Here is a 121,896-nt window from a genome sequence, read left to right on the forward strand (position 1 = left end):
AGTGAAGTGCAATAAAACAAGATATGCCTATACACATGTACCTACAATGCAGGTTTTTTCTGTTTGTTTTGTTTTTCTTAAGGTTCTTCTTCTTTTTTTTAATTAATGTATAATGTATTATTTGTTTCAGGGGTACAAGTCTGTGATTCATCAGTCTTACACAGTTCACAGCACTCACCATAGCACATACCCTCCCCAATGTCCATCACTCCAGCATCCCATCCTTCCCACTGCCCTCCAGCAGCCTTCAGTTTGTTTGCTGAGACCAAGAGTCTCTTGAGGTTTGTCTCCTTCTCTGGCTTTATCTTGTTTCATTTTTCTCTCCCTTCCCCTATGATCCTCTGTGTTTCTCAAATTCCTCTAATCAATGAGGTCATATGATATTTGCCTTTCTCTGACTGACTTATTTCACTTAGTATAATAGCCTCTAGTTCCATCCATGTCATTTCAAATGGCAAGATTTTGGGGGGTTTTGATGGCTGCATAATATTCCATTGTAGATATATAAAACATCTTCTTTATCCATTCATCTGTTGATGGACATCTAGGCTCTTCCCATAGTTTGGCTATTGTGGACATTGCTACTATAAACATTGGGGAACATGTGCCCTCCAGATCACTACATTTGTGTCTTTGGGGTAAGTACCCAGTAGTGCAATTGCTGGGTTGTAGGGGAGCTCTATTTTCAACTTTTTGAGGAAACTCCATGCTGTTTTCCAGACTAGTTGTACCAGCTTGCATTCCCACCAACAGTGTAGGAGGGTTCCCCTTTCTCTGCATCCTTGCCAACACTTGTTGTTTCCTGACTTGTTCATTTTAGCCATTCTGACTGGTGTGTGGTGGTATCTCACTGTAGTTTTGATTTGTATTTCCCTGATGCTGAGTGATATTGAGCACTTTTTCATGTGTCTGTTGGCCATTTGGATGTCTTCTTTGCAGAAATGTCTGTTCATATCCTCTGCCCATTTCTTGATTGGATTATTTGTTCTTTGGGTGTTGAGTTTGATAAGTTCCCCATAGATGGTGGATACTAGCCCTTTATCTGATATGTCATTTGCAAATATCTTCTCCCACTCTGTCGGTTGTCTTTTGGTTTTGCTGACTATTTCTCTTGCTGTGCAAAAGGTTTTTATCTTGATGAAGTCCCAATAGTTCATTTTTGTCCTTGCTTCCCTTGCCTGTGGCAATGTTTCTAGGAGGAAGTTGCTGCAGCTGAGGTTGAAGAGGTTCCTGCCTGTGTTCTCCTCAAGGATTTTGGTGGATTCCTGTTTCACATTGAGGCCTTTCATCTATTTTGAGTCTATATTTGTGTATGGTGTAAGGAAGTGGTCCAGTTTCATTCTTCTGCATGTGGCTGTCCATTTTCCCAACACCATTTATTGAAGAGACTGTCTTTTTTCCACTGGACAATTTTTCCTGCATTTTTGAAGATTAGTTGACCATAGAGTTGAGGGTCCATTTCTGGGCTCTCTATTCTGTTCCATTGATCTATATGTCTGTTTTTGTGCCAGTATCGTACTGTTTTGAAGATTACACTTTGTAATAGAGCTTGAAGTCCGGAATTGCGATGCCAATGGCTTTGTTTTTCTTTTTCGACATTCCTCTGGCTATTCGGGGTCTTTTCTGGCTCCATACAAATTTTAGGATTATTTGTTCCAGTTATGTGAAAAAAGTTGATGGTATTTTGATAGGGATTGTGTTAAATGTGTAGATTTCTCTAGGTAGTATAGACATTTTCACAATATTTGTTCTTCCAACCCATGAGCACGGAATGTTTTTCCATTTCTTTGTGTCTTCCTCAATTTCTTTCATGAGTATAATTTTCTGAGTACAGATTCTTTGCCTCTTTGGTTAGGTTTATTCCTAGTTATCTTATGGTTTTAGGTGCAATTATAAATGGGATCAGCTCCTTAATTTCTCTTTCTTCTGTCTTGTTGGTGTATAGAAATGCAACTGATTTCTGTGCACTGATTTTTTATCCTGACACTTCACTGAATTCCTGTATGAGTTCTAGTGGCTTTGGGGTTGAGTCTTTTGTGTTTTCTACATAAAGTATCATATCATCCTCAAAGAGTGAGAGTTTGACTTCTTTGCCGATTACGATGCCTTTTGTTTCTTTTTGTTGTCTAAGAGCTGAGGCTAGGGTTTCTAGTACTATGTTGAATAGCAGTGGTGAGAGTGGACAGCACTGCTGTGTTCCTGACCTTAGGGAAAACGTTCTCAATTTTTCCCCATTGAGAATGATATTCTTTGTGGGTTTCTCATGGATGGCTTTTATGATATTGAGATATGTACCCTCTGTCCCTACACTGTGAAGAGTTTTGATCAAGAAAGGATGCTGTACTTTGTCAAGTGCTTTTTCTGCATCTACTGAGAGACTTATAAGTTTTACTACTAGGTGATGGGGTGTTGAACTATTTTTATTGATTTTGATGGGGGTTCTTTGTGCATCCTGGATTTTGATGATTATTTCCTTCCCCAAATAATTGTTTCCTTCCCCAAATTAGGGAAGTTCTCTGCAATAATTTGTGCCAATATACCTTCTGCCCTCCCTCTTTCTTCTTCTTTTTCCAGGATCCCAATTATTCTAATATTGTTTCATCTTATGGTATCATTTATATCTTGAATTCTCCCCTCATGATCCAGTAGTTGTTTATCTCTCTTTTTCTCAGCTTCTTTATTCTCCATGAGTTGGTCTTCTATATCACTATTTCTCTCTTCTGGTTCATTTATCCTAGCAGTAAGAGGCTCCATTTTTTTTTATTGCACCTCATTAATAGTCTTTTTGATTCCAACTTGGTTAGATTTTAGTTCTTTTATTTCTTCAGAAAGGGATTCTCTAGTATTTTCTATGCTTTATTCAAGCCCAGCTAATATCTTTATATATATTATATATATATTCTATAAACTAACCTATAGTTATATATAACTATAGATATATAGTTTATGTATCTATAAACTATAGTTATAGTTTATATATAAACTATAGTTATAGTTTATATATAAACTATAGTTATAGTTTATATATAAACTATAGTTATAGTTTATATATAAACTATAGTTATAGTTTATATATAAACTATAAACTCTAGTTTCAACCTCTTACTAATGTCTGTATTGATTAGGTCCCTGGCAGTTGGTACTGCCTCTTGTTCTTTTTTTTGAGGTGAGTTTTTCTGCTTTGTCATTTTGTCCAGAGAAGAATAGATGAATGAGAGAACAAAATGCTAAAAGGGTAATAATGACCCCCAGAAAAATATACACTAAACAAATCAGAAGAGACCCACAACTGGGGCAGGGGGGAAGAAAGGAAAAAAAAAATATGATCAGACTGGTGAAAAGAACAGACCCACACACTGGATTTTGGGTATATTTGGGTCTGTTAGAAGAAACTGCCTCCCAAAATTTTAAAGAAAGATAAACTTATATATATATGTACACAAAAATAAAGGTAAATACAATGAAGGGATGCAATATGACTGTAAAGATGAAAATTAAAAAAAGGAATCAATAAGATAAGAAGTTGGTTGAAGGGGCACCTGGGTGGCTCAGTGGGTTAAAGCCTCTGCCTTCGGCTCAGGTCATGATCTCAGGGTCCTGGGATTGAGCCCCGCATCAGGCTCTCTGCTCAGCAGGAAGCCTACTTCTCCCTCTCTCTCTGCCTGCCTCTCTGCCTGCTTGTGATCTCTCTCTCCATCAAATAAATAAATAAAATCTTAAAAAAAAAAAAAAAGAAGTTGGTTGAAAAAGAGAAAAAAATTTAAAGAAAAAGATGGAGGGCAGATAATGTGATCAGGCAGGAGACTAGAACAAAGCCCTACACTAGATTGAGGGTCTATTTTGGTCTGTTAGAAGAAACTGTATCCCAAAATTTGAAATAAAGAAAAACTTACACGTATATTAAAAAATAAATTTAAATACAATGGAGGGATAAAATGACTGTAAATATGAAAATTTAAAAAGATTTTTTAAAAAGGTATTGGTAGGGCGCCTGGGTGGCTCAGTGGGTTAAGCCGCTGCCTTCGTCTCAGGTCATGATCCCAGGTCCTGTGTTCAAGCCCCGCATCGGGCTTTCTGCTCAGCAGGGAGCCTGCTTCCTCCTCTCTCTCTGCCTGCCTCTCTGCCTACTTGTGATTTCTCTCTGACAAATAAATAAATAAAATCTTTAAAAAAAAAAAAAAAGGTATTGGTAAGATGTTGGTTAAAATAGGAAAAAAAGTTTAAAAAAAGAAAAAAGAAAGAAAACTTTAAAAATTTAACTTTGAAAGACTAAAGAATCATGGAAGGGGGAAGCCATGAATTCTTTTTGCTGTATTTCCCTAGGTCTGGAGTTCGGCAGTTCTCATTGATTGGTGAACTTGGTCTTGGCTGGATGTGATCTTCGGGGGCAGGGGCCTGTTGCAGTGATCCTCAAATGTCTTTGACCTAGGCAGAACTGCACTGCCCTTGTCAGGGGCTGGGCTATGTAATCTGCTGGGGTTCGCTCTCAGAGCTTTTGTTCCCTAAACGCTTTCTGTACCGCTTCGGAGGAGGAGAATGAAAATGGCAGCCTCCTAATCTCTGACCTGGAAGAGCTGAGAGTTCAGGGCCCCCTTGCTCAGTGAGCCCTCAGAGAAAAGCAGTCAATCCATCCTGTCTTCCTCGTCAAAGGCTGCACTCTGTGCTCACCCAGCCTATGACTGAGCATTTCTATCTCTGGTGCATGGCCCCGTTTGGAGTGTCCAAACCCATCAGGTTCCTGCCATGCACTCCCATGCCGCTCCCCCGGAGGAAGCAAGGGAGGTGAGTCTCCCCGGATCTGCCACTTGTGGGGTCCCTGTTCAAAGAGCAGTGGTCCGACTGTGCCAGGGATCATGGTTTATGGCAACCCCAAGCTGATAGCCCCCTCCTCAGCTCCGTCTTTGCAGCTGGTTTCCCCGCTCTGATACCTGGGAGCTCTGATGCACTTAGGCACCGCAGTCCTTCTGTGACCCTGAGGGTCTTGAGACCACACTGTCCCAGGGAGGGTTTCTCCCCATCCTCCCTACCCCCCACCCCTACTTAGCCACTTTAGTGACATTCCTCTGCAGAGCAGACTTCTAAAAGTTCCGATTTTTTTTTTTTAAAGATTTTATTTACTTATTTGTCAGAGAGAGAGAGAGAGCGCGAGAGTGAGCACAAGCAGATAGAGTGGCAGGCAGAGGCAGAGGGAGAAGCAGGCTCCCTGCTGAGAACTCTAGTTTCAACCTCTTACTAATGTCTGTATTGATTAGGTCCCTGGCAGTTGGTACTGCCTCTTGTTCTTTTTTTTGAGGTGAGTTTTTCTGCTTTGTCATTTTGTCCAGAGAAGAATAGATGAATGAGAGAACAAAATGCTAAAAGGGTAATAATGACCCCCAGAAAAATATACACTAAACAAATCAGAAGAGACCCACAACTGGGGCAGGGGGGAAGAAAGGAAAAAAAAAATATGATCAGACTGGTGAAAAGAACAGACCCACACACTGGATTTTGGGTATATTTGGGTCTGTTAGAAGAAACTGCCTCCCAAAATTTTAAAGAAAGATAAACTTATATATATATGTACACAAAAATAAAGGTAAATACAATGAAGGGATGCAATATGACTGTAAAGATGAAAATTAAAAAAAGGAATCAATAAGATAAGAAGTTGGTTGAAGGGGCACCTGGGTGGCTCAGTGGGTTAAAGCCTCTGCCTTCGGCTCAGGTCATGATCTCAGGGTCCTGGGATTGAGCCCCGCATCAGGCTCTCTGCTCAGCAGGAAGCCTACTTCTCCCTCTCTCTCTGCCTGCCTCTCTGCCTGCTTGTGATCTCTCTCTCCATCAAATAAATAAATAAAATCTTAAAAAAAAAAAAAAAAGAAGTTGGTTGAAAAAGAGAAAAAAATTTAAAGAAAAAGATGGAGGGCAGATAATGTGATCAGGCAGGAGACTAGAACAAAGCCCTACACTAGATTGAGGGTCTATTTTGGTCTGTTAGAAGAAACTGTATCCCAAAATTTGAAATAAAGAAAAACTTACACGTATATTAAAAAATAAATTTAAATACAATGGAGGGATAAAATGACTGTAAATATGAAAATTTAAAAAGATTTTTTAAAAAGGTATTGGTAGGGCGCCTGGGTGGCTCAGTGGGTTAAGCCGCTGCCTTCGTCTCAGGTCATGATCCCAGGTCCTGTGTTCAAGCCCCGCATCGGGCTTTCTGCTCAGCAGGGAGCCTGCTTCCTCCTCTCTCTCTGCCTGCCTCTCTGCCTACTTGTGATTTCTCTCTGACAAATAAATAAATAAAATCTTTAAAAAAAAAAAAAAAGGTATTGGTAAGATGTTGGTTAAAATAGGAAAAAAAGTTTAAAAAAAGAAAAAAGAAAGAAAACTTTAAAAATTTAACTTTGAAAGACTAAAGAATCATGGAAGGGGGAAGCCATGAATTCTTTTTGCTGTATTTCCCTAGGTCTGGAGTTCGGCAGTTCTCATTGATTGGTGAACTTGGTCTTGGCTGGATGTGATCTTCGGGGGCAGGGGCCTGTTGCAGTGATCCTCAAATGTCTTTGACCTAGGCAGAACTGCACTGCCCTTGTCAGGGGCTGGGCTATGTAATCTGCTGGGGTTCGCTCTCAGAGCTTTTGTTCCCTAAACGCTTTCTGTACCGCTTCGGAGGAGGAGAATGAAAATGGCAGCCTCCTAATCTCTGACCTGGAAGAGCTGAGAGTTCAGGGCCCCCTTGCTCAGTGAGCCCTCAGAGAAAAGCAGTCAATCCATCCTGTCTTCCTCGTCAAAGGCTGCACTCTGTGCTCACCCAGCCTATGACTGAGCATTTCTATCTCTGGTGCATGGCCCCGTTTGGAGTGTCCAAACCCATCAGGTTCCTGCCATGCACTCCCATGCCGCTCCCCCGGAGGAAGCAAGGGAGGTGAGTCTCCCCGGATCTGCCACTTGTGGGGTCCCTGTTCAAAGAGCAGTGGTCCGACTGTGCCAGGGATCATGGTTTATGGCAACCCCAAGCTGATAGCCCCCTCCTCAGCTCCGTCTTTGCAGCTGGTTTCCCCGCTCTGATACCTGGGAGCTCTGATGCACTTAGGCACCGCAGTCCTTCTGTGACCCTGAGGGTCTTGAGACCACACTGTCCCAGGGAGGGTTTCTCCCCATCCTCCCTACCCCCCACCCCTACTTAGCCACTTTAGTGACATTCCTCTGCAGAGCAGACTTCTAAAAGTTCCGATTTTTTTTTTTTAAAGATTTTATTTACTTATTTGTCAGAGAGAGAGAGAGAGCGCGAGAGTGAGCACAAGCAGATAGAGTGGCAGGCAGAGGCAGAGGGAGAAGCAGGCTCCCTGCTGAGCAAGGAGCCCGATGTGGGACTCGATCCCAGGACGCTGGGATCATGACCTGAGCCGAAGGCAGCGGCTCAACCCACTGAGCCACCCAGGCGTCCCTAAAAGTTCCGATTTTGTGCTCTGCTGTTCTATTACTTGCCGTGATAACGGAGGCTCCCTCCCTTTCCCCCATGGTCTAGCTTCCCGTATATCACATCGGATTCGCTTCTGCACAAGTCCTACCTTCTGGTCCCACCACCAGAAAAGTGGTGGCTTTTCTGTTCATTGAATTGCTGCTCTTCTTTTCTTTGATCTCCTGTTGAGTTTGTAGGTGCTCAGAATGGTTCGATAACTGTCTAGCTGAATTCCTGGGCCGAGATAAAATTCAGTTCTCCTACTCCTCCACCATCTTGCCTTTTCTTCAATACAGTTTAATATGCAAGTGAGGCACGTAACAGCAGACTAATTATGAAATAGAATAATTATAACACTATGCTATAATAAAAGTTAATGTGAATGTGGTTTCTCTCTCTCAAAATATTGTCTTACATGATGTAGAAAAGACGTTAGGATTTGAAGCCAATTGCCAAGAATTCTTGAGACGTCTTTGGTGCAAAAAGGTGATTTTATTAAAGCATGGGGACAGGACCCCATGGGCAGAAAGAGGTGCACTGGGGTCAGGAAGAGTGTCCCATTATATACTTTCAAGTTGGAAGGGGTTTAGAGATAGCGTAAGTCTCTAAGGAATTTTGGAAGAAAGGTTTCCAGGACCTTGAGAGGGCTAGGTATTGTTGGGAAGGGTCATTTATTGCCATCTCATAAAACCTTAATCATGAGACCCTTCAGATGTATATCGGTGGGCCATCTGCTTGGGGGATGATTGTCAACATCTATCTTGGGAGGTAGAGATAAAGAAAGTTTCCAAAGGAATTTTTGTATGTTAAAATACGCTTACAGGATGGGTGTGGACGGGTGTCACGCTAGGATTGCCTTTTGCCCTTAGCAAAGTGTCAACCTCGAGTCAGTTGAGTCCCTAGAGGAATGTCACACTGCCCATTTCAAGGACTTGTCAGTGGGCTGTGAGTAGTAAGGAAATTTAATAATTTTTCTTCTGTCTTTGTTTCCCACATCACTATATTTACCTTTCTTCTCCTGATGATGTGAAATTAGGATGCCTATGTGAGGAGACAAAGTGAGGTGAATGATGTAGGTGTTGTGACATAGTGTTAGACTGCTATGGACGTTCTGAGAATCCATCAGAAAGATCATTTGCTTCCAGATGATAGCTGACTGCAGGAAACTGAAATGGCAGAAAGCAAGACTGCAGATAAAGGGGGACTACTGAACAGTTTCAGTAAAACTTAGCCTTCATAATTAAAGGGTAAAGCTTCATATTCTCTGTCCTAAAAATGAAATAGTTGTTTGCTACTCTGGTGGTGTTGGGACCTTAGGAAACAATTATTAAACATAATTTACTCTCAAATATGTACTATTATTAATTAAGGTGAATGTTTCATGCTATTGTCAAATTTCAGTAATTTTGTTTTGGGTGCAATAAACTGACCAAAGAACATGTATTTTGGAGCTAATGCTATTTTTCTAAGAAAGAACATTCTATAAAAGCTAATTCAGCATAAACTTACTCTAGTCATAAATCCATAGACTCAAAATGTGATTTAGCTCCCAGATTTGCCCTGGTAAAATAAGCCAGGTTTCAATTAAAAGTCACTCAGTTATGCCTAAACATCAATTAATTTTTGCTCCAGGGCACTCACCATTTCTGTATTAAGTAGCCTAATAGAAAATACTTTACTTTCAGGGTTTTATTTCTTCACTAACACACATGTGTGAAAAATACATTCTTGGCACAACATGTTATACCACGGTGTTTGATTACTTACGTATGTTTCTGACATTTACAATACCTGCATTGTCCTCAGAAGGTAATGCAGGATATATGAGGCTATAGACTGCAAACAATAGAAAAACAAGTTGGCCCACAATTTGAATAGATTGGAATGTGTAAGCGAAGAACAATGGAGACACTCCTTGTGTGTGGCTTTTTTAGAATGTAGTAAACAACTGTCTCTCAAGGACGGGTCACTAACCAAAAATTGTAACAAAACAAACTCTTCAGGAAGCTTTGCACAAGAAAAACTAGTACAAGGGATGGGTAATCCAAAGAGAAAAATAAAGGTGACAATGAAATCCACAAGACGATTTGGCCACAGAATCCTGGACTTATATATATTTATATAATCCTAAGGGCTTTGATTCTGCTACAATGCTGTGATGCCACCCAAGCATCAGTGGAATTAGAAACGAAAAACTGCAACAATTAGTACAATCCTCCCTCTGTTTTCCTTCTTCTCTCTTCTAACCTCTAACTAACCCGTTACAGAGCTTCCACTTCATCTTTCTTTGCTCACCGAGGACCTTTGATTCACTTTTACTCTTTACAAAAATTTAATTGACAATGATGCTGTTATAAATATGAAATTAGTCTTCATGAAATTATCTCCTTTATAATGACTAAATGTCACCATTATATTCTAAATCCACTTGCCTTATAAAAATGCCTTTATGGAATGAGTCATTTTTCTTTCAAGACTTCTCAGAGCTGAGACTGTCTTACCAGTCATAATTTTTAAAAATAGTACCAGGGCACACATCTTCTAGTTCTCAAATCATTTTATCGGGCAGTTAAGGCTAATACATTTGTGACTCTGTTGCATTTGTGTCAGGGCTGATGTTTGCATTGGACCTGAGGCATTACAAAGTAGTCAGTGAGGGATTAAATTTAATGTAGGTCAAGCTTTTAGACACTGGTGATCATAATGTTACATTTTCTATGATTTGCATGTTTCTATGTATTTCTAGAACACGATGGTTTTGTCATTTACTTTGCAGAATTTGCAACTCCTTCCATTACCTCAGAGAAGTGTTTTTTGAATCCTTAAAACAAGATTAAATTACTTACCTTTAAAAAATGGAATATACATATATTTAAAAATAAATATATACATTATGCCACCTTTGAAAAAAGAAGGAACAACTCCACACTAAACACAGAAGATATGGAAATTTCTTTGCCCTGGATTAATTGACTGAGAACAGAGGACTCTTTGTCCATGTCTGGTGCAAAAGAGAAGTTCTAAGGATCAATATTCCACAGGATTCTATCCGACAAGGCTGAATTGAGTTGCCTCTTTTTTTTTTTTAATGTTATTTGCACAGTTTAGGCAAAAAAGGAAATGTCTAGAGAGGAGGGATGGCGAAAAAAAAAAATAAATTTCTGCAATGTTAAATTCCTATATGTGCACTCTAACGATTTAAACATTACTCGACACATGTGCTAGGCAGCTCAAGTTGCTGACTGAATATAGGTCCCAAGAGATTAATAAATGTACCTACCACCTTTGGAGAACTCTAGTTATAGGTCAGCCATTTCCTCTTCCTGTCCCTGCCTCTCAATAAGTGACTTCTGTTTCACATTATCCAAGGGGCACAGTCCAACTTAAGTAAAACATCATGGTTCTTAATGAGAAGTTTCAAATGCAACTTGCCTTCATAGTTAGCTTTCCGTGAACAGCCAGGGCAAAAGAGCTGCTATTAAAAGAACCGTACTTTCTTTATAGCCAGTTCTTGCCCTGAGACTAAAGCATGTTTGGTTAAGGATACTAAGTTGAGACAGGCTCCTTCATTAAAAGGAAAGAGAGAAAGAAGGAAAGAAAGAAAGAAGATGGAAGAAAGAAAGAGAGAGAGAGAGAGAGAGAGAGAGAGAGATTAAGAACAAGTCCTGTGATGTTTTTACAATAATTCAAACTGAAAACAAATGAATGTGTCACTGTTTAGGCATAGAAAAAAGAATGAGTATATATTTCATTCTATTTATTTTTCAAGTTATTGCCAAGAAAAGATAGTTCTTTATACAACCTCATGTGGACTGAGTCTTAGGGGTAAAAAAAATGGATTAAATATTTGCCTTAGGAGGGCAACTCAAGAAGAGAGGACCCAGAGGGATTGACAAAACTCGATTGCTCAGATTTGCAGGGACTGTCCTTGAGTTGAGATAAGTGACTTTTAGGACATGCAGTTTTTAAAAGACGGCTGTTTGGGTGGTGTTTTCCTTTCATACTTTTCTTCTTTGAAACCGTGTACAACCAAATTCAATAATTATTTTTATTCTCACACTTGAGCAGGTGTAAGTGCCCTCCCCAACCCTCACCACTTTGCCTTCTCCCCACTTCCCAGAACAGATGGCTCCTCTCTTTTGTCTCCTTAGACTACCCTCTCTTTGCTCGCTCTCTCTCTCTCCTTTCCTCCTGAAGACTGTATTTACTGGGGTGCCTGGGTTAAAGCCTCTGCCTTCGGCTCAGGTCATGATCTCAGGGTCCTGGAATCGAGCCCCGCATCAGGCTCTCTGCTCAGCAAGGAGCCTGCTTCCTCCTCTCTTTCTCTCTCTCTGCCTGCCTCTCTGTCTACTTGTGATCTCTGTATATCAAATAAATAAATAAAATCTTAAAAAAAAAAAAAAGACTGTATTTACTAAGCCGTGTTTACAGGTTGCCTGCATGTACCAAGCATGTCTCTCACCATAGTCTGGGCCTTTTGCTTCCCTCAACTTGTCATGGGCAGCCCATGTCGGAACTGCCCAGTCCTGTTATTCTGGAATCCCTCTTGCCCTATTCATTCTTTCTCTAAAGATAATGCAAGGGACTCTAACGCTGAGAACACGTCTAACCAGAATGAAAATGAAAACCAGCCAAAGAAAATGTCCCCATTTCCCCTTCCCATGTTTATGAGGAAATATATGATGTGGGTCTACATCTGTGTTATCTCACTTAGTTTATACAGTTCATGAGAGAAAGAGATTTGATTCCTGGCCCTTCCACTTATTGTCTGGGTGATCTTGGACAAGTTACTTAACAAGATGCCTGAAATCCTTTCTGGAACAAGGCAGTGGTATAAACAAATAAATGATCTTGCTCAAACCTAATTTCCTAATTTAGAGGAAAGATAGCTTAGAGGTTAAAAGCACAGGCTCTGCACTTAAATATCCTTGGGTGGGAGTCTGGGACTTTCCACTGACTTGAAATAGGGCCTTAGTTTCCTCGTTTATGAAATAGAGCCAATAATAATATCAACCTCATAAGGTTGTGGTAAGCACGGAATGAGATAATGCACAGAAAGCTTTTAACACAGTGCCTGGGACTCCATAAATGTTAACTATTGGGATCACTGATGCTGGGTTTTTTTTTTAATAAGGTATCATCACAACAAAATCTTGGAAGTTGTATCACAATGTTAAAAGTGAGATACCATTTTATGGAATAAATAAGAAAAAATAAGAAATACATATATTGATCTCTGCCCTTGGTTCCTGGCACAGAACTCCTAAAACTCTTGTAAACGGGGGTAGGAGAGGAATTTTTTTTTCTAACATGTAGTCTTTGACCCTGGTTCCTGACATAGAGCTCCAAAGATCTTTGTCATTTTCTCCATGATAGGAATATCTTTTATTCTCATGAGGTGACCCTTGGTGGGTTCCTGGATGGTCACAAGAAAGACCAAGCCATGATTAAAGGCTTGGAAATTTCAGCCCCTCCTCCCCCCACCCCCCATTCTCCAATCCAGAGAAGATCCATCATACCTATGTGATGATGCCTCCACAAAAATCCCCAATAATCCAGGGTTCAGAGTGCTTCTAGGTATTTTCAAAAGGATAAGAATTTTTTTTTTTATTCGAGAGAGAAAGAGAGCATGCATGCACCCGAGTGAGTGGGGAGGTGGAGTGGGGCAGAGACAGTGGGAGAGAAATCCCAAGCAGATTCCCCACTGAGCATGGAACCCAACTCCCAGTGATTCCACTACCCCAAGACCACGACCTGAGCTGAAACCAAATTTGGATGCTTCACGGACTGTGCCACCCAGGTGCCCCAAACATAAGAATTTCATTAAACAATTTGATCAACCCAAATTATTAACAATAATCTCAAAATAATCAAATGTTTAGCATTTAAATTTCCAACGTCTCACAAATGAATGTCGTAATTTTTTTAAGTGTGTTTGAACCACCAAAGTAAGGACCACATATTGTAATGTAGATTATGTCTTTTAAATCTCTTTAAATTTTAAATTCTATTACCATCCCATTTTTCTCTTCTTTGCAATTTATTAGTTGAATAAACCAGGTTATTTGTCCTAACATTTCCCATAATCTGGGTTTTACTGCCTGCACCCTGAGGTGCAATTTTACTTGAGTTCTTTTTTTTTTTAAGATTTTATTCATTTATTTGACAGAGAGCAAGAGAAAGCACAAGCAGGGGGAGCAGCAGAGGGAGAGGGAGAAGCAGGCTCCCCACAGGGCAAGGAGCCTGATGAGGGGCTTGATTCTAGGACCCTGGGATCATGACCTGAGCCACCCAGGTGCCCCTTGTTTTTTTGGTTTTTTGTTTTTAATTTTAATATATATTTCCTGTATATTGTTAATTGGATATCAATGCTTAATCAGATTCAAGGGTTTTGTGTGTTTTTTTTTTAACCAACTCTACTTTATAGGTGGTATTGAGTTCTTTCACTGGGACGCACATAATATCTGGTTGTCTTTTCATGACATCACCAGTCATTGGTGCTCAGTGACTAGATCCATTAGTTTGTTAGGAATTACAAAATGGGGGACACCTGGGTGGTTCAGTTGTTTAAGTGTCTGCTTTCAGCTCAGGTCATGATCCTAGGGTCTAGGGATTGAGTCCTACATCGGGCTCCCTGCTCAGAGGGGAGCCTGCTTCTCCCTCTGCCTCCGGCTCCACCTGCATGTGCTCTCTCTCTCTCTCTCTCTGACAAATAAATAAAATATTAAAAAAGAATTGCAATGTGGGCAGCATCTGCGTGGCTCGGTCAGTGGAGTGATCATCTCTTGGTTTCAGCTCAGGTCATGATCTTGGGTTTTGAGATTGAGCCCTGCATGGGGCTCTGTGGTTAGCATGGAGTCTGCTTGAGATTCTCTCCCTTTTCCTCTCCCTCCCCCATCTCCCTCCCCCTGTGCAGGCACACGTCCCCTCTCTCTCAAATAAATAAATAAATAAATAAATAAATTTCTTAAAAAGAAGAAGAAAGAGAATTACAAAATGGTGGGGCACCTGGGTGGTTCAGTCAGTTAAATACCTGACTCTTGATCTCAGCTCAGGTCTTGATCTCAGAATCATGACTTTAAGCCACGTGTTGGGCTCCATGCTGGGTGTGGAGCCTACATAATAAAAAGGAAAAAAAAAGAATTATAAAACGCTGATATTTTATTTCAAAAATGCTTTTATCATTTGTTATCTGGAAGTTTCATGAAGAGAAATTTTCCTTTACCTACCATGTGGTTATCCAAGGATACTGTTCGAATAGAAAAAGCAGAATGGCAGATGAAATGCCTCATTCATTTCCTTTATTTTCTAGTTTTCAAAACAGCGAATTATTAGATTACAATTTAAAATTCAAATAGGGATTTATTATGAAAAAATCACTTTAGAATGTATAGTGTATGAGCATCAGTGTTTGTTTGTTTGTTTGTTTTTTAACACTTTAGCAACACATAAAATAAAAGGCTAGGAATTTCCAGATTGGCAGCTGTGTACAGCTCCAGAGAACATTCTGCCCATATAGGAGCACAAAGGAAGATTCCGGGGGAGCTCTGGGAAAACTGTGGAAGTGGCATATGCAAATATTTGGGGCACATTGTTGGTATGTAGATGATGAGGTACTGAAATGTTTGGGGAAAATTGGATGGATTCATGGACAAATAAGCAAAGGAAAACACATGACAATTTTTAACATAGGATAAATGAAAACTGTTGAAGAAAGGGGGTGTGGTCGGGAAAGCAACTTGGCTTGTCGGTCACCAGCATTTGCGTGGCCATAATAATGAAAACACTTGCCTTTGGTATAACAAAAATTGTTGATGTGCTTATGCAGGGAACATAGGAAAAAGGGAAATGGGAAAGGTGGTATGGAGAAAAGAAATCCTTATCTACCATCGTGGGGAGTCAGTAGATTGTATCTAAGTCAGTCAAGAAGTTAAATAGAATATTCTATTTAGAAAGAGGAATATATATTAGAAAAAAACAGCTAAAAGAGTTAAAGTGATTGCCTCTGGGGAGTAGAACCGGGAGGTCTAGAGAGATGTGGCAGGGGACTGATTTTTTTTATTAGAAATCTAGGCAACTTTCATACTATTATAGACATGAGTTACATGTATAAAAATAGAAATAAACCTAAAAATAAAGGGATAAGTTGTCCGTGAGATATGAAAAATGTAGAAAAAAGAGAACTGCAGAGTGAGTTTATGCCCAGGTCAGAAAAAACAATGCACAGAAATGTTTCAGCTTACATTTAATCTGTAGACTTAGCAAAGACCTCTTTCACCCACTTGCAGTGACCTCCTACTGCCCAAAAAGACCAAGATCAATATTTTTTTTCTACTTCCAGTACATTTGTTTAAAAAGATTTTAATAAATAAATAAATAAAATCTATTTATTTGACAGACAGAGATCACAAGTAGGCAGAGAGGCAGGCAGAGAGAGAGGAGGAAGCAGGCTCCCTGGCGAGCAGAGAGCCCGATGTGGGGCTCGATCCCAAGACCCTGGGATCATGACCTGAGCAGAAAGCAGAGGCTTAAACACTGAGCCACCCAGGCACCCCTCCAGTACATTTTTAATCATAACCAAGAGCTTGTACTTTAGTCCTCTGCATGTTATCCAGAGTCACTTTTATCTTATGATCTGATGCCTAACCCTAAACCTGATTTCAAGTTAAATCCTCTTCTGGAACCGGCCTATCAACTGCATTGATCTCACAGGCAGTATATGATCAAGCCCCAGTAAAAACTCTAAAGTCTTGGGTAAACTTCCTTTGTTGGCAATGTTATGAGCATACTGTCACACATCCGTGGTCGGGACTCCACGACCCCATGGGGAAAAGAGGACCAGAAGCTCTATGTTTCAACCCCTCCTGGACTCTGCCCTTGTGCCTCTTCCTTGACTGATTTTAATTTGTATTCTTGTGCTGTAATAAAACAGTAATAGTAATAGTAAGTGGGGACCCTGAGTGGCTCAGTCAGTTAAGCATCTGCCTTCTGCTCACGTCATGATCAGGGGGTCCTGCAACTGAGCCCCACATTGGGCTCTTTGCTCAGTGGGGAGCCTGCTTCTCCCTCTGCCTGCTGACTCCCTGCTTGTGCTCTCTTTCTCTCTGACAAATAAATAAAATGTAAAACAAACAAACAAAAAACAGTAATCATAAGTACAGTGTGCTGTTCTAGCAAATTATAGAATTGAGGGAGGTCATAGAACCCTCTGAATGTATAGCCAGCTAGTCTGAAGTGAGGATGCTCCTGGGAACCCATAAAATTGGAGCTGGTCTCTGAAGTGAGAGTCATCTGGTGGGGACTATTCACTCAGAATATACAGTTAGGGGCGCCTGGGTGGCTCAGTGGGTTAAGCCGCTGCCTTCGGCTCAGGTCATGATCTCAGTGTCCTGGGATCGAGCCCCGCATCAGGCTCTCTGCTCAGCAGGGAGCCTGCTTCCTCCTCTCTCTCTCTGCCTGCCTCTCTGCCTGCTTGTGATCTCTCTCTGTCAAATAAATAAATAAAATCTTTAAAAAAAAAAAAAAAAGAATATACAGTTAGCTAGACTCACAGTCGTAAGTCATCACTAGGGAGCTGCTGGGACAGGAAAGGCCACCAGAGAAGTGAAAGTCCTTAGAGGTGAGTATCAGACCTGCTTAATTCTCTAGTCTGTGCTGTGGCCCCTCCGCACACCTCAAACCACTGGACAACCACCTCAGATTCGGCATACCTTCCCACAGCCCCGAATCTCAGAGACCAGTCCCGTCTGTGGCTGCAGGGGTTTAAGGAGCACTGGCCCAACACTCGGGGACTTGACACTAGCGCCCTGTCAGACCTGCTGTCCCAGTGAGGGTCTCATTAGAAAGAAGATGGTTTAAGGATTTTCCGACAAAAGAGTGGTCCTGGGCAACCACAAGGGAAAGAGCAGTAACTGCCAAGAATAGCAGCCCAAAACTCACAGCCACAAAGAGAGAAATATGGAAGAGGATTCTGGAAAAGCGGCTGTCCTGGGGCACAACCAGCAGGAAGTAGCCTCTCCCTCCCACCCCCTTTATCTGCAGGGCTTTCCAGTAACAGACTCAGCGGCAGAGAGAGGCAAGAGAGGCTGTCAATAGCCCATGCACAGCAGCCTGTGGGGTGGACAAGAACAGAAAGCAGATCTGCTGGGATAGATGGAAGATCTTCCGCACCTGGGTTCAAATCCTTTCTCTGACCTACCAGCTGCTCAGTGATCTTTAATACATCACGTAAAACTCAGTTCCTTTTTCGATAAAACAGAAGGCTTTAGTAACCAAGGGCCAAAAGGAAATAATGTACAGGAAGTGGGGGGTGTAGCACCAGGGTCATAGCAAGAGGTCTGCAGCCGGCAGCCTGTAGTACTTACTGGAGGATTGCTGTTCTGCCTCGGCCTTCATGCCCCCCTCTCATTCCTGGGCTTCTGACTTGCTTCTGAGACCCAGTTGTCCCCAGAACCCCATTTTGATCATTGGATCCAGGTCCTTTTTATTGTGCCAGAGACCCTGTTATTGGCTTTATCCTGCAGCCTCCGAGGAATGACACCTGGCTGCATGCTTGTAGGTAACCATGGAAACCTGCTGCCTTCATCAGGTGACTACAGGCAAATTGGTAACAGCCTGATGACAACGAAAGGGGAGAGAAGCTGAGAACAAAGACTTGTAGGAGCCAGGTTAAGCCAAAACCCTGTTCCAGACTTGGGGTTGAATAGTTTGATCCATGAGAGAGGACCCCCCTCCTTGAAGCCCTGGTGCCTAGAGGACAAAGTGTCCTCACAGTGCAAAGGCAGGGTTGGAAGTACCCATGGCACTCCGCCTGCTGACTTCCAATGAGCTCTGCGTACGTTGCAAACTCTGCAGGAGCCATTTTGATGGAAAAGCTCTTGCTTCCATAAGCTTCCTCTGAGGACTCGATTCAGGAAACCAGGATTAGAGTGGCCAGAAGTAGAATGGAACAGATCTACAATTATAGAGAAAGGGAGGGTGTTGGTTTTTGAGGGCTGTGTTACAAAGTACCGCAAACTGGGTGGCCTCGACAACAGATGCTTATTGTCTCGCAGTTCCCGAAGCTAGAGGTCTGAGACCCAGGTGTCAGCAGCATCTATGCTTTCTGAGGACTGTAAGGAAGATTCCATTTCGTGCCTCTCCTGGTTTCTGGGGTTTGCTGGCCTTCTGGCATTTCTTGGCTTATAGAAGCATCACCCTGATCTCTGCCTTCACTCTCCCATGGCATTCTTTTTTTTTTTTTTTAAAGATTTTATTTATTTATTTGACAGAGAGATCACAAGTAGGCAGAGAGCCAGGCAGAAGGGGCAAAGAAGGCTCCCCACCGAGCAGAGAGCCCGATGCTCGATCCCGGGACCCTGAGATCATGACCTGAGCCGAAGGCAGAGGCTTAACCCACTGAGCCACCCAGGCGCCCCTCACCCATGACATTCTCTGTGTGTCTTTGTCAAATTATCCCTTTTTGTAAGGTTGTAAGAACACCAGTCATATTGGATTAGCTCCCCCCGCCCCTGCCCCCGCCCAATAATGGCCTTACCTTAACTAATGACATCTGTAAGGACCCTATTTACAAACAAGATCACATTCCAAGGTACTAGAGCTTGGGACTCCAACATATGAATTTTGAAGGGACAAAATTCAACCCATAACAGGGGTTACAAGTGGGGAAAGTCCATCCCATGACAGCTGTCTTGGTTCTTAAATATTGACCCTTCTGGAATTTCTCACCAATCAGGAAGCCCCTGATATTCTGGGCTGTGCCTTTTGCCCTACAACACCTAGTCTTACCAATCTTGATGCTCCCCTTCAGTGATCTAGCTCCCTGGCACCCCTGAGTGTACATCTCCATGTCTCTAACCTGTCAGTATTTTTTCTGTCTGCCTGAAAAAATTGAGTGTTTTCTTAGGACCAGTCTCACTGCTGGGGGTGTGTTTAATCCAGGCGCCTGTTTCTTTAGTGGCGTCCCCAACGTCTATAGGTGGTGGGACCAAACCTAGCTGCCTTCTAAGGGAAGCCAGTAATGTTTGAAGTTCACTCAAAGATAAGGACACTTAGATCCAGACAGGCAAAGTTCAGAACCAGAAGGATGCCTAGGGAAGCAGAGTTCACGTGTACCTTGGAAGATCAAAGGGTGTTTACGATGGCCTGCTTGAATGGATGTCTCAGGCCCAAAGTCTGGACTGCGGCTCTATGAAGGTCTGCAGAGGGGTCCTGCCCCAGAGGAAAGCAGGAATAGTCTGGCAGTAGTTAGGAACATGAATTTTGTTCACTAGGTGTCAATTTCTGCATCCATAAAATCAGACCCATAAACAAAAGTTATCTTATGGAATTTGTGTGCTGATTAAATGGATAATGAATATATGGCCTTAATTCAGTGTCTGGTAAAAAGCAAGCAAGCACTCAATACATGTTAGCTATGGTGACCGTGATGGTCATTTACGGACATTTTACTGTTTCTACAGAGTTCCATGACGTTGACAACTAAGTAGTTTCTGGGTGCGACTGATCAGAACTGCTGCTCCTTTCTTCTTGAAATCACATACCCGCATAAAATTCCACAGACTCTTGGGAAAATGTTGACTATTCTTCGAGGTATCACCACACGGCAGTATAGCTAGGTGGGGACCATTGATTGGGGACAGAAGCTATCAATTTGTATCAACTCAAATATTCTTTTTTTTAAAGATTTTATTTATTTATTTGACGGACAAAGATCACAAGTAGGCAGAGAGGCAGGCAGAGAGAGAGGGAGAAGCAGGCTCCCTGCCGAGCAGAGAGCCCAATGTGGGGCTCGATTCCAGGACCCCATAATCGTGACCTGAGCCAAAGGCAGAGGCTTTAACCCACTGAGCCACCTAGGCGCCCCTCAACTCAAATATTTTAAGTAGCTTTACTGGCATGAGCAGGGAAAGAGTAACAGGTATCTTTTTCTTCCTCTCCAGAGAAAGGAGAAATTCTGTGGGTTCCTGAAATTCCACCACTGAGTGATAACAATTATCCTACACACTTCCTAACTTAGCTCAAAAATACCCACACTCTTTCTAACAGGGTCAGGTGCACCCCATCGTTTTGAGAAGATAATTTCCTCCGATGAGAAGTGAACCACATAAGTAGTCATTATGTGCGTGCCCTCCTGTCCCGCCACAGTGTGATTTAATGTATTTTAGGAACTAAAGTTCAAAATGTGAGTTTCCTGCATAGAGAAAAATAATGTCAGAAAGCACTTAGGAAAAGGCACCGCAGACAGATTAAATACATTCAAAGATCTGTCCTTGGCCTTCTTTTCTGTTTTCCTTGACAATGTCATTCAAATTCCAGCTTGTGATGGAGGTCAGGTCCCTGCCTGCAGCTGCTGAGCGCACAGTTTCTGGAGGGCTGCGTTCTCCATCTCTAGTGCTCACTGGAAGGTCCGCTTACAGCGTCCTCGTCAAAGCAATGGATCGCCGAGGGAAGTGATTATGGCTACTCCTCCAGCCAACCCCACCTCTTTTCCTGCTTTCCCTGGGACCCCTTTTTCCTTCAATGCTACTACTATGCTGCGGCTCATATAGGCTGGAAACTGCTAAGTCAGTGATTCTTAGTCTTGTTTGAAGTCTCAGCCTTTAAGATTGGATAGAAGTTACTGGCTCTCCCCCAAAAAAGAAAAATATGGCTATGCTCACTTCAGTGGCACATACACTAAAATTGGAACGACACAGAGATGAAGAGCATGGCCCCTGTGCAAGGATGACATGCAAATTTGTGAAGTCTTCCATAATTTCAATTCTGTGGAATGGATAATGGATAAAAGGAGTGTGCTGAGCTGAGAACATTTCCAACAAGCACATCAAAGAACAATACATACAGCATGATTCTGGTTACAAAAGGAAACAAACAGGGACAAATAAAACAAGACAAAATCAGAGAGGGAGACAAACCATAAGAGACTCTTAATCATAGGAAACAAACTGAGGGTTGCTGGAGGGGAAGGGTGTGGGGGTGGGGTAATTGGATGACAGGCATGAAGGAAGGCACGTGATGTAATGAGCCCTGGGTTATTATGTAAGACTGATGAATCACTGAACCATACCTCTGAAACTAATAATAAACACTCTGTTAATTAATTGAATTTAAGTTTTAAAAAAAGACCCCCCCAAAAGACATATATGGCTAGTCACACAAATAGTGTGACTATTACTCAAAATTTCAGGGGGTCTTCAGGCCCCCCATCAAAGCAATTCTGATTCTTCTCTTTTACTTCATAACAATACCTGCTCAAAAACTTCCCCACTGTCAGTAAAATATGCCTACATTCCTTAGCTTGGCACATAGAGCATCCCATAGAGCTCTATGCTCTATGCTCTAAAACATCTTTAGAAAGATGTTTTTCTAAAATAAATGGGTTAATACATGCACAGAACAGTGCTTGGCCCACGGTGAGTACTCAGGAAGTGTTAGCTATTATTATTATTATTTTATGATTATTATTATACTTTCAGCCCAACCAATTTCTCTCGTGTCCAGTTTTGCTCCCTCTGTGTTTTTATTCTTCCTGCCAGTCAAGGATTCCCCATGTCCCTAAGTCCTCCAGCCCTCACAGATCACAGTTCCCTGAACCTGAGCCCCCCTCCTATATGAAATTTAACTCCTTCCTTAATATTTCTGAATCTACGCAGAGCTTTTTAGCTCCTCCCAGTTGGGGCTTTTCACCTCCTGCCCTGAACCCCTGTCCTGGCTTTTGAAGAATGATATGGCCATATTCCACACTTAGTCACTATAAGCATGGACACAGCCCCTCTTCTCCATGACCCCACTTCCCATATAATCCAGCAGATACAGCAATTTTTTTTTAAGATTTTAATATATTTACTTGAGAGAGAGACACACACAGAGAGAGAGATCGATCATGAGCAGGTGAAGGGTAACAGGAGAAACAGGCACCCTGCTGAGCAGGAAGCCTGTTGTGGGGCTCCATCCCCAGCCCAGATGCTTAACTGACTGAGCCACCCATGCACCCCTCACAGCAATCTTCTTAAAATGTAGGAAAGCTCATGTCACTTGTCCAGTTGAAACCATTTAATAGTTTCCCATCATACCTAGAAGAAAATTGAAATTCTTCCCTTAGTTAACAAAGCTATAGCTGGCTTTTATACATAGGGGAAGACTTAAATTTTGCAGGGTCTAAAACTTAGATAATTTACTTGTTCGTGGTGTAGACTTTTTAAGAAAAAGAAAATTTTAAATCACAATTAAAAATTAAATTGAAAGCACCTGATCAGGGTGCCTGGGTGGCTCAGTTGGTTAAGCATCTGCCTTCAGCTCAGGTCATGATCACAGGGCTCTGGGATCGAGCCCCACATCAGGCTCTCTGCTCATTGGGGAGCCTGCCACTCCCCCTGCTGTCTCTCTCTCTCTCAAATAAATAAATAAAATCTTAAAGATAAAAACATCTGATCAGGAGCGCCTGGGTGGCTCAGTGGGTTAAGCCGCTGCCTTCGGCTCAGGTCATGATCCCAGGTCCTGGGTTCAAGCCCCGCGTCGGGCTTTCTGCTCGGCGGGGAGCCTGCTTCCTCCTCTCTCTCTGCCTGCCTCTCTGCCTACTTGTGATTTCTCTCTGTCAAATAAATAAATAAAATCTTTTAAAAAATAAAAAAAACATCTGATCAGTATGTGTACTCACTCACATTCCTGAAAAATAATATGCATTTTATCATGATCCTAATAAAAAACTGGTTTAAGCTACACATTTTTACTAAAAATTAATTGATGAAGAAATATACAGTTTAATTGTTCTTATAATAAATAAATAACATGCTAGATCTATGTCATTTTAATCTGAAATTCAACGTCTGTGTTAATCCATTTCATGTAATGAATTCAAAAAGTTCTTTTTCTATTTCTAAAAAAAGAAATGAAAATGAATATTTATTTTGAATCTGAGAAGCAACCACAAAATTTCATGTTTACAAAAGTTCAAGTATTATAAATATCAAGTTCAGAAAAATAGTAGAGTATCCTATTTCTATGAATTAACTGCTTAACACAACTATAATACTTTTTCCTACTTTTTTTGGCTACAAATACTTTGTCTTCTTATGTAACAACAATTTTTAATATCATTTTAAGTTTAATTTTCTAAGGAGAGGATATAAAGATCAGTCATCTTTCCTCCAGCATCGTTGTTAAAAATTCATCTTTTATGATCTTTTTTATGAAGAAGAGCTTCTTGAGTAAAATTTTAGGACTGTTGTCAAATTTGGTCAGACTTCTATTAAGTTTCTATCACAGATGAGCTGTAATATTACAGGGCATTTTGTGTTTTCTTATAAAAAGTTAATCTTCCACCAGCTAGAAGTGAAACAGCAGCTGCAGGGACAGGTATTTTACGATGTGTGGCTATATGCCAGAACAGTCCTATTTAGCCATTAGGATGTGAAACAACACAGTTTTACAGAATGTTTTAGGCTTTGTTTTCATTGGGGCTTTCTTACTAAGTGCCAGACACCATGCCAAAAGTTAGGCGTGCACTATCTCATTCAATCTTTATGATTGCGGGGTGCCTGGGTGGCTCAGTGGGTTAAGCCTCTGCCTTCGGCTCAGGTCATGATCTCAGGGTCCTGGGATCAAGCCCCGCATTGGTCTCTCTGCTCAGCAGGGAGCCTGCTTCTCCCTCTCTCTCTGCCTGCCTCTCTGACTGCTTTTGATCTCTCTCTCCGTCAAATAAATAAATAAAATCTTAAAAAAATTTTTTTTAATTAAAAAAAATCTTTACGATTGCCCTTTGACACCAGGCTCGTATGAACTGATTAGAAAACTGAAGTTTAGAGAGATTAAGGAATTGCCCCTGGAATTTGCCATAATAAAGAACATCTAGCAAGCGGAAGGGAGTTTGATCAGGAGTTCCACTCAAGCTGCTCTCTGCGGATTCCCCATGACGTTGTATCCCACCAGAATCACTCTCCAAAGAGCTCAGTGACGGGCTTAAAAAGATCCAGCTACGATCTTCCCATCAGTCGCAGTGCCTAGCCTGTGTTTTGTACATAGAAACTAAATGGAATTAAAAGGTGCTGACAGATCTCTTTAACAACAGATGACAATGTAACAGACCAAAAAAAGGCAGAGTCGACTTTTTAGTCACACCATGGAAAAGAACTGATGTCCCATCCTCATTCATCAGAGTCTTCTAGTTCCTGTAATAAAGCAGAACTCACAAATTCGGATCCCAAGGTGATGTGTTTTTCTCGAACTGAAAGTACAAATGAGTCCAACGTCATTGCCGTCTGAGACCAGTGGTTAGGTGGGTACATTTACCTGTGGGAACAGCCTCCTTCTGGGCAGTTCCCTTGCCGCCGCCTGCTGCCCGCCTGGGCTTCCCACCGTGTCCCCAGCTGCTGACACCCTTCCTGGCATGTAGGAGACTCGGAATAAATTGAAGGTCAATGCACTGTCCTGAGCAAAGTCTCAGGGTACTGGGATTGGGAAAGAGAACACCCACGGAGCATCAGTATTATGCTAAATGCTTGGGGTACAAAGGTGGATTCAGTAGAGCTACAAAATTAGCAGGGCCCAGGGAGAAATGGAAATGAGGGGCGCCTGCACCTCATTCAGAAATTAAGCATTTCAAGACAGTGACAGCAGAGCCTTAAGCCAAACGTGGGGGCTCTTCTGAGTATGGGGTCTTGGGTGACTGTGTAGGTTCCATGCCCAGGAAAGTGGCCCTCCGTGAATTAGAAAGTTCTGTTATCAAAGGGTTCTCAGCTCAGTGGGCAAGAGAGAAAGCATATACGATGATGATTTGGGGTGATAAACAGTAAATGTTGGGGAGGGAGTGGGATCATTATGAGAGCAAAGACTCATTTAGACCTCACACGGGGTTTATAATCTCCTTTGTTTAACCTAAAATACTTTTACTGTATTACCTATTTAATGGCTTTATTGAGGTATAATTCATATACCATGCAAGTTGATTCATCCATTTAAAGTGTACCATTCAAATGGGGCCCCGGGTGGCTCAGCCAGTTAAACATCTGCTTTGAGCTCAGTTCATGATCCCAGAGTCCTGGGATCAAGTCTGACATTGGGCTCCCTGCTCAACAGGGAGACTGCTTCTCTCTTTCCCTCTGTCCCTCACCCGACTCATGCTCTCTCTCTCCCTACCCTTGCCCTGTTCCTGATCTCTCTCTCTCTCAAATAAATAAATAAAATCTTGAAGTGTACCATTCCATAGTTTTTAGTATACTGACAGAGATGTGTAACCATTACCACAATCAATTTTAGAACATTTCCATCCATCCAAAAAGAAAGCTCATTCCCAGGAGCAGTCACTCCCCATTTTCCTCCACTCCTCCCAGCCTGAGGTCACCGCTGATTTTGTGTCTGTCTCTATAGATTTGCCTATTCCTAAGAGTGGAATTGTTGATTATATGGTGATGCTGGGTTACTGAACTTTTTAAATAACAGCTTTATTGAGATATCATTCATATACCCTAAAATTTGCCCTCGTAAAATGTACAATTCCGTGGTTTTTTTAGTATATGTACAGGGCTATACAACTGCTACTACCTAATTCTAGAACATTTTCATCACCCCCAAAAGAAATCTCATACCCTTAGCACTCATACCCTACTTCCCCCTCCCTCCAGGCCCTGGCCACCACTAATCTGCTGTCTCTATGGATATGCCTATTCTGGAAATTTCCTATAAATGGAATCATCATATAATACATGATGCTTGTGTTGGACTTCTTTCACTTAGCATAGTATTTTCAAGGTTCATCCATTTTGTAGCACATATATATAATCTTTTTTTTTTTTTAAGATTTCACCTATTTATTTGATAGAGAGAGAGATCACAAGTAGGCAGAGAGGCAGGCAGAGATGGGGGAGAACCAGGCTCCCCGCTGAGCAGAGAGCCCAATGCGGGGCTCGATTCCAGGACCCTGACACCATGACTCGAGCCGCAGCCAGAGGCCCAACCCACTGAGCCACCCAGGAACCCTATCATTTCCTTTTTATAGATGAGAAAACCAAGACTCTGGGAAGTTAATGATTTGCTCAAGGTCATGCAGGTGGTAAGTAGCAGTATTAGGGTGACCAACCATGCCTGTTTGCCCAGGACTGTCCCAGTTCTAGCCTCGAATGCCCCATTCTTAGGAAATCCCTTGGTCCTGGTCAAACCAGGGCAGGTGATCGCCCTAGGCGGGATTCAGCCTAGTCCACCTGTGATACAACGGAAATGGCTTTGTGTAATAAAGAGGTGCGGGATTCTCCAGGAATATCCTAGAATAGTGTAGAAAATTTGGACATTATCTCAGTATCTCTTAAACCAATCTTGGCGCTCCTTTCATTATGTATCTAAATCTCCACCTTAATATTCCCCAACTTCTCCCAACCCCTTCTGTACTATTTTTTACCACAGCACTGCACAATTTACTTGTTATGTTTATTGTTTCTGTCTGCCTGACCCCTCCAGCCTTCCCAAATATAAGCTCTACAGGACAGGAGACTGCCGTTTTGTTCATTTAAGTATCCCAGTTGCCTAAAATAGTGTCTGACTTGTACCAGGGCTAAAATTTTTTTTACTGATAATCCTTATGTGACACCTAGACCTTGCATCAGGATGTCTAGCTAGCATATCATAGTATCTACCAGAAGGTGACTATGACAACTGCTCACGAAAATACTCTTAAAATTCTAAGGTATAGCATGAAGTCTGAGAGTTTTTCTTTTTTTGGAAAAGTTTTAAACCTCCAAAGAAGTTAAAAGAATAGCTGAATAAATATCCTAAATCCTTTACATAAATTTACCGATTCTTAACATTTTGCCACACTTGCCTCTACACACACACACACACACACACACACACACACACACACACACCCATACTTTTTAAAAAAGATGCAGAGGTGCTTGACTGGCTCAGTTGGTAGAACATACAACTCTTTTTTTTTTTTAAGATTTTATTTATTTATTTATTAGAGAGGAGACAGAGAAGGAGCAGTGGGTGAGGAAGAGGGAGAAAGAATTCAAAGCAGGCTCTGCTCAGCACAGAGGGTCTCATCCCACCACGGCAAGATCATGACCTGAGCCAAAACCAAGAGTTTGACGCTTAACCCGCTGAGACCCCCCAAGGCCCCAGAGCATACACCTCTTGATCTCAGGGTTAAAAGTTTGAGCTGCATGCTGGGTGTAGAGATTACTTAAAAATAAAATCTTTTTTTTTTTTTAAAGGTTTATTTATTCATTTGAGAAAGAGAGAGAGAGAGAAACACAGAGACAGCACAAGCAGGGGGAGAGGCTCAGGGAGGAGGAGAAGCAGACTCCCCGCTGATCTGGGAGCCCGAAGTGGGGCTCGATCTCAGGACCTGGAGATCATGACCTGGGTCGAAGGCAGACGCTTAACCATCTGAGCCACCCACTAAAAATAAAGTCTTAAAAAAAAAAAGTAGGATGCAGTCATCATGACACTTCACTCCTAAAGGCCTAAAATATGGATCTTCTAGAAAAAGGACATTCTAATAAATAACCACAATACCACTAGTATCACACCTAAGAAAATTAACATTAATTCAATAATACAATTGAATATAAGATGTTCTCTATATTCAAATTTCTCCAGTGGTCTTTAAATTGTCTTTTTTTTTTTTTTTAATTTAAAGATTTCATTTATTTGTCAGAGAGAAAGAGAGAGAGAACACAAGCAGGGGTAGTGCAGCAAAGGGAGAAGCAGGCTCGGACTTAATCCCAGGACCCTGGGATCACAGCCTGAGCTGAAGGCAGATGCTTAACCAACTGAGTCACCCGGGCATCCCCCCTCTTTTTTTTTTTTTAAGACTTTAAAAATGTCTTTTATAAGGATTTTTATTTCTCCTCTAACATGCAGTTTAATGAAGATTTACACATTGCCTTTGGTTGTTTTCTGTTTACTCCCTCTTGGTCAAGAAAAATATCTGCCTTTTGGTGGTTTCCATGACATTTTAAGCTAGTTGTGTTACAGGTCCCCCCCTCCTTAATTCTGGATTTGCCCATTTCCTTGTTTAGATTCAGGCAAGAATTCGACATAGGGGGAGCTATGTACCTCTTAGTGCATAAGATCAGAAGGCTTCCCGTTGTCTTACCACTAGTGATGCCAAAGTGTGATTGCTTGGTTAAGTTCATGTCTACCAGGTCTCAAAATGGTAAACATACATTTTCCTTTTGGAATTATTAACTGATCTCTGAGATGCTACTTTGAAGCCATGTGATTATCTTGTTCCCTAACATTATTTCAGTCAATAGCTTTAACATGTTAATAATGGTACCCTGAAGCAATTACTATATTGGCAGTTGCAAACTCCAATATTCATCAACATTTACTAGCTGGCATGCTTCTGAATCACTGTGAACTCATAGATTTTTTTTACATTTCATTTAATGTGTTATAATATCTTACCATCATTAATTTTTGATGCCCAAAGTGCCCATAATTTGGCAACTGGGTGCTCCTAAAATCCAAGATTTGAAATGTCTTTAAAAGCTAATGTATGTGTCACAAAATATGATGGTTTGGGGGCCATGAAACTAAAAAGTAGACCATATTCATATATTATTAAATACTTTTCAGATAGTTTGTTGGCATACAGTATTTGCTACCTAAAACAAGTTCAGAAAGAATCTGTTGACAATACCTTTGATATTCTTAGAAGCTATGTTGTAGAACATTTTCTTTGAACTTGATGTATTATAATAGGACTTCTTCCTAAGAACACGAGTGAATTTTGATCTTTATATATTATTTGAGTTTATAACAAGATTTTTATAACAAGCCTTTACCCCAACTTTTCTAAGTGGAACATGAAAAGTCAGAAAATTAATACAACTGCATTGGATGCCAGAAATTTCATTTCCTAAGCAAAGTTGATGGAGTCTAAGAAAGGAAGGAAACTCTAAGCAGCCCCCAAATAAATAGAATTGGGTTGGGTTGCAAGTAATAGAAAGGCAGACCATGGCATTATCCCATAGGGACTATATTTCTTCTCAGGTGATAAACCCAAATGTGGTCAGTTCAGGCCTAATGAAGCTGCTCAATGCTATCAAGCCTTCTTCTGTCTTTCTACTCCAAGGCTGCTTCTTTCTTTTTACTCCACCATCCTTAGACTGTTGCCTCTGTCCCCATGTTATAAGAGAGCTACTGAACTTCTAAGGTATTGTATCTGTGTTCTAGGTCAGGAAGAAGAGGGAAGGGATAAGAGGTCAAACTGAATTAGTCCCAGGAATGTTCTCAGGAAATGTTCTCAGAAGTCCCAAGCAGTTACTTATATTTTTATATCTTGTTGGCCAGAAGTGGAACATCATAGTCCCTTTCCCTGCAAGGCAGTCTACAGTAGAAGAAAGTGAAGGAGAAGGGAGCTACCGATAGCTTTTGGAATCCAATACACAGTATCTACAGGCATGGTATCATTACTTACTATTTCACAAAAGTGACATCTAAAGGCCAACCAAATCTGTTGCCTTCCATTCATAAAGCAAACATTTTTTGAGCATTTTCTATGTCCCATTACTTCACTCAGAGTGTAAAGATAAAAGTGATAGGGGTGCCTGGTGGCTCAGTGGGTTAAGCCTCTGCCTTCAGCTCAGGTCATGATCCCAGGGTCCTGGGATCAAGCCCCACATCGCATTGGGCTCTCTGCTCAGTGGGGGGCCTGCTTCCCCCCCCCCGCTCCCCCCGCCTTCTGCTCTGCCTGCTTGTGATCTCTCTCTGTGAAATAAATAAATAAAATCTTTTTTAAAAAAGATAAAAGCGATATACTGCTCCATTTGTTCTCTTTATAACATCTTTTTAAAAGTTCCAAGTAGTTAGTAAGTCCCATAGGACCCAGGGGACAAGCAGGTGTGCTCAGCTGTATGTTACCTCCTCATAACAGTTTCACATGCAATCAAAACAGGAACTGAACCACTCCATTAAGATAACAACCTCAGTCAACTATTCAATATTCTCCCATGTAAATGGTTCTCTTTCTGAGAAATTATCCTAAATTAAATTCATATTCAGACAGTCTTGCCAAACTAACTTCAGGAGTTTGGTTGGACCAGCATTATTTCCAACGTTTATGGTAACTTGTTTATGTTTATAGAATAATTATTATAGATTATATTATACTAAACAATAACAGAGATCTATTTGGGGTAAACTACTTACAAATATAACTTAAAAATCATAGTGATATCACCCTAATTCCTTGTCCAAATAGGTAAAGCATAAATATGTAGATTTCCTTAAAGAAAACTGTTGCCAGGTGCCTGGGTGGCTCAGTGGGTTGGAGCCTCTGCCTTCAGCTTGGGTCATGATCTCAGGGTCCTGGGATGGAGCCCTGCATTGGGCTCTCTGCTCAGTGGGGAGCCCCTTTCCTCCTCTCTCTCTGCCTGCCTCTCTGCCTACTTGTGATCTCTGTCAAATAAATAAATAAAATCTTTGAAAAAAAAAAATAAAAGAACTCCCATGTTAAAAAAAAAAGAAAGAAAGAAAAGGAAAAGAAAACTGTTGCAACTAGGCTTTGAATTTGCTAAGATTTTCTTAGATCAGAGATAGGCATACTATAGCCAATGGGCCAAATCTGGACTGCTGACTGTTGTAAATAAAGTTGTATTGCAAAAAAAAAGTTGCATTGGAACACAGCTACACCCATTTGCTTATGTATTGTCTTAGGCTGCTTTGTAACTACAACTGGCTCTGAGTAGTTGTGATAGAGATGATTTGGCCCCCAGAGCCTAAAATATTTGCTATCTGGCCCTTTACAGAAAAAGTTTTAATTATCATTACTTCGCATATATTAGGTGCTCAATCAATGCTTCTTGATTTATTGAGTGAATGTATCCAAGGCTTTTAGCTGGATATAATAAATCAACAAACCAACAAATCTAAACGAGAAGCATTTTATAATTCCCCAATTTATCTGGTATTTGCTTGTTTGACTGTAGTTTGCTATTGTGGACAGACCATATGCCTCACAAGGATCCTGTTAATGCTCTGAGATTCCGGAATGCAAACTGTTCTAGGTCCAAGTTTTCAAAAAACTTGGCCTTTGGGCTAAATATGTCTCACTGACATGTTTTATTTGACTCATACAGTGTTGCTGTTGTTTGTTTTAAAAGTAGCATTAGCTGCCAGCATTTAAAAATAAGGAGACTTCCCATAATCTAAATTCCTAGCTTCTCTTGAATATTTGAAAGATCAGTCCATGTGAGCACACCATTCGTTTAGGGCCATAACCACCTATTGCTGAGCAGCCGTTATCTCCCCAGACAGAGTAGGCGCTCCCCAGTTCCGCACAGTCCCCACTCATGACCATCTTACCTATGGCCGACCCTGGCCAGGTACCTTATCTGCCTGGCCCTTCTGTAGACATTTGTATTGAAGATCTTCACTCATTATTTCCTACAAAGTCCCCTGAACTAGAACAGTAGTCGAAAGCTATCCATTTGCTTCCTCTTCTTGGATTGAAAATAGACTGGTACATCTGAAGACAAAACAGGAAAGAATGACAATGCTATTAAGACCGTTACCTACAGTTCCCACTAGAACACAACTTTACTTTACCTGCTCTTTCCTTTTTCCAAGGAGCCTGAGGACTCAACCTGCTTTCCTTCCAGCTATTCAGCTCCCTCTACCCACTCCATCCTCTGGAGTTGTTTACCCCAACCCCTGGAGTGCTGTTTCCCCCAGTTCCTGGCTTCCTTGCTGCCCTTGAAAACAAACACCTTGGCCCTTTTTGTTTTTAGTTTTACTGTTAATCATTACAGGGGAAACAGACAGGAAATAACAAGGAGGAAATCACTAAGTTGTTGTTTTTTTTTTTTAAAGTTACGGTTCTTAGAGTCATAGTCTTTGATTCCCACGATGAGGTGGCGCTGGCAAGTAACCTTTATCATCTCCTCTTAGGTTCTCATTGCTGGTGGATTATGTTTGATAAAGGGCCTAGAGGTTCTGTAATGTCCAAATGGTGCTGAAGAATCTCCTTGAGAGAATTGGAGCCATTAGGTGGCAGCACAGGGTATATCTTTCCAAGTCTTTCTACAACATGCTGGCGGATGTGAGGCCCCGAATTGTCTAGGAAAGGATAACTTAGCGCCAGGTCAGGATGAGCACTGGGGCTGAGAACTGGAAGAGGAGAAGAGCCCGTCAAGAGGCTCCCAGTCACACTGTGCTGTCACGGAGCCAAGTGTGCAATTCTTGTCTCCCGTGCTTTTCCCTGCTACGGTGATCAGAATCACAGACTCTTCGCACTGATAAGAAGCAACACCTTGATTTTACGAATAAGCAAACTGTCATCCTGACAGACTGGATTGGCCTCTGATCCATGCCAGGCCATGAGACCAGTCAGAAATTTCTGCATCCTAACTCATGCCCCAACGTCCTTCTGGTCTGTCACATCTGTTTCAAAAGCATTTACTGAAGTCTCCTTAGTATACTGATTTTCCTAGTTCTGAAGGTGATACTAAGATGGAGTTCTTTGCCTCTGACAGAGCGGGGCTTCTTACAGGAAACAGACTTGACACAGGTCAACAAAAGTAAGTTTGGTTTCTGCCTCCACGTACTTAACCATCTGGGAGAAAAGTGAGGGCCCCTTATCCAGAAGGTGAGTTATGGCTCTCTGCACTCTGTGCAGGCTAGTGTGGGCTCTCGTTTATGGGATCAGCTAGTATAATTATGGCTCTTACCAAGAGTGGCCTAGCGTATCAGAGCTGGGCCATGCACACCCAGATAATTAACCAGTCCTCTCAGATGAGTAAAACCACTCATACTCCTCGAATTTAAACACAAATTCAAACAGTTGCATTATCACAAAATCATGTCCTCAGGCTTCTGTTAGTTTAGAGGGCAGTGTCATGACCAAAAGGAAGAGGACTTACCTTTGATCATGAGGTAGCATTTACTTGAAGGGGTCAGGACCTCACAAGAGGAATTTGGTTGGGAACTACTACCAACATCTAAAGTTTTACTTGTTTATGTTGAAGCACCATCCTGGGTGTTTTAGGACCTTGCTACTCAAATGGTGGTCTTCCAAACAGCAGCAACACCGGGTAGCTGGTTAGAAATGCAGAATCTCAGGCCCAACCCATTTCTGCTGAATCAGCATTTTCATTGTAGCAAGATCCCCTATTGGGGCCCACTCATATTAAGGTTTGAGGAGCACTGTTTTAGGACACCCTAGAGAAATACACCTTCAGATAATCCCTACCTCAAAGAATTTATGGACTGGTTTAGGAGCACAAACCACACATGTGAAAAATGTCTTGAGAGTGACCCCACTAAGAAACGTGTCCTTAACGGCCAGGTAGACTGCCCTATGACATGTAAAATACACACATTTTGGTGTTTTTATTTTGTTTTGTTTTTCAGGTTTTATTTATTTGTCAGAGAGAGAGAGGGAGAGCATGAACAGGGGGGAGAAGCAGGCAGAGGGAGCAGCTGACTCCCCGCTGGTAAGGAGTCCGACATGGGGCGGGGTCAATCCCAGGACCCTGGGATCATGACCTGAGCTGAAGGCAGATGCTTAACCAATTGAGCCACCTAGGTATCCAAAACACACACATTTTGAAAGGGTGCAAAAGAGCAATTATGGCTGAGAGGTGTCGGGTGGAGAGATTTTGATAAGCATGTATTAATGGAAAGGGCAAAGGATAGGGGAAGGCATTTCAAGTGGAAAGATCAGGATAAAACCCAGGAGGAGGCAAAGTGTAAATTCTAGGCAGTGGCCTACAGATAATTTACGCTCTTATGCAGGTCCCCAGACTTTCCTTGTATCCTTTTGTGCTGCTGTGATTCCACGTGCCTATAAACTCATCACATTAAATCTTTCAGTTGTCAGTGTTCCTCACCCTCGGGGGAAGTCTTCAGATGTGCTCACCAACATGCAAACTTTTTTCCTTGTGATTCAAATAGGCTGGTCCTTACCCTTTCGCTTCTTGTGCGGTTGGCTGTGATTTCTAGCTCTTCTTTTATAATCGGGTAAAAGGAAATTCCTTACATGTGCACTCTCCTAAATTGCTTGAGCCTTTCTAATGTGGTGCAAATCTTCGCTGTAAAGCTCTTAATCAGATCTCATAAAAGATTAGCCCAAATGTGTTTTCAGTTTCTAGATAAAGTTAAATCATCCTTGAGGGCCAGGAATTAACATGAAAATTGGAAACTTGTGTTGTTCCCATCTTTACCTCTAGATTTAGTTTCCAAGCAAAAGTGATTGCACAGAAAATGAAATCTAGAGTTTCAGTGTTTATTTTCCAAATGAGCTGGTGTGATTTTAACTCTCTCTTCTTCACCCACAACCCCAAGAGCTGACCCAGGAATGAAATACAGTGGGCATGAAATGGAGAGAGTAAGAGCGCCCCCACTGGATGCCTGAGGGAAAGCGGTCCCACCAGCTTCCTTGAAGCAGCGCCAAGTCAACTGGGGACTCCAGAAAAGAAGTATGATTAATCTGAAGAGATAACACCCTTTATATAATTCTTTAGAATAATTTCACTATAAACTCGGACTCTTCACCTTCTCTGAGCGCTGCTGGAGGTTACTGAAATCAGGCTGGAGCCTCCAGTCTGTTCAAGTGGGTGTCCGTAAACCCCTAGGCTTCAAGGGCTGCAAATTCCTTTGACCAGCAACACTCTGGCAGGGAGGACCTTGATTGCCCAGGAGCAGCTGACAGCTCATCTCTGTCACAGCCCATCAGCAAGCAGCTTCTCACCAGCTGCCTTGTGCACCCAGAAAAAAATGGTTCCTATATTCACAGAGATAATTTGAGTTGATAGGAATAGCATCAGGGGAAGAGGATAGCGTCACCAAATCAATACGTGAGCTTCACAGATTAATGTCCTGGCTCTGGCTCCGAGTTTATATTCAGGAAGCCATTGGTCCCAGACAGAGACACTAAACGGAACAGACATTTCATTCCCAACAACAGCAAATTCCCTTTTCTTAATGAGGAGTCAACTAGAGACTTGATATGTTAAAGAAAATTCATTGAGAACATCCATTAACTGTGAATTTTACGTTTATTGTGGCACACCTCTAGGAAATAATGTGGAGATGCCGGGAGAGGGGTACTGCATGTCTGGTAGGAATCTTTCTACACCCATGTTCACAGCAGCATTATGATAAATAGCTAAAACAGAAGTAACCCAAGTGTCTGTTGATGGATGAAGGGTAAAAAAGAAAATGTGGCAGATACATACAATGGAATGTCATTCAGCCTTTTTTAAAGGAAAAAAACTCTGAAACAAGCCATGACATGGATAAACGTTGAAGACATGACGTGAAGTGAAATAAACCAGCTACGAAAAGACAAATACTGTATGATTCCATCTGTATGAAGCACCTAGGGTAGAGTTCAGAGAGACAAAGTAGAATGGTGGTTTCCAAGGCCAAGGGCAAGAGGGCAATGGGAGTTATTATTTAATGGGTGCTGAGTTTCAGTTTAAGAAGATGAGAAAGTTCTGGAGATGGATGGTGGGGGTGGTTGCACAAGAATGTGAATGTACTTACTGCTACCGAACTGTACACTTAAAGATGGTTAAAGTGGTAAATTTATGTTATGTATATTTTGTCGCAATAAGGGAAAAAAATGCATCCTTTATCCAACAGTCAGAGAGCAAACCCTTTATTTAAAAGAATCTCAACATCATTGGTTCCAAGGAGATTTCTTGGAAATGTTCAGTGGAGTACAAATGGTTTAACCCCTGATTGAATTTACTTTGGGACATAAATTTATAATCATGGAGGTTGACAAACTGATTACATATCAATCAGCCATGCAAAACAATACAGATTGGAACATGGTGACATAAGATTTACCAGCTAAGCAGTTTTCCTATCTTGAAGATCAAGGCTTTTCAAACTTGAGTGTATATGGAAATCACCTAGGCATCTTGTTAAAAATGCAGATTGATTTCGTAGGCTTGGGCTGAAGGTTGAAATTCCACTTGTCTAAACAGCTCCAGGTGCTGCTGCTGGTTGTGCTGGTCCAGGGACCCCATTTTAAGTCACAAGAATGTAGGTCTCTCTTCAGTTAAGATTCCCGTCCACACCTTGCAGGTAACGGCCCCCTCCTCAAAACGGAGTCTAAAAGGAGAGTCTTCAGGTGGTTTTAATTATTTCTGGGATTCTCTCACTTTGCTTATTACTACTGTCAAAATTCAGGTCTCCAGGATCTACAACCCCTTCTTTTTCTTCAGCCCAAGCATGGACAAAACATAAATAAATCACTTGCCCATTAGGTATAGGCCAGATCAGTTGCAATTTCCAAAATCATGGTTACAGGAAAGGAGGGAGGGAGGATGGAAGGAAGAAAGGAAGGAAGGGAGACAAGCTGTCAAAACAGAGAGACAGGAGGAGAGAGGATGGAAAATAAGACAAAAACTGAAAGCACAAGAGTTCTGAAGTCCTCTATAAGAATACTTCAGTGAACTATCCATTGTTTTTAGGCTAAAAGTTCAGACTCCATAAAAGGGCTTACTTTTCAGGGCCTGATGAGGTCCCTCTCCACCTCTCCTAGCTCATCTCTTGTGACTGTCCTCTATGTTCAGCCATAATGAATTCTATTCTTCCTTGCCTTTACAGATGCTCTCTCCTTCATCTGGAACCTCATCCCCTCCTGTATCACCTAGCATTGTCTCTCCTGAAAAGACTTCCCTAACCATGTTGCCACCCTCATTTTCTCCCCTGTGCTGGGTTGTCTTTCTCTGCCTTCAACTGCACACAGTGCTTACCCCGTACTATAATATAGTAATACTTCACAGTATGTTTTAATTGTATTGGACTGTGAGCTCTTTGAGAGGTGGAAAGATGTCCTTGGTTCCTAGCACAATGTCTAGAACATATGAAGTGCTCAAACAATCCTTGTTGAAAGAATGAGCAAATGCAAAAAAACTGTAACATTGTGTGACATTTGAAGAAGACATTGCTTAGTTCCTAAAACACCAGGAAGCTGCCCTCAGAATGACTTTCCTAAAGGTCAAACGCACTGACACCAATTTTTGTGTTCCAGAAACTGCAGCTAAACTCCCCTAATTCTGATAAACTGTATTACCCCAGCCTCTTCATTTTATAGTATCCTCTAAAAGACCAAATGCAAAGAAATACACAAGGTGGTAACAGTAGTTTTTTTAAATGGAATTTAGCAGAAGACTAGAATCTCTTTGAATATTAGTATGTTGGTTGCATTTTTGTTATTGCCAGTTTGGCCCTAAAATAAGTCTGTAAAATTGCACAGGCTCCAAATTGGAGGTCTCAGGGCATCTAGGTGTTGCTAGCAGCCTCCAAATTGGTATATTTATATATCTATAGATTTTTACATAGTTTCTACCTGTTTTATGCAGGGCACTATGCCAGGGGCTATAGGGATGATCAAACTCCTACTGCCCTCAAAATCTTTGCCCTTTAGTGGCCTGGTTTGTGCTACTTAAATTTCATGGTTTCAGCACCCATCTATGCCCTGGTCAACCTCTAGCTTCCATTTCTCCTGTCAACTGTAGGCACATGTTTCTAACAGCTAGCAGAGCCTGCCCACATGAATGTCATACACACATCTTAAAGGCAGTATGTTCTTATCTTTCCTCCCAAACCTGTTCTTCTACTAGCTACTCTAGTTAATGGAACCCTCATTTCCTTACCTACCTAGACTATTGAATCCTAAGTCATTCTTAACTTTTTCCTTTCTGACATTATCCCCAATCAGTCAATTATCAAGTCTTATGGTTCAATGTCTCAAGTCTTCCTTGAACCCATTCTGTCGCCTCTTTTTCAACTTTCAAGACCTTATCCCTTCTCATCTAGATTATTGAAATAACCTTCTTGGTGCTTTCTTTGCCTCCAATCCTTCCCCAGGATAAGACTTCCTGCAGATTCCTGCTAGAATGTCTTTCTAAAACCCAAACCTAATATTGTCCTTCCTTTAGTCCTTCAACAAATCTCTTTTATCTATAAAATAAAGTCCAAAGCCCACATATCGAGAGCTACAAAGCTCCATGTGACTTACCTTTTTACCCCACTCCTCTTCTGACACTCCCCCTACATACTTTAAGATCCTTCCAGACCAACTCCTTATCCCTAGCATTTCCTCAGCACACCATGCTGGCTCCTCCTGCAGGGACTTTCCAAATGCTCTAAAATTTCAGCCTAGAAAACTCCTGTTATCTTTAGATCAAGTCAAAGATCATCTCCTTCCGAAGAGTTCACCTCAAAGCAGTCAGTGCTTGCTTCTGTGAGCACTTCTCATGTTGTATTATAATTATTTTTCATATGCCTCCTTTCCTCTTGAACTGAGCTTCTAAAATACAGTGACTGTGTCTCACTCTGTTTTGTATCTTGGCCTTTGACACAGTAGCTGGTGCATATCAAACCAGCCATGAATGTTCAATGAGTAACTGACCAAGTAATTGAATGAATAAACAATTGACTGTGATAGGAGTCACAATGAGAGCATTTAGAAAGGTGCAAACCAGGGCACCTGGGTGGCTCAGTGGGTTAAAGCCTCTGCCTTTGGCTCAGGTCATGATCTCAGGGTCCTGGGATCAAGCCCCGCACTGGGCTCTCTGCTTAGCAGGGAGCCTGCTTCCCCACCCCTCTCTCTCTGCCTGCCTCTCTGCCTACTTGTGATCTCTGTCTGTCAAATAAATAAATAAAATCCTAAAAAAAAAAAAAAAAGAAAAAAAAAGAAAGAAAGGTGCAAACAAACTGTTGCCACAGGGTGTTTAGGGGACTGAGTCATATTTGTTTGGGAGACAAAAAAAGACTGTGTAATTGGTTGTAATCTTTCAATTTAATCCTATGTATTTGTTCATGCCTTAAAGCAGGATTCACTCGTGGCCCACTCCTTCTCCAACTTCCACCCCAAAGTGACACTAATTTTACCCTCTGGCTCTGGTGTAACAGACCTTTAGTTCATATACTATATATGATATTGCATATAATAATCTGGACTCATAATAATTTACCTATTTGTAAGTGGAGATCCTTCTTTTTCTAAGAAAGATATAAGGGGCAACCTCATAGCTGCTAATGTGTTTCTACTGTAACTTCTTGCAGGGAAACTACCCAAATGTTTGCTGAGTGAAAATCTGAAGGATTGCCCAGGCCGGCTGCAACTATGGAGTTGCTTGGCAAACACTCAGACCTCTTGAGAACTAGCTCTGGTACTAAGCTGAATCAGGCTCCCTACCCTGCATGCCTGACTGTATTTCCGTCCGTTTTCAGTTCACTTGGATTATATCTTGTTTCACATAGATCTTTTGAACTTAGAACACCGAAGGCCTGTGTCTGTTCATGGCTCACAGCTCCTGTAGTGCTGATCTACCCCAGTGTGGTTAATGTTTAGCCCCTAAACCATTGGTTGAATGTCTTAAGACTAAAAGAACAACAGGCACATGCCTATAGATAGCTTGGGTTTAGTGAGTGATAGCTGCTTTGTCCACAGCACCTCAATGACCCGTTTAACCTTCCTCTCAAGACACACGTCATTCTGCTTCCAAAAAGAGAAAAAGGACTCATAGAGCAGGAGAATCCAACACAAGGGCAGTTCCTGAGAGGCCTATCAAGAAGCAAAGTCTAGAGGTGCCTCGGTGGCTCAGTCATTAGGCCTCTGCCTTCCACATGGGTCATGATACCAGGGTCCTGAGATCAGCCCCACATCCGGCTCCCTGCTTGGCGGGAAGCCTGCTTCTCCCTCTTCCACTCTCCTTGCTTGTGTTCCCTCTCTCACTGTCTCTCTCTGTCAAATAAATAAAATCTTATTAAAAAAAAAAAAAGGGAACCAAGTCTACTAACCTCCAGGACTTTCCTACAGGTCTGTTTATATAGGGACCCCACACAGAATCTGGAACCCAAATCTTTGGATTCCCAGAACCTGTGCTTAATTCACCAGGTAGTAATGTAATGTTTGCATTTTCTGCGGGTTGAATTGTTCCCTCAGAGCAGAATTATCATTTTATTTATTGTATTTTCCTTCTGTCATGGACAACTATTGGTTGCTACCACTTCTCTCTTCCTAATAGGTCTCCAGATTTCTGAGCCACATGGGAAAAGCCCCACTTTCTTTCATCTAGGGATGAGTTCCACTGGCTATCAGCTCATCCATGTATCTTCTCACACTGAGAGGCCAGTCATGGCCTTAGGGATGGCCCGTGACCTAAAATGGTATAATCCAAGTGGCTGCAGCCATAGTGAGAAGCTTGAAGCTGGCAGGACAGAGTAGGGTTTATATCATGTGGTAACAGAAGAATGAATCCACTCAGAAGAAGAATGGAGAAATGGATCCCAGTTGTTTGAGTCCTGGGTCAAATGTGTCTGGATCCCCATAAGCTGTGCGACAGTAGAGGTATCTATCTTGATCACCGTATCCCCTGACACAGTAGGCATTCAATAAGTAAGTTTTGAATGGATAAATGCGGATGGGAAGGACACCTTCTATAAACTCCCTTTACTCATTTGACTACTGAAGAACCTGGTCATTGTCATCATCATCATCTTCTTCTTCTTCTTCTTCTTCTTTTCAAGATTTTTATTTATTTATTTGAGAGAGCACAGGTAGGGGGCAGGGTGAGCAGAGGGACTGGGAAAAGCAGGCTCCATGCTGAGCAGGGAGGCCAATGCAGGACTTGATCCCAGGACCCTGGGATCATGATCCGAGCTTAAGGCAGACACTTAACCAACTGAGCCACCCAGGCGCCCCTGAAGAACTCAGTGTTCTACAGGAAAGCAGTGACATGGACCTGGAAGCTGGGTTTTCACCTCAACCCAATGCTTTTGCTAGCCACCAGAAAGTCTCCCAGTAAATATGTTGGGGTCTTTGTAGAGGTCCCAACACAGTAGTCCCTGTACTTCTCCCCGAGTTTTGAACTGAAGGAGAGGACTGTCGTAAGCTAGACGAGGAGCAAAAATAACCTTTATTACTAATAAAGCTGACATTAGAGAATATGACTGGTACTGTCAGACAAATGAGCTTCCCAATACTCAAGCTCGGAATTAGACAGACGTGACCACTCACTGATAGGCAGATGGGCCAGAAGGGCCTTCCCTTCCCACCCTGGCTCCCCAAGAAGGAAGGAAGAGAAGATAGAATAAGACACAGTTTCTCCTTGCAAACTCACCAGATGAAACGACTCCTCCTCCCCAGGGAAGAATGAGGGGGTGGAGAGAAGCCAGGAGTGTTATGCTAATTGGGCTCCTTTCACAAGGATGAAAACTGCTAGAGTAGGAAAACCAAGTCTCCTTAACCTTTGTCAGGTATGATTTGGTCAGGTCAGTGGATTCTGCCTTGTCTCCACAGAGTAACTCACACACTATGGTAGTAGCAAGCTTCCAAAGGAGTCAGAGATCTTCATTTCAAATCATGCAAAATTCACAGGAAGAAATAAGAAATCACACAGTCAGGGGCCCTAGGTGGCAAACACCCTTGAGCTTGCTCACCATGCCCATCGAAGGCATTTCAAGAGCACTGACACCTCACACACTTCCCACACTGACTGTCAGTTTCTCACTGATCTCAGAGCCACAAGGTACCTATTAGTCACCAGGAGAGCAGAGCCAAAGTTTAACTCCTTGGTGACACAGGGGAAATGCTACTTCAAATTGGATTCCAGGAAATCTGGGGAAATACTAGGCAGGAAGTCTGTTACCATGTCCCAAATTTCCCCAATGTCAAGGCTGGGGCGGGGAGCATTTTTCAAAACAAACGGTCAGTCTAGCAAATGACTGTGTGCCACTTGCTTTTGGCTTCACTCACCAGGGCACTTCTTCCTGCTTCTGTTTTTTGGTTTTTTTTTTTTTTTTTTTTTTCTTTTTTCTTTTTGTTTTTTAAGATTCTATTTATTTATTTGACAGAGATCACAAGTAGGCAGAGAGGCAGGCAGAGATGGGGGGGGGATCTTTTTTCTTTTTAGGTAAACATTTACCATCAAGGTTCCAAGACGATTTCCCCAAAAACCATTGTTTATAAATTTGAAGTTTGGTGGATACATGAATGACCAGATGAACTAGACGTTTGCCACATATGGTACATTTGGTTCATAATGGTACACTTAAAATTCAACAAGCTTTACTGAAAACTGTGGAGTTGGCTGTTTAATGGAACTCTGAGCACAGTGAGAACCAGGATACCCTGACCCCAGTGCGGATCTCCTCCGGCTGCTAAGACAAAGCTTTGATCTCATCCTGCCCAGCTCTCTGGTGGACTTTTTGCTGGAGGTCACACTAAGTAGGTTTTGCTGGCCAGTTCTGGGAGAGAACCCAAGTTAACCGTGGAAACCCACAACACATAAGAGTGACATAATACATTCCCATCTTCTCTTCTCAAAGGCAAAGCTATTTTCTCCTCTGTACCTGCCCTGATTTTTACCATCAGAAGCTCTCTGATGCCACTTCAGCTACTGATAATTGGCACTGAGTTTTGTAACTTAACAGCTGCCCCGAATCAATTCCGAGGAGCTGCACAGAAACCACTTCCGAAAAAAGCAAATTTGGGGGTTACTCCCCTGCTTACCTGCCCTCCATTCCCTTTCTTAGCCAATACGTCATCTGCCAGAAGACATTGAAACTTGAACCGTGTGCCTAAATGCCCGGTTCTGAGTATGCAGTAGATATTTGAGAAATTCTCTTATTGACTGATTGACTAATGTGCGCCTAGAGGAAGGGACTGGGCAGTTCCATGAAGAGTTGCTGTGTAATTCAGAATGAAGGGCATTGCTCCTTTCTAATTTCAGTCTAAAGGCCCCAGGGAAAGATCTGGGTAAGAAAACTGGCCTCAGGAAAAAGCCAGTGAAGTATGTTTGTTCTCCAGAAGAGAAACAATAGGGAATTGCCAACTGTGTTGAGCTCACTTCTGTCTTTGCCAGTTACCCTGCTCATCAACAGTTACCAGTGAGGGGTCCTCTGTGAAACTGAACTTCCCATCCCACCAAACCCAGCTGGAGACACAACCCGAGGCTCTGGTTAGCTTCTCATAGCTTCTGCTCATACACAGCATGGAGGCAGCCAGTCCTCTTTGCATGACCTCTAAAGGACACTTCCTAAAACTCAAGATGGTGGGGTCTCCAGTCACTTGAGAGATGGGAGGCATCTATTTTTAGAGTCACTCTGTCATCTGGACAGCCTCGAGTAGGTGTTTTTTCTGTTCTTCCGCAGCTTCTAATCTGGTGGGTTTGGAGCAACCTAGAAGAAATGCTTGCTAATGCAAGAGGGAGGGCAAGGGGGACAGCCAGCTGGAGATTAAAGCTGCTGGAGCTCCCGGAACCTCCAGCGTGCTCAGGCAGAGATTTATGGGCCTGCCTTTCCCTCGTGATTCCATATCGCGCTTCTTTAAGCCAGCCTTAGCCGAAGAGCTATCACGGGGGGCCTTGTGTTTACAGCAGGGACTGAGATAGCACAACCATGAAGACGCCAGCCCTGTTTGTCTACTGACCTGACGGTCTAGGATCATTCCCTGGGCCCAAGAGCAACCTTTGTTCTGTTTCCTTTGTGCAAAATGCCAGGTTGCCTCTGCCTTGAAGAGGTTGACTCTGTTGTCAGCTGTGGGAAAAAACAGCCAGAGTTGCTATTTACACCCTGAACTGCAAGCTGGGTAAAAATAGCATTAGCAGCTTGGTCCAGCTTCAAACCCCACTGCAGAAAGATTATTATTTTTGGAAGAAGATTTTCCTCCCCACCCACAGATCTGAAAATGGTCACCTCCCGGGAGGAGAAGAGGAGAGACAATCCCACGCAAAGGTGAAAAATACCCCTTTCTCTGCCCGCCGGCCCAAGACAGCACACCAAGAGCCAGACTAGAAATGTCTTCCCCTGACAACAAGGTCAGACCTCAGCACAGACCTGTAGGTGACCTAGTTCAAGGTACAGTGGAAATTAATTACCTTTGACTACAGCGAGAGGAGGCAGCTGTCTGGACCTGGACGCTGCCATCTGCCCCTTGACCGCTTTTACTGTTAAGGCTGTATGTCTACGGTTCAAGAAAGGAAGAAAGAAGTCTTGACCAGGAGTGCCTGGGTGGCTCAGTGGGTGGGTTAAGCAGCTGCCTTTGGCTCAGGTCATGATCCCAGGGTCTTGGGATCGAGCCGCGTATGGGGCTCCCTCCCCTCATGAACTTGCTAGAGCTTAGGAGCTGGGGTCTGGAGTCCTAGGGATGTCTCTCAGGTTCAGGAAGTGACCCATATGACAGTCGGTGGAAGGAAAGTCCACTTTTTCCATGAACAACTATTTGATACATACATTTGAGTGTCTAAGGGGTCTATTATGACACCTGTGTAACTGAAGGGATCTACCCCTGTGGACAGTCCCCAGGATATGTGAAAAATAGTAGAGAAAAAGGCCAGATCAATAGTGTTTTTAAATTGTTCTGTAGTCTGAAAGTGCCCAAGCCACCCAGAGCTGAGCCTGGTAGGTGTTAAGTAAACATTTTTAGGAGGGACAGGAACAAATCTTCCCTAGTCCATCTCCTCCACCTGACCCTCTTTCTTTAGCAATCCAGGAACCAAAACAATCTCCCACCTTGAGGAAACATACCAAAGCATGGCTAACCAACTGAAGGAACAGCACCTTCTAGTAACACACACACACACACACACACACACACACTGCTATCACGCCCACTCAGTGTGGGCACCAGAGCAGCGACAGAGGGACAGATGGCCGGGTCCCCATAGAAGCCAAAAAGATGGGGACGGGCACTAAGGCTGCGGACAGACCTAGGTTTTAGTCCTAATTTGTCACCTTCTATCCCTGTGACTGTCACCTTGCGTCCCTGAATCTCACATTTTCCCTCTGAGAAGAGGGGTGGTAATACCCACCTGTCGGGGCTGGTGAGGATCAAACGAAGCAGCATACAGAGCGTGTGTTTCGCACCCGGCACAGAGTAAGGGATACTCTGAACCCAGCATCCGGGAGGAGTTCTACTTTCCCTGTGGCACAGCATGGGCCAGGTTTGGGAATCTAACCTGCTTCCAGCTGCCAGGTGATGGCACGTCTACCAAGTGGCTGAGGTCTTACCTCCCTGAGAAAGGCATTGCCTTAACAGAAATGCCTGAAAACTTTCTGCCACACAATCAGGACTCTGCACCGTGCCCTTCATTCGCTCTGGACCTTCACCTCTTTGCTTCCACCCTTCTGTAACACCCACTTCCCCAAGCCTTATCAAGAAGCCAGAAATACAATCTCCCTCCTGTGACATCTCCGTGGACGGGAGCTCTGGCCAGCTTGGGGCTGGGTCAGCACCGGCTTCTCTGCTGAGGCAGAGGCTGCCGAAGGTGGCCCCCACAGCCCATTCCAAGTCACACTATCAGGGAAGAGTTACAGCTCTGCTGCATCACGGCTATTTAAGCTGTGTGTGTTCAGGGCTCTGAGACTCCCCAAGGACCTGGGAAAGACGGCGGTATAGCCCTTTGATCGGGATGGACTCAGGTTTCTATTTCCAAAGTTGAGAAATCCAGATGGTGCTGACTCCGGCCCAGGAGCCGAATGAGCTCAGGTCTGTCTCTCTCCCTGACCTCTCACTGAGGATTGTAGGCCAAGGTGGCCAGGCTCTCGCCTCCAGCCTAAGTCAGCCTCCTCCTGACTCAGCGTTCTTCACCTCCCTATTAATAGCCACTGCTTTGGCTGGCTCCACTCGCAGTAGGATTACAGTACAGGAATACATCTCAAGTAAGGAAGCAGCAAACTTTTGGGAGCTGGGCTGCCGAGGCCCGGTGGAGCTCACGCTCGGTCCCAGAAGGCAGAGCTCGTTTTCTGCAGGAGGAGCGGCTGGATACAGGTTGGGGTGACTGTGTCATTGGGCTCCAGGACAAGTCACCGTTTGGGGATTTCTGTCTTGTTGAGCTGCCCCCCAATTAGGGTAGGAGACAAGCATGCAAGATAACTTTCATTTTATTGGAGCCTTTGGTTCCACAGATATTCCTGGACAGGGCTGCAAAAATGTGGCTCATATGCAGTAAAAGAGAGTCAGCTACCCTGGACGGAAGTTCTAGTCCAAGCTGGGGTTTCGTCCAAGCTACCAAGGTCACCTTTTCTTTGACACTATAATAACACGGTGGCTTTTTTAGAGAGGCTCCGATTGTCTGGATGGGACGAGGTGCTGAGAGTAGGCTGAACCCCAGCAAAAAAACTGTTTTCAGGCCACCCCCTTCTCCCTCCTCTGTCTCTCCCCAGTAAAGGCAGATGTGCCAAACAACGTTTAGTGTTAAAATTCATACTGTTAAGCCATGTATCAGGTCACCCTGTAATGTGTTCCAGAATTTTTGTTCTTTGTGAATCCTGAATGGGAAGAACACACAGTTTAGGAGTGAGATGCCCAGGGTTCAAATTATGACTCAGCCTCTTGCCTGAGAGGGCTTAGTAAATTTATTCTATGTTTCTGAACCTCCATCTTCTCATGCATATAAAGGGGATAATAACCTCTCCCGAAATGGTTTTCATACAAATGAAATGAGACAACTTTGGAAAAGATGCCTAGTTCAGTACCTGGGATATAGCAGGTGATTAATAAACTCTTAATTTTCTTTCCAGAAAAACAAAAGGCAGGAAACGTGAGGGCACACCAAGGCCATCCAAGCCTCTCACACTACTGGACAAAAAACAACCAGCATCTCTAACTGCGCAGACTCACGGTGTAAACATCTTTGATAGGAAGGCTCACAGGAACAAGTGGAACTTTGTTTCCCTTCTCCAGATTCACACCACTTAGAAGTCCCACACTGAGGCCCAATCTGGCCTGTGGTGTATCTTGCTGAAGCCACAGGGAGGAAGTCTCCTGACTCCCTTTATCTTTCCTAGGAACAATGATCACAGTTCATAAACCAGGGGGAGAGCATCAGGAAGAACGGGTACACCAGGGATAGGGAGCGGCATATGTCTGTCCCACTTATCAAGTGCTTATCTATATTTCAAGGTCTCCCTGAAAAGAATCAGGTCAACCAAACCTCTTGAGTGAACTCTATCAGCAAGGCCAAAGGAGAAACAAAATATCATGCATGCCCTGTTTTCCAAGCTACTGAGGAATAATCACCGCCCTCCACAGCCGCTCTTCAAACACTTGCTTATTAGGTGACAAATAGTGGTCTCTTTAACCTGGTACCAGCTGGCTTCCTTCAGCCTACGGCTCCAAGTCTGAGGGGAAGGGGTGGACTTCATTCCTGCTATGGCTTGCTTCCTTCCTCCTTGCCAACAGCCAGCATATATCTGATGGGAGCCAGAGCTCCTAGCAGCATGAAGTGGGGCAAGCCTTAGCATGACCCGCCCCACCAGGATCTGCCCTCAGCTGGGGACTGGCTGGGGACTGGTGTGAGGGAGGAGAGATCTGGGGCTAAAATGACTTAGGCTCATTTCCATAAAAGCAGCCAGAATTCCCTTTACCTCAGTAGGCCAAGGAGTAGGACTTCCTATGACAGCTCTTAGACAGCGATCCTGAATTCCTCTTTGAACCTATCCTTGGTGTTAACTCTACCTTGATTTTCCTATATGCACCTGTTGGTGGGGATGAATACACCATAGTTTATCCACATGCCACGAAAGCCACCCGATTTAAGGATCAGCAGCCTGGACAACATTCACCCCTTTAGCTGCTCAACAGATAGTTCTTGAACATTTCCCTCACACCATTCTACGTTCTGAATACACACTGGTGAATAAAACAAAGATGGTCTCTACTGACAGGGAGAGCCTGACAATGACTATGAAAATTAATAAATATGGATTACACATGGTGAGAAATGCTACTGAGAGAAGTGCCAGGTCAAGTAACAGAGAGTCATGCTGGGGATGTGTGTGTCTCATTTAGATGAAGGCAGGCCTCTCTGACATGCTGACATTTAAGGGCTTGGGATTTCAGTGGCAGTTGCCCATGAAAGTCTTCCCTCACTGCTCAGCTGAGTTTCCTCATCTCTTAGTGAAAGGCTCTACCAAGAACGAAAGTATATCTCAGCCAGGGATGCAGTGAAGAACATTCTGGGAGAAGGGCAGGGGCTACAAAACCCTTCTTCCAAGTCTCCTGCTGTGGATGCATTTACTTCTCTTTCCTTCCTCCTCCACCCTGACACCCAACTATTTTCTGTCCAGGGCTTTACTGGTAACACTTTTTGCTTCCCTACAACCTATTCCTTGTTCCTGTCCCCCAGCATGTGCTCATGACTGTGAGCACACTACCCTCCCTGATGAGGCCCAGAGAAGCCCTTCCTGTCTTTGAAAACAGTTTTCTCCATGGTCCCCACAATCCTGCCCTTGAATCCCCAGATGCCAAATTGCTCCGACCTTGATAAAACTCACCATTCCTGCTGGGACAGCAGGCTCATTACAGAGACTTCTTTCTAGAACTCTGTATCAGGACTGTTCTCCTAAGTTAACATTAGTGAGGTCCATACCCACACCATCCACTCCCCACTTGAAGGAGCTCTCTGACCCTCTAGACCCTGTGGAACCAGCCTAGACATCAGAGCCAGACAGACCTGGGTCTGAATCCCAGCTCCCCCTTTTACCAGCTTTGTGACCTTAGACAAGTAAGCATTCCTCTCTGGGCCTCAGGTTTGCATATGCAAAATGAGGAGGATACTATCTACTCAGCAGTGTCGGTATAAGAATTAGTCAAGAAGTACGCCAGATGAATGGAATGTACTAGGTGCACTACCAGTACGAGTCTTTGTTATTATATCCGCTATAAAATAACCTGTGTAGAATGTTGGCAGTGCCTCGTTTAGGAAGGGAACTGATTGTTCTATTAAGAATGGTGCCCAGGTATATACCCTAAAGATACAAACGTGGTGCTCCGAAGGGGCATGTGCACCCAAATGTTTATAGCAGCAATGTCCAAAATAGCCAAACTATGGAAAGAACCTAGATGTCCATCAACAGATGAATGGATAAAGAAGATGTGGTATATATACACAATGGAATACTATGCAGCCATCAAAAGAAATGAAATCTTGCCATTTGCGACGACATGGAGGGAACTAGAGGGTATTATGCTTAGCGAAATAAGTCAATCGGAGAAAGACAACTATCCTATGATCTCCCTGATAGGAGGAAGTGGAGATGCAGCATGGGGGTTTGGGGGGGTAGGAAAGAAAAAATGAAAGAAGATGGGAGACAAACCATAAAAGACTCAATCTCACAAAACAGGCTGAGGATTTTTGGGGGGAGGGGGGTCAGGAGAGGGTGGTGGGGTTATGGACATTGGGGAGGGTATATGCTATGGTGAGTGCTGTGAAGTGTGTAAACCTGGCGATTCATAGACCTGTACCCCTGGGGATAAAAATACATTATATGTTTGTAAAAAAATTTAAAAATTAAAAAAAAAAAAAAAGAATAGTGCCCAGGTCTTCCTTTCACCAACCACTTGGCCACAGTAGCTTTTTCATCTGTGTATTGCTAAGAACCAGGTGAAAGGATGCTTCAGGACATGGTGAAGGGCATGGATCCCAGAATCTCAGATTGGAAGAAATCCTGAGAAAATTGTAGTCCAAGTTCTTGCTATCAGGCAGGACTGAATTTAACTCTCAGACAGATGGGAATCCTTTCCAATACATTGTTGAGCAGCTGTCACCATGCTGCCCCAGCAGTATTGTTCTTGTGATAACACACATTTTACTGGAATTTCTTCACTCATTCAATACGTTAATTTAAAAAATATTTACCGAGCACCTACTATGTGCTGAGTACTATTCAAGGCACATGGATACAGAGGCGAGAAGACAAAGTCCTGCCCCTCATGAGACCAGCCAAACATACAGATTGAAGAAGAAACAAAAACAGTGAGAAAAGGGAGGGAGGAAGGGAGGACACAGAGAAATGTTATGAAGAAAATACGAGAACAGAATGATGAAGCGGAGCAGGAGTACTGAGGTGGGGTTTTCAGAGGGTGCCTCTGAGCTGACACCTGACCAGAGACGGATGGATGAGGAGAAGTCCGCATGGGAGGACATGCAGAAGAGCATACTAAGCAGTGGAGACCTCCGTGTAAAGTCCCTGAGCAGAAACAAGCTTGATGCACTCAAGGCACAGAAAGAATTTCCACATGGTTGTGGGCAGTGAAGCTGCAGGTGCCAGAGTACGTAGAGCCTTGAAGGTTGAATTTTATTCTAACTGCGGCATTAAGGCAGAGGACCAGCGAAGTCTGATTTAATGCCTTGAAAGGATCCTCGTGGCTATTCTTGGAAATACGCTATAAGGGGCATGAGTGCAAGAAAGGAGACCCTCTGAGGAAGTTGTTGCAGGAATCCAGGGAAAGGAGGATGAATGCTTGGACCAGGTCGTAGCATTGGAAATGGTGAAAACTGGCCAGATTCGAGATATATTTTAGGGGTAGAGCTAAAAAGACTTCCCTATGGGTTAGGTATGGGGTGGGAGTTGATAGAAAAGGGAGAAATCAAAGATGAGTCCTCAATTATGAACCTAATAAATTGGGAGGAGAGTAGTGCTATATATAGAGACGGGACTGCTCGGGAGAAATTACGTACTCGTATCTTTCTCCTCCTCTAGACTGATAGTTTCACTGGGGCAGGGCCCCTAACTCTCTTGTTCACTGCTGTATGCTCAGTGTCCAGCTTGGTGCTTGGCTTGCAGAACAATAAAAGCAACTATCAGTCCTGGAGCGTTAGTACATGCACAGGGCTGTGCTCCACTCTTTATATTCATTTTCTCATTTACTCCCTACAGGAGAACTGTGAAGAGATACTTGGTGGGGTTTTTTGTTTATTTGTTTTTAATGTGGGCTCCATGCCCAACATGGGGCCTGAACTCAGGACCCTGAGATCAAGAGTTGTAAGCTCTACCCACTGAGCGAGCCAGGGGCCCCCGGAGATACTGGATTGAATCCTCATTTTACAAACAAGGAACTGGGTTCAGAGAGGTAACGGGACAGCCTCAAGGTCTCACTGCTACTAGTTAGGAAAGCTTAACAGTGGTGTGTCTGTCTCCAGATTGTATGTTCTTCATCACTGTATCACACGGTGTGGGTGGGTAGATAGATGGGTGGGGGGGTGGGGGAGGATGGAGGGTTGGGTGGGCTGACAGATGGATCAGAGGATGGGAATGGATAGATGGATGGATGGATGGAAGGCAACATACTTACTGAAAACCTTCTATGCTAAAGTGTCTAAGGGAAAAACATATAGAAAGTTCTAGAAAGCTTGGTTAAATTAAAATACATATATTTGAAGAAATTATCTTAGCACTTTTTCAATGATCTGGGATGACTTTCAGAGCATTAGGATCACACGAAACACTTCTGATGTTTGAAAAATATCTCTGGGGTAACGTCATCAGAATAAAGGCAGAAAATATTGCTGAGTCAGGCAGCCCAGAACCTGGAGCTCCTCAGCAGTGTCACTTTTTACTTCCATGGCTAAACAAGCACAGTAAATCTCGGTTGTGGCCTATTAGGATCAGTTCCACAGTGCTTCTAGTAGGTGCTGTTACACTATGACTTGCTTGAGAGGGTCCTGCACTTAAGTTCGTGCTGACACAGTGACCCAGGTCAGAAACCTGGGACCCAGCCCAGATCCCTCCCTTTCTATCACTAAAATAATGAAGAGAAAATGTGTTGAGCATTTACTATGCCAGACACTATTGTAGGCACATGGATCTCATTTGATCTTTACCATAACCCTGTGCTGTAAATACTATTATTATCCTCATTTTATAGAGAGGAGGCTGAGGCAGACGGCTTACATGACTTGGCAAGTCACACTGCTAGAAGTGAATGGAATCAGCGCAGGCTGAAACCACACAGCCTGTGCCCTGAACCCATCTGCGGCCTCACTGGAAAAGCCTCTAGTCCTGTGGATTCTGCTTTTTTTTTTTTTTTTTTTAAGATTTTATTTATTTCTTTGACATACAGAGGTCACAAGTAGGCAGGGAGACAGGCACGGCGGGGGTGGGGGGACAGGCTCCCTGCTGAGCAGAGAGCCCAATGTGGGGTTAGATCCCAGGACCCTGAGATCATGACCTGAGCTGAAGGCAGAGGCTTAACCCACTGAGCCACCCAGGCGCCCTGGATTCTGGCTTCTTAGGCATCTTCTCATTCATCTCTTCCTCTCTATCCCCCCCCGTTACTGCTCTTGGCTAGATGTCTTTTCTCATCAGCAATAGTACTACATCCTCCTAAATTATCTCCCTGTTCCCATCTGGCCTCTCTGCCCTTCTCTCACCCTTCCTTCCATTACTGACCAAACTGGAGTTTGATGCCCACGCTGGCCTCACCCACCTTATACAGCCTCTTCTTCCTCTCCTGCTGTTTACCTTGAACCCTATGTTGCAGGCATCATCAAACATGTACTCTCTCAGGTTGGAATAGTGGGGCTGGGCTGCCCTCTCTACCCACAATGCTTCCTCCTTTTCTCCTGGGTGCAACACCACACCCTTCTTCATGTACTTGCATGCACACATACCTTGTCTATTCGGTGATTCCTCTTTATTCTTTGAGACTTGGCTCCTAAGATGCCTCCTCTATGAAGCACATTCTCACCCTCACAACCAGATTCAGGTACCTCTTCCTCTTCTCTGGCACCACCCCTTCATACCTTTGATGAAACCCATCATCTTTTTTTAATTGCAATTTTCTCTTTACAAACTCTTTTTGATGGTAAGGTCCACGAGGGCAGGAACCATAGTTATCTTGTTACTGTTGTATCCCCAGCACCTGTACATATTCAAAAATCACTGTTAAATGAATAAATGAGGGACTGCTGAGATGACTTGATTTTCAAAGTAGATCTCGAAATCTGGAAAACATTTGTTCTCACACTTTCCCACTGTTGCACTGATCTACCCAGGGATTTTCACTGCCATGGGGCTCTAGTGATAGTTATACTGTAGAGTGGTTAGGAATGAAGACTCTGGAGTCACATTACCTAGGTTTAAAACTTGGGTCTATCATCTACTAGCTGGGGGCCCTTAGGAAGTCGCCATCTCACTAAACCTCAGGGTGTTTTAAATTTTATTTCTTATTATTTATTTTTTTTACAATTTTTTTATTTTTAAGTAATCTCTACACCCATGTGGGGCTCAAACTCACAACCCTGAAATCAAGTCACATGCCCCACCGACTGAGTCAGCCAGGCATTGCGGTTTACTGAGTTAATGATAGGACCTACGTTATAGGGTTAATGTGAGAGCTAATGAAAAAAAGAACACGAGGAGGCATTTGATGATTGGCACAGAGCTAGTGCTCAATACATATGATCTGTTATTATTAGCTATTTTCCCGACAGCTTCACTTGACCCCACTGTGTCACCATCACTCTTTGAACCAAATGTCTAGAGTCTGGTTCTCAAACATGGACACTCCATCTAGCAGGTTTTGCATTTGCCATAGTACTGGGTCACCCTGGAGACAGAGCCTTGGGGAATATGGATCCAGATGGTAGCTGAAACCAGGAGTGGCCTTTTGCTTATAAGTTATGATTTATTGCCTAGAAACCAAAGTGAGCATTGCCAACCAGTCAGCAGAGTACCTCAGTTCCTCAACATTCCCACCCTTCTCCCTTCTTGCTCTCTCTCGCATTTGGAAAAACAGAGGGGACTGGAATAGGCAGTTCTGGATATGAACATCAAAAGGAGGAAGGAGGAAAAGCAAGAGGATGTAGAGACTGTCAGGTAGTCTATGGGGTGTTGGCCACACAGAGGAGTACAAGAAGCAACTTCTGGGTCTACAGATCCCCAGTGTGTATTTCATACGTACCTGGAAGAGTATCTTCTTTGAATTCTCGTGCAGAAGGAAGGGGGTGAAGTTTCCATTTCAGATCTGAGTTTTTTAGATGCCGACTCTAGCAGCCTGTTTTTGAGGTCATAGGAGTTTCACTGGGGTCTTGAACTAAGTGGCCAAGATTATAAATTGCAAGATTATCTTGAAAATGTGTGTGCCAATGAAGTGAATGAGGAGTGATGAGGAAAAGAACAAGACTGATTCCTCAGAAGATTTCAAAGGCTTCATGGCAAATCACCTTCCAAAGAACTAAGAAAATACATAATTTGGGATCAAGGGTTAAGGTTGTCCTTTGAAGGTACAGCCCTTTGTAATTATTTTACATGTGGCTACTTTAGCAATGCTGTCGCCACAGCCGTCTTTCTGCAAAAGTTCCCATTTCTGGTTTGAAGGACACGAGGTTAGAACCCAAGAGTTAATAGAAGGGGTTGGTTTTATAATCTATACCCAGAACAGAAGTGGGTTTTTCTAAAATGGATCAATCAGAAAATTTGGCCAAACTGTTTCTTACCTAGATAGACGACAAAAAGGAGTCACTCTGGAGAGCTTTTGAGATCCTATACCTGGGTCCCTCTTTCCAACACCTGCTCTCTTACTTCATTTTTTCATTCTTGTCTTTATGTTTTCTTATGAAGTAAAAGATATTTTTGCTTATCATGTAAAGCCATTTTTGGGGACGCCCGGGTGCCTCAGTCGGTTAAGCCGCTGCCTTTGGCTCAGGTCATGATCCCGGGGTGTTGGGATCAAGTCCCGCATCCGGCTCCTTGCTCAGCAGGGAGCCTGCTTCTCTCTCCACCTCTGCCTGTTTGTGTGCTCTCTCTCTGACAAATAAATAAATAAAATCTTTTTTTAAAAAGCCACTTTTAAATTTCTTTCTCGCTCTTTTCCTTGTTTGGTCAGATAGGAATTTCTGTACATTTATACCATGAGAGGAACGTGGCAGTAGAAATCGGATAAAAAAAAAAAGAGAGAGAGAGAGAGAGAGTGAGTATCCACATCTATCAGAATGACTAAATTGAAATATAAACAAACAGAATTTTCATGGACTGCTGGCAGAAATGCAAAATGACACAACCTTTTTGGAAAAAGTTTGTTAGTTACTTCTAAATTTAAACAACCACTTGCCACATAACTCAGCAATCTGATTTTCCCAAGAGAAGTAAAAATATAGACACAATATGCACAAAAACCTGTTCATAAATGTTTATAGCAGCTTTTTCCTAATAGCCAGAAACTGGAAACAACACAAATGTCCATTACTGGTAAACATACTGTGGTATATCCATATGATGGAACACTATTCAGCAATAAAAAGGAATGACCTATTGATTCATGCATTACCATGGATGAATCTCAAAGTATTATGTTAAAGCATTTTGAAAGAAGACAGATTGGGGCACCTGGATGGCTCAGTCAGTTAAGCAGCTGCATTTGGCTTAGGTCATGATCCCAGGGTCCTGCGATCAAGCCCTGCATTAGGCTCTCTGCTCAGTGAGGAATCTGCTTCTCCTTCTTCCTCTGCCTCTCACCCCTACCCGTGTGCTCTCCCTCTCAAATAAGTAAATAAAATCTTAAAAAAAAGAAAGATTGAATGAGTTATGTTATTATACGGCATTCTGGGAGAGGCAAAACTACATTAACAGAAAATCAGTGGTTGTTGGGAGCTGGAGAAAGGAGGGCCTTATTATAAAAGGGACATGAAAGAACTTTTGGAGGTGATTTGACTATTCTATATCTTAACTGTGATGGTTAGTTATGTGACTGTATACATTTGTTAAAACTCAGAACCATACACCTCAAGGGGGTAAATTTTGCAATCTGTAAACTACACGTGACTTGAAAAACAATTTGTATTTCTTTGGCTTTGAGTTTCAAATCTTGTGCTCGCTTAGACAGCACATATACTAACATTGGAGTTTCAAATCTTAGGCCATCAAAGGTAAGAAAAAAATACTCCAGGCAAGAACAAAGCATTTGGGAGAAAATACCATAAATGAAAGCAAGATGTACCCACCTCTATACCTCACTTAAAAGAGATTCCCTAGATTAAAGAGATAGGGATGAGAGAGGGAAAGAAAATGATCAGAGAGATTAGTGGGGTCTGGAGACAAAAAGGTTAAACCTAAAGAGACCCCATGGAAAGGATTAGAGTCCATGTTCACTGACTGCCCTACCTATGACTGAGTGAGCCCATACATGGCCTCACCAGGTCATACTGCTGAGGACTTTCCTTGGGCGGCAGACTGACATCACCCTCTGGCAGCCAGCTGAAATGATTCCTGTTTGTGCCCCCCAAAACCTTGCTCAGCTCCGTCCAACATACCCCATGTGGAGAGACCCTTTTCCTTGCTATGACATGAATGACTGCCGGCCATCCCATGCTGCTCACCCCTTGTACTTAGGTTGGACTGAATGAAATCATCTGAGAACCTTCACTCCCACCATGAGATGTGAAACACATGCCTGCTTTAGTGACCTTTCCTATCTTCTGAACTTCTCTCTCATTTACCTTATTGTTTCCAGTGGAATGAAGTTAAGAGCTAAGACAATCTTTCCCTCTCACAACAATCAATAAATAACACTAGTTTCCTCTTGGGTTGGGGTTGAAAGGAGTAAGTCTTTTGTTCGATGACCATCCTTATATCCACATGAGTATTTGTTCATCAAACATAAACTGAGCTGCTAGTACAGTCAACGATGAAGACTCTGGGTTCCTGCCTCAGAATCTGATAAGGATCATAGGACAGGCCTGCGTCAAGAGCTGGAGGGACCCGTGGACAACAGGCAGCAAGGGGTCTCTGAGAAGCCTTTCTACAACTATACTTTTCAGTCCAAGCCAGTAATAGCAATGGTGGCTCTGACCTTTCCTTCATTGGGCAACTATCCACTCCCCCCACCCCCACCGGCTGTTAAACAAGTACTCCCTGAATGGGTTGAGAAGACTCCCTGAGGGCAGGGATCTCATCTATCTCTAGCACAAAGTCTGGCTCATAAAGACCTGTGGAAAGAATGTATAAGTTACTGTCTTTGGGGTATATACTATTTGCCAAAATATGAAGAAATATCAACCAAAATATGCTGAGAAAATGTATGCAATGAAAAAGGATAGTTCTAAACCATCTTCTGATTCTTCTCATTTGTTCAGTGATTCACATGCATTTTTCTGCTTGGAAGGACACACACCCCTGCCTTGCTTCGCCACTACTACTGAAACGACAAAAAACATTTCTTCAGCTCTAGGGAGCTAGACACCATCTCAGCACTTGCGTACATTATCACACTTAGCGTTTATGACCCTAAGGACCGTCAGCGGAGCCTCAAAAGGGAACCAACTAGCCAAGGTTACAGAGCTAAATTGAGCCTGGAAGCCTGTTTTTCAGTCCCCACCTGCCAGTTAGTGTCCTGCCCACAGGCAGAAAGGATCTTTACAGGTATTCTCGTGTGGAATTCTGCCTGCCTCATGGCATAGCTTTTTGGACCAAGTTTCCCTCAGGCTAACCCTGGATCTACCCCAGGCAAGATGAAATATCCAAGGTCTTGGACACAACAGGTCCTAACCCGTTATCTCTGTGCTGACTCTGACTTCTCCTTTGCAAGATGGCTACCCACACCCCCTTGTTAAACACAAACTCCCACAGGGGCTCTTCTGATAGGTAGGGTCCCAGAAGGTCAGTGGCTCTTCCTTTCCTCAATCTTCCTCCCTCAGACGGCTGACATTCTCACTGGTGCAATTTCTTTATAATATCATTGAGATATAAAATGAAATGAAACCTGAGTCCTGGGGCTGTCTCATCACCATGGAAACAACTTCAAGCTTGAGTGCCTTCAGGAGAAGTGGGTGCTGGTCTTGCAGTGGCAGCGGCAATCAGGGATGGGGAACTGGACAAAGCTAAAACAAGCCCCTTCTGGGTTGACGGCAGTTTGGGTCATAAACACAGCATGTTCAACATAGGATTATGTCACCGGTGGCATTATGAACCTATATTCTTAATTTCTGACACTGTGCCGGTCTGGTACACAACATACAAGGCAAATGAATGACAGCTCAGATTATCCCACTTTTGTGAAGGGACATTTCAAAGTCTATTAACGTGGCTCAAAGAATGTGGTAGGGAAAAAAAAACAAATGGTAATAAATTTTAAGAACATTCTGTGGATGGATTTTTTTGCTTCTGGGAATGGGAAACCAAATTTTCCCAAGAGACTCCATTATTAAAGCCATAAATAAAACATCCCTGCTTGGTTGCTGTGCTGGCGGGGCCTTGCTCTGGAAACTAGCATTAGGGACAGGCAGTCCAGGGGAGGCTGGGGAGCTGAATGAGATCTGAGAGCATTCTGTCCTTCTGCGTGTTGCCTATCAAGGCCAGAGTGCAAGAACACAGAGCAAATTATGCTTGACTGAAGACCACTGAAGATGGTTACTATAAAAATTCCAAACAAGATTCTAAAATTCAAGGATGTTTTTCTAGCCGATGCCCTTTTTTTTTCTATACATGTTAACACCATAGAGCTAAGAGCAAGTAGCATGGAGCAGGGACCACTAGCCTGGTCACCTGGGTGCTGGGTTCTAAGGTCAGTCTGCAACTTCCCAGGCCCAACACCAGGTGTTGACTAAACCTCCTCTCCTCCTTTGTAGAGGTGGGCTGGACAGATGAATTTTGGATCCTCACTATCCTCTGTGCTAACAAGTGCTCCACGGGGGAGTGGCGAGTGACACTTGGTAAGGCCTATTTGATCTGGGCAATGTGCTGGGCACTTCATGGCTATTATTTGATCCTGACAATAACTTAAGTGTGGTTGCTGGTATATCTGATTTACAGATCACAGAAACCATTCCTGAGAACTGTAGGGACTTCCTCAAAGTGATCAGCAGATAAGCATACAGTCAAGCTTTAAATCCCCATCTGTCCGACTCCAAAGCCAACCTTCTTTCTACATGACCCTGGTAATTTCTGAGCTTGGAATAAACCATTTGCATAGTTTTAATTCAAAATAAATACAACTCAATAGTTCTGTCATAGTTTTCAAATGATTTGCTAGGGCCTTGAAAAATACAGCTTTCCCAGAGCTCTCCTGTCTCTCATTAAAATGATCCCATTATCACCTGGGGAGAAGAGAGGGGCAGATTAGAAGTATCTTCATACCACATGAACTTTTGATGTTTGGCTTGTTCCAAGCTGGCCTGGAGAGTTACCCCCAAATGTTCCCCACAGATATGTGCTATATGTTAGGATACTTTAGTCACTTCTGCATGGGCATGGTTTTCATTTCCATCTTTTCTACCAGTCTGAACAACTGGAAGCAACACTTCTTCCTCTTAAAATGAAAGCCCTGCAATCAACAGGCCTGAAATCCTATAAAATATTTTAAAGGTATGATACAACTCAACTCTTCCTCAGTTCTAAGCTCCTGGCTTCCAATGGAAAAGCCAGAATTTCTATTTCATGAAAAGAATAAAACAGGAGTCAACAAAACACTCATGACAGTCTGGGTGTGTGCTTGGTCTCATCTGTCAGGAAGTTTCATATCTGGTGGTTATTCCTGCTTCCTGAATAGTAGGCTGGGGCCACAGAATGGAGGGTGCTTGTGGTGGAGTCATCGGGGGGTGAGGGGAGGGCTTCAAATCAGAGCAAGAGTTTAAAAATCCCAGCTCTTCCATGAGCATGTTATTTACACTCGGAACCTCAGTTTTGTCGTCTATAAAATGGGAGTACCTGCTTCACAGGACGGTTGCAAAATTAAGCAAATAATGGAAATAAAAATATAATTTAACAGGCCACTTCATAACAGCACTCTGTAATCATAGCAACCATTGTATTACTGATTCCTTGCTATGTGCCAGGCACTGGGCTGAGCTCTTTCCATAGATGACCTTTTTACTAAGTGAAACCAGTATTTGAAATCAGGCGCACTAACTCCAGAGGTTGCCCTGTGCCCTGCTCTAGGTTCAGATGAAAGGATTTATGCGCACTTGCCTCTACAGGAAACAGCTGCTGGTGAGGGTGGTGGCTCATGTGGCTGGAGATTTCCCCAGCTAGGGAGGGCCACGCATAACCCTTTGTTCTCCCACTGGGTACAGTTGGTACCACTGATTCTCTGCTCCCTAGGATTAGCTTCCTGACTAGACTAGGCACATAATAGATATCCAAAAAAAGTCCTTGCTGAATAAATAAATGCAAATAGTAAACGGAGTGTTCCTGATGTAACCATTTACCTTACGCAGGAAACTTTCAGTGCTAACCTCCTCTCTTCTCCTCTTTGGGATACCAACAAACTAAACAGATTTTGAATCCACATTAATTCAATGTTCACAAAGCAGCTGTTAAGTACCTACTATTAATCAAGGGGCCAAGGATTACACATGGGATCTACCGCAGAGTATTAAAAACAACAAAGCCCAGCTTACGTTCAGCTATGGCACACACAATACTTTTCAGGTAGCAGTGACCTTTGTGGCTCTGCTTAACATTAATTTGCTCACTCACATTCCCTGACCCCTCACATACTAAGCAGTCACAATGGGCAGACTGAGAAACTGTCCTATGAAGCCACACAAGAATTAAGAAGGCTGGAGGAAGAGAGAGGCTGACATTTGGAACACAGTGCAGGGAAAGACCATAGAGTGGTGAAGCCAGGCTATGTGTGATTCCTGACCCTGTCATTCCCAAGAAACCTTCCTGACCTCAGTTGCATCATCTATAAAATGGGAATAATCGGCATTTATCACTGCTTTCCCGTACGGTGGTGAGGACTCCTGGGATGATGGGAGGAACTGCCTCCCAGCCATGATCTTAAGTGAGGTCACATAGGCAAAGCACCCTACCCAGGGTCAGGCCTGATGTCCTGGACAGCCACTGCGGTGTAAGAGCTTGGAAGGGAGAGGACCCAAGGATTGCTGGTTTGGAACCGGTTGTCTCCCACACATGTTATCTTTTCTCTCCTCCTGGTCCGCCAAAGGCAAACAAGAACGAAATGATAACAGACACATCCACTGAAGCAAAACAGGTCACAGGAATAAGATAAATCCCTCAAGGACAAATAAAAGTCAACTGCAGCTAGGCCCAGACTGGGAAGGTGAAAATTCATGGGAAGACAAGGTATTTCTTATTTTATAGAGAACAGGCTTTTAAAATACTCTCACCAATGTGAAAACACACAAATACACACACATTTGGGCGGTTGTAATATCCTCTTTCTTCACTATTTAAATTGCCTATATAAGGTGAGAACACTGTATGTAAGCTGTGGAGACTAGCTTTCGAAAAAGCTGAAGTCTAGGCAAAAATATTTAGTCTGTTAAATGAAGGCACAATACACAACTGAGGACGCTGCCTGGCTATGCAAGGCTATGCATATGGAAGATACTGGATTTGAAAAGAAAAACAGACGATTTACTAGAATGGTCCAACTGCCTCACCCAGTGCCTATAGAACCTAATAGATGTTTAATAAATATCTGCTCAGTGAGAAGACTTGATTTTCCATATTCTATAACTGTGCCTACTTCTTTCCCATTGTCAGCCCATTATTCAGAGATAGTGCTGCCTCTTTGTCGCCTCATTTTGTGGTTTTACAATTCTTTTATCTCTTCACTTAATGCAATCCCATTTCCCCCAAAGAAATTGGTATAAACAGAAAAGTTTGCAGAGTTTGAGAATACGGGGCTTAGTAGACAGAAATCCTAAAGGTCATTCAGGCATTTCTGATATCTGAAGATAAGAGAAGCATTTGCAGATAAGCAGGAGACCTGATTTTTATTCATTAATCGGCCAACTGTCCTTGCAGTAAACAACCCCGCAGGGTCTGTCAGTCAGAGCTCTGTGAATGGGGTTAGACAGATCACCTCCTACAGGCTTTTCAGTTACTTTCAATGTTAAAAGTCATGATAAAACATGCTGGGTCAATTTGGGTCAATTACGACAGTAGAGCCCTCCAAAGAATATTTGAAAACTTTATTTTCTCAAATGAGCACCAACACAGATTGGAAATATGACAGAAACAATGCACTTTTCTCTAATACTGAACCACTATGTACAAATACAGGAAAAGGTGAAGACAAATTATTTGAAAATAATTCTCTTTGTTATTGAAGCAAAGTGACCTGAAAAACGCCACGGGGGGGGGGGGAAGATAGGGAAAATAACAAAACCCAAACCCAACAAATACAGTTTGTAAACACAAGCATAAATAGACAAATTCCGTATTTAAAGATCGTCTCTGCAGGTTGAAAAGGGAACCGACTCTCACTTTCACCAAAATGTTATATAAAAACATACAGGCAGATTGAATTGGGTGATGGGAATAGTTTGTTTCTTCTTGGCTTTACCTTTCACTGCTGGCAGATTTCATGACTGTATTTTGCTTAGGAAAATGAAACATCTCTCTCCTCTACCTTGACCACTAGCATGTTTCCTCATGCAAGACAGACTCTGTTAAAATATGTTAAGTTGATTGTGTTCAAGATTTGATTTCCCAGCCTCTTCCTGAACCTGAAGCAGTATGGCCTTAAAATAAAATAAACTGTTTACTTACAAGGTATGTGTATTATTTTACCGATGTTCTTTCAACCCAAACCAGACATGGCTTCTACAACAACCGGAACCCTAGGGTATGTAAGGAACACACGCACATGTCAGTTAGAAACACACAGATTTGATTCCGTTTGACCTTCACAAACAATAGATTTCCTTTACCATCTGGGAAAGTTGAGCACACAAAGAAAAAGGAGCAAAGTGGCAATAGCTCCATGCTCAGAAAATCAAAATCCTCATGGTTTGTGCTGTTGGTCCACTCAGAAACAAAACAACCAGCAAGAAAGAGAAGAAAGCCTTATGTGCCCAAGGTGTAAACTGTAGGTATACTGTCCCCAATAAAAAAGAAAACAGGAGGCACAGTCCAAAGTGCTTTTTACACACACACACACACACACACACACACACACACGCACACATTAAAAACAAGATCCCGATTTGTTGGAAATTCTTCCAAAAAGAGGAATCACTAAGCTGTAACTATATCTGATTTTATTTATTTTTTTTCTTAGCCAATATTGGTGCAAGAAACTATTTCAATTCTCAACCTGGTAATGAAACTGCAGAGTCTGCTCCATGGGTGGTTCGGGGGGTGGTGGAACAGAGGCATTGCTTTATTGCCTCTGTCCAGACAAAAGTGATACAGATCTTTTTTTTAAAAGAGTATATTGGTGATCACTTGTTTCCCTTAATATATACTTCAAGAAATGCAGAGGAAACCATAGAATTTAAAAATGAAAATAAAAAGTGCTCTCAGGGGATCTGAGAAAACAGCACCAAATATATTATTTAAAAAATTAAATATTATTTACAAAAGTATATTTCACAAGCAACTTTTTTTTTCATATATATATCCACTTGAAAATCTTTTTCTAAGGGGGACACCTCTTTTTCACACACTGACCCACCTGCCAAGATTTATCCCATCTCCATGAACTTGCTGTCTCGGAGTTGGGGCAGCACTCAGTCAGGCCCAGCTGACAATCTGGGGCCATCAAGTCTGGCTGTATTTGATTCATGTCAAATCAATCCATCACAGCCTGAGACTAACATCCTGGGGTCTCGGTGTATCCAGGGCCACCGAGGCCACACGACCTAGGACAGCACAGGGGAGATGGACCTAGAGGGTCGGCCAGCTGGACTTCAGTTGCAAAGAAGGCAGCTGCTGGCTGAGGTATAGAACGTCATGCCTTTCCCTTTCTCACTTCGCCCTTTCCCCTGCCCTACTCCCTGCACCCTGCCGAGGCTTTACCGTCAAACTCCAATTCCCTGAACCTGCCAGGGGTGAATGGATGAGGTCTTTGGTTATGCTCTGAGTCAATAATTTGGTGAGGAAATTAAAGAACGAACTGACTGAGGGCATGAGTTGATGTGTCTCCATCACTCAGCTGCGGTCTCTCCAATACTGCTTGACTTTAGGTAGACAAACCATGAGTGGAGCTGAAGTTTTAAGAAGCACTTTTGGTTTCATTGACACAAAGGGAAAGCCTAATGAGTTGCTTTTTTCCCCCTGTAGTTATGGAAAAACCAACATTCTACTCAGATCTTTCACACCAAGTATGGTGCCACACACCCACTGGATGCTCGATGGGTAAGAACTGGAAAACCAAAACCAAAAACAAAAACAAAACCAGAACCTGGGTCTAACTGGAGCCTGCTCTGATCCATGCAACAGTCAGAGGCCTCATCCCCAAGGAAGAACAGTGGCACATCGGTCTCCTCTGCCCCTTGAAAATTCTAGGACACCCCGTGTCTGGTTTCCATGTCACCACATTCCATTTTCAGTATCAAAGACAAAACCTCTACCCATGCTTAACCCCCATTTTCTTTCTATGGAAAGGAGTATCAACAGCCAGGACATTCCCTGAGCAAAGGGGCTAATCAAAATCTCTAAGTGAAGGCCACTACCTTCAGCACAGACAGAAAGGGGGGGGATCTATAGTTTTTGTGCTGGCGAGCCAGCTTAGGAATGTGAAAGTCGAAAATTTTTTCATTGAGATCTTGGCCCTGGGAGCCAGAAGAACTCTTTCTTTGGGAGTGGAAATGAAATACTTCTTCTGAACCTCAGTCTGCTTTTAGTAATGTGGGGAGCACTTAATCTCCCAGGGTTGCTGAAGAAATGTGGGTTAAAAGCCTCTGGGAACAAGATTCAATTTCTAAAAATCCTTTTGTGTCACAGAAGCCCTCTACTGCTAAGCCTGGAGCCACCCAGCTTCCTGTCAATCCTGAGTCAGTCACCCTCCAGGGCAGGACCACGCCTAGCTCCTAGTTCCAGTCCCCCTTCTGCAATCAGACCACAGAGACATGAAAAGGCATTTCCACCATGGACTCACTCCCTATGGGAATTTGTCAGAATTCTGGAAATGTCCCTCACTGCCTGCTTGAATCCTGATGAATCAATTTTACAGATTCTTGTCTCTACGAATTCACTCTTCTGTGACTTTTAAGTGATCCTATAGGCTGTTCCTATAGGATCAGCCTACTTAGAGAATGAAATGCTGAGAATTACCTAACATAATCTGCACATATCTGAACATTAATTACATTTTCGGTCTAAGCAATAAAATTAACTCGGTTAAATGAGTTTCGGTCGTGCACAGTGTACTACTGGCTTAGCTGTTGGTAGAATACACTGCACAGTGTTGGTTAACTGTAAAAAACTCCTTTCTCTCAGGAGAGACTTAGTAAGGATTTGTTCTCCATTTCCTTAATATAAAGAACTTTGGTTTGGGCTTCGAGATGGGAGGCAGAGGCTAATATTGGAATTTGTAACTTGATGTTGGCTATCACACCCAGGCTCTTCCGACTAATGGACCATTCTGACAATTTCTCTCCACACAAAGCAGTCAAGTCTGAGAACAGCTCCAGGGGCATGAGGAACCTCCTGGCCAGGTTATCACTCAGCTCAAAGCCTTGGGACTTTGTTTTCCACAAGTCTACAGGGATAGAACTGGAGAAAACACCCAAAACTCTATGTACAAAGAATTGCTGATCTCACCGAAGCCACTGCATACCAACGGGGAAAGATGCACTAACCTGTCATGGTTCAAATCTAAACTATTCCCAGCATTGCCCCACCCCACCCCCCTCCTTGCCACAAGGCTCTTCTCTTACTAAGGGTCAAGAAAAAAGGTTAAATAGTCAGAATTGCTAACTGGTTCTACTTTTTATTGTTTCTGGCGCAGTATCTGAGCCATTTCTGAAGGAGCTCCCAAATTACCGCCCCCTTTGTTCCCTGTCCTCCTCAGTTACTGATTTTACTTGGTTGGTGGCCAAAGCCTTCGGGATGTTTCAATCTTGCACCCATTGCAAATGGCAGTTCCCCTCTTCTCACCTACGGTGACTGAAGAGGCAAAGATGACCCGAAGGGGCAGTGAGGCATCGGAGTTATCAAAACCACCTGGGCTTTTCACCTTGCTTCCATGACACCCCCAACTCAACCCAGGAGAACCAGGCCCCTGACCCCCTGGAGTTAGGGCCAGTTCCTGGGCTCACGTGCTAACCCAGCGCTGTCGGTGTCAGGAACAGAAGCTTCTGATCAGAGAGAATGCAGTCATGAGGTATTTTTTTTTTTCTCTTTGTCCTTTTAGACAAGTCGATTATTTCAAGCCTAAGTTACCAGGACTCCGGGAGCAGCACAATTTTGTTCCTACCTCTAACGGCCCATCCCCTGCCCACCCCTGGGACCCTCAAGCCTCTCTCCTTCCCCTCTTCCTCACACCCCCGTGCTGTGCCACTGCTCTCCCGACAAGAGGCCATCAGGCAGCTCTTCTATGGGCCCTAGGGCCCTGATCAAGGTGGGCTGCCGCCACGCGGTCAGGTATCTGTTCCTTTTGTTGTTTTGTTTTCAGCCAACACTAGAACAGAGAGAGAAGCCAGGATCAACTCACAAACAGATACAAAGCAAAGAGACAGAGAGACAAAGTTTTAGAGGCCGGTCACCAGAAAGACGGTGTCAGGGTGGGAGAATCCCCCAGATGGCAAGGCCCCTAAATGGATGGAACCAAGTGTTCAGTCACTCTCTCACGCTTGGGTAGAATGTTCGGTTGGATGGCGTTCACGTGGACACTGGGTTAGGTGGATACCCTCGGATCAGTCCCAGCCATTGTCCTTGATCATGTGTGCTAGCTCAATGATGTATTTGCCTTCTTTATACTTCTGGCTGCTTTCAAAGGCATGTTCCTAGGAAACACAAAGGAAAAGACACCGAATGACCAAAGACAAGCAGGTGACTTGTAGCACGGGTGCGATCAGGACCAGCCTCACCCGGAATGAAAGCATTCTTGCCACTCGAACATGCCACTGAGCTCCAGCTCTGAAGCAGCACTGGGACTCTCTCAATATTTACAACCAAGTTTCAATATTTTGCAATTTAAGTATCTGAAACATTTTTCTCAATATTTACCATAGAATTTCTTCAGGATCTCTCATCATTTAAGGCTTTGCCCAAATGTCACCACCTTGGTAAGGTCTTCCCCACCTATTCTACTTTAAAAGCACAACTTCTACCCCTGAATTCTCTCTCCCCCTCCCTTTCCTGCTTCATCCTTCTTCACGACACATCATTTTCAAACCCACAGTACAACCTGCACATCATCTACTATAGCTACTGTCTCTCACCACAGTGACACAAATTTCATGGCAGGCAGAGGTCTTCATTTACGTTGTTCATTGCTGTATCCCTTGTGCCTAGAAGACTGCTTGCCAGATAATAGGTCTTCAATAAGAAACTGCTGTGTGTGTGTGTGTGTGTGTGTGTGTGTGCGCGCGCGCGCGCAAAATCTGAGGGAACTTGGTTTGGGATGCTGACCAGGAATGCGCTCTATGGATGTATCCATCAAGTTTCTATGGCAGAACCCTCAACTGCACTTTGTTCCACTTAGAGAAAAGACACTCAGGGAGAGTACTAAGTATTGGGGAGCCAAATAGGTCTTTCTCTTGTTTATCTTGCTGTTTCTATGTCAAGTGTGTTAAGTCTGTTTTTCCTTCACTGCCTTTCTCCAGGGAGTAAGGAGCTCCACAGACTCCAGCCTGAAGAACCTGGCAGCCCTCAAGCCCCACCAGCTTCCAGGCCTCCAGAGAGAAAAATGCAACAGAAACCACCTGGCAGATAACCATCCTGAATTTACAACACTGTGGGTGGGCTTGCAGGCTAGTAAGCCACACAGGGGGATATTAAACAACAACAAAAAAAGCCCTGCACAGGTAGAGGCTCAAAGGGTATTTTATTCCCAGGCGTAGATGTATAAAAACATGTTGGTATATCGTATGAAAAGCACTGGTCATCACAGTCATTAGATGGCTGAGCTCGACGTGCAGAAGCAGTGGACATCAGCTTTGTTTCCTAGCCTTCCAGCTCAGAAAGGGATCCAACCCTCCTGCCTCCTGTAAGTTCTGGGCAACATTCGTATGAAATGCATCTTCACTTCCTAGAGCTCTGGGGATCTGGGACTCTGAACAAGGCCTCACACTTGAGCCTCTCGTTGAGAGAGGAATCATTCCACAAAGTGGAGAGGGGAGGGGCGCTGAGAGAAAATGTGCAAACACATCACACACACACAAGAGATGTGGACTCAGCAGTCATTTCCCTGACACTTCATTATTCCTCAGTTCCGTGTGTGTCTCTGTGTATGTGTGTACACAACAAAGGAATGTGGTTCAAGAATAAGACCTATTGTTCCATGGTAGTGTGTTCAGGATAGGGGGGAGGTAAAAAGAAAACTAGGAAAGTAAGAATATATCCCTATTAAACAAGACAACAACAAAAAAGCCAAAAGGAAAAAAATTCAACAGCCCCCAAGCCACAGGACACTTGCAAAATGTCCTACCTGGACAGAACACTAGATGTGGAGTCTGCAGAACATCCCAGACTGAACCCTGGCCCCAGAAGCATCACTTAACCACTTAAGTTTACCAATGCAAACTTTTCGTTTACAAAACTGGGAGAACTATTAAAAGTACTTCACAGGACACTCCCTGGTGGTCTAGTGGTTAGGATTCGGTGCTCTCACTTCACAGGATTTCTGTGAGGGTCAGAAGAAATAATGGAATGAAAGACTGGAGCATGGGCCTGGGACATGAGAGGTAATCAATAAATATTTGGGGAGAAGGAGGTTTTCCCACTGTCCCGTGCGTATCACTATGCTTGCCAAGCTGTTTTATCTGTTTACCTCTAGTTTTCCTCCTTGATATCATGGCTATAAACAACTTCAAGGGCAGGTGTTAGATCGCATTTACTTTTGTATCCAACACGAAGTCTTTTAATAAACCTTTGTCAAAGGACTGAATCATTTTACCTGAAGGAGCAAAACCAACTAACTCAGATTTATCTTCTGTCTGTAATCCTGTACATCTTCAATGGACTAAGATGACCAAGAGGTTGGAGAAACAGAAGGGCAGAACATTTCTCAATAATCACAACCAGAACCGTGGCCCCCAGATCACCCAGAGGGGGCCACCAGCCATCCAGGGGAGAAGAGCCAAGGCCAGGTTTCCCACAAGAAGCAATCAGGGCAACCTTAGGGATCTGTGACCATCTTGGCATTGCGAAACATGCCATCCAGGGTTTCTTTCTAATTCTGAACATTTCAAGAGAGACGTGAAAGACAGGATGTAAAGGCAGTGCTGCTCCATGGAGGACTCTCCCTGTGGTAGTGAAGATCTGCACATTTTTAAACTTTGGTTAAATGGAATTATGTTTTTGTTTTTGACAGAGATGGACCGGGAGAGAGAGAGCACAAGCAGGGGGAATGTGACAGGGAGAAGCAGTTTTCCTGCTGAGGAAGGACTGGATCCCAGGACCCTTGGATCGTCACCTGAGCCGAAGGCAGACGCTTAACGACCGAGCCACCCAGGCGCCCCTGGAATCATACTCGTATGTCGGGCTTCTTTTGCTCAACATCTCTTTTATTTAAATAGACTTCTTCATATTTTTAGAGCAGTTTTAGGTTCACAGCAAGAGGGAGCAGAAGGCAAGGAGGTTTCCCCTGCACTCCCTGCTACCACATAATGGGCGGCCTCCCCCATTCCCGGAGTCCCGCGATTATGTCTTTGTCATAATCAACAAACCTACACTGACACATCATTATCACTCTGTGGGCAGTTCTGACAACTCCTCCAGGCTCTTTCCAAGCTAACTAAAAGCTACCTAACCACAGATCATCTGAGCCAGCCCCACACTGGCCCTGGGCAACTGATGGGACAGGGAATTTACAGCATTTACATGGATTAAACTGTCCTCCCAGAGATGGGAAGACTCAATATCCTACCATGACTGGGCAGAAGAAAGCACGTGAGGATATCTCCAGTAATTAATGTATCTACCAGCAGTGACTACAGAAGTTTATGTTCACCGATCACCCATACCTCCTCTCACCCTGACGAAGGACTGCTCACTCTAGGTGTCATGAAGACATTAATAACACTTGTTGAGTTAAACAGTGAAGGAGCAAATGTCCAGTAGGGAGATCCCAGCCATGACTATATCTAACAGTGGACATTAATTAATATGTTTGATGATGCTAGCACAGGGCCTAGGACCTGAGCGATGTTTGGGGGACATTTACTGGATGGGCTCTGTAGTGACACTCCCAGATACCTATATCCCAGTTTGGCCATGTAATGGCTAGAGAACATCGGATAGACTATTCACCTCCCTATGCCTTCGTTTCCTCATCCATAAAATAGGGATTAAAATATGACCTACCTTCTAAGAATGCTGTGAAGAGTACATAAAATAATACAGGCCTGGAACACGGTAAGTTCCCACAGTAAGGGAAATGTTATGTGCTGTTGTTATTATTATTATTAATTAAATTGTAAAGGAGATGTGTGTGTCTATCTGTCCATCTCAGGGGCAGGTGCGAAGGAATGAATAAGAGAACAGGACTGTCAGAGGAAAGGGAAGAATGCATATGACAGACAGGAGGGTGCCAGGAGCTGCTCTTTGGGTTCAGCTGCCTGTTCCTGGACTAAGATAACCCCACAAGGCCACAAGAAGCCAGGAGAAGAAAGCAATCTTCCAGCACGAGGTTCTCAGCTACTCCCTTCACAGCCCTCTCACCACCCGACCAGACTCCTCAGTACTCACATATTTCCAGCCCAGAGTGGTTTTGCAGTTTTCACAGTAAATGTCTGCGACTGCGTGGAGTCCTGTTAGCAACACTCGCTCTTCTGCGGGCCCGCAGCCCACATTAACTCTGTGCCAAGGGACGGAGAGAGAGAAAGAATATGTAGTTAGTCACACACTAAGCCTTGGTCATTCAAGCTGAGCTTGCGGCGAGGAAATAACTGAGCACGGATGCCTCAAGGGAAGCCAACGCTGAGAAGGGCGTTGTTTATGACCAAACGTGGTAACAGCCCCTAAAATGTAGCCACGTGGAAACATCTCCATTGAAATGCATTTGGGATCTGCAAGTTCTGATTCAGTGAGTCTACACAAAAAAAAAAAAAAAAAAAAAAAAAAAAATGTCTTTATGGTTGAGACTTTGCTTGGAATGTTTCTAACTAATCCTTCTAACCTTGTGACCTAAGGGGACTAAGTGATGGCCCCACTGTGAAGACCAAAGCCAGGAGCATGGGTCCTCAGCTCAGAGCTCACTGATGACTGAACACAGCCGAAGATGTCCAATGTGACATCTGCATGGTCTTGTCTCTGACTGCAAGGACGAACGAGCCCTGTATTATCTCCAGCTGAACATGCGAGACTGCCATTCACCCAACCCAGTTCACCACTCACACTTGTGTGAGCTTCACCTTCCTTTCCCAGGTAAGAGGCTATAAATGACCTGCCGGCGCAGCGACCAAGAGCCCTCTAGGCCGAGACTGCAGTGGGGAGGCTCTTCACTGCCCAGGCCTTTTCCTCCAGTCCCAGCTCCCGCAGCGGATCTCCGTGTCTTCTGTTCGACCTCCTCTCTTCCCAGATGACTCATCTTAGACCTGCTTCTGAAGCCTCCATGATGAGGCTCTTGGAGGCACTTCAACTTCTTCCCTATGAGCCTACAGCCCTCTGATGCGCCTACTGTGGGTAGTAAGTGTGTTATTTTTAGCCAAAGATGCTGCCCCCCCAAAAAAAATTCCCCAAAGATAACTGGCTACCTACTGTGGAGAGTAATGTTTCATAGTAATGTTTTATCATGGCAGAGGGGGGCAGGGACCATTGTTTAATTATCACCGAGCGCTCCTTCTCCCACCACCTGACAAAGTTTGCACCAAAACATGGATGTACCAGAGACACTCACACTGAGTTAAAGAGGTATGCTCGTCCTTGACTTCCTTGGAACGACTGAAATGCAAGAAAACAAATCGATAGTTAGAGATCCATTTCACCCACCCATTTGGGAAACCAGCCCCAAATCACAACAGTCATGACCTTCCAGGATTGACACAGCGAAGAAAAAAAGAAAAAAAGAAAAAAAAGAAAAAAAAAAAAAAGGCTCTGAGCCATTTAATAGCCGAGCTGGCAACTAGCATGGGGGAGGACAAGAGGAGAAATAAACAGAGCTACAGAGCTTGGGCCAACCCACACTTGGACTGTTTTCACCAGCCCAGGTGAGAAGACAGAAAAACCAAACTCCACAATTACCACTGGACACTTCTTCCCTCCTGACACCATCAGTTTTATTAATCCACCCAGATCACTGACATTGGCCTTTGCAGGACCCTCTTGATCCCAGGGATCTGTGCTGGCCACAGGTCTCCTCCCGTTGGTGAGGGAAATCAGTGCAAGCACTTTGCTTGTCCTCTTGGTCCAACCCTGAGAAGATGGCAAAGAATCCCCAAGGCAAGAAGGAATACACCACCAAACCTGTACTTCTCACCTGCTGGAAATCCTAACTGCCCTAAGAGTAAAAGTCCTCCCAACTGGGAGCATGGGAGCTCTCCCTTCGAGGTGTAAGCAACTTGATCTCTAGATCACAGGAATGCTCATTAAGCAGCAATCCCATTTTAAATTCTAACTTAAATATGAGCTGCTCTCTTCCGGCTGAAGGGTGGCAGGGAATGGGAGAAACGTGAGCCAGACCTTACCATGCAGTCTGGCATCTACTTCCATTAACACAGGCCCTCACCATGTTTCTCTCCTCTGGTTACACTGAAATGTCTGGCTGACACGAGCCATCCGTGTTCTGCACCGCTGCCTGCATTTTTAATGTGGTCTGACAATCGTACTCTGAATCCAACCTCCTAGTCTTCACAGAAAACCACTCTAAAAACAAACAAACAAGTAAGGGACTCTCCCATGACCTCTATTACTCCGTGGCTGGAGAAATCCAGTGGTGACTGGTTAACAGAGAACCAGAGGGTAGGAGAGAACCAGACAGGACACAGATCACTGCACACCAGACAGCCACTGTCAGAAATACAGGACTTTAGGGGTCAGTGCCACCCGCCAGAACCAAAGGCAACATTTCTGGCCTGTGGAAAAACTGCCTTTGGGGCAGCTGGATTGTTGGTTGCCTCCGACATGCAAATGCACCAGAGGCTGTGCTCCCAGGTGTAGCTCCAAAAAGCAAGCAGATGTTCCCCCAGCTGTCGCTCAGACCTAAACCAGCTCTTTCCTTTGGGTTTTGAAACATTCCTGGGGAACAGAAGAACTCCCAAGCTAGCATGAAGCAGGCATAAAAACCTGGAGGTCTATGCTAGGTGTTCGGAAGAGACGGTGTCCCTGTGACACAGACTATGGATTGAGACCACCTGTTAGTTCAACCCTGCAGAACAAGACACCCGAGCACTGGCAGGGAAGCAAAGCCTCACCGTCTGGCCCCACCAACCTCTGCAGTCTCTTCTCTCGCTAGAGTGTCCTTTGCTCTAGTCAGGCTGAACCACACACAGTTCCTGGAACTTGCATTTCACCCATCTGGCCACAATGTTCCCTCAGAAGGGGGGCGCTCTTCCACCTGACCAATGCTAAGCTGGCTTTGGCTCAGCTTCCTCTCTTTCGTAAGGCTTTCCCTGCCCTCCCCCGGAAGAGGCACCCATTGGCACCCATGTTCGGGACTCCTCCTGTTACCCGTCTGTTCCTCTTTCATAGCACTTAACATACTGGATCTAATTTATATGTTTATTTTCTAACTTCCTCACTAGATTGTGCGCTTCCTGAAAGTGTAGGCCAAGTCTTCACTCTCTCTGAACCCGTAGCACAGAGCACAGGAATCTGGCATACTGCAGGCATTTACTAAATATTTACTCCACAGGTGAATTGCCTCTGATTTCCTTTATTTCTGTAAGTGGCTTTACTGATGTGTAAGTGACGTTGTAAACCATACCTGTGTAAAGTGCACTATTTGTATCCACCTGTGAAAACATCACCAGGATCAAGACTGTCACACCCACAAGTTTCCTCTCGTCCTTCTTCGTATTGCCTTCCGTCCCCTCCTCACTCCTTTCCCACTCATCCACAGGCAGCCCCGGCCGTCACTGTTGCTTGCATTTTCCACTTTTTTATAAACGAAATCATACAGTATGCAGTGCTTTTTGTCTGCCTTCTGTCACACAGCAAAATTATTCCAAGATACATCCATGTTGTTGCATTTGATCAAAAGCTCATTCCCTGGGGCACCTGGGTGGCGCCCTCACTTAAGCTTCTGCCTCTTGGTTTCAACTCAGGTCATGATCTTCGGTCGTGAGATCGAGCCCTGCATCGGGCTCCATGCTCAGTGTGGAGTGTGCTTATCCCTCTCTCCCCCTCATCTCTCTTTTTCAAATAAATAAATACAATCTTAAAAAAAAATTCCCTTTTTATTGTTAAGAGTCATATTCCATTCTATGCCTTTACCGTAGTTCCTTTTTATTTGGTTTGATTTTCATTAAGTGTTTTGGACTCATCAACCTCCCAAGTCCCCTTACAGCTCCAAAATTATATTCTCTTATGATTCCTGGTTCTACATTATGGATAATTGGGAGCACCATCTTCTAAGAAACATTTGTTATAAACTTCAAGTTTGGAGCTTGGAAGCATGTGGGTATGGGAAAATAAATTCTAGAAGAAAGCAGACAGGAAGATAACAACACAAAGTAACACACCTCTATTATTTGTAACAGGACAAGGCATTTATTTCCCCAACAAACACAGATCATCTACTATACCTAGAGACCATCAGGAATGCAGGGAGAGAAGCAGCACTTCTAAGACTTCCCAGGGTAGAGGTATCCCCAGAAGGTATATAAGACAATCGGAGTAGGGGGAAAAAAAACCCTAAAATTTTAATCTACTTTTATGTTTTTATATTTTTATCTCAAAAAAAAAAAAAGTTTCAGGGGCACCCGGGTGGCTCAGCCCTTAAGTATCTGCCTTTGGCTCAGGTCATGATCCCAGGGTCTTGAGATCCAGCCAATGCATCGGGCTCCCTGCTCAGTGGGAAGCCTGTGTCTCCCTCTCCCACCCACCCTGCTTGTGTTCCTCCTTTTCTCACAGTGCCTCTCTCTGTCAAATAAATAAATAAATAAATAAATAAAATCTTTAAAAAAAAAAAATGTTTCACTAAACAGTCATAGAGCTTTGCCACTGGGATTTTCCCTGGGCTACTGCCACGTGTGCACAGGTATCTAGAAGGAAGTGTGGGGCTCTCACTGTATGTGTGTGCGGCGTGACAGTGGTACCCTTCAGTCTTTGCTTTCAGCATATTGTGAATACTGCTGTTTTTTGTGCAAAAGGATGTCAGTAATGAGACTAATCTTAAAAAAACAAAAACAAAAACAAAAAACCAACAGACAAAAACGGGATACTTGGGGCTCCTGGGTGGCTCAGTCAGCTGTGCGTTTCGGCTCCAGTCCTGAGATTGAGCCCCCTATTAACCCCTGTGTTCATCAGGGAGTCTGTCTGAAGATTCTCCCTCTCCCTCTTCCTTTTCCCCCAGCTCATTATCTCTCTCTCTCTCTAAAATAAATAAATAAAATCTTAAAAAACAGGATATTTAAACAGTAGGATCCCTGCAATTTTTTGTATAGAATAGCACACCACAAAGAGGTTCACTTACATCAAAATACTTAAAAATGTAAAAAAGTCTTACATTTTTCTTCTGTAAAAAGATGAACATTCCAAACTCCCTGACCTTTGCTGTAAAAAGTAGCTGACAATACTATGGCATTCTTACTCTGCAATATTTTCCAAAGAATAAACCCACAAAAATCTGTCCCTTCAAAGTACAGGTGATATTTTAACAGGAAATGGGAATATAATTTCTTTTCAAAAGGTACTTATGCTATGGAGAAAACTGGTATCTGGCAATGTATCCATTTTATTTGATCTTTGTACTTTAGAACTGGTATGACTGTACAAAAAATTGATCAAAATGAATGATATTTAGAAGATAATGCAGGTGGAAATCTTTGTGTTCGAAAAGATTTCTTAGATCCTGTCCCATAAACATTTTATAAAAGAAAAAGACTGCTAAATTCAATGTCATCAAAATTTCAAACCTGAGAAAAGTTAAGCCACAGACTGGGAAAAAATACCCAGAAATCACATCTACGACAAAGCACTTGTACCTAAAATATACAAGGAACTCTCAAAATTCAACAATAAGAAACAAAAACCCCAATTTTAAAATAAGCAAAAGTAGCTCTCTGCTCCTAACCCATTCAACAGTCATCAGAATATTCTGGTGTAGTGCCACCCACATCCCCAAAACACAATGGTGAAGGTCAGAGTAAACGGCAAAATTGGTCATACTGGGCGCCTGGTCACCAGGGCTGCTTTCAACGCTGGCAAAGTGGATATACTGTTGCCATCAGTGACACCTTCATAGGTCTCAACTACGTGGTCTCCATGTTCCAGTAGGATTCCACCCACAGCAAATTCAACAGCACACTCAAGGCTCAGAATAAGAAACTTGTCGTGAATGGGAAGTACATCTCCATCTTCTAAGAACAAGATCCCTCCAACATCAAATGGGGTGATGTTGGTGATGAGTATGCTGTAGAGTCCAGTCCACTGGGCTCTTTGCTACCACTGAGAAGGCCAGAGCTCACTTGAAGGGTGGGGCCAAAAGGGTCACCATCTCTGCCCCTTTCTGCTGATGCCTCATGTTTCTGATGGGCATGAACCATGAAAAGTATGACAACCTCCTCAAGATTGTCAGCAATGCCTCCTGCACCACCAACTGCTGGCCCCTCTGGCTAAGGTCACCCATGACAACTCTGGCATCACGGAGGGACTCATGACCACAGTGCATGCCATCATTGCCAACCGAAGACTGTGGACAGCCCTTCTGGGAAGCTGTGGTGTGATGGCTGAGGGGCAGCCCAGAATATCATTCTTGCTTCTACTGGCACCATCAAGGTAGGCAAGGTCATCCCTGTGCTGAATGGGAAGCTCAATGGCATGGACTTCCTGTCCCCATTTGCAATATGTCAGTCATGGAACTGACCTGCTTCCTGGAGAAAGCTGCCGAACATGATGACATCAAGAAGATGGTGAAACAGGCATCAGAGGCCCCCCTCAAGGGCATTCTGGGCTACAGTCGAGAACCAGGTTGCCTTCTGAGACCTTAACAGTGATACCCACTCTTACACCTTTGATGATGGGGCTGGCATTCTCCCTAATGACCACAGTGTCAAACTCATTTCCTGGTATGACAGTGAATTTGGCTACAGAAACCAGTTGGTGGACATTACGTCCATATGGCCTCCAAGGAGTAAAAGTCCCCTGGATCACCAGCACCAGGGAGAGCAAGAGAAGAGACAGCTCAGCTGCTGGGGAGTCCTTGCCCCAACTCACCACTGACACAATGAGAATCTCATGACCTCTAGGCAGTTACCACCCAAGAACCCCAAAGAAAGAGAGGGACTCAGGGAGCCCCTCGATCATCAATAAAGTGTACTGTACCCCGCAAAAAAACAAAACAAAACAAAAACTCAAAAAATTTTAAAATAAAGAATAAAATGAGCCAAAGATTTGAACAGACTTCACCAAAGATAAGCAGATGATAAACAGTCACATGAAAAGATGTTCAGCGTCACTAGTCACTGGGGTAAGTGCAAATTAAAATCACAATGAGATACCACCCCTCATACTGGTCAGAATGGTTAAAACTAACAAGTCAGGAAACAACAGATGCTGGCGAGGATGTGGGGAAAGTGGAACCCTCCTACACTGTTGGTGGGAACGCAAGCTGGTGTAGCCACTCGGCAACACAGCATGGAGGTTCCTTGAAAAGTTGAAAATAGAGCTGCCCTATGACCCAGCAATTGCATTATTAGGGATTTACCCCAAAGATATAAATGTAGTGATCTAAAGGGGCACCAGCACCCCAAAGTTTATAGCAGCAATGTCCACAGTAGCCCAACTATGGAAAGAGCCCAGATGTCCATCGACAGATGAATGGATAAAGAAGATGTGGTATACATATACAATGGAATACTATGCAGCCACCAAAAGAATGAAATCTTGCCACTTGCAGATGCCACGATGCAGATGGAACTACAGATAGTATTATGCTAAGCGAAATGATCAGTTAGAGAAAGACAATTATCATAGGATTATCACTCATATATGGCATTTAAGAAACAAAACAGAGGATCATAGGGGAAGGGAGGGAAAAATAAAACAAGATGAAATCAGAGAGGGAGACAAATCACAAGAGACTCTTAATCATAGGAAACAGACTGAGGGTTGCTGGAGGGGAGGAAGTGGGGAATGGGGGAACGGGGTAACTGGGTGATGGACATTAAGGAGGGCATGTGAGATAATGGGCACTGGGTGTTATAGAAGACTGATGAATCACAGACCTGTACCTCTGAAACTAATAATACACCAAATGTTAATTAATTGAATTTAAATAAAAATTTTTAAAAAATAAAACCAAAAAACTCTGGAATAATGAGATTCTGAGAACTTCCAGGTTAGTGAACACATCGTAGCGCTCAGTGAGTGACATGCCCTGAAAGGGCATGAAAGTTCCACCCTCAATCTTTGCTCTCTGTTTCACCACCATTTGGCTGTTCCTGAGTTGTATCCTTTATAATAAAATGGTAGTCCTAAGTTAAAAAAAAAAAAAAGACACACAGTGAGACATCACGACACACCTATTAGAATGGTTCAATTTTTGTAAGTTGACAAAACCAAGTCAAGAATATGTAGCAACTGGAACTCTCTCATACACTACAAAACAGCATAGCCATTTTGGACAAGAGTTTGGTGGTTTCATTTATCCAAGTTAAATGAAAACCTATGTTTAAGCAAAGACCTGCAGGAGAATGTTTTTGGAGCAGCTTTATTCTTAATTGTCCAAAACTGGAAACAACCTAAATGTCTCTCGGTTGGCGAACGGATAAAATGGGGCCGCCCATATTATCCATACTATGGTTATAGTCTGCAATACAAGGAACCAACTGCTGATACACATACCAACATGAATGGATCTGAAATGCACTGGGCTATGGTAAGTGGTTGCCAAAGGTTACAGCTGAGGGGGAGAGTTTGACTACAAGGAGTAATGGGGGGAGACAGAATTATAATCTTCATTACGGGGGTGGTTATAAGACCAAGTGTTTATCACGTATGAGGACTGTATACCAAAGAGTGAATTTTACTTTGTAAAACTAAAAAAAAAAAATTTAAATCCAGTAAAAATTTTAAAACAAGCCATCTCTACAATCTCCCATCCATACACTGTATTTCTGTATTTAGACAATTAGGAAGACACAATTTCCTAGTCTATTCAAAAGTATCCCAAACAAAGAGCCAACTGCAAAGTTCTGCAAAAACCTTTGTGTAATTGGGTAAATGGGTTGGAGCGTGGGGATCATGATTTTTCATAAGCACAAACATGCTAATGTTGCATCTGAATCTGCCTTTCTTATAAGAACTTTCCAGCAAGGGAAACTTTTAAAGTATGAAAAATACTCTCATTAGGACATACCTTAGAATTACTATATCAGAAAGTGATAAACCAGTAATCTTTTTAAAAGAGTGTATTAAATCACATAGCTTCAGTAAAATTTGAAAACCAATTTATAATAGTTTTTTCTTCCTTTCTAAATTTTAATTATTAATCATTTCTTTGAACATAGGTTTATAATGTATACATTACATAGCAGTATGTGTATACCACCCCTAAGTATCCACAGACTAGGAGTATATACTCAAAACATTTTACTAGTACGGATGTGTGATTTTAAAAGTCTGGGGACCATTCTGGGGGTTTCTGCCTGCTTCATGGCACGGCCTACGAGTAATTTCCCCTAGCCTGGCATAGCCCAGAATTCCTAGAGAGTAGAGGATGGGGAGGACACATGGCAGAGAAGAGAAATGCCAGCCAGACCCAGAGGTGCCGCCCAGGGACACTATGGTTCCCCCAGTCTGCTTCCACAAAGTGTGCTGGCTGAGGCCCACACTACGCAAAGGGCTGTCTTGGAGGCACCACCCCCTCAGGTACCCTCCTGGATAATGGTGAACCTGCTGGCTCAGCTGGCACTCAGAACTAGCTGAATTTCCTGGGATAGAACTCTGGAAGCTCTTCCACCATGGCTTCCACTCTGGGCCTCTGCCAAGGCAACATTTATGATGGGAAAAACAGCCACTGAGAACAACAGGCATCTTGCAAACAGACAGACGAGAATAGCGCCGGCTGGGTCACTGTATCCTGTGGGGCCCAGGCCAGCCTGGCATACCCAGGCACGGCCTGGCACTCCCTTGAGTGAGGGTGGTACCAAAGGTGGGGAGACTGAAAGGAAGTTAAGGAAGCAATTAGAATGAAGCAAACAGAATTTCAGACCAGGAGATCCCAAACAGACTGTCAGACACATTTGTTTGCTGTCATTACCGCCAGGCAACAAGGCAGTTCTTTTCCATGTTGTGTATCAACGGAGGCTGGTGTTCAGGACTCCAGGAAAGGTTTTTTGTTTTTTTAAAAAATTACACAACACTTTTCGTCTGTCCTTTAAAGGAAAGTAATAGCTCCAGGCCCAGCCCTTCCAGCCAGCTCAAAGGAACGGAAAAGGCTTTGAGTTTCCTGTTTAGTATCCAAAACCACTGATTTCTGGCCCCTTTGAAAGTCTGAAGGCAGTAATTCCGTTTAAAAGCAAGGGGACCATTGAAAATGAATACTTTTTGGGGGAAGGTGGCAAAAGAGCAAACATATGGGTTCCTTCCCGTCGGTACCAGGCACAGGTCCTCACCCTTGAGCTGACTCAGGCATGAAATCGTCCTAGCATGAAACAGAGCCTCTCCAACTTAGGCCCTCTCTTCTCACTGGGAAGGTCAACTGTTTTTCTTTTTCTCTTTTTTTGGGAGGGTGGGGGTAGGAGAGGTTGGGGGGCGGTGCAGAGCCAAAGAGGCTCCACACCCAGCCCAGAACCCAAAGTGGGGCTCCATCTCACGACCCTGAGGTCATGACCTGAGCCGAAACTGAGAGTCCGATGCTCTACCGACTGGGCCGCCCAGGCGCCCTAGAGGTCAACCATTTTTAATGGAGCATGTGCCTCAGGAGGGGCAGAGATATGAGGGAAGCAGATGTCTATCTGTCCACCCAGTTGCACCACCTGGGAGCTAGGTGCCTATCTGCGTATGAGAAGAGGATCTAGCCTTGGAATCAGAAGATCAAGATCAAATCCTGGTTTTACCACAACTTATTACCTACCTGACAAGGGGAGAAATATTTAGTCTCTCTCAGCTTTGACAGCTTTTACATCTGCGGATGGAAACCATGCCTATTTCATAGGGTTTTTGAGGATAATAAGTAAAACAAGGTAAATGGAAGTCCAGAGTAAAAGGAAGGTTAGTTCCCTCTTTCCTCTTTGGCCTTTTCAGGAGCCTGGACAAGTGAGATGAAAAGGCTGATTCTAATCTACTTGGGTTTTCAAAATCCTTTTCTTTGGTGACTTTGATCTCCCCATTTCTCTACTATTATGACAAAGGGCAAGGGTTCCATTCTTTGCCACTCAACATCTCCATAAAAATGGAGGGATGAGACTGAAGCTCCCCATGATCCTTTCCAGTCATATTTTGTGAATCCTTTAAAGCACTTAGTGCTTGCTTCTCTGACATCCCATCCACAGGCAGTGTGAATTACATGGGCTTCAAATAGGCAGACTACCAGAGCTTAAGTCCTGGCTTTGCCATGTACCAGCCACACTACTAACTTGAGCAAGCCAATTAACTGCTCTGAGACTTAATTTCCTAATCTGTAAAATGGGCACAATAAAACAGTACTCACACCAGCTTTCTATGAGAAATAAAGGAGATGCTGTGATGAAAGAAAGTGCTTCATAGGGACGCCAGGCTGGCTCACTTGCTAGGCATCTGCCTTTGGCTTGGGTCATGATCCCAGCATCCTGGGATCGGGTCCCACATCGGGTTCCTTGCTTAGTGGGGAGCCTGCTTCTCCCTCTCCCACTCCCCTTGCTTGTGTTCCCTCTCTGGCTGTGTCTCCTCTCTCTGTCAAATAAATAAATAAAATCTTTTTAAAAAAATAAATAATAAATAAAAAAAGAAAGTGCTTCATAAACTTCAAGGCTTTACGTATATTTTGTTGTTGTTACATTTTTTTTTACTATACGGTTATAAAAGAACTTATTAGTACACAAATAAAGTTGAGTTCTTTTTAACTGAAATGTAATTCCCATTATCATAAAAGTCATCCTCTTAGTACACAATTCAGTGGCTCTTGATATATTCGTAAGGTTGTGCAATCATCACCACTAAAATTCTAGAACATTTCCACTCTCCAAAAGAAATCTCATGTCATTACCAGTCACCTTTCACGCCCTCTGTCCCAGGCCCTGGCACGCACAAATCTATTCTCTGTCTTCCTATGTTTGCAAAAGGCACCATACACTATACTATCAACCATCTGAGCAAGAAGACAGCAGAAGTATTAGAGATACAAAGGAGGGTTAGCAAAACCCCCTGCCCTTGGGATGTTGGCTAAACATCCGGCCTCAGCAGATCTGACAGTCTGCTGGGGGAGGGCCCAGTCAGTCCTTTTTCCTTTCTCATTCTTTTCTCCATCCATGGTCAGGCCCAGTGGAGTTTCCCATTTAGGGTCAGGATAAGCCACAGGCTCCATTCCAAAGAACTGAAACCTATGCAAAATAATACTGGATCCTGTCTGAACTTCACCCTTGAGGAAGCATATGGAGAAAGTGGGAAGGGTGATAATAAGGAACAATAAAAATGATGCAAACTTCCAGAATTAGAACCCAAGTGCAACTTAGAGCCAGTAAGCCGTTAGCTAAGAGGAACAGAAGACTAAAGGGGATTTCTTCCATTTTCTCTGCTGTAGAGGAGGAGAAGGAAATGGACATAAATGGAAATAAGAGAGACTTGGGTTAATTATAAGGGAAGAATTTCCTGACCCTGTAGGACTTCCACACGAGGACACGAGTCACTAGGAAAGATCAAAGCCATTTATATGTGCTTATGGATTACAAAAAGCTTTCACATATCTGTCTAGAAACCTTGAGATGAGCTAGGAAGCCACGTGGGCTGCCTAGCCTCCTACAACCCTTGTCCCCTAGCTTTGAGCTCTGGTAGGTCTCAGTTCACCCTCACATTCCCTCAACAGATGGAGGGAGGGGCTGAGAAGGCACTGGCTCTCAAGGAGGAAATATCTGCTGTGTGGAGTCATAAAATTCCAAGGGCATGGGAGCATACATGATGCAAATGATGCAAGGACTGAACGGCAAAAACAAAAGGTGCTGAGCAGTCTGGGCACCACAATTTATTGCTTGAAGGGGGATATTCTGGGATCTAAGTCACTTAACGGTCAGACCATTCAAATTCACCTTCCTGTTGACCTGCCTGAAACAGGCTGCTTTTAGGGATGGACATAGACTACAGAGAAATGGAAGGGAAACTGAGAACGGACTAGAGAAAGAGCCTGCAAAGTCTGCTCCCTCTTGATGTCTGCCGGATGTTCACTGGAAAGGATGCAGGCTTTGGAGCAAGCTGTGCAGCCTTGAGCAAGTCACTGCATCTTTCTCAGCCTCAGGGCCCCATCTAAAAAAGGGAGAAAGCTAATGCCTATTCCATAACGCCCTGTTCTAAAGGGATGTTGTATTCAACAAATGCCTGTACATAAAGCACAGTGTGTGGCTCATGAAACAGCACTTAATAAATGTCTGTTTCCTTTCACCACCATGGGCATCTGGATTTAAAATAAGAGATGCAGGACTACTCTGGAAAGGGTGGGCTGTCTTGCCAGAGCCTCCCCAGACTCTCTTCCAAACCCCCAACAGCCACAGAGCCCCACAGCTCCTCTCCCACACCTCTCCCAGCTGTTCTAAGAACTTCAGATGTGGTTTGGGGCCGTGGGGTTGTTCTCTGTTGAACTAAAAGCAGATAAGACTCCCTAGTTTGTGGCAAAGGGTTAGGATAGCAGATGCCAACATAAACATGCAGCCAGTGGGAAAACAGATGCTGCTCACTCAACATCCTGCATTCGCTCCTTGCTCTCCATACAGAAGGCCCCCAAAACATGCATTCTTCAGAAAGATAGAACAGGGGATTCCTGTAATCAGAGAAGTCCCACCCTCCTAGAAGAAAGCTGATACGTCGTGACCCTCACTAGGACTGTTCCATGGAGACTGGCTTCTGAGTTAAGAGAGTAGAGGTTGTAGAATCAGAATGCAATGGCAACCAAGTGATAAATACTGGGGCCCTTTGCAGTTCAGTTCAAATATAAAACTAAAATTTCAAGGGGGCTGAAATAATGGAACTCGAATTTCTCTCAAAACCCTCAGCCTCTTGAAAATAATTCACTATGAGCTGCTAAAATAGATAATGCAAGTTAATATACCCAGGAAGGACAAATACCAATTTATTGGATTTCTGTTTCAATCCACACTTCTGTTTCCAAAGCCAGCTGGACACCGGTAGATGGGGATGTCCTCCTTACACCACAAAAGATATCTCATGTCAGGGGGCAAAACCCACAGACTAGTGTAGGGGAGAATGAAGATAGGACACCGAGGGTATTGTCCAAGGGACTCCCTAAAAGAAAGGAGCCTAACACAATTAGACTAATGCTGACATGCATATAGGGCATCAGTATACAAAGCCCTTTCCCATACATTAGGTGATTCAATCTCTAACACAACAGAGAAAACTGAAACCCAGAGCTGTTTGGATGACTTTCCCATTTCATATAGCTTATTAAGTCAAGGTCAGAACATAAATCTATGGCTTTTGACTCCAAGTTCCAAGATTTTTCTAGAGCATGTTCACGTGGAAAACCTGTCTCTCTGATGAAGAAGGATGGATCAAGTTGTCAGAATTGATGACAATCTCTCAGGCTATTCAGCTTCCTCTGCTCTGATTCCATATTTACTTAGCAACTGCCTAAATTTAATTCTCTCGCTTAAGTGGGTTTACCTTCAAGGAAGACAACACACAGTCTGACCTTTCGGGATTATCTGTTCCACTGTAAATTAATGAATTAGAATTCTGGTCTACCAATTAAATTCCTGTGAGTTGTGCTAGGTGAACGGCTTCACCAAAGCTTGGCCACTCTTAAGTGGAGAGGTAAAATTAAATTTGTAAACCTACAATGCTTAAGGCTGACTGATGACCACCAAAGGAATGGTCTCCGCAACTCAGCTTGAAAACAGCCTTCCCAGCTCACTCCTGAATGAATGATTCTCATTTCACAACCTGTGGGAAAAAAGGATTAAAGGCAAAGAAGTCCCTTAAAATTCCTTCTTTGGCACCTGGATGTCATGGCAATGAGCAAGAGAACCCAGAAAAGTGAGCTAAAAAGAAAGACAGACTTAACTAAATGTAGTTTTCAGGAATCTCATGCAGTAGACTACAGTTTGGGTACAGCAGAGGATCTCAGAACAAAACAAAACATACCCATGACTCTGTCCAGTTTTAATTTCATAGACCACTGGGACTTGAAGGATCTTCAAAGATCAGCCATTCATCTGATACATGGCTCTTACCCACATTTCTACCAAACCTCTTCCAGGGATAGGGTACTAGCTACCTCCCCAGGAGGCCCATCCTACTTCCAGTTGTTCTGACTCTACCAAAGTTCCTTGTATGAGCTGAACTCTGTCTCCTGAGAGCTTCCTGAATGCCCCATCTTTATATCCTCTGGTGCCAAATAACACTTTTGCACTTTGGCTTTAGAGTTCACATCAAGGTTTCCTTGTACCGACCGAACTTCCCCCGGGTTAGGAGCTTGGTATGATGGAAGAATTATATAGTTGTATGAACTAGATACAATGCCCAGCTGTGGCACTTCCTCTACCGTGTGCTCTTGTGTAAACTCACCTCTGGCCTCAAGTTCCTCCTCTGCCAAATGGGACTGTAATACCCACCTTACAGAAAGTCAAGGGGATAGCACGGAACAGGGTTTCATAAATGGCGGCACTCTTCCACCACTTCCTTCTAATTTCTGTATGTGGCGTGGCTGTACCCTTACCAAGTTTATCACTATCTTCTAAACCTCATTTTTCATTTCCTATTAGGTGTTCTCTAAACACCTTCAACACTCTGCTCTCCTGGAAATGCTAAGCATAGCACAGGGCCTTACACAATTGACTTTGGGTTGTATATGCAAAAGCAGGCTAACGTATTGCTCCCCACTGTGGCAGCTGTCCAGCATCGGGCTTTCCTCCAGCAAGCAGAGTCGCACACATCTACACCTACCCCCTATATCATACACTACCACCCTCACCCAAGGGACTGGGCTTAGGAGTCCAGTTATAAGAAATAGTAATGAAGGATGAGACAATGTTATTTAAAAGGGCTATGGTGGGGCTTGAAGGATTCACAGCCAAAAGGCTCTTATGAAAGAGACAGGAGCATATAAATGAGGATAAGGTGCTTGCCAAAGTGCAAAAGCTGGGCACTGGTAATTCAAGGTACTCCTTCTAGAAACAGAACATGACTGGGTCAGAATAACTAGCTCACTCACTCCCACCCTTGCCAGACAAGGCTAGCTCGTCTGCCTCCAACAACATGATGTCCTTGGGCAGATCTCTGATCCTCTGAACTGGGAGTTGCATCATCTGTGAAATGAGGGGGTTGAGTAAGGTCTCTTCCGAGGATGAACATTCTGTGAGTCCACGTTCTCAAGAGAGTAAACGCCTCACACATTAAACGATCATTTCTGACTCAGAGTTAGACCTCTTCTCTCGTGTTTTTAAACTTCCTGTTTATCTGCATAAAAAGTCTTTTCTGCTCATCAGCTGGCCTATCTTATCTGACAATTCCTATTTTAGGACTCTCATCTTCAAGACAGAGACTTAATCCTTTTCACATATTCTGGTGCTCAACCTTCTTCCCTGGCCAACACAAAAGCCCCAGGCAGATTGTGAAATATCAGGCACTGGAAAATCATTTTCCGAACAAAACAGTTTTGTGTCACATGAATGTAGTCTATGATTTAAAAAGAGGGGGAAAGGGTGCCTGGGTGGCTCAGTTGGTTAAGCGTCCACCTTCAGCTCTGGTCATGATCTCAGGGTCCTGGGATCGAGCCCCGCATCAGGCTTCCTGCTGATGCTCCTCCCTCTCCCTTTGCCCCTCCCCTGCTTGTGTGCTCTCTCACCCTCTCTCTCAAATAAATAAACAAAATCTTTAATAAATAAATAAAATAAAAAGTGGGGGAAAATCTAAATGTCCAATAGTAAGGCTGTAGCTTAGAATCTTGTGATAAATCATAATGAGGAATGCTGTGTGCCTCCATAATTATAAGTCAACAACTGTATCTAATAAGCAGCTATGGATGGCCCAGACCTTGCTGGGCACCAAGGAAAACAGAGCATGCCAGCTCTGTCCTGAAGGTGCTTATAATCCAGCCAACTAGAAAACAGGACTAAAATACACAAAATATGTATCAAACAATGCATATCATTGTGACACATTATGGATGCGAACGGAGTTTTTGGGAACACATGTGGAACTGAAGAGGATGAGAACACTCTACGGTTGCTGACAGAGCAAGAGGTCTTTCCCACTGAAGAAATAAGAGCACTTACCCTCGTCTCAGAAATACCCATCTACATCCCCATCTCCTTCCTAGGAGAGGCTAGTAACTCCACAAGAACTCAGCAAAGGTCCCTAGATGTTTGCAATTGTACCTTAGGTCTTCCATAGTTTGCTATCACCTCAGGGCATTGTCTCAAGTATTATCTGTGGTTTTTTATAAGTGAGGAAAGACAACAGCTGATGGGGACAAAACCTCTCCTGGAAGTGAAGTCTCAAGAAATCCCTGCCTCTCTTTTGGCTGAGTGTAAGCATTGTCTATTGTGCACACATCTTACACAAGGCATTCTTACCACTCCCCCTTCCACTAATTTTTCCCTACTGATGGGGGTGGAGATGGTGTGGGATCCTTAACAGCAACAGGCAGCAAATTTGAAAGCAGAACTTTTAGTTTTTAAACAAGGACCAGCCAGTTGGACCACAGAGTGGGTGTTTCCATGCACATTCCAGCACTTTCAAGTTGCTCCACGAACTTTGAGCCCAGCCAGGACAGCAAACCTTGTTTTTTTGCAGCCAGGTCTTTGATTAGGTCTAGAGAGGGACTCAATTAGCATCATGGAAACACGGAGCAGATTTCAGAAAGGAAAGGTCAGCTGCAAGCCCTAGCATTTGCTATCAGCCATCTGCCAAGCAGGAAGTGCTACTCAGATCTATTTTTAATCATCTTCCCTAGGCGAGGGCTCCTGGGAGAATGCAGAGGCCAGGCTTATTCCAAGACAAACATTTAATTGCTACCTTTCTGTACACATTTTAAAACAGTCTCTGGATACTCAACACTAGCTTATCCATCCATGCCCAGTTCCTGGGTTCTAGTGCGCTGGTATCGACTTGAAAGGCCGTGTTTGGAGGCCACAGTTGAGGACCTCATCTTGAGGAAATTTCCCGCCTGAAATATCAACTAACTCCACATAACACAACAATCCCTATACCTGGATTTCAGTGATTTGTTCTGGCTGCAGAGGACAGAGATGTGTGTAAATCTGGGAGTACATGTTCATTCCCCAGAGCAGTGAGCCGGGCACAGCTAACTGTGCAAACTTCCTGCTCATTTTTATTTCAAGTGCATCCACCTCTTCAAAAAGGTAAATTAAAACCAGTTCATATGACAGTAACTCATCTGTTTACTCAAGATACGGGTTGGTAGGGGCACCTCGGTGGCTCAGTGGGTTGAGACTCTACCTTCGGCTCAGGTCATGATCTCAGGGTCCTGGGATCGAGCCCCACATTGGGCTCTCTGCTCAGCAGGGAGCCTGCTTCCTTCTCTCTCTCTCTCTGCCTGCCTCTCTGCCTACTTGTGATCTCTGTCAAATAAATAAATAAATAAATAAACAAACTTTTAAAAATTTTTTAAGAAAAAAGATATGGGTTGGCTAACCAAAGAGTAAAGGTTTCTCTTCTCAGTTCCCAGGGACTCAGCCTGTGTTGTGGCTGGTCATCCAGACCCAGGAACATTTTGTCCGCTGGCTTCATCCCCCTCCTGACTAGTAGCAGCACTCATGTCTCAGTTCCAGCCAGCCCAAGGAATGAAACATCTCTGTAAAAGTCTGGACGGGGAGTCAGGCACGGCCGTGGCAGATTATGCAGAAACAAGAGCCTGGCTCAGGAGTCCCGGTATTCTCTTCTCCCAGCCCACACATCCAACAGAGAGTTTCCTTGTCTCTTGACACTTAAAAACTTTCAGCCTCCTATTTCCACCCTACAGTAAAGTCTGAGCACATGTACAATTATGCCTCAGCCAAGTTAAGTCCCATCTACCAATAAAAGGCATGGGATGGATGGATGGCTGCCACTCAGGGCCTGCCCCATCAAACACAATACTGGGGAGCAGCAGGACCCATTTTGCCACATGATAAAGGGACAAAAGGGTCTGCTGCAGGTTTTATCCACCTCTCCACCCTCCCTCTTCTCTCCTCTTAGGAGCTTATCTGTCAGAGAGCAGCCAATGGGAAAGCCAAGCCGAAAGGGCACCTTGGCTGTGGGATCTTTGCCTGACAATGTGAAATAAGAGACTGAGTATTTGGAGCAACTTAACACCAGCAGGAGCCCAGCCAGAGGGCCAGGGAGGAAGGGACTGATAGGCAGACAAGTGTTTCACAGGAGATCTCTCTCCCAGGGTGGAATTCTCCCCTCAGTGCTGTGGAGCTCTACTCTAGTGAGCTGGAGACCACATGTCCCTGGGGGCGGGGGCGGGGGAGGGCGGGAAGCCACTGCACAGGGTCACTCTCCCTGACCCAGTTGGACCACAAATTAATTAGGGCTTCTGAGCCCTGCTGACTCTTGAGTTCCTCTTCTTTCTGGTTTCAGGAGCAAAAGGAGCTAATTAGTAAACAGCTTAACAAAGAATAACTCTACTTCCACCCCTGCTGAGAATCACCTATGCTCTTTCTCCATCCCTTCCCTTGTGCCATGGCTCTATTAAAAAACAAACAAACAGGGGCGCCTGGGTGGCTCAGTGGTTTAAGCCGCTGCCTTCGGCTCAGGTCATGATCTCAGGGTCCTGGGATCGAGTCCCACATCGGGCTCTCTGCTCAGCGGGGAGCCTGCTTCCCTCCCTCTCTCTGCCTGCCTCTCTGTCTACTTGTGATCTCTCTCTGTCAAATAAATAAATAAAATCTTTAAAAAAACAAACAAACAAACAAACTAACAAACCAGGGCACCTGGCTGGCTCAGTCGGTTAAGCATCTGCCTTCCACTCAGGTCATGAGCTCGAGATCCTGGGATCAAGTCCCACATTGGCTCCTTGCTCAGCGGGAGCCTGCTTCTCCCTCTGTCTGCTGCTCCCCCTGCTTATGAGTGCACTCTCTCTCTCTGGCAAATAAATAAATAAAATCTTGAAAAACAAACAAACAAACCCAAGAGACCACTAAGTGCTGTGTGGGTGTAAGTTCGAGACCCCAGGAATAGGGGGTTACCTTGAGATTCAGAGCCAGGCATACAGCCTCAGAAGCACCAGGAGAGTAGGCTGGACTGAGTTTCTCGGCAAATTTAGAGCAAGAAATTCTTAGAAGTATGAACTGAGAGTCACTTGAATTCCAATTCTGGTTCTGCCATTTCCTAACTTGGTCCCCTCGAACAATTCAATGTGGCTAAGCCTTGCTTTCCTCATCCCAAAATGGTCACAGTGGTAGTACATCTCTCCCTGGGTCAGTCTGAGACAAAAGATGCAAGTCACAGAAACAGTGCCCAGCACTGTGCTAATAGTATTTTGTTAGCACTCCGTAAAATGATGACTATTACCACCACTATTAGAAGATAGTCTCTAAAGAACTTTCCTTTTTCAAACAAATGTTAGTCAAAACCACCCTTTGTGGGGTGCTAGGGTGGCTCAGTGACCCATTTAGGGGGTCAGTTCAGTGCTTGGCAGGGAGTCTGCTTGAGATTCTCTCCCTCTACCCCCTCCCCGCCCCACCTTGTGCACGCTTTCTCCCTCTCAAGTAAATAAATCTTAAAAACAAAACAAAACAAAAATGCCCTTTGTGCCATTGGGGAGGGGAAAGGGCTAGAAGATAGACAGTAATCCCTGGCTACTTTCAAAGTGCTGAGGAGGCTGCGACTAGGGGGAGGCAAGCCAGAAAGCTGGCACAGCATTTTTAAGGAGGCCCTTGGTTGGAGGTACTGCCCCTATACTTGGACAGCCCTGAAAGTGGGTGCCTCCTTAAATCTTGTGTCCAAAGTGACTTGTTTCCTTCCCCTAGGCAGGGCTTTTGTTCCCAGTCACATCCAGACCTACAGAATGGGAATTTCTAGAGGTAGGTCAGGAAGATTGGCCTTTTTATCCCAGGTTATTCTGATGTGCTGTCAGATCTGGGAATCTGTGCCCAAGAATCCCTGTTTTCTCAGGCCAGTTTCCACCACCCTCAGGCGTAGGCTAACATCTGTCTCTCCCCTTCACCCTCCCCTGTTCCCTACCCCCATGACTCCACCAAAAGCCTTTTGAGTTCTGCAACTCAGCTCTCACTTTAACGTAATAGAAAAACTCATAAATGTAGGGTTGCAACTGCCACCTCATGATGACTCAGTGAGCTTCAAGCAGCCGGCCAAGAGGGTCACGCAAAAGGGAACACATGCTCCAGCAAACCAGAGAACTGTGAAAGGCCCTCTTCTCAGAGTTATGGGTGCTTGGTGTCTGCTAATGCTTTATCTGGCTGCTGCTTAACTGAAGGCATCACCAGGGAGGAAATGAGCCTGCCTATGAATTACAGCACAGGTTTAATTCTCAGCATTTATGAACTTGATACAGTATCAACCTTCATGTCTACATAAAGCTCATGGATATACAGTTTCCAGAAGGTGGGTAAGTTGATTTTATGAACTAGGCCATGCTATATATAACGTTCTAGTCCAATCTCAATCAAATGCTATCACTCCCTTGCCCGAAGTGCTTTTCGTGGCTCCCCACAGCATACAAAACTGAATCTAAATTCCTTAGCTGGGCCTTCTGGGCCTTGTGCGATGCATCCCTGCTCACCTCCTGCTTCCCCTTCTCAGCCTCTCCATCTCTTCCTTTGATTCCTTACACCTGATCTCTGCTAGGCTATTTCTCTGCCTCTCATCAGAATGAACCCCCTTCCTTTTCCTATTCACTTAGAAAAAATTCAACCTGCTCCTTGCCCCTATAGCATAGTGAACAATCACCTCCTCAAAGCTGGCGTTTCACTATATATGGTGTTTCACTTATAATAATTTATCTGCCTGCCTTCCCCACTAGATCATAAGCTCCTTAAGGGCAAACATTTTCATGTGTCCACTGCTGTTCCCTAGCGCCTCATGCAGTACTCCACAAGTGCTGAATGCTCTGAGAGGTGACAGGACTTACTCGGTGCCATGCTGAAGAGTTTGCGGAAGATCCAGGCCTGGAGCAGAGGTGGCTTAACCCTTCATTCAGGGCTTTTAAAATGATGCCACAGACTCTCCATCTGTGGGGCCCCACACGGTTTTCCCATGAGGGTGATGAGACTGTGTGAAACTATGTGCACCGTCCGGCTTAGTCACCTTGTAACTTTGGTGGGAACCTGGGGCTGAGCTGAAGTCTGGCCTGAGCAGCTGAATGACACCAGAGTGTCAAGTAGGGCTACTCAATGAGTGCAGTGCACCGGCTCCTACAGCATCTGGACCACCTGTAGCCACCGTGATGGTTTTAGAATCCTCCTGAAATCACATAACCCCTTTCCCCCACACTCACTTCACAACACTCATTCCTGTTCCGTAGCCTAGGAATCAGCGAATAATGCACAAGGGCCCAACTGAGCCTCTCACCTGTTTCATAAGCATTTAACTGGAACACAGCCATGCCAGTTTGTTTATGTCTCTATGGCTGCTGAGTTGGGTGGTTGAGACCATATGGCCAGCAAAGCCTAAAATATTTACTATTCGGCCTTCACAGAAAAGTTTGCCAACCCCTGATTTAGCTGAAGGCAGAGGGATGGAAGACTCCAAAGAGCCCCCCTCCCGCAGCAAGAGACTGGCTGCCCCCACTCTGCACGTTAGTGGACCAACTCGCTTTTGCATGATGTCATTTCTTTTTTTAGCACTGGTTACAGGCCTGGTATCTAGGAGATTTTTGCCTGACAGAGACACACAGGGGCCTGAAACACCTAGCACGTAGCCTGGGATATAGTAGTGCTCAGCAAGTGTTTATTAAATAAAGACACAAACAAAGGCCTGGGAAGTTGAGTCCGTCTGTGCCCCGGAACCCAAGTCCATCCTCCCTCCTGTCAGTTTCAAGGTGTTCAGTCACACAAGTGCCTGGCAGCAGCCCGGTGACCTAGATTTGTCAGACCTTATCTTATCAGCTTTCCTTCCTCGTGTATTTACCCAGCACCTGCCCCCACAGGGCCCAGGGCAGACTGGCCTGTTGTTTTTACAGAGAAGGAGACAGACAGGGAGGAGCTTTCCTCCCCCACAGATATATACTTTGCTTTTTCTTTCTCCTGCTGAAGCAGGGATCAGGAAATACGGGGCCTTGGAGCTGACGGAGGTCCAGTAAGTCGGGTTTCTCCTGCTTCCTCTCCTTCGGTCGCCTGGGTCAATCTGTCTGAGGCTGAACCTGAAAGGGCTCTCCAGAGCCTGTCATTTGGAATATTCTGCGTCTAGAGGGGAGGGGCTGAGGGTAAAAGCATGCTTCTTTCAGAAGTAAACAAAGCAACCACCACCCAAGGGTTAGAGGTCTGCTCCTGAGAACAGACATTCCTTCAAAGCCACATCAGAGAACAGCAGGTCTAATTCATCGGGCACCTTGAACTTCAAGAGCCTACCTGGCACTTCTACTAGGCTGGGGTAGCCCAAGCTGACACTGCAGTGGATGACTGGGACAGTCGGGGGAAAAAGCTGTGCACCGGTGGGAAGCTCATGAAACTCAGGAAAACTGGATGGAAAGCACTATGGAAATGTTGGCTTCTCAGCTGCTTTGGACAGCCCTGGGGAGCAGGTTCAGGATAGGGATCCCTACCTCTATCGCCACCAGCTGCTTCTTCAGATAATGGGCTTTCCAGTGACCAAAGGGTACTGGACACAAGCTGGGTGAGGGCAGAGCATACACCTGTTTGCCACTGTGTTCCCCAATATCTAACACACAAGAAGAGTTCACAAAATGAGAAACAAACCATAGGGTCTAGTGCGGAAGGTTTCACTCCGGGATCTTTTGTTTTGGCAAGGAATAACGTTTCTGACCCCCTGTGCATCTGTTGGGAGAGTGCAAGTTATAGCAGATGCTGCTGATGAGACCAGCCCTAACGGAGAAAAAGGAGTTTCCTGGTCCCCCAAAGATAGATCATGTTCCTTTTGACAATATAAACTGTCCCTTCAAAGACCCAAAGGTGTTAGGAGGCATTGGGGAGGGGAGAGCCAGTGCCACCTGTTCTTGACATCACTGTGGTCTGGAGGGGAGAGAGTTCACGGACTGATGAGATGTTGTTGTTGTTTTTAGCAGCAGCTGGCGGAGCCATCTCCTCCTCTCTTCCTCTCCTCCCCCCTCTGCCCCTGAGTCACAGCCCAGCCACTAGCAATAGGCAAGGGAGGGGAGGGAAGCCCAGAGCTACAGTTCTCCTTGGCTTGGCAGCCCTGACCCCAGAGACAATACTCTGGGTCACCAGGTCAAACCCTCCCCAAAGGAGCTGACTAAAGGCTTTGGAAACAAAGGTATCAGAGATTTTTTCCAGCTTTGTTTTTTTAAAAATAATGAAAACGGCTTCTTTCAAAAGAACCTCTGCTCCATCCCCACTAGGAAGCATCACAGGGTGAACCGAACTGACTACTGATTCTCTGGCTGTGGCGCCAATGCCCAAGGCTGCCTGGGTTGCTGTTAGAGCAGTGAGGTCTCTGACTGCTGGCTCTGGGGGGGGCGGAGGAAAAAATCACCACCTGACAGACCAGAAGGGAAGGGAGCAGGGGCAGATTTTTCCATTTAAATTCTAGAGCGGCCTCAAGGCTGCTTGTGGGGAAGCTCAACCCCATCACTGTCCAGAGAGTGGAGACTACTGCGATTATTTCATTATCTCCAGAGACCTGCTGGTCCCTTCAGAATTACAAGGAACCAGAGATTCGATGATCCTGTGTAGCTGAAGGGCAATAGTTGAGACTCAGGGAAAAAAAGGAGCCAACACACCAGGACAGTTAGGGGCGCCAGCATGTTTGCCACTCTGGTTTGGCTCAATGAATATATTCATAGGTAACAACCACCAACCTTTATGGAGTATTTCCTATCATGTCAGGCACTGTGAGAAGTACCATATTGACGACCTCAGTAATTTCCTCAAAAATCTTACAGGTATCTAGTATTACTATTACTTCCATTTTCCTAAAAAGGGCATTAAGACACAGAGAGGTGACTCACCTTGCGTAACTACTAAATGTGGAAGTCAGGGTTTGAACTCAGGTAGTCTGGCTCTGAGATTACATTGTTATTGCTAAACTATGTTGCCTTGTATCATTGGCCGCTGCTCTATTAGAAGCAGGAGACGGGAGAGGTGGAAGGACACTCGCCCGAATGACAGTCTGAGCTCATGCCTCATTTGGAGGGCTGAAGAAAAAGGAAAGCCAAAAAGAATGGTCTTGGCCAAGATCATACAGCCTTGATGCTTTCATTCTGCCCCGACTGGCCCTCTCCTCCAGGCCTGCCTCCAGCATTTACAAGCATCAGGTACGTGCAAGGCAGTAGGTGGTTTGGCAGAGAGGACGTGGCAAAGTACAGAGTCAAGAGGTTCTCTGGGCTTTGGTTTCCTAATCTGTAAAATGAGGACCTGAAGTAGAAAATCCAGGTTCAAAGGCCCCTCAAACTCTAACGTTCTGTAGAGTCTTTCACTCCAGGTCATTTAGAATCTTAGTAGGAAGCAAGACAATTATGTACAAAAAGTGCATGTAACCACAATAACACAAACCATATTATTATAAGACAGTCATTATTAATTGCCAAAATGAACAACCAGGCAGTGAACTTCCCTAGGAGTTCAACAAGACATGCTAGTCCAACAAGACATCCTAGAAAATACTTAAAACTATTCTTTAGGAACGGGTAGAAAGTGAATAAAAAGAAAGAAAGGAGGACTCTTCAGTCAAGGAAATGATAGGAAAGAAGACAGGATAGGATTTACCATCAACACTACTGAGAGATCAGAAAACGTTTGATGGTGGAAACCCTGGGTGGCAAGGTGGTTAAGTCTGACTCTTGATTTCTGCTTGGGTCTCATATCAGGCTCTGTGCTCAGTGCAGTCTACTTGGATTCTCTCTCTCCTCCTCTCCTTCTGCCCCTCCCCCTGCTGTGTGTGTACGTTCACTTGCTCTATTAAAAAATAAATAAACAGGGTGCCTGGGTGGCTCAGTGGGTTAAGCCTCTGCCTTTGGCTCAGGTCATGATCCCTGGGTCCTGGGATCGAGTCCCGCATCGGGCTCTCTGCTCAGTGGGGAGCTGCTTCCCCCTCTCTCTCTGCCTGCCTCTCTGCCTACTTGTGATCTCTGTCAAATAAATAAATAAAATCTTAAAAAAAATAAATAAATCTAAAAAAAAAAAATAGTTGATGCCAAAAGGAGCTACCTAGATATGACTATCAAGCTATTGTAAAGAGGGCATAGACTTGTCTAGATCTGTACTCCACACAGCTTCTTGGTAACCTATAACCTCAGGCAAGTCACTTAATTCCCACCTTGAAGGGATCTTGTAAAGTTAAGTGATGGAGTAAAAAGGAATCCCTACCACACAGATGTCCAAGAAACAGTAGGCAGCAACGTACATTTTTCATCCTGTGTTTTTTCAGGTTGGTACCCAACCACATCTGCAAACATTCTCCTGCCCTCCACAGTGAGCCTCACATTCCCATGCATCTCGAAGATAACAGGCTAAGTACAGGAATCATAGTGACGTCATCTCCCTATCCCTGGCACCTGGCACAGAGCCTGGTATTTTGTTTGAAATAAAGAGTATTATTGAACTGAACTATCAGAATATGACGCTGGATTCTGTTCAGGCCCCCAAAACAAAAGAGCCGGACCAGCAATGGCACAGCTTTACCATCCCAGAGACAGACCGAGTGCCAGTGCTCAAATAAAAACGTAGGGGGAGGGTCCTGCACCTAGTACATGTTTCCCAGCGAAGACACTCTGTTGAAAAGCTTGTCTTTGGATTTTGAGTAAGTACACAAGCTTGCAATCATCAGCATCCTTACTGAATGCCAAAACACTAATGTATAAACCAATCTTATGATTGGAACCTTACAGGCATCTGTAAACCACAGAGTTAATTTTCAGGGTACGCCTCATAGCTCAAGTCAACATTTCCTTTTGGTATTTAAAGCAACCACATAGAAAGGATCGCATCTGAGCAGATTCATGTTCCAGCTGCCTGCAGTCTGCATCAAAAAACACAGATGATTCACCAGACTTGGTCCGTAGCAGCTCCTCTGATAATAAATGGGTGAGCAATTCTACTTGTGCCTACATCATTCATTTCCACAGGGAGCAGGCACGACTATGGGATAGGTCGGCCTCCCATCCAAAGACTGTGACCTTCTGAGCTCAACTGTTCTTATTCCTAATTACAAATGAAAGAATTTTTAAAAGCCCTACAATGCCTGTATTTCTTCCTCAAGTAATGCTCAACGAATCTTCACTGAACCATGACCATGTGCCCCCAAACACCCATAAGCCACCGCGACTCGCACACACTGACTGGTTCCTCCATCTCCAGTCTCTCTCCAGCAGTTTGCCGACCACACCATGACAACATCTGCCATCTCACAGCAAAGATCTCTGGTGGTGGCATTACGTGCTCATAAATTTCAGCCGTACCCAACTGCCAGCAGGAGAACGTCAGGACTTCTATTCTTCCAACAATCTGTCTTCTTCCAACAATCTGGCTTCAACCTACTCCTTGGATCTGTTTTCACACAGCTCCTCAGTATCTAACCTAAAAGAATGGGCCGTTCCCCACATGCTTCCTGCCTTCACTTCGTTATTCTTGCTGTTCTTTTTACTGGCCCCTCCCCATCTATTTCCACGTGTCTTGGTTCTTGTTTCCAGGCACATCTCAAAGTCACTTCTACCAAGTCTTCTCAGAACTTCACAACTTCTAGACAGATGAATCTTAAGGTTTTGATCAACCTTTTGAGAACCTGAAGGCAGCTATGGAACCCTCCCATGAAAAGCAGACTACACAAAGAATTAAACATGTAATTTCAAGGATCCCTTGAAGCCAGTCCATGGACCCCCAGTTAAGATCCTCTAGGTCTGTCTCTCCAGTTTAGAGTACTAATAGTCATCCACTCGTATACTCACTGAAAATCTACGGAAGTCTTTCGGAGCTGTGTGGAGTGCTAGAGAAACAAAGATGGTATCACAATTATCTCCTCAAGCAGTTCACAAGCTAATGTGACATGTACTGTTACACTGCGATAACTGCTCTAAGATAAACATAAGGTGAAACACAAACTTCAAGAAGAGATGAGTTATGAACCTATTATCTCCCAGCTAGAGTCCAAGTTCCTTGAGGGTAATATTCTAATACCTCCTAGAGTGCTACACACACACACACGAGTACATATTTAATATATGTGCAATGACAGAACAGAGCCAATAAAACAAAACAAGTCTAGGCACAGTGTCCACTGCCATTACCCACACATGCCAGAGGCCTCAGAGATTCAGTTAAGGTGGTCGCATGTTTGAACTATCATGCTATACAAATTATCCCAGCCTAATTTATGGCTTATCTCATCCTGAAGCAATTCAATCTCTATCCCCATGGAGAGAAGATAGCAGAAGATATTATATCTTAGGAGCTCCAAATGGTTTCTTTTCACCAAGGAACACAGTCATCTAACCATATCCCTTTGTTTGCAGATTATCTGTATAGATTTGGTTCACCTGTCACCCCTTCCCGAGGGACCAACAGATAACCCTTTTGCCCTCCTCCAGAAATAACACTTCATTAGAAGATCAGGGCTTTCGGGGGCTCCTGGGTGGCTCAGAGGGTTAAAGCCTCTGTTCAGCTCAGGTCATGATCTCAGGGTCCTGGGATCGAGTCCCACATTGGGCTCTCTGCTCTGCGGGGAGCCTGTTTTCTCCTCTCTCTCTCTCTGCCTGCTTCTCTGCCTACTTGTGATCTCTGTCAAATAAATAAATAAATATTTTTTTAAAAAGAAGATCAGGGCTTTCAAAGTTCAGATACTTGGGAAAAAGAAGTCAGTTATTTTAGGTTAGATATGTTTGTTTGTTTGTTTACAAAAGCTAGATTGATTGAATGTAAGGGCACGTGGGTGGATCAGTCAGTTAAGTGTCCAGACTCTTGATCTCAGCTCAGGTCTTGCTCGCAGGGTCCGGAGTTCAAGCCCCATGTTGGGGCGTTAAAAACAACAACAACAATAACAAAAAAAAACACTGACTGAATGTGTTAATGGGGCTTATTGGCTTACTTTGGAACTCTTCCATAATTTATCACTTTTGCCTTTGCTATACCTCAGAAATGCAGAAATGCTCTGCAGGAAACCAACAAACATTCAATGACATTTTACAAACATTGCAAAAGAAGCAAAGGTGCCCACTGTGGTGTGGGTCCTACCAGCATAGTTTCTCAATGTCATTTTTCTTAAAACCTATCAGTCACTCTGGTACAATCATAGGTCCTACTATTTTAGAAACAAAATTTTCACTTTTTATGATAAAGATAATTATAGGTTTATATACAATCTAGTTTTTCTTCCTCCTAGGAATTCAAAAGAAATACTAATTTTATTGAATTATAGTTTTTGTAAAAATCATTGTCACATATCCACTGAATACCAAAAACCTCTTAATTTATAAAATTAGAATTCAACATTATTTTGCAAGTCAGGAAAGCTCAGGACGATCTTCAAGAGCCACATCTTCTCATCCATAGTCTCCGTGAATTATTCTGCTTTATATGACACACCCATCATCAACGCGGCTACATACAATCCAAACCTCACTATAACATTTTCAAGACACTTAGAGAAAAAGTAATGAGTGGCTTTTTAGAAATTCTATTCCTGTATTTATTTTTTGCATCAATTTTCCAGGATATTTATTATACATTAAAGACAAGCTGGTGGATGGTGTGAATTAAGAGAAACGCACCCCCAGTAAGTAGACTGGAAAGGATGGAACAGGTCTCTGTACCTCCATACCAGCACCCCTCCATGTCCACTACCTTCAAGCCACTATGTTAGGGGTACAAGTCTTTTTGAGAAATCACTGATGTGGAGCACCAGTGCTCGGAAGCCGGGGGTAACAGGGGGTGCCTGGGTAGCTCAGTCATTAAGCAGCTGCCTTTGGCTTGGGTCATGATCCCACAGCCCTGGAATCGAGTCCCACATTGGGCTCTCCGCTCGGTGAGGATCCTGTTTCTCCCTCTCCCTCTACCCCTCCTCCAGCTTGTGCACTCTCTCACTCACCCACTCACTCTGTCTCTCAAATAAATAAATAAATAAAATCTTAGAAGCAGCAGCAGCAGCTGTAGCAGCAGCCTCAGAGTGGGAAATGGCAGGCAGAGGGGGCCTCTTGGTAGCCAAGAGACCAATACACAGCTTCAGAACATCTCCCTCCTTGCTACTTCTCTAAGAGCAACGCTCCATCTTACATCTATCTAGGCAGGCAGGGAAAACCAAAATGCTACCACTGTAAGCCCAATGGAGCCCAACAAGGAACGAAAAAGAACCATCCTCCTAAAAGCTCCCAGCCTCAGGAGGAGGTCCAGTGGTTGTAAACAGCCAGAGCCCCTCCCACAGAGCACAACCAAGGGGTATGCGATGTAGAGGTCTGGCTCTGAGGGCATGGAACCTCAGGCCAGTGGCTGAGCTGCCCCTGGCCTATTTTCTCATGAAGAGAGGCTGGGCTAAATGACCTGCAATTCTGGGAATTTTGTATTTGTCACCAGGAGATAATCTGACCCGAAGATCTGACATAGTGATAATTTACATAGCTCTGGATGGTGAGGAAAAGATTTCGGCCTTCCCCCTGGACTGGGCACCCACTCCAGAGCCTCACACAACACCATCCCTCCAGGGCCCCAGAACACTAGAGCAAACTGTGTCTTGGAATGAGGCCACCATCCCCAAAGTGAGTTCATGAGAAATTAATCCAATTCACCATTCCCAAACAGCCTATTCCACAATGCCATCAAAGGGTGATGGGTCAGCAGCAGGGAGGCAAAGGAAGGCTTACAGACAGAAAATTGTCACGGAAAAGCTTTGTGAAGATCCAGCCAGTTTTTCATGACAGCTAGTTTCCACTGAAATGAGCAATAGATTGTTCTCGCTTGGGGCAACTAGTTGTTCCAATAGAAACTATTATTATTTTATAACCAAAGTATATTTTTATAATGGGGCTTGCACCATTAAGCGAGAAACAACGTGAGCAATTCCTCGTGCCAACTTAAAGTACCTCCACATGCAAACACGCCAGCATTTAGACCACAACACCCCCTAAGAAAGAAAATGCAGGATGTCTCAGCACATTCCCTAGATAGCTCTGTCATCAATTCAAAGAGGCCCCCTACCGCCATCCTACAGAGAAAATGCCCTATTACCTTTGAGCAGACACACACAACTTTGCTTCTACGGCCTTTTGAGAAATCCAACTCTTGGACTCCAAGTTCTGAAGTCAAACTACCTTGGCTAGACTACATTTGCTTGGTATCAGGCAAGAATAATCCCTCCACAACCCCCAAACCTCCTTTGAACAGCAAAACCAAAAGAAGCAAAGGGACTGTCTATTTGTATAGGAGCTTTGTGATTTGCCAACCACCCACACACACCCATGATCTCATCCAGTCTCATAACAACCCAGTGAGGTAACCCTCCTCACCCCACCTTCAAATAAGGTATGCCTACCTCACAGGACTGTCATGGGGATGGCACATAGTGAGCATACAGTAAGTGCTAGCTACTAGGCATTACTCACAACAGCAAATATTACTTTACTCATCTTATTAGTGAGAAGCTGAGACTCGGAGGTTGGACACTTGATTCCAGGCAATGAGGCCTCTGGGGGTTTACAGCAAGCTGGGAAGGCAGAAAGGCTGGTGGCAGATTCTTTCCGCCACATCGGTAGAGACCCTAATTGTTCAAAACATTTCCATGGGAGCCCGAAGTCCCAATCCTGTACCCAGTTCTCTACCAGCCACATACTCAGAGCTTTAGTTCTCTGGACCTTTGTGTTGCCTTCTCCATAATGAAGTCAGACTCCCCCCCACCTTTTTTTAAACCAAACAAGGGAATGTCAGGCTTCCAGATGAAAGGCTCTATTACAAGTACAAAGTATCATTTAATTACACTGCTGCTCCAGTTATCTGCTTCCCAGCTCCTAACTCCCACTGGGCAGATTGTGAAACTGCATAAGAGATTATGTCAAGAGGGGAGAACAGGAGAAACATTCTCTCCCTGAACTTTCTTAAATGGAAGAGAGAAGCAAAATGAAAAGAAAGGCCCATTTTCCAAGGAGGGGGCTGGAGGAATGATGTTTCCATTAAGGGGACCTGCCTAAGAATCTATAGATTATTTAACGCCGGGGGTGGCTGTGGAGTGAAATAAAGGAATCTTTGTGCAGCAACAGCCACAGTTCCCTCATTCCCTCCCCACAGCCAGGCATTTAACCCAACTCTAAATCATCAAGCTCTAATGCACCCCATCTGTGCACCGGTTGTAGCCCATGAAACTGAAGCCTGTGCTGACTTTGGCCTGGACTTGTGAATGAGCCTTTCTGCCCCAAAAGGGGCAGGGAGGAGGACAAGAGGCCAACAAAGACTTTTCTGCTCATCACTTGTCTTCTCCCAAGGCTCACGCCCCACCCATAACTATTTGATCATTTTGTGAGCTCTTGGCCATGGGTCAGGTTCCCGACCAGGAAGATACAAAACTAGGAGATGTGGTCCCAGGTGAAAGAGGATGTAGAAAAGCTCCTGGGAGAGAGGAAAGAGGTGAAGGAAAAGGGCTGCTGTTGGCTGAGGCACATATGCCTGAAATACCCCCATCTGCATATTTAGGGATGTTGGTGAGTTCCAAGTGGTTGGAACATAAAGCAAGGAACTGGCAAGAAACCTCACTCAAAAAGCCCAGACTGTCCAAGGCCCTGAATACCAGGCTTCAAACATCAATGCTGAAGACCACTACCATCTCTACATGTTCCCTCTGTCTATCTTACAAGACCCAGCTCAATACCACCTCTTCCAGAAGCCCATGTGGATTGAACACGCTCAAAGAAACTGCTCTCTCCTCTTTGAGCCTCCAATTTGCATTCTTGGACAGCCTCTCTGAGTCTCAACTTCTCCATCCAGAAAATATGATTAACATCACCTACCTTAAAGTCTTCTTATGAGGGTTAAGTGAGATAACATTTATAAAGTGTCAAGTAACAGTTTTTAGTACACAGAAGGTGCTAGGATCCATTTTATTGTTACCTCAATTTCTTATGATACATATGCACTTCCTCCTGGTATTAAAAAGATGTCTTGGCTTCCATTTTCTCTGGAGATTTCGAGAAATAGGACAGCTCACATTTTCCCTCCAAGTTTGCAGGCCCCCTTCCAAAGCAAAGGGGATGGACTCCTCTCTTCCCTCACTGACACAGCCTCCCCAGATCCAAAATTCCAGACTTGAGGGTTTCCCAAAAGATTCAAGAGGAATCTGAGACAAGGTGAGTCTGCTGATAGAGAAAGAAGCTACAGGCTGGCTGGAACATAAATGGCATAAAGGAGAATTAGCAGAAGCCTAGGGAAGTGAAAGTAGGCTGGAGGCCAAGACTCTGAGGACTCCAGGGTTCAAGCTCTGTGGTAACCCTAGATCTTGGGACAGGCCTAGAAGGACTTCTGTCCTCAGACCTGATTTGAGAAGCCCCACAACCACAGACATGGTTGTTCAAGCAGCCTCCTTCACTTCCTGTCAAATCAGCCAGGTGGACAGTACTGTTCTAGAACTACTGATCCTTCATCCCTCTGTGGCTGGGACTACCAAGGTAGAGGCAGGAAAAGCGATGCCACCTTTACTAACAGATCAAGAACACTACTTTTTTTTTTCTTTTTTTTTTTTTTTAACTGAGTCTGGATATGTAGAAAGGTCGGTTTGGTTTTTTTAATCTTAATGGCATGAGTCCATGTTCTGAGGAAGGGTGCTTTTTAAGGAGAAGAGGTCCCCATGATCTTTCTCCCTTTTCATGCATCCTAGTTAAAACCCGTTTCTCCTCCCATGGGAATTCAGGGCTAGGAGAGAGGGAACTCCCCTGAAAATGCTGCCTGAAGGAGCCAGTTCCTGGATTGCACAACTGGGGTGTTGGGTTTATTGGTTAACAATTCCCCCAACCCAACTTTAGGAAGCAGCTGCTCAAGTGTTTCAGGAAAAATAGGGTTCCATTCTTTCTTCTGATTATGATCAAGTGTCACTCCATATTTTACCTCATGCAGAAGCCCTAAAGATCCCTGAGGCCAGTGAGTGGGTCAGCTCTTTACCAAGCCACTTTTGGTCCTCCCCAAAGGACCCGTTTTAGTAGCTCAGCAGTGTTACAACCTTCCCAGGGAACTTAGAAGGCAATATCCCCTCATCTCAGCTAAGAAGTCCCTCCTATGAGGTATCCTGCCCCGACCACATTTCCTGGACTTCTCTTTCCAGGCAGGCAGCACTCTACATGGCGTTCACCTGCCAACTTGAGCTAAGCCAGCCCAGCGAGAGGTTCCAATCACTGCTCAGCCCCTCTCCCCTCCGGCCTGCGAGCCACCAGCCCCCCAGCCTCCAACAGGGATCACATCTAACTTTCAAAATTACAAATTAAACTAGTACATCCTCCCTCCAACTCAGAGTTATCTCTCAGCTGAGTGAGACAGCCACACACAATAGCCCTCTCTGTACAAAAGATAAAGTACAAGGATCTCGGACTCTTCGGAAGAGCTCGTAAGCCTATGCAACCTTATGAGCCAGAAGTGCCCCCCACCCAGAGGAGGGCAAGGAAGGCCTACAGAGGAATGTACCTTGGAAATGAGTTCATCATGATTGGCCAAGTGGGCTCTGCAGTGAATGCAGCTGTAGGTCCGGTGGCAGGAGGGCAGATATGCCTGGAAAGTCTTGGATCTTGTCATCTTCACCATTGGCGCCGCTGAGCGTGGGGTGAACTCTGGAGTGGCCCACGAGGCACTCCCACAGGATGGGTCGCACGGGAAACACCGGAAGACACAGGTAAAGGCCGTGGTTTGGCAGGGGGTGGGTGTGGGGCAGGCTCCACACACTGGTGATGTCTTCAGAGGAAGGACCCTCAAGCAGAGGTCGAGGGCTGGTTCTCAGCAGCCTGCAATGCCAAGATAAGGGGAATACCATGAGCTGATGGAACAGGGCTTCCTGCAAAGCAAGTCAAGTTCAACTGCCACCCAAGAGAGAGGGCAACATTTACAGGAAGAAATGACCGCTTCTCTGTTTCTTACCATCATTGTCAAGACACCCAATTATGAGAAAGGAACTACTGGGGATCTCAGTGCTGCTGCTTGTCCAGAGTTGGAGGTTCAGTATCAACCCAGGGTTCTTCTCAGCAGTCACCCAAGGTACCCTCCACCAACATTCAGACACTGGCATGATCACCATTCTTAGGGAACCATAGAAGAGGCCAGAATTAAGGATGTGCCACCTGTAGCTCCAAAGAGAAGACTCTTAAGTGGCCTCCTCTTCTGAGCCAACCAAGATAAAGGCTAAATGAAAAGGAAAAGTTTAACCTCTACAAAGTCACTAGATCAACAGTCATGTATGTATTTCTCATCCACCTCCAGATACCCGTAGTCTTCCACTACTTAAAACCACCACCTAGCAGATACCTGGGTGGTTCATTCAGTTAAGCAGCTGCCTTCAGCTCAGGTCATGATCCCGGGATCCTGGAATCAAGCCTTGCACTGGGCTGCCTGCTCAGCGGGGAATCCGCTTCTACCTCTGCCCCGTTCTCTCTCTCTTGCACGCACGCACACGCACTCTCTACCAAATAAAATCTTAAACAAACAACAACAACAACAAAAACCCCACCATCTACAGAGATAACAAACCCCGCCACCCTTTGCTTGGGACTAAGCAAGATACAAAGGATCAAACTCCCAGCCAGCAGGGTTCCTCGTGGCTAGCCAGCTCTTTTAGGCAAAATGATTTCCTTTGCTATACCTTGCCCAGAAATAGATGCTCAGTACTTTTTTGTCTGAAAAGCAAGCAAGCAAATGAATGAAACAAATGACATAATCAGACTCCTGCATCTAGAATTCACAATGACAGTGAATTTTACCAGAATTTCTCTTCAACCCTCAACGTTTCCATTAGTCATCCCACAGCACCAAACATCTCTCCTGCCATTGCCTCAGCAATTCTATTCTACTGGGAACCAAGGACACTGAGAAAGTGGGTGGTTTCCGGGCTATGTCCAAGTAAAGTTCTGAGGGGAAAGCCCCAAGGTCCAATGCACACTGTGCCTCTCGGACTCCCCTGCCCGAAGCTTCTGGACTTGCCTATTCCTTGGGCTTCACTGACAGGGGTGGTGTTCCCACTTGCCTACCTCCCAGGGGAGGCACAGTGTTAATTAATGCCTGCACCACGCTTTGAAGATAAAATTATTTAAAGAGACGGGGGAGGAAGACAAACAAAATCAGATCTTCTTTGCGGGATTATGTCTGGGATCCATCTGGATGTTTAGAGAAAGCTGCAAATCATAGTTCTCTTTTTCCTCTAAACCTTACTAACTAAATCTTTCCAAAGGGCTGATGTCCTCCTCCCTGACATCCTTCCTACCACAGCAGTCACTGAAAGTCACTACACCCCTGGGACTCTGTACATCTTCCTGAGGGGCCAACAGCACTGCCCAGCACCAGGCTGAAGGAAAACAGCGGTCACTACTCTCACCCCTCATTTCCCTTGTGCAGTCCTGAGCCACACCGGGCTGCCCGTTCAGGGTGACCAATTACACATGAAGACGCCCAACTGCTGAAGGAAATCAGACCTACAAGGACCCAGGAATAGTGTCTTCCCTGCTTGGTCCACCCACCACTATTTTTAAAGATGTGAAATCAGGTGACACTGAACATTATAGAAATAGTTGGATACATAGTCTTGGGAGACTATGGAGGGGAGAATGGGTTTCCCCGGCATTGGAGTTAGGACTGGCCAGAAGATGAGGAAGGAAGACACATGACCCCTTGGATCTAGAGCCCCTCTTTCTCATCCTGGACATCCCCTGATAGTAGGTAAGGTGAAGTGTGGTCAAAACGTAAGCCCACGGTAGCTCAATCGTGTTGGGCGTTGAGGCTGTTGAGTTGTTATATGCGGTAGAAAGAGGCAAGTACCCTGTCTGAGATTTCCTGAAATACCCTTGAACTTCCCAATAGCCCTGTTTCACTCTCAGAAAGGGCAGTATCTCCAGGAAAGGAAGGGGTGGTAGGTCAGGGTAAGAAATAGGAAAAACAGGCAGGGAAACGAGCTGGAGGCTTGCCCCAGGCCAGCTTCTGAAGTCCACAGCCCTCACTGCCCAGTGGGGAGCACTCGGAGCAGGGGTCCCATCCATGTTATAAAAACACTGAAGGAAGGAAAGGAAACCATGAGCCCTGGCTGCCAGTCTGGGTTTACAGAGCAGCCACAGAGTCTGTTTTCTTATACATGCAGACAGCTTCTAAATTATGCATTTCCCCAGAGTAGAATTATTTCTTTTCTCACTTCTCTTCTGTAGGAAACAAAAAAAAAAAAAAAAAAAAAAAAAAGTTTGCAGGCAGGGGTTTCTGGTTATGCTCAGCTTCAAATCTGAATTCCAAAATTTGTTCAAAGCTACCTTCTGAAGAATAAACATTTATGGTCGGTACTATACATACATACTGTACATACAAACCCATACCCATGCACACATTCATCACACACCATAGCTCTGAACTTTAAAGACAAGAAATGACCCCGTAAGCAACGTCCCAGGCTGCTTGGTGCTGGAGAAACCTCAGAGTGCCTAGCCAGCCAGCATGGGACTCTGCTGTCACTCTGCTCCCCTCCCTCTCTCACAGAAATTCACAGGCACCCAAAACAGGACTCCTTCCCTGAGAAGGAAGGAAGGAAAAAGTGGCTTGTTGAAATACGCATCTTGTTCAACCACGACGGGGCAAGCTGGAGGCAAGGAGAGAAGTCAGGAGAAAGCAAGCTGAAGCCGAATCAAGAGAGGGTCTTTGTGCCTGAGAAGAAAGAGAGCAGGCTGTCACAGGAAAGAGGTGACAGCGAGGTCCCAAAAATAATCACCTATTACTGTCTTCTTTCCTAAGGGAAAATTTTAAAAGCTGCTTCTTTGAGTCAATTGTTAGGAAGGAAAGTAAAATAGATGGATTTATTCTTTTTTTTTTTTTTTTAGTTTTTAAAAAAGATTTTTATTTATTTATTATTTATTGAGAGAGAGAGAAAAAAGGGAGTGAGAGAGCATGAGCAGGGTGAGGGACAAGCAGGCTCCCTGCTGAGCAGACCCTGAGATCATGACCTGGGCCGTGAAGTCAGATGCTTAATCAACTGGCCACCCAGGTGCCCCTGAGTTTTTTTTCTTTAAAGGAAGAAACGACCATTATGGGGCTGTAGAACTCACCACATTCTGATTTTTGGACTTTGGTACTTATAATGGGGCCACAGGCTCCATGGGGCTCCATTGGACTCATGGAGTCCAACATACTGTGGAGTCCAAATTGATTTCCAACAATCGTCAAATGAGCTCAATGTTTAAAGCCTCAGGGCACATGTACAAATTAAACACCATTTTAAGTGAAGCAATAATCCATCACAGTGGAAATTAAAGGAAGATTTGCTACCACCCCCAGCTGGCTCCTGCTGATCAGCATGGAAGGAAAAGATGTGAACTATTATGATTAAAAACAAACGCCTCAGATACTGCACTCGGAGATCCAAAAGCACAGGCAGCACACAGCGAACCTGGCCGTCTCACCTGACAGGCCTCTTCCACAGGGAGCCACCGAGGCAGCTGGAACTCAAAACAGAAATGTCTGCGTGGTCCCAGGATGGAGGGGTAGGAAGTAGGAATGCTCCAGGTAAGCCATGAAGGAACTGGATGAACGAGGTGCGACACAAGGGGCCACAGAAACTGAGAAGATGGGGGAAGGGGACGCCTGGGTGGCTCAGTCATTTAGCATCTGCCTTCTGCTCAGGTCATGATCCCAAGGTCTTGGGATCAAGCCCCGCATTGGGGCATTGGGCTCCCCTCTGGGCGGGAAGCCTATTTCTCCCTCTTTCTCTGCCTGCTGCTCCCCTGACTTGTGCTTGCTTGCTCTGTCTCTGTCAAATAAGTAAAAATCTTAAATAAATAAATAAATAAATAAATAATAAACAAACAAATAAATAAAGCAATGGCCTGGTGAGGAGAGATAGGAAGGATGCCTCGGGCTGAGGTCACAGCATCAGCAAAACCGTGCAAGGGTGTGTAAAGTATAGTGTATTAGGGGGAACTAAAAGAATTTGGTTGCTAAACTGGAGCACTTAAGACAGTCCCTAACACAGGGCAGACCCTTATTGTCAGCTTAAAAAATGGGAGTGCAGAGTATGAGATGGCAGAGAAGAGTGCGAAGCAATGCGTGGGTGCTGATGGCAGCTGGCTGGCACGTAAGATGCCTGAAACCTGACTGCGCACTTCCTACCTGCCAGGTGCCCATGTGGAGTATTAGCTTATTTAGTCCTCACAGAGCCTTCGGAGGTTGCTATTATTATTCTTCTTTTCTTATGAGGGGAAGTATGGTCCAGAGAGGTTAAATAAACATGCCCCAGGTCACACAGCTTGTGTAGGATAAAACTTGAGATCCGAAATCCCTGAGCAAGGTTCTAGAACCCATCTTCTAAACCACTGCCCTGTATTGCCTTTCTGAAGGCCACGAAAGTGGTCATGGTCAAATCTACTTTTTCTACTGGCTGAAATGCAGAAGGTGGATTTCAGGGGGAAAAGAGGTACAGAGACCTTCTAGGGTTGTGTAAATCAGAGATGCTACGTTCTTGGTATTCCCTTAGGGCCTGTGGGAACATGGCCACTGAGGAAGCCGCCTCTTCGAAGGACCTCAACAGCAATTAGGGTAACACTCCAATGGCTCCTCCAATGTCATCACCTGCTTGTCTTTCCTTGAGAAGTCTAGGTTTGGAGAAATATCACCCCAATAGGACTATCTCCTGTGATGCCCGAGGACAAGGTATTGTGTCCTCACAGAAGTGGCAATGTAACTCTCGGGTCTCCTTTTTCTTTTTCTTCTTTTTTTAATCAGCAGCATTTTTTTTAATTGACCACTAAGAGTAATAATAGTTGTAATTGTGGTGTGTATTGCGTGCCAACACTGTGTATGCTCGTATCAGTTGGGGAAGCTAAGGGTCCAGTGGCTGAATAACTTGCCAAAAGTCACTGAGCTAGAAAGGAGTAGAAGTGGTTCCACACCCCACTTCTTTTCCAGGCAGTCTTTGCCCACCCTCCACCAAACACCCAACAAAAACAATGGGATGGTCTTCTCCTGTGGCTGGAGGTATTACTTCTTTTATTTTCTTTTACTTTTAAAAAATATTTATTTGACAGAGACAGAGAAGAGCACAAGCAGGGGGAGTGGCAGGCAGAGGGAGAAGCAAGAGGCTCCCCAGTGATCAGGGAGCCGAGCCCAATGTGGGGCTTGATCCCAGGACCCCAGGATCATGACCTGAGCCATCCAGGCGCCCCTCACCAGGCCCTTTAACTTGTCCATTAAGACTCAGCTCAGGGGGGACGCCTGGGTGGCTCAGTTGGTTAAGCAGCTGCCTTCGGCTCAGGTCATGATCCCAGCGTCCTGGGATCGAGTCCCACATCGGGCTCCTTGCTCATCAGGGAGCCTGCTTCTCCCTCTGCCTCTGCCTGCCATTCTGTCTGCCTGTGCTTGCTCTCTCTCCCTCTCTCTCTCTGACAAATAATTAAATAAAATCTTAAAAAAAAAAAAAAAAAAAAAAAAGACTCAGCTCAGGGGGTGCTTTCAGTTCAGATCATGATCTGAGCGTCTGCTTTCGGCTCAGATCATGATCCCAGGGTCCTGGGATCGAGTCCTGCTTCGGTCTCCCTGCTCGGAGGGGAGTCTGCTTCTCCCTCGCTCTCTCCCCTGCCCCCTGCTCATGCTCTCTCTCAAATAAATAGGATTTTTTAAAAGTCATAAGGGGAAAAAAATAAAACACCACTCACCTCTACATGGGGTTTATTGGTCCCCACTGGGCTCACCTCTACTGAAACACTGACTATATCAAAACTAAAATTATCCTTTTCTGCCTCTGTATCCTCTACTAGAGGTAAGCTCCAAGAGTAGGGACCACATTCTTGTACTCCCTGGACTCAGGAGCACACAGTAGCAGCCATTATTGAACTAAACTTCCTCTGTGTCCCATCGGGCTGCTGACTAGACCAGTCCACCCACCCATGTGGGTAGCAGACATGACTGAGGCCCCTCCCTTCTCCCTCTAGTAACGAGGTAGGAGGCAAAGTTACTCTGGGTCCCCAAGGCCCATGAAATACTATTCTACCCTGACTGCGCCCACTCAGATCCTGTGCCAAGATGCCCAGAACTATGGTTCCTCAGGACTACAGATGTTCTAAGTCCTGGGTGTGAACCAATGGCCCGTCATTGACATCCAGGTCCATTCTTTGCTTTTGTGAGGCCTAGGTTAAATATATACATGTATTGGGAAAGGGAGAAGTCCTAATTAGAGGCAATAAAAGGCAACAGTGGAAAAGGACCTGGTGAGCCATTTCTAGGACTGGGAGGCAGAAAAAAGAGACAATGTCCGTGGAAGGCCTCTATCCCAGGAGGAAGGTCCTCCTTCCCCATTCCTAATCTCACCAGAATCCTGAACCCAGACCAGGGAGCGGAGACCCAATTTTCTTGGACCATCAAACAAGTGAGGGCTTACAGGATTTAGAAGCCAACAGACCTGGGTCCAGTCTCGCTTCTTCTCACTCACTAACTGCCTCACCACTGGGCAAGTTGCCTGAAAAGGACCAACACTGCCTACCTTGTGGAGGAGACAAAAGAAATCAAATGAGACATTCCAAGTAGAGCACTCAGCACAGCACCTGGCACCTGCGTTTGCATTCAATACTGCTAATTAGCTACAATTGTCCTCACCAGCAACAGAGAAAAAGTGCGGGAACTGTTCCTATTCACATGACCCAAACGAGCAGTGTCTCTGTCTCCCATGTGGATTCATGGTGGTCAGAGGGTTAGGGCCTAAATTAATCCACTTAAAGGTACACTGTGATTTTAAGCAGGTTCTTGTGGCTTAGCTGGGGATCTTACATTATTGCTATATCATTCCAAATAACAGACCAATCCATCACTTATCGCAGTGGAAAAGTTACCCTGGCAGTCCACATTGACTCATGAGGCCACTACTAACAACTTTACTGAAATGCCCCTATTATAATGACCGTAGAGCTGATGAGCAAGGCACACAGGAAAATCACTGTCATCATTTCATAGTTACCCACTGTATAGCACCGGACCCAGGTGGTACTTCATTTCAAATTCATCCTGATGATAATAAAAGTCAGCTTGGACAGTCAAGGAACCATGGTCTTTCATAAACAAAGCCAACCATTCATCTCTACCCTGGACACAGGGCCTAGTCTTGATTTCACAGGGCTTATCTGTCAGATGATAATCCTACATGAGCTCTAAGATTCCTTCGGCTCTTTAAGTCCTGATTCCATGCTGTAAGGATGTCTCTGCCAGCCAAATCCTGCCCCAGAGCCCAGTAGCCATCCACCAGCCTTCACTGTGGTAAGACCTTGATTTCAGAACATGTCAGTCGTGCAGAGCCCACTCAGAAATGGCTGCTGGACGGTGCCTTTGCAACATCTGTTGGCAGAGCAATATATTACTAAATGGCCCTCAGTTCAACACTCTGGGGACCTGGGAAGGTCCCCACATGAGGCCTGCATCTGTCCGAACATCTGCAGAGAGGGAAGGTGGTTCCCCTTGAACATCCAGACACTGGCATGGAATTCATCAGGTATCAGACAGAAGTAGCTGCTACTAGCTGGTTATGAAGAGATCAGGTATTACTTTGCATTGTTTCTACAATTTCAATAAAAAATAATGTTAAAAACCCAAATGATCTGTCTGAAGATTCACTACCTGACTAAAGTTCATCAATGGTTTCCTCCTTTTTCTTATACAACTCCCAACTCCAAAAAGAGGATTTAAGGTAACTTACAAAAACATACAATACTTTTTTTAAAGATTTTATCCATTTATTTAACAGAGATCACAAGTTGGCAGAGAGGCAGGCGGGGGGTGGGGGGTGGGTAGCAGGCTCCCCGCTGAGCAGAAAGCCCAACTAGGGGCTTGATCCCAGGACCCCGAGATCATGACCTGAGCTGAAGGCAGAGGCTTAACCCAGTGAGCCACCCAGGCGCCCCAAACAATACTTTTAAAATAGATGAAATTAGGGTAAGAAAAGCAGAAGAACACAAGATGAGTTAGGACAGAGAAATGCATGCTTATATTAGAAAGAGAAATGCATGCTTATATTAAGCTGCTAAATATTTACTGAATTTCAATTGCATATTTGGCTTTGAGCTCTGTAGTAAGCAAGGCAGAAAAGAAAAATCAGTAGTTAATAAGGTTTACAGTTCCTATAAATCCTGGTTGTTCAAGCTACAGATTTTTTTAAAGTATTTATTTATTTATTTATTTGAGAGAGAGAGAGAGCGCGCGCGCTCAAGTGTGCGAGCATGAGAAGGGAGAGGGTCAGAGGGAGAAGCAGACTCCCCACTGAGTGGGGAGCCTGATGTGGGACTTGATCTTGGGACTCCAGGATCATGACCTGAGCCAAAGGCAGTCACTTAACAAACTGAGCCACCCAAACAGCCCTCAAGCTACAGATCTTCTCAGAGACATTTCTTCTGTGGGTGGTTGCAGAGGGAACCATGAGCAATGAACCCAGTGGACAAGATCTTCAGCACACACCAACCTACCATAAAACTCTTCCAAGATTGTTCCTCAGAGGTCCCTCCATGAAAATGCACAGCTTAAGTCAACACCAAAGGGCAATTCAGTAAAAGGGATTCTACATGGGGGTCAAGTCAGGGCAGCCCAAGAACACAGCTTTCTGATGATCTGGCTAGATCCACTGATACAGACTCTCCAGAGGAATGGAAGAGCTACAAAGCCTTCTGGCAAAGCTCCATGAATATCATTTATCACAACCAGGCATTTGAGTTACAAAAACATGGGTAGCCTCCAGCATGCCAAGTCCAAACACTAATACTTTTGAATGCTAACACCATTTAGCTCTGGTGTTGCATTCAGTTAGTTCTCTTGTGGTTGGTTGAGCCTACTTTCCCCTCAAACTCTCTCCTTCTGCACCTCATGCCTCTCCTGCTGCTTCTCTTTCTCTAAGCCTCCACCTCTCTGGCTGCTCTTCCTCCTCCTCCTTGGAGGTGTTTCTACCATGTGCCTGACTCCCATGTACATCCTTAGCCACACCCAAGTCTTCTAAACCTTTGCCTCCTGCCCCTGAAGCCTGGATTCCTTTCTAAAGGAGGCCTCTAACTGGCTCCTAGGAAGGCATTTCAAACCAAATGCCTCCAAAGCCAGCACCATTTTTCCCCTTCCCCTGGGTCCTACCACCCTCACCCTAATTCTGTTCCTTTCCCCTGAAGGCCAAGTTGCCAAAGCAGTCAAGACCCTTTACTCTTTCTCTCCCTTCTATGCCGTATTCCTTCAGTCCCCTAGACAGTTGGCTCTGTAATCCAATATCCCACAGCCATCTTCATAGCTATGGCCAGCAGCACTGTGTAAGTCCTCCCCTCCCTCATCCTGAACTCACGTGACAGCTTCCTAAACTGGTCTCCCTGACTCAGCTCTTACCTCTCCAGCCCATTCTAGAATTCTATTTATACAACACAATCTGATCACATCGCTCATGTTTCAAAACCTCCAGTGGTTTCCTAGCAGCCTATAGGACAAGGTCCAACCCCTCCAGTGGCACTAAGAAACTGGACTGATTCTCCTTATTCTCCTTATCTCTCTTCACTATCACCTTCCCACCTCCCTGCAAACCTGTTTCCCCAGAGGACCAAGCTTGTTCACTACCTTTTCCCAAGCTGGTTCAGCCTCTTGCAAAGCCCTAACCTATCTTCATCACCTGGTAAATGCCTGATCATCCCTTAATACCCAAATGAGACCCTAAGCAGAGGTGGTGGCTCCCTTTTCCCAGCATGCAAAACACTCTTTTTGCCTGAATGGCACTCCATCACACTGTTCCCATCTGTCTCCCAGACTGGGAGCTTCCTGCAGCTCAAATCCAGTCTTTAACGCCCCTTGGTTTCCTAGTCTCAGGCATATCAGAGTCTTTTTCTCCCCCTCCAGAGAATCTTGATAAATGGTAATAACTGAGTAAAGTGAGTGACCATTAGTGAAACTGTGCTGCCCTGTAAAGCTGATATTTGTAATCTTACTTAAACACTATCCAGTGTATTTAAAATATCTAATTCTGGCCATCACACGGGACTCACATACCATTAGAGCTCCACAAAGTTGAAAAGCCAGCAAACTCCTATGATGTCAACTCACTTGGGCTGGAATGGAGCATGAAACTCAGAACTGTGGAGCCATGGCTCCAACACAACACATGACAAGACCGTCTGATGCCTGTATCTGTGCTGTCGGATGGCAGAAGTGCTTCCCATTCCACCTCCCCTGGCCCTTCACACCATCTGAGTGCCACCAGGTAGCTTTCCAAGGGACCTTCCCCAGACTGGTATGGACTTCTGACTCCCAGAGAAACCCTCAGACTTCCAACCCACAAAGGTTCTTTCTCCCAAGGTGGTCCCCACAGAATCTCCCTGGGACACTCTGAGGTGGAGAAAAATGAACTGTCAGATACGGTTCAGGTCAGCAAGGAAAGGGGTCCCTAAACCCTGCCCCCCGATTCTATGTTCAAAACAAGGCTAGATCTGCCCTTTTCCTCCAGTCCCCCAGAGACTGCTGCCCTCAGCATCAGTCCTTGTATTGTACAGGCTCAGAGAAGACAATCCTAGTGAAAACAAAATAAATATTTTTTTCTCATGATCTGGGACCCAGAGTGGGGCCGGGTCCATCCCTCTGCCCCCAGACAGGGCTACACTTGAACCACAGTTTAAAACAGTCACTTAGAAGATCTATCAAGAAAACAACATTCTGGAAAATAACGAAGAGATGGCAGACAATCTTTTTGGAAGTGACTTCATAGGGGACCCATCCCCTTAGCCTCCACCAACGCCCACTGCCCAGGTTCCTCTCCCACAGGCAGAACACTCTTCACAGCTGCAGCTGTATTTTACTGGGGAGATTATCTGACCGTCGTCTGTATCTCACAAAGATCAAATATTATTTACTGAGTAAATGAACTTCTTTGGACCCTGGGCACTGCGTGACCTTGATTTCTCTTTAACTGCTGCTCCCCAAGGCACAGTTGGGCCCCCAATTAGTTACAAACCATCCATCCCCAATCTGCCAATACAATTCTGTTGTTCAGCTGTCAGCATGCCTTTGGTGTCCTCACTTTAATCTCCCAATTCAAATAAATCCAAAACTCCAGACTCTGACATCTGTGGCTGGGCTCCCCGCCTCTCCACAATTGGAATTTGGAAACTGAACTTAAAACTCAAGGCGGGGGTGGGCGGGGAGGCAGAAGCATTTTCAAAGGGAGGCCTGTATGTCTAAAGTCCCAAGCTTCACCAGCTCAAAGATGGATGTATACTGTCCTAAGAATTATTAAACTGCCATCTAGTATTGTTGCCATCTACTGAAGAAAAGGAAGAGGAGGAGGATGGGAGAGGGAAAGACTGATTCTAGAGCAGCTTTCTAGATTTCTCCTGTTATGGGAATGGCAGATAGATGTTAGGAAGAATGAGAACTTTTCCTTTCAGGCCTGGCACATCAAGGGGCGCCATGGATGCTGCCAGTGCAGCTTTTCATATAATTCAAGAAACATCCACAAAGCTGGTTGTTTATGGTAAGTCCCTGCCCCCACACCCCGATTGTGAGCCATTCCTGGCCCAAGACCACTTCTGGTTAATCATCCTTCCTACCCAGGCCAAAGCCTGGCTTACAGTAAGAGCTCAGACTCCTTGGTCGAAGGAATGTAGGAAGTGAGGGGAGGAGGTAAGAGGAGTAGTCATCTGCTGTCAGTAAGCCTCTGGGACTCTACAGTTTATAATAATAATTTCCTATCTTGGTTCCATGAGGGGCCAAGTACTTGATATGGATGAGCTCAATTAATCCTCACAACAACCCAGAGAAGCAGGAATTACTATGATTACTCTTGTTTGAAAGGTGAGGAAAAAAGTTCAAGAAATTAAACATTTTGCCCAAGATCACTCCACTAGAAAGTACCAAGACCAGGATTTGAATCCTTGGACAAACTTCTACCCCTACCCCACATGGATCCTTCAACCCAGATGAGCCACGGAAGATGAGCGTCATTGGTCCTTAAGCCAAGTAATAAGCAGAACACCTTTCAGAGGAAGAGCCAAGCAGAACACCTTTCAGAGGAAGAGCCAAGTGCTCTTAGAACATCTTCAAACTCTCAGGGCTGGCTCACCGCTTCAACTTTTAATTATAGAAATACGAGGAAACAAATGAGGGAAGGGAATAACCTCAACCAGAAAGCAGGACAACAGATCAGGCACAAGAAAAAAAACAGTTTTCAGTTCCTGTCATATCTTCCTGCTAAGGGATTTTTAGCTTTAAGGCAGCAGTCATACATAGCGATCGTTTGTTTCCTTTAGGATTTGAGGGGGGAAAAAGAAAGAATCATGTAAGGAAAACTAACCAAATGCCCTATTTAATTTGCATTTATACACAGTACATATGCTTATACCGTTAATACAACAAATACTGAAAGGGAATTCATTTCTACTTTACAGTCCATTTGGCTGTGGATCAATTTAGGGAGGGACCCCCAAGAGACAAAAGACCAAAGCAGTAAGAGAAGAGATAAACAGGAGACAAATATAATGGATGACACATGCAGGAGATACAAACAAGTGAAGGAAAGGAAGTGGCAAAATACAGTGAGGGGAAGGAGGCCAAAGGTCAAAGATGCTGCGTAGATGGTTTCTCCTAAGAAGATCAACTAACTACCTCTGTTATTCCCAGACCTAAGACATGTAGGGGTGACTACATCAGAAAAAAACTTGGGAAAATTGTAGGGGGGGGGGACTATTATTTGCTTGCTTTTATTAGATTCCCCAGCTGAAAATTCTCATTTTATAGGCCTGTGGTTGGACCAGAAATTGTTATGGCAACCAGGTTTGGCAATCTCTAGGACAGTCCCATTTTTGAGGATGTCTATTATCTATGTCAACTAACCATTGTTCACAGACTTCTGTGAATGGAAGCCAACAATCCATTTCCATGGAGTTACTCTAAACTGTAGCAATAGTGGGGTGTCTAGCTGGCTCAGTAGAGCATGGGACTCTTGGTTTCGGGGTCGTGGGTTCAAGCCCCATGCTGGGTGTAGAGACTGCTAAAAAAAATAAACTTTGGGGAAAAAAAATAAGTAAACTGTAGCAAGAGCAGCCCAAGCAAAATCCCAATGTTCTCTTTCCAACATCTCATGTGCCTACTGAACATTCACCATACATTACCTTTTATGTTCATATCTCTGTGCCTTTGCACACACTGTTCCCCCTGGAGCGTTTCTGCATGTTTAAATCCTCATCATTCTTCACACCTCCATCTCCAAACGCCCACCCTTCTTTCTGTAGCTCCATAATGACTTTAAGCTTTTTGTACCTTATACTCTGGTTATTGACACATATGCCTTAATCACTCCTCCTTGAGTGTATGCTCTTAGGGGCAGGGGCCATAGCTTATCCCATCTTCATCTCCCAAAGGTCTTATGTTATCTGTTGAATTGTTATTAGCTAGGAAAATAAAGCAAAACCAAGGTTCATTTTCAGCCCTAGGCCAGAGGTTCCTCTTCTAAGCAGCCCAAAATAGGAATCAAAATTCTACTCACTCAGGCAGGATATGCTTCAAGCCTATCCTCTCTTGCCCCAGGTATTCACAACCAAAACAGCAGGGAAAACAAAACAAATCATTGGTAAGGTCAGTATTTCCTATTATTAAATTTCTTATCCGATAAAATAATGCCACTTTCTTCAGCAGAACCAAACTCAGCTCCTGTTCATGACAAGACCCTGTTTCAGCCTTAGTGACACCCATCGGCCATCTGGAAATCAAGCCTTCCTTCCCTAATAAGAAATAGACAAGGGAACTCCAGACACTAGAGACAAATTTCATTCTGAGCTGGCAATCTAGTTTCAGAACAAAACCACCAACTCTGGACATACCACATTCTCAAGACCACAGGGGAAGGCTGTAGCTCAGGAAACAGGAGAGCACAGGGCTGCTGACCCAACCAGGAATGTGAGTGGCAGGGTTGTTACCTCATAGGCAGAATATTCCTTTGCCTCATCACAGAAAGGAGGTAGGCTTTACCTAGGATCAGGACATTATGGGTTATCTGGAGGTTTATTCAGGAGTTGACATTCTTCAAGAACGTACAGGAACAGAAAGAACTCTGGGCCTAGAAATGAAAGGTATGGTTTACAGTCTCTGTTCTGCCTTAATTAGTTCTGTCTTAACCAAGTCCTTTTTGCCTACTTGAGCCTCAATGTTTGTATCTCTAAAATGGAAAATCTGAAATGATTTTAATACCCAAATCAGCAGCCATCCAATTAAAAAAAGAATGATAAATCATTAACTTGAAATTAGAGAAAATACAAATTACAAGGAAAAAATTAGGATGAGGGGCCCTAAAGTTACTGAAGTCAGGCCACACATTTAGCTCTGTGCTTCCTGGCCCCCAAAGCAAAAAAGAGAAACAGGATCAGTTATACATTTCCAATTGTCCACAAAGAAATATCATGCCCATTCCTCAGAAGAGGCAAAAGCTTTTTCTGGCTCTTGCCCCTGAACGAAATTTCTCCTATTAACTACTTACAGGGGATACTAAGTGAAACTGTAGCTTAAAGGAGCAGCAACATCATCCCTTTTGAGAAATATACTAGAGTTATAAAGCTGTTTAGGACTGTGTCCCTCCGTGAAAGCAAAGGGCAGGACACCCAAGTTCATCTCAGTGAAAATAATTCTGGAGGGGCTGAGGTAATATGGGCCAAATATGCAGCTTTCAGTCAGCCTAGCTTAATTGAAAGATAAACTAAGAATGGCCAGAGGAACAGGCAGACGACCTGTCCTTCCAAAAACTCCCACGACTTCTTTCACATAGGTGTTATCATCAAAAGTTGGGTAGCAGTCTGTGATTAGAGGATTCCTAACTTCCACTCTAGTCTTGATAGATCTCCGTGACATGTTGGGTCTTCATTTACTGGCACTAATTTAAGATCTGGTGGTTTTCTCCCTCTTACTGCACACTCCCAAATCAATGGGCTGGGAATTCCTGCCAAAGAGAGGAGGGAAATCTAACCGTGAGTGTTATTATTAAAAGCTAACAGCAGGGAGCCTGGGTGGCTCAGTCGGTTAAGTGTGGGGCTCTTGGTTTCAGCTCTAAGGTCATGATCTCAGGGTCAGGAGATGAAAACCCAAGTCAGGCTGAACACGTGGGCCGAACTGGGCTTGAGATTCTCTCCTCTGCCCCTCTCCCCCTCCAGATAGCATGCACACGTGCTTTCTCTTTAAAATAAATAAATAAAAGCTAACAGCAAGTGTTTATGTGCCAGGCTCTGTGCCTGGTTTCCTATACATACCCTCATTTTGTCCTTATCAATTATGTGAGACAATAACTATTATTAGTCCTATTTTACAAATAAAGAATAAAGAACAGAGATTTAGAGATTTTTAGCAAATTGCCCAAGGTCACAAAGCTAATTATCCAGGTCTTTTTGGTTCCAAAGCCCAGGTTCTTAGCCCTACTTAATAGTACCTCCTAGTATTAATGAAATGTGATTACTGGTAGAAATGCTTGTTTGTCAGGAAAAGTGAAACAAAATAAAGCTACTGGGGGACGTGGGGGGCTGTTTATTAACACAACAAAATGTCAACGGAACTTCTAGAGACCTATTAAAAAGTGTAAAAGGGTGAAAAATATTGTGAAAAGCGGAAATCCTGAAATAAATTCCAAGGGAACACTATCACACCCCAGGAAAAGGGAGAGAAAAATTCTTTTCCTCTTCTCCTCTTGAAAATGAAAGTATTATTTCCTACTCTTAAGAGACTCAAAACCTTGGCTCTCTTTATTCATTCATTCCACTGATGGGTAGATACTTATCCAGAGCTACCGGATGCCAGGTACTGTCAGCAGTGAGATAGAAGCATCTAGCCATCAAGCAGATAATATATTTCCAGATGGTATTAAAGTCCCTTGAAAAAAATAAAATTAAGGGGATTAAGAGGGGCAGGGACGGGAGTTGTTGTTCTAGATAACTGATCTGAGAGAGGTTCTCCCGAGACCCAAGAGCCAATCAGGTAAAAATGTATAGAGAATTGCATTCTGGAAAGAATAACTACCAGTAGAAAAGCCCAATGACAAAAACAAACCTTCAACATTTTAGAAACCGGAGGAAAGTTGGCACACACGGACCTGGTAAGGACCTGTAGGAGATGAGGGGAAAGAAGCTGGAGGAGGGAGACAAGATGTACAATGCCCACAGGGAAGGGAGTTGGATTATAGGAAGTCACTGGAAAACTTTAACCAGGGGAATAGCATAATCTGATTTTATTTTAAATCCTCCAGGGGCTATATTCCCAAATCTCAGGAAAATTCGGGTAGGTGTGGTCCTTTAAAGATGCATGTCTCATCTTTTGTTAAGGAAAAGATCA

The 121,896-nt window shown here is 44.1% G+C and overlaps 1 protein-coding gene across 1 annotated transcript; it reads right to left on the reverse strand.

Annotated features, from left to right (window-relative positions):
* Positions 1 to 66,221: 66,221 nt before the first annotated feature.
* Positions 66,222 to 105,348, reverse strand: LOC111151742 (yippee like 2). Its single transcript, XM_022509916.1, has 4 exons — positions 105,052 to 105,348; positions 71,898 to 71,941; positions 70,748 to 70,856; positions 66,222 to 66,840 (listed from the first exon to the last, which is right to left on the reverse strand). Exons 1-4 carry the CDS (start codon positions 105,166 to 105,168, stop codon positions 66,751 to 66,753), a joined length of 360 nt encoding a protein of 119 aa, XP_022365624.1. The 5' UTR covers positions 105,169 to 105,348; the 3' UTR covers positions 66,222 to 66,750.
* Positions 105,349 to 121,896: the final 16,548 nt, after the last annotated feature.

This window comes from Enhydra lutris, unplaced genomic scaffold (genome assembly GCF_002288905.1).
Source record: "Enhydra lutris kenyoni isolate GAN:26980312 unplaced genomic scaffold, ASM228890v2 scaffoldscaffold26, whole genome shotgun sequence".
Taxonomy (NCBI): domain Eukaryota; kingdom Metazoa; phylum Chordata; class Mammalia; order Carnivora; family Mustelidae; genus Enhydra; species Enhydra lutris.

Excerpts from the sequence above, each read along its gene's own strand:
- LOC111151742 (XM_022509916.1), bottom strand. The coding sequence starts at position 105,168 with ATGGTGAAGATGACAAGATCCAAGACTTTCCAGGCATATCTGCCCTCC. Across the intron at positions 70,857-71,897 it reads GCATACCTCTTTAACTCAGT|AGTTAATGTGGGCTGCGGGC; the intron begins GTGAGTGTCTCT and ends CCCTTGGCACAG. Across the intron at positions 66,841-70,747 it reads CCACTCTGGGCTGGAAATAT|GAACATGCCTTTGAAAGCAG; the intron begins GTGAGTACTGAG and ends TGTGTTTCCTAG.